Here is a 121,896-nt window from a genome sequence, read left to right as displayed (position 1 = left end):
AGTTGCATCGCTACCAGGTTTGAAAAAGTTTCGATACTCACTTGTCCTTAATGTTGCCATGCTGCATAATTTCTCCACAAAAATATGTAATAGTTTTACGAGAGTCTACGAATTTCACTTTATGAAATTGTTATATTCTTATAGAATTCCTTTGTTGGTCAGATCTAGTTCAGATTCTTTGATGCAATCATTTTCTTACCCTGTGTTCATTACGACGCTTTCAAAATCTTTAGTCTCGTCACCAGGCTAAACAGCTAGAAAAATTATAAGACTTGTAAAACTTAAATTTTACACTTCAGTTTATTTGTCTTTTAGTTCGACTGAAGTATAGCAAGTACCTGTAAATTAAAGAAAAGCACAAACAAAAGTCATCTCGATCAAATTTTATACTGAATCACAGTTTATTTGTTCAAAATAGCTAAAAAAAAAAGTACGATCTATTTACATGCGATTCTCCAGGACGTTCATTGCAAAGTCCACATGCTTCTTCTCTCGCCAGGCTTGGGTACGAATAAAGAGAACAGGGCAGTCCAAGGAAGAGCAGTTCGTCTCCCAATCACTGCCGCAGCACATCTGACAGATCTACAAACAAGTCAAAACATGTCAATGTCATTTTGAAGCTACGCTAACCAAAATAGCGGGACTTTTCCAGTATCTTAATGACGGACAAAGCTGAAACTTTAAATTTACCTTCATCACTCCACAATATTTCCTCTCAAGGGTGGAAGTTCTATTGAAGATTGTAAGAAGAGTTTTCTGAGGTTGATTTCGACAGCTCTCGCAAATTCCATGATTTGTTTGGTTTCCACATCCAGCAGCACAACTTCTTGTGGCGAAATACTGAGAAATTGTGCTTTTCTTAGCCTCGCCTTTCCCTTTGAATAAAGTCGACTCAGTTGCGACAGCTGGCAGAAATGTGGCTGTTCTAGGCATGTTTGCGAACCAATCATTGACGTCCACTCCAATTAAAAGGAGGCATCGATTCAGAGGTGGGATTATAACCTTCTGAATGTAGTAGAAAGCATTGATTTTCAGGCCTTCATCTCCCAGGAGGTCCCTCGGACTCTTAACCAACTTAATCAATGGCAGTCCAGGCGGTCCATTAACAATAACATACGGGACTCTTTCGCCTTTTCTTGGTTCCATCCTTGGATCGCTTTGCTTCCATTTCCGAGTAAGTTCGAGAGCCGGTACACACGCACCTGGCCTGTATCCATTAAGTCCTCGGAATTCCTTGGCAAACACCAAATCCTGCACATTTGCCTTTCCGCTGAGGATCTTTGTGAACTGCCTACAGACGTAGCGCTTGATAATGCTGACATCCCTCGTTTCAAAAAGTATCCTGAGGCATTTTTCCAGTGTTTTCCCCACAATCGGACACCCATCTCTCCGAACAGTTTCAATGCCTTTGGCCTCGTAAACAGGATCTTTCTGATCAGGAGTTTCGTACATGTACCCAACATACCTTTTCTTGGTTTGCAAAATGCAAGGCTGGTATACCTTCTCAAGCTTAAGCTTGACAGGCTTTGGATTATCCTGAGTAACAGCTTCAACAATCTCATTGCCGATCCGAAAGGCTTCTTCCCGAGACCTTCCCGGTACGAGGACAAACAGTGAATCTGTATCTCCGTAAACAACTCTAACTCTCCACTTTTCGTTGGCCTCAACGAGAGCAATGGCTCTCTGGAGAGTTTCTCGACCTTTACTAACCACACTGTCTCCAACTTCGACACAAGGCATCCTTCCGCTAAAATTCGCAGCTGTATACCCATAAGTAACATTCGCCATTAGTTTTAAACCCAACTGGCGTGAGTGTAGGATCCTCTGAAGGCTGGATTCTGAATGAATCTTCATTGCCTTCTTCACCATGAAACGTGTATCGAGGATTTCCTTCAGCATTCGCGGCAAGACACCCTCACGCACTTCAGATTTCACGAAAACCACTCCACAAGGCGAGATAGTGATTAGATCGCGTTCCAGGAACTTTTTCACTTGTTCAGGTGCTATTGTGAGCTGAGAAGCTCCAAACTCAAAGGGTCCCGATCTGAAAGTAAGACCTGTAATGTAGAATCTCTTCTCTTGATCGAGCGGACTAGAAAATGATTATGATTGATAACGCATCCAGGGAGTTCACGCCGTCAACGCAAAACTGAAATAGTTTCACTCACTGTTCGGAATTTGTTCTCGTCCGGAGTTGTTTCTTTCGATTCGAGGGTCCTTCATAATGAGTATGAGAAAGGATGACTCTGAAGTCTATACAAGTAAAAGAGCGCTACCGAAAGATTAACAAGATCCGGGTATGATGACTCAATTGGTTTCGACGAACTGGTCACTTAAATCACAAAGATAGGAGCAACCCAACCTGGAAGGTCCTTCGGAGTAAACAGTATGCTTAGGATGATGGGAGTGATGAGGTAACCTATCAGTTTACAGTTCTCCTAGTTTTCCTTAAAGGTCACTTCTTGAAAAGGATCATCCTCGGTAAGTCTTTCAAAGCCAGTTAACTATATAGAAGACCCGTACCAAGGATCGAGAGCTTTGCCTGAAAACTGGTAAGCCGATGTTTACAAAATTCGGACCCAACCTCTGACGTACTAACGTGACGGCGTGAACTAGACCGAAGTGGAGGATAACAGCGTGTAATAGACCCAGACAACGTCGATTCCTGAGTCTGTCCAGAACTTAGAGTTGGTTATAGAATCATAGCCAGTCAACCATAACTCTCGAAATCACTTCCAAAATCAAGCTAAACATATTACGATCCCAAGATACAACAAAATTTTACGAAGAACTTTTGATATTTGACCGTTCAATCATGGTTGAAATCAAGTCTCTAAGTCGATGAAGCAGAAACACGCAAGAATGGATGATCGCAAAACTTCGAAATGACTGACAAACAAATGGGAATGAAACAAAGGTTTGAAAGAATAAACTTCCACTTACTCGCCAAGATGTTCCACTCTTCCAAGGCACGTTGAGAAACAGTAGTTGTAGCCCATCATCATGCTTGGGTAGAGACTCTGAAAGTCCAGCACGATAACCGGATCGACGTAGAAGCGTGATTCTGGTTCAAGAATCAGTGGCAAATACTCAGGAGCCCTCATATGAGCTCTCTGTTGTATACTAGGAGACACCGAAACAAAGTTACGCGGTTTGGCCATTCTAAGCATCATACTCTCGACACGGAACTGCGATCCTCTCGATAGAACTTCGTAAAACTGAATGCCAAAGAGTTTGGCCAATTCACTAGTGCGACCGATGAGATCTAGCTTATCTAGGATCTCCAGGGTGCCCCGAGACCGCAGGAGGAAGTACTCAAAGACGATCCATCGCGATTTAGGACTATGCCAGAGTTTGGTGAGATCGCGATGGGAACGTTTTGGGTAGCGACGATGTAGGATATGATAGGCTATGCTTTCGAAGGTGTAGGACGTCAGAGCGATTTCTTCTCGCATCAGACGCCAAACATCCAGAACTATACGTCCGGGAACCTTGAGGTCTGACTCGTACTCAACGCCGTCATCTTTCTCCTCATCGCTTTTCTTGACTTCCTCAACAGCTACGCGTAGCCGAGATAGGGAATTCGGTAGGTTGATCCCTAAAACGTATCCCCGTTCAATTATATACCCCCAAGAGCTGAGTTCAATCTCATATCCCAAGAGAATGTCTGGATCCCAGTATTTGATTAGTTCTACGAGTTTTTCTAGCAGTTGCTTCTCATTTTCCGCATGAATTGCATTGATTTCCAGGCCAGAATGTCGTAAGCCTGAATCATTGCTGAACATGTCATCTATGATAACACCACTAACATGCGTAAGAGTCGTACTGTCTTCGGGGACGTTGTTCTGAATGGCGTAGAAGATGGCAACGATACCATCAAAGTCAGGATTTGGACAGAAGTCACCACGGGTGAGAACATGACATTCCAGGGAGAAAATTGTGAGGAAATTGTAGTCGACGGAAGCCTTAGCGCAACGCATATTGCCTACATCCTCCCCAAACCCAAACGTCCCATTGATAGTACTGACGTCTGGATCATGTTTGCCTGCTGACGAATCACTGGACAAATTGAGAGTCTTTATGTAGGATTTCCTCTCCAATAATTCACTAATCTACAAAATACAACAATACAGTTTTTCATTTTATTAAATCTCTCGAGATTCTTTCTCACTCCGAAATCAGGTGATGGTCTTTAGAAACAACATTTGATCTATGTCAGAGAGTTCGTCTCTTGCCATTGTTATTTCTAAGACGCGTCCCCGAACGCTTTACCAGTTTATCCGACGGACTCGATGTCTCTGGTGATCCGTGACCGTTCTTTAGCTTCGATCTCTGTGATTTCCGTGCTAAACGCCGCGTTGAGTACGACAGACGTGTCTTCAGTGAAGGTTTCTCATCGGCTTTCGTCGACACCTCCAGCGACGACGGTGACGCGTCGATCACTTGAGAATCACTCCCAAATGGATCACTTTTGAAAGTCAAGGAGCATCTAGCTTGTCCATTGCACTCCTCAATGTCTCCTTCTGTTCGACTTTCAGCATTCATCTTCTGTTTCTCCCTCTTAACTTTAACAGGACTATCAACGTCCACTGATTCGATCGTTATCTTCCCAGAAACCTTTTCCCGTACCTTCAACCACGTTCTTGCTGCCGAAATGCTAGGTGGTGATGTTTGTGGTTCAATCCTTTCATTCTTTTCTGTTGCCATAAACTCCTTGATGTTAACTTTCTCACTTCCCTCAACGAAATCACCCATTTCGTTCTGGAACTTCTTCTGACGCCACTTTGACAACCCTTCGAGGTCCTCCAGACAACTGATAAACTCCTCACAGATACTGAGAGCATTACCTCGAACTTGAAGTACCATCGAACCAACTTCCTTCCTAGCGCTTTGCGCAACATCGAGGGGATCACTAAAGAAGGGTTGAGTGTAAGTGTGCTCTTCAATTCCGTACTCATGCATCGTTTCCCGAACACTTTCTGGTTTTGGGGGTGATGGCAGTGGATAGATCTTAATTGGATTGTCTCGATCACTATCATCCGAAGCCATTACATCCGTTAAGATAGCTTCCTGTTCACGCGCAAATGCACTTAGTTCGTCATCCGTCGAATCTAGACAAATGGTCATATCGTAGAAACTACTCATCCCATCTTCACCATTTTCCTCACTCACAAAACACCCCTCCTGACCATCCTTCGGCCCGTAGTACTGAGTCGGAATATCCGTAGCTCTGTAGTAGTTAACATTCGACGGACCCGCAATTGGAAAAAAATTGTGTTCCATGTCATATTTGTGCGCTTTATCATTGGATGACCTTCCCTTCTTTTCAGTCGTCTTCTCCTCCCCCTCCCCCGAAAACTTCAAAATGTCAATAGATTCAAGCCGCGCAACCGATACAATCGGTGAATTGTTGATAATGTCTTTAAACTCCTTCTTTGTAAGTGCCTTCGTTGGTGTCACCTTTGTTCTGCCTCTAGGCTTCTTTTTCATCATCTTCTCACTGTACCCATCAATGTTTACCCGCGTTAGACGCACCTCACACTTCTTTATCCCAAACTTAGCCATTAAACTAGCATAATTAGGTTTTTTGGGTGGAATCTCAAGCTTAGACTTGAAATTCTTCGACATCTCCAATTCCTTATGTTGACGCTTGGGCGTAAAGTCCAGCGCTTGCTTGAAGCATCCATTGACAATTACGACATTGTCAAACTTAAGCTTTTTCTTAGGAGGATCACTTGCGTGACCATTTGGGGTGCAAGGTGTCCCCGTTGAAGGGGTCTTTAGGATACTTTTAAATTTAAACGGTGTCACATGGTCATTAGACCGTTTCCTCTTTGACGCACCTGCAACAAGGCAAATTTGCCCGTTTTACAGCCATTTTTGTTCAAACGATGTCAATTTCTAGAGACCTTCTAGAACGCCTCTGATATTCTTTATAAAAAAAAGCCATGCAAAATCATTTGCCAAATCAATAAAGCTCGTTTCAGGCCACGCCCACAATAAAAAAGTGGTATTAAAAACAAAGAGTATGCCGCAAAAATGCTAGAGAAAGTATATAAAACAAGGTAAGCTTCTTTTCCTTTTCATAAACCAAGTTGCAAAGGGGAGTGGCTAATTTCCTTAATATAATTCTTCAAGCTACGCCTACCATTCTTCTATTTTTTTTTATCTGACGACATGGACTATATAAGAAAAATATTTTATTAGGGTTTCATTCTTTTTAAATTATTGCTTGTAAAAGTTCGTGGGTTGAAAAATCTTATATTTCAGGCCACGCCCACATTACAAATCGTATTATAAAAAAAAAACAGGAGATTACCTTAAATATGCTAGAAAAAGTGTACAATTAGTTTTTTTCCTTTTTTAAAAACCAAGTTGCAAAGGGGAGTGGCTAATTTTCCTAATTATAATTCTTCAAGCCACCACGCCTATAATTCTTTTAAATTTTTTATCAAACGATATGGATGATATCAAGAAAATATTTAAATAAAAAAGATTTCATCGTTTTTAAATTACAGTACTCTTTCTTAATCGGGCATATGGGGCAAAATGTCATTCAAATTATCGAGAGATTCGGGCGTCAAAGTCATTGTAAATTCCACAAAAAATGCTCAAATATAAAGAATCACGATAAAACAAGAGGAACTACAGCGAATTTGAGAAAATTTGCTTAATAATTAAACGTGAAAATTGCCAACAAAATTTTTCGCCCGATTGAGAAAGAGCCAATTGAGCGAGAGTCTACTGTATTATTTACAGAGGCATGACGTTTCCTATATTTCCCATATGTTTCTAACGTGCCGAAAAAACTTTGAAGTTTATTTGGTATTTCTGTCATTGTGGAATGAATTATCAAAAACTACAAATACAAAATAAAAGCCAATTTAATATGGAAAGGGTAACCGAAAAGCCCAAATTGGCAACCTACGTAGTTTCGGAGATATCTCGTGAAATGTGTACGAAAACAGGGAATAAATTACACTAAAACTGGTCGCATTTTTCAGAGATAATGTCACCCCTCTGATTATTTATAATATTTCGTGGCCTAAAAAATCTTATATTTCTGGCCACGCCCACATTACTAATTGTATCATTAAAAACAAGGAGTATGCCTCGCTTTTTGCCCACCGACAATCAGATTGAGTAAGAAAGCTAGAAAGAGTGTACAGGTAGTTTTTTTCCTTTTATTAAACCAAATTGCAAAAGGGAGTGGCTTAATTTTTTTAATATAATTTTTCAAGCCACGCCTATATATACATTTTTTAATTTTAATAGCGGACAATATGGATTATATTGAAAAATATTTAATCAAAAGTTCATCGTTTTTAAATTGTTCTTTGTAAAATTTCGTAGCTTCAATAATACTATTTTTCAGGCCACGCCCACATTATAAATATTATTATTAAAACCAGGATCATGCCTCACTTTTTGTTTGGCGACAATCTGATTGAGTAAAAAAATGATAGAAAAGGTTTATATGTAGATTTTATTCCTTCAGTAATCCAAGTTGCAAAGGGGAGTGGCCTAACGGACTATACTAAAAAATAAGAATATTTATTTAAAGTTTCACCGTTTTTAAATTATTGTTTGTAAAATTACCTGGCTTCAATTTATATTATTTTCAGGCCACGCATACAACACAAAAATTCTTGCATCTTCTCTTTGGATTAACACACTGAAGGATTCCTCTAACCAGTTTCAACGAATATTTTAAGGTAAACTAACATAGATTTTTCTAATCGATTTCTTCAAGCCACGCCTGTAATATTACTTATAAAAAAGAAAATTTAATTCAGTTTTTTTGGTTAGAATTTGTTTCATTTCAGTCCTTCAAAATTGAAGCCACGCCCATCAAAAGCTACGTTATTCCACCTAAAATCAGGTATTGCTCAAATCCAATTACAAAGAAATTATACATTTCTCTGAAAATATTAAAATTTGTAAAAAGGGAATTTTAATTTGAAGGGGCGTGGCTTAAAATTATTAACGACTTATACTCACTTGCATACGACCAAAGAAGTCGACAAAAAAATCTTGAACTTCTTTAAAATTATTTTCAAATAAAAAGGTAAAAAGAATGCGACCACGGTCACATTTTATCTTTTAGACACGCCCATTTCTGTTGTTCTTTTATTTCTTCCGAGATTTTAAGAGGCGTGGCTTAGTTTTCAGCCTATGTATCTTCAGGCTATCTAAGGAAAATGCTGCGAAGACCTTCACTGAATTAATTTCCTTTATTTTTGTTTTGCTTTAAATTTATGAATTTCAGAGGGCGTGGCCATTTTTTATCTTATTCAGTCACGCCTACACGAACTACTGTTGGGTCTTTCTTTCAAAAAGCTCAGACAATCTCAAATAAAACTCAGGAAACAACTTTTCGGAACATAATGCCTCTTTACTGATTATCTTTGTTGCATGTAAAAGGGCGTGGCTAATTTTCGCGCATGTTTTTAGTTCACCTTACGTACAATTTTACATCTTCTTTTGAAACAGCTGAGACATCCCAAAATAAGGAAAATCCAAAAGCTATAGCTTGGATTAATGTTCACTTGTTTTAATTTTTATGATAAAGATGGGAAAGGCGTGGCTTATTTATAACCTAATTCTTCGGACCGGATTCGTATTTACAATGTTATTTCTGTGATTTGCTTCTTATTAATTGATTCATGTGTATCAGGTTTAAGGAAGATACAAATTTCAACGGGAAGGCACATTGACTTTTCAGGGGGCGTGGCTTAATTATTAGTCAGGTATTATTAGTAATGTATTGCCGCTTTGATCTTGCAGAAACAAATAGGGATTCGCACATTAAGAAAAAGAAGTATAAAAAGCTGTTTTGTTAGCCTAGGGATCATCTAATCTACTTCAGAAAAAAATAATACAAAAAAGACTCACCAGATGGCGATATGATGATGTCCAATGGTTTAAAATGATTCTTCTTCGGTGATTTTGGGCTTTTCTTTGGACTATCCTTCGGACTTTCTTTTGGACTCCCCTTGGGACTCTCCCTCGTTAAACTATTCCTCTTCTTCATGAACCTCGTTGGACTCTGCTTTTGCACTTCATGTTCACCATCGAGCTGGGGAATAGGCTCATTGCCTCTCTCCTCAAAATCCATCGTCTCATTGAATTCATTGATGAGATCTTCATCGAATTCATCGAAAAGGTCTTCGTGATCACTCGTGCGATCATCGCATTCTTCAATACGATTTTCTTGGCTCTGACTGAGCTTTCTCAGTTGGGAATTTACTGATTTTTGACTTGGCTGACTCAGAGGTGCAAGAGTACTGTCGAGATCAATCTCACGATCTTCACCTTCTTCCAGCTGTTCCATAATAGCCAGCAGTTTGAGATCATCCTCAGTTACTGCACGGAAAATTAAGGAATTGCTTATTTTAGGTTGAAAATTTCCCATTTTGGTTACGAAATGTTGGAAATTGCGGGCAATTTAGGAAATATACGTGAAATTTTGCAAATTTACGTGAAATTTTGGTAATATACGAGAAATTTTGGTATTGTACGTAAAATTTTGGGAAATGTATGTGAAATTTTGTGAAATTTTGGAAATGTACGTAAAATTTTGGAAATGTAAGTGAAATTTTGGGAAATTTACGTGAAATTTTGGGAAATGTACGTGAAATTTTGGAAATATTCGTGAAATTTTGGATATTTACTTGAAATTTTGAGAATTTTACATGAAATTTGGGAAATATATGTGAAATTTTGATAGTGTACGTGAAATTTTGGTAATTTACGTGAAATTTTGGGAAATGCAAATAGAGTTTTAGTAATGTACGTGAAATTTTGGGAAATGTACGTAAAGCTTTAGTAATGTACGTGAAATTTTGGGAAATGTACATGAAATTTTGGGAAATGTGCGTGAAATTTTGGGAAATTATGTGAAGTTTTGGAAATATATGTGAAATTTTGGAAATTTACGTGAAATGTTGGTAAATTTACGTGATATATTGGTGATGTGCATGGAATTTTGGGAAATATACGTGAAATTTTGATAATGTAGGTGAAATTTTGGTAATATACGTGAAATTTTGAGAAATATACATGAAATTTTGGGAAATGTGCGTGAAATTTTGGGAAATTATGTGAAATTTTCGAAATATTCGTGAAATTTTGCAGATTTACGTGAAATTTTGAGAAATTCACGTGAAATTTGGGTAATGTACGTGAAATTTTGGAATTTTCTGCGAAATTCTGAAGTTTTAATTTCGAAATTTCCAAATTTTCGAAAAGATGTATGAATTTTAAAAATTCACAATCAATTTCAGATAAATGTAATTTTTTTAATATTTTACACATTTCCTTTCTGAATATTTTTATGTGAAATCAGACATGAAATCAAAACAATTGTTTGGTACTTACGGGTATCATTTGGATTTTGTGATCGATTTTCGAGACTGAGGACAATGCTTTCATTGATAAGTGATGAATCCAGGAAGCTCCTGTCATCCTCCTCGACTGGCGTGAAGCCACTTTCTCTCCCAAAAACATGATCAGGAACCATTAATGCTTCGGGAAGTCTGAGATTTTTCGGACAAGTCGCCGGATAAACGGAATTATTGAGAAGAACCGAAAGATCAAACTTCCTTCCACTTTGTACTGAATTCTCACTTTCCACAATACTTTTGTCCGATTGCTCATTAGCCAGCTTCCTCCTCAGGACTTCCCTGAATGATCTATCGGAGTCCGTTGGCATTGCTCTGGGTCGATCTTGCGATTCTGGAACTTCAATTGGTGGCAGATCTTCCTCATTCATCGTTCTCCTTCGACGCAATTCATCCTCCCAAATTGCTGCAATTCCCGGATTCTGATGCTCAGATCCGGACAGGCGACCACTTGTCCGGTTGAGAATCCCACTAGCCGAGATGTCCATCTCAAGGCTAGTCGTGGCCATTGGTGGCACTCCTTCTGGGTCTCCTTCAATCCGAAACCGAACACTTTCGTTTTTGGCATGGAGGAAACTCATGCCGTAGAGATTGTAGTCGATGAAGAACTGCAGAATGTAAGGCACATGGGATTCATGAGCCTGGAAGACTCGCCCACAGATGGCACCATTTTGCAGGAGACTGGCGGCCTTCTTCACAATTGCAGGACTGTAGAAGTAAACCTTGAGGAACAGATGATCTCGCGCGTGGTAGCCATAAAAAGGCCTAAAATTGACACGAATCGCGCCGTTGTTAGTTAAAAAAAAAAGAACTTGGCGAGATATTTTGAAAGCAATTGGGCATGCAATTGATCGTAAATTTGTAAGCTATTAGTTATATTTACAACGCAATCTCAGAAAATGGAATGAGAATTCGTTCACACTTTGGCACGAGATTAGAGTTGCCAACATCTTCTAGATCTAGATAAAGATTAAATGTCGGTAAATTACGTTTTTCTCAAGACTGCTTTTTTTTACGTACTTTTTCGAACATGCCGTTTAAAGAAAAATGATATTAAGATGTTGGTCCATTTTTTTTACCAACGCTAGAGAGCAAACGGTTAGAGATAACAACTTGAGGTTTTAGGAGAACATCCCTAAATTGACATAAGGATAATAATTTTCGGAATATCTTAATCATGCTCCAACGATTTTTTTTCATTTTTAAATACATATATTGGGATATTAAGTTCACATATTCTCAATATAGATCAATAGCGTTAATATTCCGCTCCTAACTGTTTTTGAAAACAAAAAATTCATAGAAATTTGAGGAACAAAAGAAGTGGCCGAAATTCCAAGCTGATCGAAATTTGGTAGAGAAGCACAAAAATCAAGATCTTTTAATAATAGTTTTTTAAAAAGTATTTTTTTTTAATTAATCTATGCAGCGTGTCGCATTTGTAAAAAATCTGAGATGTACCCTAGAAATTTTAAATGTAATTTTTGGCGTTTTCTAAGTGGTATTGTTGTAAAAAAAGAACCATGACTCGCCTCAAAAGTCCAAACTGAACATTTTCGTTATATTTTATTTTTTTCTTTTTAATTTTAAAAACAAGTAGATAGCTGATTACGACGTTGATTGCATAACAGAACGCACGTGTGATAAGCGAGTAATAAGTAAACTCCTTTAAATTTACTCCGAACCCAAGTATCTCGAACGAGCTTCTACAATATATCGAAAAGTTATATAACTTTTCAATCCAATTCTAACTCTCCTTTTGTTATCACAATACAACTTCAAGAAGTCCAAAAAATAAACACTGCAGTTACTTTTCAAGGAAAAAATCTCCACAACGTATTCTTTTTATCTGTGACTTCTGCTTTGCATTATTATATTTAATTTTGTGAAATCTAAGGCTTACAAATAAAAAGGAAACTAAGAAAGTATAATATGCTTAAAATATTCCATACGTTTTCTAATCATCCTTAATTGCAACATGCAGGGGATCATGCTCTCAATTTGGTAGAATGACAAAGGAGTTGTGTAGAGGTTTTGTGACTAGCCAATTTTGATTGGCTAATCCCAAAAGAATTCTTTTCTGCTATGTCAATGAAGGATTTCATATAAAGTACAGTACACAGTAAAAAATATTTACTACGATTATCACGTGTAATAGGAGAACATTGATAATTGTAGTAAATTTCAAACGATTATCGTAGCAAGCAAAGTTGAAAAGCAAACAAGTAGAATTTTCGTAGTTGAAAAGCAAAGTAAGTTGAATTTTCCTCCAAAAGTTCCACTGAAATTACACAAAATATAAAAGGAAGCAGAATGAGTTCAAACGGAAGTAGTTGAAAGTTGAACTTTTTGCTGCGATAATCGGTTGAAAAATTACTGCGACAATCGTATTGATTCTATTACACACGATAATCGTAGAAATATTCAATCAGTAAATTGAATGGAGTTTACGCTCTTTTGTTGTTTCATTTTAGTACTATTATAATAATTATTACTACTATTTATTGCATTTGGGCCATTCCCGAGGATTGAATTCTACTAATCCTGCAATTTAATTGATTCCTATTCAATTGAAAGTTGATTTTTCAGTGTTTGTTATTCGAAATTTCAACTAGTTTAGTTCAATTAATAGAATTCAACTTGCCAGTTTCATCTTGTTTTTACTGTGTAGACTCTCATTTGGACTCTTTCTCAATTGGATGAAAAATTTGGTTGGCAATTTGTTCGTTTGATTTTTAAGCAAATTTGCTCAAAATCGCTGTAGTTCCCCTTACTTTATCGTGATTCTTTATAATTAAGCGCTTTTCGTGGAATTTACAATGACACTGACTCCCAAATCTCTCGATAATTCGAATGACACTTTGCGCCAAATGTCCAATTGAGAAAAAGTCTACTGTATGTAGATGAAATAATTTCCCCAATGCTTGACATAAACTCACTAGCAGTAGGCTTTGGATTTTGTTTTTACTTCAGTGTCGTTTCAAGAGAATTTCATCGGCTTTCTTTTTGTGAAATTCTTGTTAAAAAATATTGAGTTTTAACTGAGTTATTGCCAAAAGATGAAGAGCATGCCAATATTAAAAATTGATAATCATCTGAAGAATGCAAATGCGAATTATGCTGAGATCACGAAATTGATCGGAAGTGGCTTTCGAATCCAATCTCTGAATGGCTTTGGAGGAACTTAGCGAATTACTCCCGATACTGATGCTTTACTTCAAACAAGTTTATTACTAAATCACTGTAGTTATTATATTTTTTGACCACAAATAATATTAATTACGTGTGAATAAATGTAATACGAACAATTTGGTTTAAAAAAGTACTTGTTTCACTGGACCAAATGCTAACCTACTTCAATTCAGCTGAAAATTTTCAGCTGTTTCAGCTGAATTATGCTAACCTTAAAACGACACTCGCGAGGCCGTGCCATTTCCATATGTTTTGTTAGCACTTTTTGTTCGAGAAATGCTTGCCGGTCAGCATATTTTTGATCAAAAATTTGCTGAAAACCCTGAAAACGCTTTCCAGCTAACTATGAAGGCTATTGGTGTACCTCTGTGGTTGCCTTGAGTTCGTTATGGCAGAGTTGATAAGTCTCTGGCGAAGCCCTGCCCAGAGCGTCTGGACATGGTCGGTAGTTGTGCCATAAAGACGCTTGATAAAGTTTTTGTGGATGCAATACGGATTGTATCACTACACACAGAAAAATGGAAAATTATTAAACAGATCACCCAGGAATTTAATTTCAAATCCCATCCAATGAATGCCAATGCCCTAATTTTAAATCCTTGATCATTTAGTTTTAGTTGCAATTTGCAAATCATATTTTTCATTTTCCAGCTAATGCAGAACTTAAGTTCCCGATCTCTTAACTTGAAAGAACTAGGGATTCTAGCCCATTTCTTTCGCTCATAGCTTCTAAACTTAAACGCCTCGGGGATTCACGTCCAATTTAAGTTCCCAGGATCTTATATATTCTTAAATTTAGAGACAAAATTTTTCTGTGTGTAGTATAAGTTTATATCAATAAATAAGTGAAAATCTATCAATTCAACCGATTTTTGTTGCAAAATATTGTATTAGAACTAATTTTTTATGATTAATTTTTCGTGGTTATGGTTTGATCTAGGCGATTCTGGAATGTAATGCTGTGACCACGTGTCTTCAATCCCAAGCTTCTTTTATGTAAATCGGATGCTTTTTCTTTTTTTCTTTCAAAATGTATTTTAAAATCTCAACTGAGCGATAATTTTAGCAGAAATTACAAAAAAAGAGAAAAATTTAAATGGATTATTATTCTAAATCTTTTATCTATAATCTGAAAGCAATTCAACTCTGCAAAGGAAGCCCATTAAAAGAAACTTACTTTCCGCGTACTGGAACTGCCTTGAAGACATGCTGCCCAGTGCTGGAGACTCTTCCCTGAGCCACGCTTAGCGCCCTGTCCAGTGCATGGGTGATCTGGTAGGCGAATTGGCTGTAAGCTGCAGCTGCTTCGGAGTCTCCTGCCACTTCTTCCATCGGAATGTAGAGATACGGGAAGACTCCATGGACATGAGCACAGACTTTCTGCCCCTCCTCCGTGGAGCCAAACACCCTCAACACCGGAACCTTTGGGGCACAGCATGAGGCAGACATTTGAGGCCAATTCCCTCCCGGAAGGTTCATTGGGAATAAAGAAACTCACCCGCTTGACGGTGGAGCCGCGAAATTCAGAATACGCGACATCAAAAGTGGCCACTGGAGCGGCCAGATAGTAGTCCACGGACACAATTCGCACAGAAGTCACTCCGCTGGTGTTCTCTGGCATCTTTTCAAAGGCACTTCACTCACTGCAATTCACACAATTTCACGAGATTTTGCAAAAACTTTTGAATTTCTCCACAGCGACATTTTTTTGCTGCCTGGCACAAATGTCACTTTTCGGCGACTTTCGCGACTCGTCGAAAGTGCCGGGAATACTTTACGCGGGCTTCTTGGCGTAGAAATTAACATTTTGGCAGAGATTTTGGGATTTTCTAATCATTTATTGAGTAAATTGAAGAACAATTAAGCATTTGATTACTTCTACTGTGTTGAGACTATATATTTTGTTTAGGAAGAAGGAGAGCAAAGAAATTATACAATTCATTGGTCGGAATGGCACACGGATGGCGCCATGACACTGCAGTACCGACCGCGCCAAAAATGCTTCACTAATTCTACAGAACTCCAAAAAATTCTTACAAAATATATTTAATAATTTTTATCCAGATCATAGTAAACATCCCTCAGAGAAGAAATTTGTTAAAATTTCTTGAAAAGTTCATAAAATTCTTATTTTGTAAAAAGTGCTCCAAACTGCATTTGTAAGGTTTCTCCAGTCGGAGGGGAATTGGACTTTTCGACGAGTTGGAAGCTGTCAGTGCTATTGTCAATTTTCTCGGAGAAACTCTCCCAATTTTTCTGCCTTGTGTGTGAAAATCCTTGAATTTCCTCCAGGAAACTCCCTGATTTCCCCCCAAAGGCCACTCTAATATCTGATTTCCTCAAATTTGTGCTTGTGCAATGCAGTGACATCCCAAAAATTGGGTGAAAAGTGAGAGAAGGGCATGAAGAAAAAGTGCTCGGAGTGAGAGTTGAAGGAAAAGTCCCTGAATTCGAAGGAATGCAGAGGAATTTTGTTTGAGGAAAGGATTGTGGAAAAGCCCTTGGTGAAATGTCCAAGTTCAGTTCACTGGCCACGGAGCAGAGGTACCTGGAGTCAGTGATTAATCTTGTGTTCGAGGAGTGTAAGCCCATGACGGGCGAGAACAACTCGAATGTGCTCAGAGATCGTATAAAAAGGTAATTTCTCCGTTCAATCGCACTAAAAATACCCATTCACCGTGTTTTTTCTGGCCCCCCATTTGACTCCACGACCAAAAAACTGCCGCACAATGAAAGCCCCTCAGAGTTGAATAAATTAGAGCAGAAGTTTCTAGATTAGAGATCAATGATATTGGATTGGATCTCGGGGACGAGGAAGAGAATCCTTTCAAGGTCGTCTAAATTAGGTCGAATTCAAATTGGAAACATATCGGAAACATTTCTTTATATCTCGGGAACAATTTGAAAATTTCAAGGATTGCCAATCAAAAGTGAGGTAAAAGCATTGTAGATTGGCAGTATACTCGTGATGCCGTAAAATTCTTTTACATTTCCTTCTTTTTTTTATATTTCCTGGTACAGTATCAACTTCTACCGATTCATAATAATTAAAAAATGAATTTAGAATAAAAATTATTTTTAGTTGTTTCTTAACCGATTCATCATTATAGGTTTATTCACGGTAAAAACTTCTCAGGAAACACCAAATTCTAAGTGATATAAATTCAACTAGAATTGCTAGAATTTTAGCTTATTTCTAAGCAATTTTTGTCAGGAATAGTGACCCAACCATTGCCCTGAAGTTAGCCGAAATCCACATGAAAGATAGCTCTCTTGCCACCGGTATGAAGTTCAAACTATGAAAGATATCAACTTCAGGCCTTTGATGACCCTTCACAAAAAAAAATACTCATCCCCCTCATCAATTAAGTCTTTGGTTGATTTCGAAACCTTATTTAAGTCGCAGCAATGTCCCTTTAAGGGACCAGGCCTCTCGCACTAACCTCTCTAGTCCTGGAGGTGGATTATGTAAAAATCGTGAACGTTCACTGGTGAAACGTTCACAAGTGAACGATTCACCGCTCGTGTTCACAACTGCTAGAAAAGTGATTATGAATGAGTGAGTGAATCAGATGTGGTGAAAAACTGCTAGAGTGAATTTCCAGACGTCAAAACTCATTGTTTTTGTTCAGTGGCCGTATAGTTTTTCACCGATTTTCTCAGTTTTTGATGAAGTTTTAGAAAAAATGGAGTGAAATTGGTGTTAAAATAATATAAAGTGTGTACAAATGCGTGAGCAGTGTCTGTTAATGTGTGTGAGACATTTTGTCAATCATTCGATTTGTCTGGAGGTGAATACTTTGTACGTGCCGCGAAAATAGTGTTTGGTTGGTTAATTATATTTCGGCAATTTTTTGCATCAAATGCTTTATAAACTCGATGATTTCGTATCGTATTATAAACTAGTTATGTGAAAAAGCCTTACTTCCGATTATGCAATGCATTTCTCGTCCTAAAAATTGCATTCACCTCCAGTTTCACTCCCGCAAATGATGGTGAAAAACCTAACCTCAAAAAACGGTGTGAAGTGAATCGTTCACCGCTTTCATAATCGCATTTTGGCGATTCACTAGTGAAACGTTCACTCGAGCTGTCAAGTGAATCATTCACCGGCTTCACTTTACTTACATAATCTACCCCCTGGCGACTTTCCGTCAGCTCGCTCCAGAAACGTAGCATAGGTCTCTGTCAGAGAGTCCATCCGGTCCGTCCTATCGGAGACTCCTTCTGAGTTTTAGCAACCATCTTGCTTTTACGGAGAAGGATTGTGAGCCCCTCGCCAGACCCTCTCTAGAAGGACCCGATCCCTTGTTCATTAGCCTTAAGTGAAAATAGACAGAGGGATCGTCTTACAAGGGAAGTACTCGAGTGATCAAATTCATATAAATCTGGGGCTTTGTTCAACTACGCAGAAAGGCATCAAATTAAACGTGGTATATTCAAAAAATGCGAATTCGGGTTATTTTTTTTTTAAATTCCCCAAAGTTGAAAATATGCAGCACATAATAAAGAAAATTCGAATGAGACTGCATGCAGCGCTGGCTCAGCGGTACAGCACAGGACGTTCAAAGAGAGTGACGCGGGTTCGATCCCTGGCTCCGTCTATTTTATTTTCCTTTTGATATCTTTTTTTTTCAATTAAAAATTTTATTCTTTATTAAGTAGTATTATTGTAGTGTAAATTGCTTATCTATAGTGCCGAATTAAAATCCTCAACAAATTTTTAAAAGCGATGAAAGTGCATCGGATAATTTATCGAATTATCAATTTGCTAGTAGAAGAATAAAAAAAAACTGTATTTACTTACAATAAGCTATCTGAGGATCGTTGTAAATATTATTTAAAGTTTTTATTGAAATTATATAAAAGATTAGAAAGGTCGAAGAACCAAACCAATTTTTTTGGAAAATCATTTGGAAACCTGCACTCAAACTGATTGTGAAAGTTATCTTTCATTCGATTGACAAAATCATAACAGCACTTCAAATTTTATGAAAGAAAAAGCACGAATCATCAGAAAAAGAACTTTTGGTACTTAATTGTAGCTCAATGTTTATGAATCAGCTTAAAAATCCGGTTTGTCATACTCCTGATTAGAATCTGGATGGTGCTTTCCGGAATGTTACGCCAAGCATCAAGTAACGCAACTTTGAGTTCTTTCACGTCTTCGGAGGACTGATTATGTAGTCTTGACTCTTCATTCGATGCGAAGTAAAGCGTAATTTCAGGGTTCCTCTCGCATAAAACGCTCCCCAAATTATGAGTGATCCTCCTCCAAAGTTCATTTTAGAAAAATACTGCGGTTCTGTCCTTTAATCTCGCCAGTAATACCTGAATCAGTCAGGTCCATCAAGATTAAATTTCTTTTCATCTGAGAAGATGAACTGTAAAAATACAGAGTGATCACATTACCTTAGTCCAATCTGCCCTTAAATTCTCTCGAGCGAAAACTAAGCGTCTCTCCATGTGATGCGGTTTTAGTCGCGGTCTTGGAGCCATTTTAGCTCTCACGATGTCCGGCGAATGTCTCATGGTCCTTTGCACGGTTCTAACGGATACATTGAGGTCCAATGATTCCTTAATTGACCTACAGGTGCAATATGAATTCGAAGCCATACGTCACACATGCCCCTCAGAACGCTGGAAAACTTCCGCTTTCTTCCATGATCACGGTTAGAATCATAGCTCGCAGAAACCTTCAAATAATTCCTGGCAACGCGATCACTGCGACCAATTATGCGGGCAATTTCACGAAATGGCTTCTTTTCACTGTTCATTAAGTCTATTTGGCCGTTTTCATAATCCGATAAGATTTTTCTGCGCGCCATCTTGACGTTTTTGACATATAAGTAAACGCTAATAAAAATGACAATGACATTTCAGAGAATAGACCCTGTAGCCGATCGGCCGCAAAGTTTCACAGTAACAGAAAATTCCCTGGAATTTGTCTTCTATTTTTCCGCGAGAGTTTCCGTGGAAATAAAGGCTAATATTCCGCTTGGAATTCTGCGGAGTTATCAGCTTTTTTTCGCGTCCGAGGAATTTTCTTGCAACATATCTGAGAGCATTCCCTGGAAATTGATTTAAAATTTCCTTTAAATATTCCGAGTATATTTTCTGATATCTTTCCGGCCAAGACTCCATGAAAGTAAGCGCGAAAATTCTGCAATTATTTTTCGCCCTAACGCTATAATTCTTGCGAGCTAGACATACTCAAATAAACGATATGGTAGCAATATTTTCAATTCAAAAGTAGAACAACTGAGTGTTCGTCTGATAGATGAACACTCTCCAAGTTTTAAGCTGCCAATTGGCACTGATCGTCCATATTTGTGGATGTTTTTTTGGAAATTCTCTATGAAAGTTCCACGAAATTTTAAATCAATTTTTGGAATTATTTTGAAGAAAAATATATTTAAAAAATCCACTGGAAAAGTCGTGGAATTCCGTAATATTAAACCACGGAAGTCTCTAAGGCCGTTTTATGGAAATTTCCACGGAGAATTTCGTGGAAATAAAGAGGATTTTTTCCAACTTTTTAAAGGGCTGATTGCCGATTATACGCTAATAATCCATAGGAAAAGCCGTGGAAATATTCGTCAGAGAAAAGTCCATAGAAACTCGCGGACATTTATTATTAGACGGTCCTACACAGAGTTCCGCAAACGTCCATGGAACGCTAGGAAGAAATTTAGCGTCAAATTCCATTTCGGAAGCTTACGCGCATTTTGAGCGGTAAAATCCAGGGAATTTCACGCGGATTTTTAGCGGTGAAATCAGCGGACATGGCAAAAAAGGCTGCTAGTGGAATCGCTGCGGCCGTTGGCTATAGGGGATCTAAGATTTTTACAAATAGAGCGCATGCGGTTATGGTTATGTCACTTTGAAAAAGGCGATTTTCTAACATTTCTTTCAATTTAAAATCTCAATCAAACTCAGCCAACTAACCATTACAATTTTCTTTTCTCCGATGATAATGGAAGAATTAAGGTAAAAACTACAATAAAATTTCTATAATTTGTTTGAAATTCGAAAAAAAAATAGGTGCGGTTATGGTTTTGTCGCACACTTTATATACGAAAATCCCGTTAAATCATTCTTAATATCGGTTTTTCAAGGTCAAAGGTTTGAAAGGTTCTGGAGAGCATATTTCTCATCCAAATGGTATCATATTTGGGCTCGTTGGAAAGGTCTTGGAATTTCCGATAAAACTGAACCGGTTCCAATTGGTCCTGAAACGATAATGAACCGGTTCATAACCAATATCTAATTCCAAATCTTGAAGTGTATTTTAGTCAAAGTTTTGAGTAATTTATAAACCTATTCAACTGGGCTGTGAACCGATTATAAACAGATAAGTAATTTTTATCCAAAAATCAATTATATTGCTATTAAAACCATTTTGAGGGAGCTTTTGAGTGATTTATGAATCGGATTAAATCGATTACGAACCGGTAAACAGTAAATCGTGCGAAAGTACTTTTGAGGTATAGAATCTAAGTCACGAGTTTGAGCACTTCGCAAAACCTGGGACGCTTTGCCACCTGTTTTGTCTTTATTGTTTTTTACTTGCATTTTTACTCCATAATTTTCTAGGAACTAGAAGTTTTTCGAGAATCGTGTGTCTGTTGACTGATTGTGTCTTTAATTTGAGTAACCCTTCATTATCGGATCCTCAACCGATGCTTCCTAAATGGTAAAAAAAAATCGAAAACAAATTTTGCCGGAAAATGTGATTGAGTTCAAACTTGTGTACAGGGTTGTATTAAGATCTCATATACTTGGGAAAATCGTCAACAAAAAAATACCGTGAATTGTGATCCTCTTCTGCCTTCTATAAATAAATCTATTTCATATTCTTGAATGAGAAAACCCCACTTCTTTCTCCACTTTTTTTTTGCAACAATGCCAAACGCACATTTCACTTATATTTCACACAATGTGTTACGTCCCATTTGCCACTTCACGCTTTCTGCCCATTTCTCGTCGATCGCAAACTCTGTGGAGTCTGCAGCTCAGTCCCGGAAGAAGAGAGAGCCACATTGAGAGAGTTTTTGATGTTCCTTGCAGTTTGCGTCGCGAGGAGCGCAGGGAGATTGCGAAGCAGACCAGGGATGGCTGCTCGCCGCTCTTCCTGGCCTGTAAGCATGGAAATGTCCGCGTGGCGGCGCTGCTGATCACAGAATGTGACGCAGATATTGAACAGCGGGGACTGTATGAAGTTCCGGAAGACAGATCCGTGCACTGCGTCACTCCGCTGTGGTGCGCTTCTGTGTCCGGGAATCTGGGCGTGGTGAAGCTCTTGATTGGCTTCGGGGCGAATATCAATGCACTCTCGGACACGGGATCGACGCCGGTCCGGAGTGCATGCTACATGACGCACGTGGAAATTGTGCAGTATCTGGTGGAGCGGGGGGCTGATATTACAAAAGCTAATTACAATGGGGGCACTTGCCTCATAAATTCCGTGCAATCTGTGGCTCTGTGCATGTACCTGATCAGCAAGGGGGCTGATGTCAATGCACGGGACATTCAGGACAAAACAGCCCTGCACTATGCCATTCAGGAACATAGACTGGAGACCACGAAGCTCCTGCTGGAGCATGGGGCAGATCCATTTGCCAAAAGTCGATATGGTGATGATAGTTTGCAGCTGGCATGCCTCAAGGGGGCTCATCAAATCTTTGAGTACCTCAAAAGTCGCATAAACTACTCAGCTTCGCGATTGGCCGAAGCTCATGAACTAATCGGTTCCACCTTCCTCGATGAACAGAACGAAACCCGTATTACCATCCTCCACTGGAGGCTAGCTCATCACATTCGACAGCGGGAATCCGTTTACATCGGTAAGTGGACATTTTTTAAGAAAGAATATCTCAATACACAAAAAAATGCAATTCTCAGATAAATACCAAAAATTTTCATAAAATTTTCACTTAGCATTTTAGCAGAGACACAATAATTTATTTAAGCCAAGGTACAATCCACTGGGCTGTCTATTCTGCCAAACAGCCTTCGCTTAGTCAAGGCACAAACCATTGTTTACCCAGGTGTTAAGCGAAATTTTCAATAAGATATTTTTAAAGAAGTTTTTAAATAAAACATAGAAAAATGAAATTACAGCCAACGAGCGCCATCTTACTTATTGCAAAAATATTTCATAATCATTGCAAGATTTTTAAAAGAAAATATAGTAATTTGTCAAGAAACGTCAAATATACTCATGTCATACAAGTGTCAAGTCCGATTATTTGACAGGTTTTCATATAGAAAAAAACATCGAAAATTGTCGGAATGCTTTAGTTTTTAGGTACCCCAATTTTATTTGATTTTGTCCTTTCAAATTAAACCTGTGGCTAGAGTTGTGCTATAAAAACTTCATTTGAAAAACATCGAAAAACATAGAAAGCCAACGGAAAGTGATGTAAACGTGTCATTTCAGTCCCAAAAGTTTGTAAGAAATATGTTTGTCTTTATAAATAATTAAAAACTTTTGCCGTAATAGCAATCAAAAACATCATTTTAGAAATTTATTTAACTCTTTCGTCTCTTTTGGGACTCTGAGTACCCAAAGCAGCATATGAATATTCAGTGAAAAACAGTGTTTTTTTTAATTATTCCTCAATTAATTCCTGAGCTTAGATATTTTTGATTAAAAAAATGTGAAATTGGCTTGCAGCATATGCTGCGGTCCGGAAAGAGTTAAAAAATGATCTTCCTTATATAAACTAACTAATAATTCTATGTTTTTGACTTCATCAAAAGCAAGTTTTTTAATGCAAGGACAAAAAATCATTAAGATATATTCAGTCTAAATTTGAAGTGTATAGGAGGAGAACATAGAAAAAATAATTATAGTATGAATTTTAAATAATTAATAATTCTATGTTTTACCTTTTTGTTCGTTTGAAATGTTCATGATTTCTAGAATATATTATTGGGTTATTTTTTTTGCTATTTTTAATGCGTGCAATGTATTCAAAACTTCGAATATATCTCCAATCTACTTCTCAAGAGTTTAGAAATAACAAGAAAGGAATGAAAAACATCGAAAACAATTCTGTAAGTCTTAAAGATTAGGTAAAATTCAATCTTGTTTTTTTTTTAAATTTTATTTTGTCTAGTGATTTTTTTATGGGACATTTCACTGTACACAAGAACACAGAAAAACACAGAGAAAACATCGAAAATTGTCGATTCACAGCATTAATTAATTTAGAAAACAAACATTAAATACATCTTCAATCTAATTTACAAGAGTTTGAAGGTGAAAAAACGACGAAAAATATAGAAAATAGTTATGTAAATTTTTATCAGGTGCATGACATTTCCTATGTTTACCATATGTTTCTAGCGTGCCGAAAAGACTTTTTAGTTTGTTAGCTGTTTTCTATTATTACAGAATGAATTTGCAAAACCTACAAATAGAAAATAGAAGCTAACTTAATACTGAATAAGCAACCGAAAACCCCAAATTTGCAACCTACGTAGTTTTGGAGATATCTCGTGAAATGTGTATGAAAACAGGAAAAAATTCACACTAAAACCGGTCGCATTTTTCAGAGCTAACACCCCCTGGGTTTTATGATTGTGTAAAATTTGATTCTATGTTGTTTTATTTATTTAAACATTAAGTGTATCCATGTCGCGATATTGTACTGCACAATACCGAAAAAAACATAGAAAAATATCAAACATCGTCAATTGGCAGCGTTAATGTTTAATAGTTAAATTCAATGTTTTTGATTTTATAGAGGAATTTCTTAATTTCAAGAATATAATGAAAGAACATCGAATACAACTCCAACTCAATTTTTAAGAAGTAAAACCAAAGTACAGAAACTTCGAAAATAGTACTCTAATTTTTTATAATTGGCTTGTATTCAATTCTATATATTTTTTATTTCATTTAAAATATTTATCTTGATTTAAAAAATATATAACATATTAGATCCATTCACGTCGTGGTATTTTACTGCACTCAACTAAAAAAACATAGAAAATTGTCGATTTTCCTTATAAATTATTAAGAATTAAATAACAAATTCGATGTTTTTTATTTTTCCGAAAAAAAATTTCTTAACGTTAAGAACACAGCTTTTGGATTCTGAATGGGACAGAAAAAACATCGAAAGATTCTAAAATGGTAAAGTAGTTTTCAAAGGTTTTAATAACAAATAATTTTATCTTAAAAATTCCATGTAGATTTTTATTATAGCATTTTATTAAAGATTTTAGCGGTTGGTTATTTATTTAAAAATCTGGACCAAATTATCCACATGCAAGATAGAATTGTAGACAAATTTATTATTTTATTCTAGGCAAAATTTCATGGTATATTTAAATAATACATTCTACTGAGCCTCTTTTCCACTAAAAGTTTAGTGATCCAATGTAAAATTGGCAGTGATAGATTAATGAAGTGATGAAAGTTAAAGTAATTTTGTGGTCTTCGGAAAATATAGGAAGACATATTTCTCATTTCAAAAACATTGAGAAAATAAACTTCAGTGGAAAAATGCTTCACCCGATGATTTTGCACAAATTCCCAGTAGATGAATAATGTTATCTCATAATCTATTTATTAAGCACGGAACAAGAGATTAATGGGAAAGAGTTAGAAATTCTTTTAATAAGATTAACTTCTTTCTTGTGGAAAAGCTGAAAATCATGGAGAAATTTCCTTCTGTGACAAAGCAACTTTTCACCACATTCACTTTCAGAATTTCTTCACGTGCTTTTAGTGAGATTCTTTAAAATCACAGATATTGTAAGTCACAGGAAATATCGTTTTATAAGATTGGGCTTAGACTTTGACAGAGTGTTTCTCGAAACCCTTTGATTCTGAAGATATTATTGGTGCATAAAAATTATAAAAACCGTTGTCTCATGAAGTAATACAACTTTCTATGCTATGACATTGGACTTTGTAGGATTACCGCTCGGGGCGCTAGTTTCAACAGAAAATTATCCAATTTTCTTAGTTAATTAGCTCCGGCCCCGGACCCTTGGCATGAATCGGTCTGAAATTCTAATATGTTATAACTGCACTTTCTATCTATAAAACAAAAAAAAACTTAACCTCCTTGAACCCCCTTGACCTGAGCTATAATGGTTCAATATTCAAAAATTGACCGACCGAGAATCAGCTTTCATAAACGCCCCAGAACGTTTCATATCGGCTGTCAAAATCTCCGAAAAGTTTCCAATTACTTGTTAAAAAAAATTACACGAGCTTAAAGTAGTCCATTAAAATTTTCGAAACGCTTAGTATAGGTTATCTAAATTTCTGGAGAGATTACAATTATTTATCAAAATTATTTATTAGTTTTTATTCGTTTGTAACAATTTTGTAAGAATGCAAAATCATCTGTTAGAATCTTGGAAGAGTTCAGAATCGACCATGAAAATCACAAAACAATTTCCAATAGATTGCAAAAAATCTTCAAATATATTTTTTAATCATTTGACAAAATCTTCGAAAAATTCAAAATCGTCTGTCAATATTTTCGAAAAGCAGTTAACATTGTCTGCCATAATCCTAGTAGGATTTTCAATCGTCTGTAAAAATGTCGAAGTAGGTTAGAATGCTTCGTTAAAACTTTCTGAACTTCTAGGATCCACTGTCAAGATTTTGAAAGAGTTTAGAATTATCTGTTAAAATCTCTGAGGAGTTCAAATTTTACTCTCCCAGTTTTTGAATAGTTTGAAATCATCTTTCAAAATATTTGCAAAGTTTAGAATCGGATTCCAAACTTTCAAATCGTTCAGAATTAAATGCTAACATATCCGAGAAGTTTAGAATCTGTCAAAATCCTTAAAAAATTAAAATCACTTGCCAAAATATTCCAAAAGTTTGGAATCATTTGTAAAACTTTCAAAATAGAGTTAATTTTCGGCTGCGAGAATCTTCGAAGAGTATAGAATAAGCTGTCAAAGTCTTGAAAGAGTTTAGAATTATTTTTCAAAATCCCCGAGTGGTTTAGAATCGACTGAAATTTTTAAAGGGTTCAAAATCATTTTTCCAAATTTTCGCGACGACGAAGTTTAGGGTAGAATTTCGAAGTTTTGAAGTAGTTTAGAATTATATATTAAGATCTCCGAGGAGCTTAGAATCGACTGTCAGTGTATTCTTCTTCTTCTCAATTTTTCTTCTTCTGTTTTACATTGTGGTACATATAGCCAAAAAATCAAAGTCAGTATCTTTAAAAATTGTAAAATAATTTGTGAAATATTCGGGATATTCCGAATCGGATGTAAAAACTTCCGAATAGAGTAAATTTTAGGCTATCAAAAGTCGTTTAAAATTCGTCGGTTGGACCAGCAACTGTGCTAACTGTATTCGTTGCAAACGCCACTTAGCGGTGCATCATTTACAATTTACAACGCACAAAAATAATTGCAGTTAGCACTTAGCACAGTTGCTAGTTCAACCGACGATATCACCAGTTGTTTTTGACCGAATTTTACAATCTTTCGATGCAAATAAAACGATTAATAACGTCAAATATCACGTCACGACTCTTGCTAAACCGATTTTGATGATTACTTTTTGGCTTTAGTCCTTGTATGCTCTACAGTAAGTAAAAAATTGGTTTTTTGAAAGTTGCGTACTATTTTCATCCCGTAAGAGCTTAAAAGAAGGGAAATGCAAGAGAAGGATATACTCAGCTTGGCTTCAACTCTTTCCCGACCGTAAAATATACAGCGTTCAGATTTCACGATTTTTTGATCAAAAATATCTTAGCTCAAGGATTATTCATTGTCTTTTAAAAAATATCCTAGATTTGGATATCCTTAAAGTTTGAAATCATTCTTCAAGAATCGGATTTTATCGCTTCGAAATTGTCCAAAAGATTGTTTTTTTTTCCAGATTATGCATTTTTTCTTTTGGGTACTCAGAGTCCCAAAAGATCCAGAAGAGTTAATTGAGGAACAAGAAGCATCAAGCTTCGTGTTCTGGATTCATAAGAACGCATTATTAGTTAATCCAATGTTTAGCACAACATACTTTGGCTCAAATAGGTCCCTTTTACTCTCTAAAATCTCAAATATTTAAAAAAAAAAGGGTTTCATAAAATGTGACAATTCCCTGAAGTGTGTCAAGTTTCTGAGTTTAACACTTGGAGTCGTTTGATCGTATAAACCAGTCTTGAAAACACATAACCTCAAATATTACGGCTCATAAGTAATCGATAAGGAAAAATTCTTTAGCAAAATTATAAAAAAACATTAAGGCCTCTATTGCCCAAGGGGTAAGCAACTGTGCCGCTCACTGTTCACTTGAGTGCCGATCTGTCGATCTTTCGTTAAAATCGTGTCGATTTGCCGATTTTGCGTGAATTTGCCGATCTCGTGACAGTCTGCTGATCTGTCGATTTTTTCTTCTATTTTATGTAAGGCTGTCGGACTCACGTCGAAATCTTCTTCTTCTTTTTCTTCTATTTTATGTAAGGCTGTCGGACACACTAGGTCCATATAGCCAACAGAAAGGTCAAAATCTTTCTCTCTCTCTCTCTCTTCTTTTTATGTTTTTGGCTGTCAGACTCAATCAGGTCCATATAGCCATAGAGTCAAAATCTTTGATGAGTTTAGAATAAGCTGTCAAAATGTTGAAAGAGTTTAGAATTATTTTTAAAAATCCCCTAGCGGTTTAGAATAGACAGAAGTTTTTATGGGTTTAAAATAATTTTTCCAAATTTTTTTGACGACGACGTTTAGAATAGAATTTCGAAGCTTTAAAGTAGTTTAGAATTAAATGTTAAGATCTCCGAGGAGTTTAGAATCGACTGTCAATTTCTTCTTCTTCTGTTTTACGTTTGGACTGTCGACTTCACACGGGTCGATATAGCCAAAAAGTTAAAGTCAATATCTTTAAAAAGTGTAAAATATTTTGTGAAATATTCGGGATGTTCCGAATCGTTTGTAAAAATTGTCGAATAGGTTAATGTCCGGCTGTCAAAATCTTCGAAGAGTTTAGAATAAGCTGTCAAAACTTTTAGTCTTTTCATTTAAGATTGTTTTTTTAGTCTTCACGATGAGGTTTAGAATCAGTCATCAAGTTGTTTAGAATTCGTCGGTTGAATCAGCATGTCGATCTTTTAGCAAAATATTACCGATCTGCCGATTTTTATCTTCAGATCGGCATTATTTTGCCGATTGCCGCTCACGGATCACTCTGTGAGCGGTCTTCAAATCGAATTTGCAGGCCATCCGAGTTCATTGTCATTTAAGAATCTCACCTACAATAAGCTGATTTGAGCTTATCTCTGGCTTTTATTGTACCTTGAAGTAATCTTTGCAGTTTTTTTTCTTCTATCAGGATGTTTATTTTGGCAAAAAAGATAAGAAAAAGACGTGAAATATTCTTTCAGGCGCATCGTGAATGCTATATTTTGTAAACATTTGATAAGAATAATTGAGCAGAAAAAAAGTAGCAAAATTTTTTGTGTATTTTGAGAAATAATTGTGTCAAGATGATAAGAAAAATAAAATGAAGGCACGGAAGTGTGTTTGCAAAATTCGTGTCTCGTGCAACTTTGACAGAATGTTACATGAGATTTTTTGTGGCTATGGCTTTGTTTTTGACAGAGAAAAAGCCTGTTCCACCGCCACGGGAAGCCTTTGGCAATGCTGTGGAATTTTCAACAATAGCCGAATTGGACAATATTGCTGCTGATGTGGACAGCATGAGGATTCAGAGTTTATTGATATGTGAGAGGGTGCTAGGGATTCATCATAAAGATACGCTGTTTCGTTTGATGTTCCGCGGAGCATCCTACGCCGATTCCCTCCAGCTTCAGCGATGCATCGACCTGTGGTGCTTGGCACTGGAAGTTCGTGTGGAGAAACATTCAATTCTCCATTCGGAAACGTGCATAACAGCCCAGGCCATTGTTAAGATGATGCTGGACTCCATAGACAAACACATTCATATGATGCCTAATGAGATTGTTGATCAAGACACCCCGCGCTTCCTTGACGTCTACAGTGTCTTCAGGCTTCTCACTAGGAATATCAATGGTTAGGAAATGTCTTTGGAAAATCCAAGGAAGTGTCCTATGACACACCTGGGAAATGTCCTGAATTTGTCCATATTTAACCAAATCTGCCATTTTCTTCGCAGAATCTCGCCAGTATCTTACCATAAGGCCAGTACATAGGAAACAGCAAGAGAATTTTGATAGAATGCTCAAGTGCATCACGCACTTGATCTATCTTTTGGTGACGACGGCAAAGTCTGAGAAGGAGAAGCAAATGGTGTCTGAGGCCGTAACTGAACTAGTCCAGAGCAATATCAGGAGCGCCTGCACCAATGATACCCTTCTTCATCTCTCAGTGTCCCGATTGAATGTCATCAAGAGTGGATACTTTTCCGATGACAATAATCTCACGGTAAGTTCTTTTTATTTGCAAAACTTTTTTTAATCTTTCAAGGCGGGGTAAATGCACACGGGGAGGCGTGGCTTATTTTATTCATCCCATTTGATATGATTCTGAACAAAAGAAGAGTTAGTCTTCAGAATGTTTAGAATCATATAAAAAAAAAGATTACCAAATAATTTGCGATTAACTGTCAGTCTCCGAAGAGTTTTTACAATAGTTGGCTGTTAAAACTTTGACGCTTTACATTTAATTTTTTTGTCTTCGCAATGTTTAGAATCGACCTTCAAGATTTTCTTCTTCTTTTTCTTCTATTTTATGTAAGGCTGTCGGACTCACTCGGGTCGATATAGCCATTCAAGATTTTCAAGTTGTTTAGAATTATTTGTCAAAATCTTAAATCAATGTCAATGTCAAAATCATCTTCGGGTGTCAAAGTCGTCGCGACGTTTAGAATTTGCGTTCAAAATTTGCAAGGACTGTAAAATTATTTACCAAACTATTCGACTTTCATAATCTTAAAAGACTTCAAAGATCTGCTGTCATAATCTTCGGAACGTTTAGAATTAGTTGTGAAAATTTTCGAAGTTTAGAATTCTATGTGAAAATTTATGTAAGTTTAGAATCGACTGTCAAAATCTTATAAGACTACAAATTCATTTAAAAAATTACGCGACGTTTAGAATTTGTTGCAAAGATCCCTTAATAGTTTAGAATTATCTTCCAAAATATCTGAAGAGTTTTAAATCATCTGTCAAAGGCTTAGCGACAATTAGAATCACCCCTCAAAATTTTCAAGTGTACAATCAACTGTCAAAATCATAAAAGAGTTCAAAGATCAGCTGTCAAGGCATTCCTAATGTTTAGAATCGGCTATAAAAACCTTCAAGTCGTGTAGAACTGTCAAAATGTCCAAGAAGTTTAGAATCGACTGTCAAAATCTTTTAAGGCTTTTAAGTCTTTTCAAGTATTTATCGGGCGCTTAGAATCTGCTGCAAAGATTTCCAAATGGTTTAGAATTATTTACTAAAATCACTGAAGAGTTTAGAATGAGCTATCTAAATTTTTAGAATTTCAATTCGGCAAGATTTCGTTTTTCTATGAGTCGCCACGTCGCGTCGTTTAGAATTATCTGTCAAAATCTCTTAAGACTGCAAAATCATTTGACAAAGTCTGACACCATGTTTAGAATGGTGCTGCAAAAATTTTCAAATAAGTTTAGAATTATCTGTCAAAATCTCCAAGTCGATCATCCGCTGTCAACATTTTTATGATTTAAATTAAAAAGAAATATATTTTTATTTTTGTGACACGTTCAGAATCGATTGTCAAAGTTTAGAATTATCTGAGAAAGTATCTAAAAAGTTTAGAATTTACAGTAAAACAAAATCTACACGATGTTTAGAATCCGCTCCAAAGTCTCCCAAATGATTTAGATTTATCTATCAAAACATTCACGAGGATTAAAATCTTCTGTGAAAATCTTTTAAGACTTCAAAGTTATTTAACGAAATTTTCGTGAGTTCAGAAGTTGCTGCGAAGATTCGGAATAGTTTAGAATTATCTGTCAAAATCCCATGTGAGTTTAGAATTGTCTGTCTAAATTTTTAGAGTTTAAATTAAACAAAGTTTTTTTTTAAGAATGTTCTTCTTCTTCTATTTTATGTAAGGCTGTCGGACTCACTCGGGTCCATATAGCCATTAAGAATGTTCGCGACGTTTAGAATTATCTGTCAAAATTTGCAAAAAGCTTAGAATTTGCTGTCAAAATCTTTTTCTTCTTCTATTTTATGTTTAGGCCGTATAGGCTATCGGATTCATTTTGGTCAATATAGTGATGTCAAAATCTTTAAAGACTTTAAAATCCTTTGTCAAAATATTCGTGATATTTAGAATTAACTGCAAAGATTCCCAAATAAATAGTTTAGAATTATCTGTCAAAAGCTTCAAGAAGTTAATATTGGAGTCCGCTGTCAATATTATAAGTATTTAAATTAGAAAAAAAAACAGAAATGTTTTTATTCTTTGCAATGTTCAGAATCGATTGTCAAAATGTTAGTTTAGAATTATCTGTCAAAATCTATCAAAACTTGAAAGTTATTTGACAAAATCATCGCTACTTTTAGAATCCGATGCAAAATTTCAGAACTAGTTCAGAATTATCTGTAAAAATTTCTGAATAGTTTAGAATCAGCTGTCTAAATTTTTAAAGTTTGAATTTAATAAAATTTTGTTTAAGAATCTTCGCGTTGGTTAGAATTATCTGTCAAAATCTCCGAGAATATTAGTATCCGCTGCGAAAATCTTTTAAAATTTCTAAATAATTTGACAATCTTCCCGACTTTTAGAATCCTCTTCCATGATTTCCAGACACTTTAGAAATTATATATCAAAATCTCTAAGAGTTTAGAATCGACTCTAAATTTTCAGAGTTTCAAGTTAATTTTTGTTTTTTTTTTGTTTAGAATATTCGTGACGTCTAAAACTTGCTGCAAAGATTCCTAAATAGTTTAGAATTATCTGTCAAAATTTCCAAGTTTAGAATCATTTGTCAAAATTTTTAGAACTTGATTTAAACATAGTTTTTTTTAGAATCTTCACGACGCGACGTTTAGAATTATCTGTCAGAATTTTTGAGGAGTTTAGAATCAGTCGGTAAAGCCTCGAAAAAGTTTAGAATCTGAAGTCAATTAATATTAAATCGTTACCCAGAAAATTATTACAAACTTGGTTTGAAGATTAATATTCTCTAATTAGATGTGGATTATTTTTGGCACGATCTCTTGTTTTTTGATCCACTGAAACACTTGCATTGGTCACGATCAATCACTTATTTGTGCTTCAAATTGATCTAAATGCAGTGAATGCCAAAGACTAATTCTCTGACACAAATTTTGATTTATATCTCTTTTTCGTTACCAAATTGAACGGGGAGGGGCGGGAGTTGACTGCGAACGATCGGTTAATTTGTTGATTTGATCTTTTGCCAAAGATAAAAAAAAGGAAAGAAAATCGTGTGCAATTGATCTTGAACTTGGAGTTGATTGGGATGACTTTGCAAAAATGGGGGAATGGTGATTTGGTGTTTTCAGGTGATCTTCCCGAGTTTAGAAGTTGTGGAGTTGCTGTTGGCGTGCGGGGCCGATGTGAATGCGCGGAATGAGTCCAAATCGACACCGCTGCACATTGCATCGATGCCGTACAACTTCAATGGGCGCCTCGTGCATACGCTGCTCGAGAATGGGGCGCATCTGGATCAGCCGAATAGGGCTGATGATCGTCCCATGAACATGATCTCGGCCAATCCGGGAAATGAGATTTACCTCATTAACTATATTTCACTTAAATGTCTAGCTTCCACCGTTATTACCAAGTATAGAATTCCGTACAGGAATCAAATTCCTAAGACACTAGAAATGTTTGTGAGGCAACATGAAGCTTAATGTTTTCAAATAAATAAATAAAACATGATAATAAATTCAGGAGTAATTGTTAAGTAGGTTCAATATATCAAGAAAGAAAGGAAAAAAAAACAATCACCTCAGTGAAATAAATTTAAAAAAAAATATCTCTCTTCTAGTGACAATTTATTGAGGTTTTCTTTCAGAGAAGTTCAGTTTGCTTGATCATCCCGAAACAGAAAAAAACCGTAAGAGATCCTCAAGGACTTGATCATCTTGACAAAAAATGCCTCATTAGACATCGTTATTCAATAAAAAAAAGAGAAATTTATTGTTGTTACTTTGTAAATATTATTATTAGCTGTGAATTTTTCCACAAAAGAATTCACAAGTGAAAGAAACAAGGTCTCATAGGGATTCTAATAATTATTGCTTAACTGTAGTAATCTGTATTTTTAAGTAGTATTTCAAAAAAAAGGACAACACAACTAATTATAAAATCTTCTTCTGAAGAATGCAAAATACAATAATTGTGCTAAACAAATTCTTTCATTTAACCTTGATTTTTTTTCATTCGAGGATCAACGTTGATTTCCTGGGATTTGCAAGTCTTTGAAAAATTATTATATTTTTTTCAAAATTTAAAAAAATAAAGAAATTTTTCACTTAAATTATTTGTTTTTTAATTGTAAAATTTTTTTTTTTCAGAATATTAACAATTTTTATTTTTTAGTTTTTCGAAATTTCAAAATTTAGTTCTATAAATCTTATCGATATTTCGTCAATTCGTTTGCTCAATTCGCTAAAAAGAGAAGTCATAAAATTTGTGAGCTTCTAAATCGGGAAGCTCGAGATCACATTCCACAATCTTGTGGATCAAAAACCTTTAAAAAAATATTCAAAAAATCCTTTCTGCTGACTTATTGGGTTTTAGGCTCCAGACGCAATCTTATATTCGTTCTAATGAATTTCGAACAGGTTCCATTGAGATTCGAAAGGTATATCCGGATTGGATTGAAGTTTGGAAAGAAAGAAAGAAGGTAAGTCGAAGTCTTGGCCTGATCTGAAATTTAGAAAATCAGGATCTTAGTTTGAATTGAAATCCGGATAGATAAAAATCTTGATTCGAATTGGAGTTTGAGAAAACGGGCTCTCGTTCCGGGCTGAAGTTAGGAAAGAAGGAACTTGGCCTGGACGCCTGGGCTTCAATTTAAAAGGTCAGGATTTTGGCTTGAACTGAAAACCGGATAAATAAAACCTAAGTTCGAATTAAAGTTTCGAAGAATGAGTTCTCAGTTCGGGATAAAGTTTAGAAAAAGGAATTTCCAAAATTGAAGCTGGTAAAACCGAAACATGGTGCAGACCGAAATTTAGAAGTTCAGGATCTTGGTTCATGCTAAAACTAGAAAACCTGGGACCTTTACCTATATTTGTTTCAGAATTAGAAAAGATGGGTTCCCCATCAAAGCTGAAGTACGATAAAATGATATTTTAATCCGGGATAAAACTGTGATAAATGGACCATCCATTCGGACTGAAATTTAGTCCAGGTTGAAGCTTGACCTGGACTGAAATTTAGAAAATCAGCGACTTAGTTTGAATTGAAATCCGGATAAATAAAACTTTAGTTCGAATTAGAGTTTAGAAAAATGAGTTCTCAGTCCGAAATGAAGTTTGAAAAAGAGGAATTTCCAAAATTGTAGCTAGCAAAGCCAAAACTTGGTACAGACCGAAATTTAGGAGTTCAGGTACTTGGTTCATGCTGAAACCAGAAAACCCGGGACCTTTATCTGTATTTGTTTCAGAATTAAAAAAGATGGGTTCCCAATCAAGGCTGCTGTATGATAAAATGAGAACTTAATCCGGGATAAAACTGTGATAGACGGATCATCCATTCGGACTGAAATTTATTCTAGGTTGAAGCTTAACCTGGACTTAATGAGAGAACCTTGACCTGGACAGAAATTTAGAAAAACAGCGTCTTAGAAACTGAAATCCGGATAAATAAAACCATAGCTCGAATTAGAGTTTCTAAGAATGAGTTTTCGATTCCGAGTGAAGTTTAGAAAGAAAGAAATTTCCAAAACTGAAGCTGGCAAAGCCGAAAATTGGTACAGACTACAGACCGAAAATTAAGAGTCCTGGAAATTGGTTCTTTCTGAAATTAAAATAAATGGGATCTTTTAGCAAATTGAAGATAAGAAAGAAGGGATTTGGTATGGATTGGTTTGGGAATTAGGAAAGACGGATTTTCTAGGAAGGGATCTTAATCCGATATAAAACTAGAAAAGATGGATCTTCCATCCGAGCTAAAATTCAATTCAGATTGAAGCTATGTAAAACAGAACCTTGGCTCGGACTGAAATTTAGAAAGTCAGGATCCTAATTTGCAATGAAATTCAGATAGGACCTTAATTTGCATTAGAGTTTGGAAAACGTGTTCTCAGTCCGAAATAAAATTTGAAAACCAGGATTTTCCAAAATTCCACCTAGGAAAGACGGGATCTTGGTTCATTCTGAAACCAAAAAACCTGGGACCTTTATCCGAACCAAAGATCACAAAGAAGAGTCTTGATATGTATTGGTTTAAAAATAATAATAGACGGATTCCCCATCAAGGCTGAAGTACGATAAAATGAGCTGTTAATCCGGTATAAGACTGTGAAAGACAGATCATAAGGTAGAAGATAGAACTTTGGCCTAGACTGATATTTAGAAAGTCAGGGTTTTGGTTCGAACTAAAATCCGGATAAATAAAACTTTAGTTTGAATTGGAGTTTCGAAGAATGAGTTTTCAATTTGGGGTGTAGTTTGAAAGAAGGAATTTCCAAAATTGAAGCTCGCAAAGCCGAAAGTCGGTACAGAACGAAATTTAGAAGTCCGGGATCTCAGTTTATTCTGAAACTAGAAAACTTGATCTTGGATAACTTGGACTTGATCTGGATTGGTTTCGGAATTAGAGAAGACGGATTGTTTACCGAGACTGAGGTATGCGTACGGTAAAATGGAACCTTAATCCGGGATAAAGCTGGATAATCCATCCGGACTGAAATCACTGTGCGACACGTTGTGGGTGTCTTTGACGAGAGTGCCAAAACTTGTTAGAGGGTCATTTAAGGACTTCAAATCTGCAATCCGTTTGTCCGGGTCACCTCTAGATTTTTTTGAAAAAGCATATTTAGTTTTTTGATGTTTTATAAAATTCAAAAAATCATATCTCCGGTTCTAATTAACCGGTGGTAGTCACATAAAGCTAAACTGACGCGTAATTTCATCCTCTATAACTCTTGTGAACATATCAAGCACCTACGATGAAATTAAAGTATATTTTTTAAAAATTTTTTGAAAAAGGGCACCTAAAATGGTGCATTTTTCTGTGTTTTTTCCATCTTCTAGTAATTTTCCCACTTTAATAGAGCATTTTATAAGTCAAATAACTATGCCTAAAATTTAGAGAATTTAATATTCTTTCATATGTTTTTGGTTTAAATTTTCTATCCTAATTCGTTTATTCACAATAATTTATTGAAAATAAAATGCATTATTATAAAAATAAAATCTTATTATATATAATTATTTGGTATCTTTGTCTAACCTACTGAAGAGCATTCTCTTTTGCACTCTCACTTACACATTTCACATAAAAAGAGGCGAAATGAAAAAAAGAGACGTATATAGAAATAAAGAGAAAAGAATAGTTTTTTGTCACTCATAACAGCTATTCTTCTCTCTCTATTTCTAAATACGTCTCTTTTCTTTCATTTCACCTCTTTTCATATGAAATGTGTAAGTAAGAGTGCAAAAGAGAATGCTCTTCAGTAGGTTAGACAAAGATACTAATATAATTATATATAATAAGAGATTTTAATGCACTTTATTTTCAAGAAATTATTGTGAATAAACAAATTAAGATATAAAATTCAAACCAAAAGAAAATGAAAGAATATTAAATTCTCTAACTTTTAGGCATAGTTATTTGACATATAAAATGCTCTATTAAAGTGGGAAAATTACTAGAAGATGGAAAAAACACAGAAAAATGCACCATTTTAGGTGCCCTTTTTCAAAAAATTTTTAAAAAATATACTTTAATTTCATCGTAGGTGCTTGATATGTTCACAAGAGTTATAGAGGATGAAATTACGCGTCAGTTTAGCTTTATGTGACTACCACCGGATAATTAGAACCGGAGATATGATTTTTTGAATTTTATAAAACAGCAAAAAACAAAAAATGCTTTTCCAAAAAAATCTAGAGGTGACCCGGACAAACGGATTGCAGATTTGAGGTCCTTAAATGACCCGCTAACAAGTTTTGGCACTCTCGTCAAAGACACCCACAAAAAGGTAAATTTTGTCGCACCGTGAATTTAGTCATATCTCGGTTTGAAGTTCTTGATTTGAATTGGAGTTTGGAAAAATGAGTTTTCGGTTCGAGCTGAAATTTAAAAAATTGATATTTCCAGAATTAAATAGCAAGAAAAGATGAAAGCTTGGCTTATTCTGAATCTAGAAAACCTGAAATCTTTATCCGAACCGATTATTAGAAAGAAGAGATTTGATCTAGATTGAATTTAGGAAAGGCAAGTTTTCGATCTGGGTTGAAATTTGGGAATAAAGGGGAATAAGGTACCTTGATACCTTATTCCTTGAAGTATAACGCAATAGGGAGATGACAACCTTCTGGGTGCGTCAGGAATGCTGATCCTTTCAGAGACTAAAGAGTTGGTTGAGAACGGTTGGTTTGTGTTGAATGTGCAAGTCCAAAGTGCTCCCAATGAAAATCCTAAAATTTCCCTTTTATTCCTCAGGAGTAGATGAGTGTAGGAAGACAAATTTTAGAGACAAAGAATCACGGTTTTGACCACTTAAGAAGGCGCACTGTCGCGTCGAAAGCTTTGGCGAAAAAACATTGTTGTTTGGTCTCTGAAAGGATCAGCATCCCTGACGCATCCGGAAGGAGGTCATCTCCCTATTGCATTATACTTATTCTTCGTCAGTTATTCTGTGGTATTTCTTGAAGGTTTCTGGAAATTACATGAAGTTTGGAAGGACGGAATTTTGCTCTAGATTTGGGAAAAAACGGTTTCTCGAACGAGGTGAAATTTATAAAGAAAGAATCGTACACATAATTAAAATAAATGAGTTCTCGATACAAGCAGTTCGCAAAAAACGGGATCCTGATCTGTAGCCGAATTTTACAATATCAAATATGAGAATGAGATTTTCAAATGTGAGAATCCTATTCTCAAACTCACACTACTCACATTGATTTGAGAACGTTTTTTTCGAAAAATCGCATGCAACTCGCACAATTAGATGCTAATTCATATTGCAATATTCATAAAAAATAATAAATAGTATAATTTTAGATACTAGAGTTGCATGCGATTTTTTTTTCGAAAAATCGCATGCAACTCGCACAATTAGATGCTAATTCATATTGCAATATTCATAAAAAATAATACATAGTATAATTTTAGATATTTTTGAACATGTTTGTTTTTAGTAAATGTGAAAGATAAAAATGTTGAGTTTACTCAATTATCAAACTCAAACTTTTTTGCCCAAACTCACACAATTTTACTCACATTGAGTTGAAACTCAACTCACATTGGAGACGCTCAGAGCAAGAGTGGTCTCTATTCTATTGTGTGCATTTCCCTATTAAAATGGTCCACTTTTGCTCTGAGCATCTCATTGTGCAAGTTCCATGCGATTTTTCGACAAAACGTTCTCAAATCAATGTGAGTAGTGTGAGTTTGAGTATAGGATTCTGACATTTGAAAATCTCATTCTCATATTTGATATTGTAAAATTCGGCTACTGGATTGAAATTTAGAAAGATTTAATCTTTTTATGATCTTGTAGAGAAGAGTTCTCAATCTAAACTGATGTTTGATAAAACTGTGTCTTAATTCGGATAGACGCTAGAAAGACGGTCCTGGATCTGAACTGATTGGAAAAACAAGTTTTTTATCCGGAATGAAGCATGAAAGAATGTTGGGTCTGAAATATGGCAAGGTGAATATTTGGAATATTGATTCTGTTTCTAGAGATCGGAAAGAAGGGGTATCCCAACTGGAGTTTGAAAGATTAAATATTTGATTCGAAACGAACCCATCTTGATCTTGACTAAAGTTGGCAGGGAAGGGTCCTTCTTTCGGTTTAAGGGGTTTAAGGAGTGGGACGCTGCTATGAGTTGTGATTGGTATTCATTATTTTGGATATCAATATGAACCATCTGAAGTTTTAAAAGACTATGTACCCCTTCGATTGAATTTAGAAAAGTAAAGGTTTTGGATTATTTGGTCACGGCTGCAGACAAACTAAATTCTTTGTTAAATGTTCTTTATCAGTAATAAAATTTCTGTTGGAATTAGGAAGACTCTTCTGAAAAATGCGTAGAGTATTTTCAGAAGTCGTTGTCTAAGCTTCCACTCGATTTAGTGTGTTACTAAAAGAGATCATTATTCGGGCTTCAGACCTAAGACTTAGCCATCTGGATTAAGTTCTAATTTAGGACTAAAGAACCTTCAGAAACTGTGCTAAACTTCTTGTCTGAAGACCGCTTTAGGTTTAGAGAAGAAACTAAATTAGTTTTGATCCCAAGTATGGCGTGGGATACAGGAGACTTCAAGGTCTACGCACCGAATCCAAAACTCAGTTTGGAAAGAAAAATTGTTGATCAGGACTCAAGACTAAGTATCAGAATACCAAGTCAAATCGGTGTTGTTGGATTTTAAACCAAATACCTGACAGTACATTAATCCAAGTAATCCAGGCCGAAGAGTGATAATATAGGATTGTAAGGAAGAAATTTTAGATGTCAATAGGATTGTGGACATACCATAAGTCAGCAGACATACACCTCTCAAACCTCTAAGGAACCCTTTAGTTCCTTAGCGTCATCGCGTGAGAAAAGACCAGTGCTAGAAGGAACAGAGCAATCTCTAAACGCTGACTGCTCCCAACGTTTGTCGAAAAACTATCCACAATGTGGATTTTCCAGCCCATGTTGGCGTGTGTGAAGCTATTGTAGTACACGACGTCGGGCCAGGAAGTGTTGGGTGTGATTTCGAGGATAGCAGGATCTCCGGGTTCGCAAGTGTAATGGAGTGTTCGATTGAACTTCTTAAATGTAGGGTACTCATCGTCAAGCCGACGATCTTGATGCTCCTGATGACGAGCAATACAAAGCGGACCGGCAGCTGTAGGTTTAGGTCGACCTCTCCTTGTAAACTCTACTCCTGCTAGGACCCTGATCTCTGATTGTTTAGCGTCTGTCAGACGGTCGTAGCCCCCTTTCGGTTCGTCTGTTATAACTAAAGGATGGTAGTATTCAGGAGAGTGAGGATTATTCCCACCATGGACTCGGAAGGCGTAGGTGAGGCCTCGTCTGAGCCAAAGTTCAGGAATCATAACTCCGTTGATGTACCAAGCTAGACCATTCGAAACATGCCCTGAAAGAAAACGACAGTGATCAGAACTTCTTCCTTAGTTAGAATACTCGAACCAACCCGTAATCCCTTGGTAGCCTCTTTTTCCTCCCGCTGGACCCAAAACTGCCGTGAAGGATCTGATACTTCTGTCGAAGATTTGAGTCTTTTCCCAGGGTTCTTTGAGTTGTGAATGTTCGCTTCTCGTGAAGCTGAAGCAATCGTTAACGGGATCGGAAGAGTTGAAATGGATTACAACGTCCTCTCTGGGATAGATGTCATGGAAGGCTGGTTCTTTGTTTGAATCTAGACGCCCCATGGCCCAAACAACAAACATCGGTCTGTCCAGAAGGAACTCCTTGTCTCCATTATCAGCTATGAATAAATCCGGGTTAGTATGCTTAGGGAAGCAAGGACAACGGGTAAGTCTTACATGAAATCAGAGTTCTTCGGAAGGTTATCGTGTTGATTCCATCTTCTCTTGTGAACGTGTGAAGTTGGAAACTGTCTAATCCTCCAACAACATCATCCCGACAGACTCCTTTATTCTGACCGAGGACTTGAACGCACTAAAAGGAATTTCTGGTAAACACTAGTTCTTTCAGTAAAAAAGAAGGTTTGGGACTTTACCGGAGCTAGGGACGTGATGTTGTAGTCCGTTGCGTATCCCCTGTACCCATCGATGTAAGCTACTACAACATCTGCTCCTAGCATTTGACTCCTCTCTTCAGATCCCGAGAGGCCAAAGGACATGTATTCATCTGGAAGAACCTGTCCAGCCAACTCAATCGTTATCTGAGGACCAAAGACCTCCCAGGAGATCCTCATGTCCTTGTGAAGTTGTTTACAATTCGGTAGGGCAGCTGGATGTTGTTGGATTTTGATCAAAGAAGGTGGAACGTTTAGATCATCTGGAATAAGGATCGATCCGAAATTTTCATTGGTCTCAAGATCGAAAACGCTTATCCAATCGATATTGAAGATCGTCATGTCTCCGGGAAGCTCCAGCGTGATGGTTTCCTTGTCGTAAATGCGTATAGGATCCAAACTAAAAGATAGATCGAGTTTGATGAACTAATCTAAGGGCTTTCCAAGAAGTATCTTGGTTTACTTACTATCCCAGTTCATCTGGAATCTTGTTGCCCTTGTTAGATGGCGCAGGACCAACACCTGCGAAGAAATGGGTTCTCTTTCCACCTCCTGTGTAACTAAAATCTGGAATCCTGATCGTTTTTGAATCAAGGATCTCAATACTTTCGCTACGGACCCCATGTGTTCCTTTTGAGAAACTACCCCCCTTCTGAGGCGTTGGCGGTTCAAAGTCTTCAGGAATGTAAACGTCCCCAAAGTCATTCTGACTGTTGAGATCATAAATTGCCAACCACTTGACTTCTGTGATCTTTTTATTGTCCGGAAGCTTTAGGGTGAAGTCCTTGTTGAAATATCTCTCAAGGATGTTTGTCCTGAAAGATGTCAAGTTTAGATACGATGAATTGCGGATTTTTTTGATGGGACTTACTTTCCGTATTCATCGGGAACTATGAATCCCTGAGGTCCAGGACGATTTGAAGCGCCGCTCCAGAAGAATGTATCAGCTCCGTTTCCGTCATAATTGAAGCTTGAAAGGAGAAAAGTGTTCTCATCTACAGCATAAACATCTCCAGAAACTTGATGATGATACGAGTTGATCTTCCCGATGAATTTTCCTTGATACTTTTCATCATCAGCACATTCTAAGAATTCAAGAAACTTGTTTAAGACTTCACATGACACAGTATTAGTCACGATGATAAGTACTTTCGATATAATGGTAAGACGGGTAAAACTAACATAATTAAACCGATTTCAAAATACTAAATTAAACTCTTCAATATTTCTAAAATACCACTTACGCGTCCTGAAAGGAAAAATGGCGATCTGGTTTATCAGTTTTTTTTCTACAAATTGTCTTTATGCAAAATTATGCTTAACCGATTGCAACAAACTTTGTACCATTGGAAAGGTCTTAAAATTCTCTTCAATATATTGTCTTGTTTCAACCTAGTTGCGATTTTTTTTTATTAAAAAGTATTATTGAAAGAAAAACTAATAAAAACACTGAGGGAAATGAATCTGGGAGCCGGGGTTAGAAAAAGGTGTTGAATATGCACCATGGCAATCGGGGTTTAGATTCACACTAAAAATATGAGAAAAAAGTGGGATTCACACCAATTTCGCTTTACAAAATTTAACTCTTCCGAGTGTTAAATTTACACTTTTCATACAACCTTTAAAAAACCACCTAAAATGTAGTTTTCGCCATATAGACAATCAAAAGTACGACGTGTATGAATTCTATTACACTTTTGTTTCATTATTAGTTTGAAAAAAGTATAAAAGTGTATTATTTAGAGAAATAATTCGTTACAGAAGATTTAAACCTCGTGAGGTGTGAAATTTACACCTCTAGCAACAAATATGAGGAAATTCCAAAATAAGTGTGAAAAGTTCACTTAAATAGTGTTTTTTTAACACCTCCTTAGTGTTACGGAACAAAAAGACGCAACTAATTTTTCGCATTCATCATTTGGTTTCAGTCTTTTGTGCGCGTCCAACAGGAAAGAGTGTCTTCGTGAGTTTTTTATTGTGTTAATGTGAGAAAAAGTGATTTTAAGGACTAAAGCTGCGTGAATAAAACAGTAAGTATGCAAATTTCTTTACAATACCAAGAATATCGGAGAGAAAGTGAAATATTTGGCAGGAAAAGACAAAAATTCTGGTATTTTTTGAAAATGTTGTATTAGATGCTGTGGCGCTTGCAACTTCTTTTCTACGTGTGAAAAAAAAACTTAATCCAGTTCTACAAATAAAGTGATAAATTTCAAATATCATCGCGTCCTATCGTGACACAATATCAGCATTAATATCATATGGATAGCGCATCATTGGGAGGGGGTGTAAAATTATCAGATTAAAAAGAATAGCGAAGGCATAACTTACAATAAATAACAATTGACAATAAATTTCATTGTAAAAAGCAAGCCATCGCAATGTTACAACACTTCCTTTTTTGGTACTTTTTATTTCTTTACAAATTTTACGATTTTATTTACAGAGTTGGTGAAACAAAACCCTGATTCAAAGGATGTTTTATCTTGACGGTGACAAGACATGCTCAATAAATCTGAGGCATATTTAAATCAGAAAGAGACTGATTTAAAATAGTCTCAAAACGTCACAAGATGCCAAAAAGAGGGTAGTTGGGTTATCGACTGCATTGTTGGCGAATTTTTGGAATGTGTGAACGTGTACAAAGGTGAGTTATATATAGGACACTTATGCAAAATATCAGTAAATTATAAATTAAAACATAAATTACAGTATCTTAGAAAACAGATAGTGAAAAAAATGAAAAAAAAAAAAACAGAATTTTATCACTCCAAATATCAAGGAGTTAATCATTTTAGTTTTTTTTGTGTATTTTAGTCAGAAAAATATAGTTTAATCCTTGAGTTTTTTATACGGTCTAGATTAATAATTTGATTCAATATTTTATTCTGTGCCAACAGAGTTATATTTTATTAGTTCAAATATTTAATGTTTTATGAAGCTTTTAGTAATCCGTATTAAATTAAAAATTAAAGATACTATACCAAACGGAACATATTAATTACAAGTTTTTGAATTTCACTTTTATTAGATTTTTGTATATTTTTAATCATTGAAGAAATGAAGGTAGTGTACGTGGAAAAGTATTTTCTGTATATTTAAATTAGCAATTCATGAGTTGCATTTCAAAGCGTTATATAATAATTTGTTTTCAATTTCATTTCTACAGTTCACTACTGAACATTTAAAATTTTAGTCCTTACTTGGAATATAAAATTTTAGCACATTAAGCGTTCAAGTTTATGAAAAATTGCGATTTTTGAATATAATATTCTCAATTTTGATGTTAGGCTTAATAATTTATTTTAGTTAAATAAATTATTTGATTCACAAAAATAATAAAAGACACAGAATTCATTAATAAATTAACAAAACTCGGAGTGATATTACCAAAAACTTCAAAATGTAATATTAATACTTTATATTTCATTTAGAAATTTTTTGTTTTAAAAAATAAGCCTTAGATTTAGACCATTTTCTTAAAAACTGAATTTTCTCTCTATATTTTAGAAATCATTTTATCTTGTATTAGTACAATTATTGTTTTCTTAGGAGAATAGTAATATTATGTTTTTTGTCTTTTATAGGTTTAAAGAATATTCTACGTTGTGTGCAACGTTGATCAGCAAAAGAATTTGATTATCGTGCTCTTCGTTCGTGGCTAAACAGAATTCAGGGAAAAAGGAAAATATTCGAGGCTTCTTGGACAAAGAGGAACTCGTTTGAAAAATAAAACGCCGCACCGGACGTACAAAATAAGCTCGAAGGCTCGAAGGACTTCTTGATATTCTATAAAATACAAGTAGGTACACAAATTTCCAAAAGAAAACGGTTTTTGAAATATGCTTTCAAAATTTTAAAAAAAAAACATCAGAATGTTCTCGAAAATATTCAATTTTAAATTTAAAAAAATTCAAATATTCGTATCTATGAAATACATGGTGGAGTAAACAAAAGGAATTTGTAAATACCTAACTGTTTCTAATATTCGTTTCTTTAATATATGCGATTTTAAGAGAATAATTCTTCAGTGAACATACATACATAGATCACTCTGAATTATATAAAAAAAAACTCCGGTTTCTAAGTGAAAAATTATTTAACAAAAATACTCATTATAGTAAAGATTGTTTGTTACTTAATATGATAATAATAATAGAAGTATATTAGATTATTAAAAAAATATCTTATTGGTTAAAAATGTGCATAAATAATTAAAAAGATTTGACAAAAATATGTATGTGTAAAAAATAAGCGCACATAGCACTGTTCGGAAAATAAAGTAACTAGAAATCATGTAGCTATTATTAATAATTTTGTTAGATTTTTAATTTTAAATATGATATTCCAAATTCAAGAGTTCTTGTAAAGCTGACATGGTTTTAGAAAAATAGTAAAAATATGTTGAGACTAAAAATATTAAAAACTGAAAATCTGTTATGTTAGGAAAAAACTGATAGAAATATAAATAAAATTATTTAAACCGAATTATGTTATTTTTATTTAATGGGAAGGGTGGAAAATGTACATCTCAAAAAAAGGGTGAATAGTACACTCAATGGGGGTAATAACAATAACACTACAACAGGTGTTAAAATTTCACTTGTCGAGGTTTGAATATTTCAAATACCATTGGTGTGAAAATAACCCTCGATGGGGGTTTCTAATTTATTGCATAGCGTTGGTGTAAAATTCACACTCGATAGGGTTTGATTTTTCTACTCAATATTTTTAACCCCCGCCTATTACCAAATTTACTACCGGAGAGGTTTGGTTGATTCGGGGTTAGAATTTGGTGTGAAAAATAACCCCCGATTTGTGCATATTTCACACCCGTATTTCTCTCAGTGAATTCAATATCTCATACAGTAGTAATAGATAACTCTTGTAATTCTTTATAAATTTTTTTTAAAAACTTACAAATTTAAAAAAACTGATTATTTTTTAATAGGAAACAAATTAAATAAAAGTGATTTATCTAAAAACAAGTAAAAGAACCAAGAAATTCTTTTTTAAATAAAATGTTTAATTATTAAAAATATTTAAATTTTTCTTATACTACAACCTGTTTTTTTTATTTTCGTATATTCGTTCATTTACAGAAATGTGCTTTAATATTTTTTCCTAAGGATTATTTTTCGAGGTGCAACATTAAAAAAGACTTTTGAATACATTTTTATTAACCGATTCAAGATATTTTGTGTTCCTTAGAAAGGCCTTGGAATCCACTACAAGTCTGAACTGATTTATTCGTCAAAAACTTATGAAGGACCTCTTTTTCTCCTGCTCGGATTCGTGACACAGGTAATAAATAAATCACAAAGAACTTATGAGCATGTGGTATTTCCGGTGTTCGCCAGTGAAACAATGGTCACCTTAAGAAGAAAACATTTTTTTGGCCTTCCCCAGAGCTTTCGGTTCCGATATGGAACTTCTTCAGTGGTCGACTAAGTTGTTTTCGCGGTGTGGTGATGACCATCTTGACCAACAAAATTCGACGGATCCCTAAGAAAAGCCGCGAAATCACAATTTAGTCGACCACTGAAGAAAGTCCATCTCGGGACCGAAAGCTCTGGGCAAGACCAAATAAGTGTTTTCCTCGTAGGGTGACCACTTTTCTACTGGCAAACCCGGATACACTCCCTATTGCTTCAGTTTTCCCTATATCATCTAAGTTATAAGTTTAAGCGATCCATTTAGCAGCGACACATTGATTAATATTTCTCAGAATTTTTGAATAAAATTTTAAATGGATTAATTTCAAAGTTTCCCTTTTATTTGAAGAAACAGAAAATTCAGAAATGTGTAGTTAAAAATTCAGGGGCTCATCAAGCCTAATAAAAAGTGAAGCTATTTTTCACTTTTCCTTGTAAAAAAATTGTAGATATTTGCACCGCGACTTAACCAAATATTCTCATAGTTCTTGTATTATTTCTGTGAACATTATGAAATATAAAAAAAATATGTATTTTTAGATAGCTTTTAATTCACAATTTTGAAATATATCAGACCGATAAGTTAATTCTTTTTAGGAAAAACTTGCCATTAGTCTTCAGTGCCTCTATGTAAAAACGAATGGAAATAATGAATGTCGTGCAAGATGTCGAGCGACATTTTGAACAAGTATTTTAATAATAATTTTAAGATATAAGATTTTTACAATTTTGTATGTATTAAATTTTAATCACAGAAAAGTAACATATTCTTGATATTTTCAAGGCTTTTAAGCGGCTATGTGGATCAAAGAGACTAAAAGAAAACAACTTGATTTTTCTATAAGTTTTTTTTTCAACATTGTAAAAAATTATTTATTTTAAGCTTTTAAGCATATGAAAACAAAACATTTAAACTACATTTTCTTAAATTTTCATTTAAAATTTAAAAAATTCATCCGCTGGGAATTGATTTTCGGAGAGCTTTTTGAAAAAATGACTTTTCAGTGGACAAGATTACTCAGAGTAGATTCTTTTGAAAGCAGAAAAAACTAAAAATATTTCATATTAGGAAATGAATTAGAATGAATAATTTTTGAAAAAAAAAATTGAATTCTTGCCATGTAAGCTAAGTTGTGATAAAGGTGACTTAAACTCCTTACATTTAAGGACAGTTTAACTCTTTAACTCATTTGCTAATAAGAAACATTTAATTTTTGTTATCATATAAATTTACCCTGAGCAGCCTTGTTCATCGAAAACTGAATATTATCCAGAAAAAAATCCGAAAATCAGGTTCCAGCACCTGAATTTAAAAAAAAATTAATTGAAAAATTCAAAAAATATAAATTAAATTGCATTTTCATATGCCTAACCGTGCTATCACACTAGGATTTTTTCCATTTCTAAATTCAAATTAATTTTCAGATGAATTATTCCTATGAATTATTTGGCATTAAAAATCATTTGAATTGATAGATATTTATTTATTTATTAATATAAACTTATACTTGGTTCACAAAACACGTTTAAACATGGTAAAATAGCATTAAATGTGGTTGGCCAAATTAATCTGAATTTAGCAAATTAAAATGACTTGAATTAAATAATTTCTTTTACAATGTTGAAAAATACTTAGTTAGAGGAACATGCTATGTTTTAGTCTTCGACCCATGTAACCCCTTAAGAGATAAATCAGTTCTTAGACATAGAATATTGTTGATTTTTGGATTAGAGGAAAAAAATTGAACTTGGTTATTTATTTGTTAAAGGATGACAAAATCATTCTTTAACAGTTATTTATTGCTTTTCTCGAATAATAAAACCATAGACTTTTTACCAAAAGATTCCTATACCCCTTCTTAAGATAATGGAATATTTATTAATCTACATTTTTTGGGATTTTGCAAATTTGGTAACTCAGTAACATTTCCTTTCGAAGTTGAATATGTCAGAAAAAATATAAAATTTAATATAAAATTATTTTTAATTTTTCTCTATTTTATTTGTTAATTATATTAAAAATTAATTATATTAAAAGAATTAGTTATTAGTAACTCTGAGAGCGTGAAAAATATAAAATTATATGGGTCGTTTGATTTTTCACATGTTTACTACCCACATTTAGCTCACTATTTTCTTTTTATTTATTAAAACTTTTTATTTAATTGCAAAATTTATTGATTGGGGTTAATTTATTATGTTTTAAACTCCTAATTTTGAATCGAGAACGCTGCTGACAAAGTTTTCGCAAGGGTTTCTCTGAATTTTGGACCCGAATTTCAGCCGTCTTTCAAACTAAATATTTATCATTCTGTTCTTGATTTAATTTTTTTTTAAGTTTTACTTCTGTTTTTTTTTTTATGTCAATACCTTGGTCAAAACAAAATTCTGAATCAATATTCATGCTTCTGACAAGAATAACAAGTCCTAAAGCTTGACCTTTCGTTTTTGCATTAATTGATAAAATAAATGCCAAATTTACCACGAACATATTCACAGTAAAATAACTTGGTAAAAAAATACTGTGTTTTGCCAAAGTTGAAAAATTTATAATGAATATTTACAATTTCTTGTGAATGAATTTTTTTTGCGATTTTCTCAATGATAAACATTTGGCACAATTTCTCTTGTTTTATGCAAAAAAAACTCATTAATAAAAGTCATTGAATATTCAAGATGTAGCGATAACTTTTCTTTCACAGCAGAGTTTGAATTTAATATATAAATAATAAAGTCTAACAAGAATTTTGCTAGGAAACAACGAAGCTAAGAAATCGGGAAGTTGTGAAAATTGCAGGTTCGTCGCTTTTGGATAAAATTTCGGCAGTTTTTTGTCAATCTATTAGAGCTTTTAGTGAATAATAAATTGCGGAAACCGGTTCCCATCGTAAATTTTGCACAACACATTAGAACCACTTTCTATTTTTTTTTGCCATGATCGTCTCAGCGACGATCCAAATTGACGCACTTTTTCTTATGCTGCATTTCCTTCTCCAGAGACCATTGAAATCTTTCGTTCTCGAGCTCTTCCATGGAGCACCGACTATTGCCATAAATGCTCTTTGAAGTGGTTAATTGTTGAGAAAAATTTCCTCTCAATTTCATTAACCTTTTGTTTCTTGCGGATGAAGTAAGAAAATTTAAAAAAAAAGTGCGAGATTGTGAGAAATGGAACTGAGGCATAAAGTTTACAATCTTTGGATTTTTCTTTTTCTTATTTTGCTGGTGAGACACTTTTAAAAGGGGCGTCATGGGGCCGGAATTGAAAGTAAATTTAATTGTGATAAATTCAAGGCGACTCAGAGTGCAAATGACCACGTACCAATTGAATAGAAATTGCTCAGGTGGAATACAAGAAATGTACACCAATTGACAACTTGCAGCACTTTCGTCATTTTGTCTCTGAATTTTTAACTTTTCTTTTGACGGATCTCCTGGAAAGCCTCTTTTAGTAATCCTCAAAAGTTTGGTCACACAGCAAAAAGCACATTTCACACTTCACAAATGCATTTTCCGCACTTGAAGCACTCAAGAACACATCCGTGAAAATCCTCAAGGAATTTATTTTCAAACCAAAAGTAAAGAAAAAAGAGTCTTCAGATTGAAGCAAAGAGACCAAGAGAGTCTTTCAACTCCGTCCGAGTCCGACAAATCACTAAAACCGTTCGCAGTGGAAACGTGAGCTGAAGACAAAGTCGAGTGTCTTCGGGATTGGAAGAGTTGGAGACCTCGGGAGCAAGTCTATAGTCTGCCTTGTCTTCCGACGTGAGAAAGAGGCTGGTGGAAGGGGAGTCCGCGACTGAATCGCGTGAATTTAATACAGATAACCACACAGTTAGACGTGGCAAACAGCAACAATGTCTCACCTCGAATCTCATTCATCCAATCTCAGCCACTTCCCAGACTCTCTCAAGACCTGAAGATTACATCCGAAGCAGCAATAAAACAACTTGCCAAAGAACTTGGGAAAAGCTCCAAGATTCAGCTGATGCAAGACAGACAAGTTAAGTGCCAGAGCTTAAAAGAAATTATTAATTTCTTTATGTTGAATAAATTAATAATAATCCCTTAAATTTGGGAAGGATAAAATTTGGAATTCCAGAAAAGCTAATTTGCAAAATCAGTGTTTAATATTCTTGGTATAATTTAGCAATTAATTAATTCTAGAGTACTTTGAATATTAGTAGATTTTTAAGAACTTTCAAGGAAGTCGTCTAATGCCCTAGGCACACTTACGACTTAAGCCGAGAGACGGCTTAGTCGGAAACTGATAGGAATGGTTAGAATCTGAAAGAGATGTAATCTGATTATTATTTTGATTATAATTACGTTAAGCTGTCTCTCAGCTTAAGTCGTAGGGTAAGTGTGCCAAATTCCGGCTAGCTTGCAATTTCGGCCATATATTTTGTTCCTAGAATTTCCAGGAATTTTTAGTTTTTGGATACTCTTGAGATTGTACAATGCAAAAAAATAATAAAAAAGTCGCTTCGACGAACAAGATGATCTAAAAAAGATATTGAAAAATTCTGGAAGGGCAAGGAACTATGAGAATGAAGGTGGCCGAAATAGGCCATCAATGCTATGTCTACACTTTTATTCATTTTAAAATGTATTAAGAATGATTTTAGAGAAAATAAAGATGATAAATTGTCTGCAAGGTTCCAAACAACATTCCTTATAAAAGAGTAACAAAAATATTCAATTTTTATTAAAAATATTACATTTAAAATTTGTGACTTTGTCGCCTGCATGCAACTATACCGAAATTTGGCACACTTACCCTAAGTGTGTCTAGGGCATAAATTCTTAATTAATTAGCTTAGAATATCAAATTTTGCCTTAAATCTTATTAAATGTAAAATAAAAGAGTTAAAAATTAAAGAGATTCTCATGCCCTGTACAAGCTTTCGATTTAAGCTGATAGATGGTTTAGTGGGAAATTAATGAAAATTAAACTCAGGTCTGTACAAGCCTTTATTTTAATCTTTTTTTTTAATTTATGATAATATTTTTAAATCAAATTGATTTGATTTTAAAAATTTTACCTAAGTCCTGCTCGATAAATTTTTCTTGAAAAATAACGATTTCCACTGTACTTTTTCTATTTATTTTTACAATTTTAACCTTAAAGCTTCGCAGTTATTAACTAGATGGACTGTAATGGTATTTAGCTCTAATGGTGTCTAAACACTAGAAGCAATTTCGTATAAAAAAATTGCTTTTTTTTTAAATTCTGACGTTTCTGCCTACAAGGATAGGGGAAATTTTCTTTAAAAAGGCATTTTTTAAAGAAATTTCTCATAGTGTGTAGAGGCCATAAGACTTAGCCATATAATTTAACTCTTCTAATTTCTCATCAGGTAAGGCTCTTCAAGAACTTGTTGCTTACGATTGGATATTAAGGGCGAATGAGACATTAGATTTTTAAAAATCTAACCAGCTATTGCGAATCATTTTTGTCGACGGGATGACTTGTTCAACTCCTTTCCTTCCATGCCAAATCATCAATGATCGGCATCGCTAGATCCTACCAGACTTATTCAGGCTGAATTCCTAATCTTTTTTTTCTTATAATTCTCTGTTTTGCTTCCTTTTCTATTTTTCTATTTACCACTTAATCAAACCATGTAAGAGGGACGGACTCTATAGGTTTTGATTTAAATGAATAATAATAAATAAAATAATAATAAAATTCAGTAATTACCTATTATTCATATTTTTGAGACCTCCAGCAGCTAGACTGAACTTCAAGTTTAAAACCGGAATAACTCGGACTTCACATCCAAGGTTTAACTAATATTTAATAAATATTTAATAAATTTTTACTTTGGATTGTAAATTTATTAAAAGCAAATGGTGTCTATAAGAATTTGAAAAAAAAAGAAATTGTTTATTATTTAGTAAATAAAGGGCTTTTAAGCAGTCTTCAGAATAAAGGTTTAGTGCAGTTCATGAAGGTTTCATTCATTATTCTAAATTAAAACTAATTTTATTGGTTTTTCAGAATCCTTACCTGAATTTTTCAAAAAAAAAAAAAATTTTGACTGATTAGAAGTCATAGTAGTCTGAAGCTTGGATCGGGAGCTGAGCTAAACCTTAAGTCTGAAGACCATATAAGTGGTTGTGGGAGATATTTTCAGAAGAACTAAAGGAAGCCTAAAGTAAATTATAGTTGTTACAATAGTTGTTGAAGATAAAAAAGAATTAAAGGAACTGTACCGAATTTCGACCAGCTTGAAATTTCGGTCATTTCTTTTGTTCCTCAAAATTTTTAGTTTTTGCATACTCTGGAGATTATACAACGCTAAAAAACAAAAAGAGGATTGTCCCTAAGAAATTCCGGAAGAACAAAGAACTAAGAGAATCAGGATGCCCGAAATTTTACCCAAAGTTATATTAATATTTTAATTAATTTTACAATTTATTAAGAATGATTTTAGAGAAAGCAAAGTCGATAAACTATCTACAATAAACTATCTACGACACAATACTCCTTAAAAAAAATTAACAAAAAAATCAATTCATATTAAAAATAATTACATTTTAAACTTAAGACTTTGGCGCTAACATGCAACTATGCTGAAATTCAGTACAGTTACCATAAAAGAAGAAAAATTAAAAAAGGATAAAAAATATGTATATGGAAACTTCTTTGAATAACAACTTTGCAAAATGCAAATGTATTAAAAAAAGAGTTCAAGAATAAAAAGTTTTAAGTCATATAAAAATCACAAAAGTTAAGAAAACAAAAATTTTTAGAAAGCAGGATAGACTGGACATTTTCAAAAAAAATTAAAAATTATGAGAAGCGAAAATATACTTAAAACTATTATTAAAAGTTTAGAATAATAAATAATAAATATGTAGAAAAGTTACAAAAATAATAGCTAGAACTAAAAATAGAATTTATTAAACAAAATGTATAAAAAAAAAATATTGTTTAGTGAATTTCTTCTTTTTTCGTTTTTGGTGCAAAGCAAAAGATAAATTTAGAAATAGTAGAATGTAAGTACATATTAGGAAATAGTAATTAGTAGGTTTAAAAAATTACATATTCCAATAAACCGTTTTAAAGATATCAAAGGCGAAAATATTAGAAGGACAAAAAGAAGACATAAAATTAGTATTATTGAATTGGAAATAAAACTAATAAAATCAAGGAATATAAGGAGAAATTTTTCTTAATTCTACAGAAACGTCTCGCGATAAACCCGAAAAACCCTTAAAAAAAATTACGTAAGCAGAGAAACTAGAAAACATAAGCCAGTCAGTAAAACTGATAATGTGTCACCCCATGAGTAAGATTATGAGTTAGTAATAATAATAAAAAATAGATTGATAGATAAAACAAGATATCTTAAATGTTTAATGCCTAAAATTAATTGTAAACTTATAAAAAAAATAGTAAATATGAATTATTTTTGAGGCTTAATTTAGATAGATAAAATTAGCATTGGATTAAATTCAAATTCAAAATCGATCACACTCCTATACTTGAATTTGGGTTCAATTTGTAGAATAAAATGATAAAGACTCCGGCATATTTTTTAGATTACGAAAATTTCATGTCAAAATTCACATCCCATTCTTTCTTAAAAGCTTTCCATATTTCAATCCTTGCTCACTCTTCTTCTTCTTTTGAGCCAAATTAAATTTAGTTCAGTCGAATTTCGAGACCGAATGAATGAGATAGGCTTTTTTAAATAAGGGAAAAGACAAATGGTCAGTAAAAAGTTAAAAGTGGTTAGCAAAAAATTAAATTTGCTCAGCAAATAATTCGAAATAATCTGTAAAAAATTTCAATTTTGTCAGTAAAATGTAAAATTTTGTCATTAAAAAGTTAAATTTGGTCAGTAAAAACTTCGAATTCATCAGTAGAATATATTCGAGTTTATCAGCAAAAAATTAAAAATGAGCAGCAAAAAAATTAAAAAAGCAATAAAAAATTAAAATTGAGCAGTAAAAAAATAAAAAAATTGTTGTTGACCACATTTTATTTTTTTACTGCTTTTTTTAATTTTTTACTGATCATTTTTAATTTTTTACTGACCAAATTCAATATTCTTACTGCTAATTTTTAATTTTTTACTGACCACTTTTTATTTTTTACTAACCACTTTTTATTTTTTACTGATCATCTTTTATTTTTTACTTATCATGTTTAATTTTTTGCTAACACCTTTTGATGTTTTACTGATCGCTTTTCGCTTTTAATAAAGCACTGTTCTTTTTTAATTTTTTTCTATTCTTTTTTTAAATTTTTACTACACCCTCTTTATTTTTTACTGACCATTTTTTTATTTTTTACGGATCATTTCCAATTTTTTTCTGACCGTATTTGACTTTTTACTACTCATTTATTCAATGCCTTTAAATTATACCGAGCTAAAAGGTGTGCCGAAGATATAAGTTATTAATTAAATTTGATCAGTGAGCTATTAAATTATTTAGAACAATTAAAAAATAAATTTTTATTGATCTAAAAAATTATAACTCTTTATTTTTACTTTGTCAAAATTTCCATGATCATTTTACTGATTTTAAACTTCTAAATTGGGCACTAATCAATTTATTTGTGTAACCAAATTTACTAATTTTATTATTTAACTAATTGCTAAAATCAGCTGTTTTGAATCAGCAAAGTCGGTTCTTCAATCATTCGAAAATATGCGCAAAATAAAGTTGTTGTCATTCTTAACAGACTCAATTTATAGACTCAATAACAGACTTAAATTGAATGTGAAGTAAGCTTTTGGAGTCATTATTGGAACTGTATTTATTTATTTTTTAATTTTCTTGTCACCAACTTCAGGAACTAATAAAATTGTCTCATAAAAATCCATGTTTCAAGAGTCTTTAATTATGCATCAAGAACAAGTAATCCTTCATGAGTATTTTGTGCTAATTTGTCTCCGTTTAGTATCTTCTTGAGAGTCTTGTTCCTTCTAATCGACCTAATCTCTCTCATCCCAGGCTGAATCATCTCAGACTTTGATGGAATTTCAGCTCCGTTGAATGCGGAAAATTGACCTGAAATTTGCCACAGGGGATAGTGCAACAAACTTATGCTCTTTCTCAACGCACATTTTCAATTATGCTAATGCAAGATGAATTGCCTTTCTGGCGATAATTGCGGGGAAAATGAAAACACGTTTTGGGGCATGGCGAAATCCTCAACGGATATTGAATATGTTTAGTAGTCTGAATATTGGGCATTGTTGGTTCGTTTGAGGCTAGTTCAATAGGTGGCGGTGCGATTTGCGCATAAACGATAGTTGCGAAGCATGCGGTGAACATTGAAATTTATGTTGTTTCCCCTTCTTGAGTTGCGCGTGAAGAAAATCCGTTGGAAATGTTGGGAAAGTGGAATTTGGCGGGAAATTGATGGGGTAGTGTCGGTGGTGTCGGTATTGAAAGGTTTTGGAGGGATGTTTTTGGCGGGAAGCTCTGGGAGACGGTTAGATTTGGTCTGACCAGGTGTTTCTTGGATGTTTCGTTAACTTTCCCACCTGGCCAGCTTCTCCCACTCCCAGGCACATTGCTTCCCCAAGTTGTCTCACGAGCAAGACGACGCCAAACCAGTTGTGATCTTACTTCGGACAGTGATGGTTGTGCGCGCGTTCTGTGGCATCTTGGAAAAAAGAGCAACAAGTTATTGCAGCCTCAAGTCATCTCTTGGCAAGACCGGATAATTGCAAGAGTGCTGGGCAATTTGGAGTGTACCAAGTGGAAGGGAATGAATGTGCAGTGATTGTTTTGGTATGTGCAAATAGTTGCGCGCGCAAGTTTAACGATCGAGTGAGAGCGAAGATCAACTACCTGTTGGATTGTGCGCACCTCTTAGATGACGTGTGACTGTTTCCAGAGGCAGCTGCCAAGAATCTCCACAATCTTGGAGATCGCGAGTGGAAAAATTGCATAAATCACTTGGGCTATTTGGGTTCCAAAACAAGCCTACACCACAAGAAAAGATCGCGATCTCCGTAACTGGTGTGGTCGGCCCTTGGCCTCTTGTGGTACAAATATCAAAGACGATCAAGGAAGAATCTCAAGTGTAGAATAGTGTGAGAAAGATTCCTCCCAATATCCCAAGATCAGTCGACTAAGAAAATTTCCATTCGCCCAGTGTTTGTGAACTTGTGAAGCTTTGTGAATAATTCCAAGAATGTGATGGGCCATGTGCAACCAGGGACATGTTGATCCTCCTGTATCGAGCTGTGTCAAGGATAGACGATATCGGGGGTAACAGACAATAGCAATAAAAATTTATTGCTGTACACCCCATCTTCAGTGCTTCGGGACTAATGTGCCAATGATGCTGGACTAGGATTAATTCTCAAGGTTGACTATCATCATCCTCGGGAGTTGCTTTTGTGTCCAATCCATCTCACCAACTGCAGACGACACACACAAAGAGAACGCACCTTCGTTCAGGTGAGTGGTATATAGAACCCGATGTGTGGTGCCTTTAATCACAGCCAGTTTGTTGGGATCGGCTTTTTTTGTACCTCAACATACCTTCTCCATCTCATTCCAACTGCCCTGACCTCTCTTTCACTCCCTCAGACACGCACACGTCATTTTTTCCCGTCCTCTTTTGCCGTCCATTCTGGTTCTTGAGATGCTTCACCAAGAGACCCAGCATCTCATACCCTCTTCCATCCCATTTGGTCGAAAAAAAAAAGAGTAACACCCAAGAGATCCATGGGCAGAAGGAAATGATGAAGAGAATTCTCAAAAGAAACTCCAGGAAAAAAAACCCAAAATACCGCACATTTCGTGTTCAACTCCTGGAAGAATCTTCAAGGGGTCTTGACTCTGACTCACCATTCCACAAGAAAGACTTTTGATTGACACAGGAAGCAACAAATTGAGGGGTTTTCTCAGCAAAAACAGCTCGAGATTGTCATATACCCATGGAATATTGTCATTTAGATTCTATCGGTTGTTCACTTAAGTGCTTCCCATATGCTCTTCCTCCTGACTTATTCCAAAAGGTAAATCAAGATTCAAGACAAATTAATTCTCTAAATTGCTATTTTGAATACGAAGATCCGTTGTTCGAATTAGAATATAATTTAAGATCAATTAGATAGCAATTGGCCTTCTTGTTCCTTTTACAAAGCCGTTTTATTAGCTCTTCCGGAAGAGTTTTCGATCTTCAGACCTAAGGTTTAGCCCAATTCCCGATGGTCTCGAAATTCAAAATAGCAACCAATTTTATTGGTTTTTCAAAATTTGATGGATCACTTGCCAATGTTATTTAATCTTAAGTGATAATTTTCCAAAAAATCTTGATTGATAAGAAATTAGAGAAGTTAAGCCATATGGCTAAACCTTAGGTCTGAAGTCCGTATTAGGTTCAATGGATAGGATAGGGATTCTTAAAGTAAGAGATTTGGAAAAATTTTCAAATTGACTAAATAACCCTTCCTTCCAAAACCGTAATAACATCTTAAAACCTGAGCGTCATCCTTATACCTTAACTATTCTAAATTCTTAACAGAAGAAATTTAGTAAAATTTTTCAATCAAGATCGTAAAATGTTTATCGTCGAGGCTGATGCGAATATCATAGTTTACGCGGAGTAATGCACTGGTAGTGTTATGAAATTTTCGGAAATTTGATTGAAAATTAGAAAGCAAATTTCTACGATGCAAATAAAGTGAAGAAATCCTAAAATATTGTTGATAAATTGTTAAGTGAACCAAGAAGGTCAATGAAGACTCGAAGCGACTATCTTAAATCGTTTATCCTATATAGAACAGTTACTTGGGCAATTCCTACAACTTTCTTCTAGCAGATTCATTATGGGGTAGGGCCATTAAATAGGCTTGTTGCCAAATCTCAAAACTAAGGTTTAAAGTCAAAACCCCCAAGCTGTGGTCTAATTAGATCTAACTAGAAATAAACAACCTATCTATAACCATAATCCTAATGTTAGATAGATAACAACTATTATTATTACTATTAGGATTAATCGTGTAATACTGATGTATTCTTAAGGAATATGGCTTTAACCATATTTTTCAAGCCTACAAGAGGAAGTTCCGCTAAGTCTTGAGTCTTATGTTTCAAGCCAGCTCCTGAAAGTCGTGTAAACAAAAATTAATGCATTTAATATTAAACCCTGAGTCAAGATTCTCCCAAAAAATATTGACTGTTATGTAATCTGGCATAAACTTCAGCTCAAAAGACCGTTTTTTCTGGGCGTTATAACCTTTATTTCCTAGTCTTCAATACCATTAAGTACAATTCTCGTTCCATGATTTTCAAACTTAAAACACAGTCTTTGCGAACCTAAGGCGTCAACCTTAAGACAGACCTAGGAAAAAGTAACTAAAGCAAAGAGAGGGTCTTATCTGAGATCGTCTCAGAATGGATCCCGAAGATCTTCCTAAAATCGTACAGGATAAAGTGGCGTGAAAGACTAATCTGAGTGTCTTACCGGTCTTACACGTTTAAGGACTATTAGGTCACCGGTAACTCATTAAAAAAATTTCTACAACCATCTATAAAGTTCTATATTGTTCCAAGAAGTCAGAAAAAGTGATTTTTATGGCATTAATTTTGATCCTCTTGCCCTTAGAGTGTTAATACGTGCCCTTATCGGAGATAGGTTGTTGAAAATTATTAAATAAAAAAAATCTGGGACAGATATAAGACCTATATATATATACTGCGGCCACAATGAATGTGACCGGACTTTCCGGATACTTGTGGCCAGAGTCGCCTAATTTTGGAGAAGAGGGGACACCTAATACTTTGCCAATCCCCTCTTCGTCTGTATGTTATTACCCATATAGCGGAGTGTTTCCCTTGTTTGTTTCTTCCCGGGGCTTGCGATAGTCAACCAATTTCCAGCTAAGGAAACCGCTCAGCTTCAGTAGCTCCGGTCGGAAGAGTCAACTGTTCTCAAGACAGTTTTCCTTGAAAACCGTTGTCGCGGACCCCTGAGATTTACTTTCTTCCCATTGTGTTAGCATTTTTTATTGCGTTCTCCTTAAACGCCTTTAATTCATGCGTTGAGAAGGCATTTGCAATGTGGCTTTATTTCAAAGTACTAAGGCTTTATATCAAAGTCGTAGGTCAAAGTTTAGTCGAAATTTTTAAAATGATTCTTAGTCGAATTTGCAATCATTGAGCTAGGATTTTAATTTTAAGATCGTTAGCCTATTAGATCCATAAAAAAATAATTCACTGAAGCTATACTGCAGCTTTCCCCAGAAAAGCTATGCAAGCCATTGTGAGAAGGCGTCGACCTCGAGGCAGACCTAGGACAAGGTGGCTGAATAAAATTCAGAATCTTGTTTTGGAACGCCTTGGGATCGAACCCGAACATCTTCCTGAAGTGGCGGAGGATCGAAAAGCATAGGCTGTTAATTTGGATGTCATGGGCCCGCGACCCCAATTGGGATAAGCGGTTGAAGATGGATGAATGAATGAATATACTGCAGCTTAAATCTGTCAGGCTTGTTTTAGATTTCGGTAACTTCAGTAGTTGAAAATTATTATTTACCAAATACGGCTATGTACGATTAAGTTTGGTAATTCGAGCTTTTTGCTGATTCTCCGTCTAGATCGCTTGTGATAAATCGGTCACATCCGCATCGTAAACACTTTTCAAGTGATATCTGGAATGTCTAAAATTGATTAGAATCGAATCGAGAATTGATTATATAGGCCGATTATAGTGTTTTAGCTAGTCTAGCATTTAGTCCTAATAAAAATTCCATGGCTCGCCAAAGCGGTTCAGAATCAAGTAAACCAACAACCTGAACCTTAAGTATTAGGGTTCTAATGGTTTTTGTTCAATTTTAAATTCGTAGTTACAAGGGCACAAAGTTTAATTTTGTCCTAGAATTATGCTTAACATACCCATATCTACTTCTACTGAAACTTCAGTTTATAAAAGTCGGTTTATTGTACTCTGCTGTCTGTTCTATTTACCCTGTTTAGCATTCAAGCTATTCAAGCCATAAAGAAACTGTAATCAAAACAGTTCTGAGCCAATCTTATATGGTTTTATAGTCCTTGTTGAACAAATCATCTCGTTGGAATTTCCGTCTTTACCTACGCGTTTCGTGCCACGAAGCCTAGCCCTGAAACTGCCAAAAACAGCAAATTATTTGATCATCTGCCAGTGTTTTTGGCACGAGACTAATTTCCTCAAAAACTAGATGCAAAAACATAATTCGAGTGTCGTAAAAAGTTCCAACATCCAATTGTTGGTAAGTTTCTCGCCCGCAAGAAAAAAAACTGAAGGCAAATTTATGCGATTTTTTTGTTTTTTGGAGAAGTCTAACGGCAAATTTGAATATTCGGCGAGATGATTGAATTTACCAATTAGGTAAATATGATGCAGAGATGAAATTACATTGAAATCCTCTCTTTCATGGTCTAGTCATTTTGAGAGATGATTTTGGCTTCTGAATACTTTTGGATGTGGTTCTCATCTTCTTATTTGCCGTCTCATTAGGTGAATCAGGTGTGTAATTAAACGTTGGCCCAAAAGCTGAAAGACTTGTGTGTGGGGATTTTTTTTTGATGTTGAAGATGATCAACATGCAAGATTTTATGAGATCTTGAGATGACTGTGTTGGTCTCTTCGGAGGGGTCTTGTCACTGGGCATGGGCAATACCTGGTGATAGAGGTTACTGTCTGAGATGGCGCTCGAGTTCTTGGCTGTTTCATCTTCTTTTTTTTTTGTGGGTCTTTTGCGACCACAAGAGATGCGAGAAACAAAAGATGAGATGAAGAGGAAAAACGTGTTGGTGATTCAACGGTTTGTACCGTCTTTTGGGTCTTTGATAATAACCTCAAGTTTCTTTTATAAAAATTTTCCGTCAACTCGTTCTTTCTTCGTTTTCCATATACCTCACAATCTCACCTTCGTTCGCTCTGGAACAACATTACGCACGCGTGTATGTGTCACACTAACTATTTTCGGTGGTAAATATTCACTCTCTTATTCACCTTGAGTGAAAAGTGGGAGAGAAAATATTTACTGGAATAATTAAGAGACATCCAAGACGATGAATAATACCCAGAAGAAAAAAAAGAAATATTTGGACGCCAACGGAAAGACTTCTTCAAAACAAAACGAAAACCAAATCACGTGACCGACGCCAACAAATCGTTATAAGTTTGTTTTTGTGTCCATTTAACTTCAAAATTCAAATAGCCGCGGACCTGTTTTGGCGGAATTCGCATTTTGTGCCTCATTTTACTATTTTTTCTGAGACTAATACTAAACAGCCAAAATTGGGCGGTATTTAATTAAAAATTCACACTAATGACAGCACTGATGGTGGTAAGAAAGAGTTTACGAAAATCTAAAAAGACAATGTGAGAAATTCTTTTTTTTTTTTTCAAAACAACACTGGGAATTGAATTTTTTGATGAAACACTCCTAAAATTACCATTCAATCCCACTCGACATTTCTCTTGCAATGTCGACACGAAAAGAACAATGAAGAAAGAAAATTCGCAGAGTGCTCGAATTGACAATCTTTAATTTTAATCACTTTTAAGTATTTTTTAAAAATAAAATTATTTTTCAGAGGTTCTTCGCCATCGTACCAATATTTTGAACCTAAAGTCCGAAAGCTAAAATTCGGAAAAGGACAAAATCTCGAATGTCAAAATGAAGAAAGCCAAAATCTCGAATTTGTCGAAATTCAGAATAGCCAAAATCCCGAAAAGGTCAAAATCTCGAACGCTAAAATTCCGAAAACTAAAATCCCGAATGAGTCGAAATCTCGGACACCAAAATCCCGAGAGTTAAATTCCCTAAAGCCAAAATCCCGAAATCCAAAATGCCGAATGGGTCAAAATCCAGAATAGCCAAAATGCCGCATGAACAAAATCTCGAAAAGGTCAAATTCGCGAACGCCAAAATCCCTAAAGCCAAAATCCCGAAATGGTCAAAATCCTGAAAGGGACAAAATTGTACGGAGAATAATGTATAGAAGAGTTTTCCAAAACACAGAAGACTTCCCTTTGCCTCCAGTAAACGTGTGTGCCATCGTGGTAGTAGCAATGATACTTTCGAGTATTCGGGATTTCGTTTTCGAGATTTTGACTTTCAGAAATTTTAGTGTTCGGGATTTTGGGTCACTCTGGATTTTGTTCCATTTTTGATTTTGCCTTTCGGTGTTTAGGATTTCGGATTCAGGGAATTTGGCTTTCAGGATTTCGACTGGGATGCATTTTGAAAAGCCACGAAAAAGGTGAAACAAATTTATTCAAATTAAAAAAAAAATAGAATTTTGATCAGTATAATTAGGAAAATAAAAAAAAATTATTGGAAAACTGGAACGTCATCAGTACGATCGGAGAAAATTTCCAAAATTCACTTTGTTAAAGTAATTTTGATAAAATTCATGTTAAAAGTGTTGCAAGTTCGAAATTTTGAATCACCATAGAAATTTGAATATTTAGACAAATAAAATAAATTTAGATTTTTTACGGAAATAGTCTAATACAGAAAATATGAGAGCCTAGAAAGAAGTGCTAATTTTGATTCAATTTATTCGAAAATTTCGGCTAAAGGGCTGCAAATTAAAAATCGTGAACAGTTTCCAGCGTCCCTCTCATTAAAATAACGAAATGTCAGTCAGATATTTTGACTTTTAAATACAAATAATCTCTTTTATGTAAACAGAAAATAAAATATTGACTATATCTATTTTGTATTGAAAATAATTTTAAAAAAGCTTAAAGTTTTACAATAAAAAAATAACAGTCGATATTGAATATTCCAAAAACATGAACTATCAGCGCAGAAGTGATTAATACGCGAAGTTTTCTTTACTTTAGATTTTTAATGTATCTTCGACTGAATTTTTCAATGCTTCAGAGGACAAGACACGCTTTTATAATATTTTCTTTATTATTTATTTTGTTAAAGGTAATTTTTGCTAAAATAATTACAATTGTATTTTGTTAAGTTTTAGGAAAAGTGTTCCAAATTTCGGACATGTTGCAAATAAGCCTCCAAATCCTAAGTTTGAAATCTAATAACTTTTTAATACAAATTGCATTTATTGTTACTTCTATTTAGGAATGTTTTTTAGAATCTTAAAAACTGTTCATCATCTTGTTTCGCCAAATTTGTTCTAAATTACTTTGAGTGAAATATCGGACAACTAGTTTCTCAAAGTATTTTGTTCTTCCGGAAATCTCTCAAGACTTTTTCTACAGTATCTCGTCCGTAGAGACAGTACTCTTCTGTTCTTTTGGTATTGTACAACCTTTGGAAATTGAAGAACTTAAAAAAAAAAATTTAATGTTGGGGAACCAAAGATCTGTCCGGTATTGCATACTGTTCGAAATTTAACACAGTTTCTTCAAGTTGTAACAGGATAAGTTTGAATAGAATCTATTTTCGAATTTTGACATTTCTTCGCTATTTAAGATAATTAAGGGGGTCCCCATATTTCCTAAATTCACTATCTCGCACCGATTGGTCTGTAAAACTTTATGGATTAAGCGGTAAGCAAAATCGGGCTATTTATGCAAGAAGATATCTAAAAATTAAGCAATTGTATACTGCTACAACCTCTTTAGAGTTAGAGCAATAAATATGCTGATTCTTTGAATAATTTTACGATAATGAGGGGATAGATTAAATTAACAAAATAGGAAGTGCAGGCTGTGGTTGAAGTTTTGAAATATTTTTCCCACAATCCTCAGTAACATTTCGCCAGGTTTTATTTATATTTTTTTCCCTGTTCAGCAGAACCAAACAAAAAAAAAACGCGTATTTATGATGAAATTCCCGCCATTGTGTGAGAATTCTTATGAAATATTTTTGATATGCTAAATCAATGTGACAGCATTTTGACATTTCACAGCAGCCCAAAATGAAGAATGATGATGAAAGGTATTTTAAAATTTTGGGTTAATTAATTTTTATGACCTCCATACAGAAAAATTCTCGGAAGAAACATTACCAGATGCTGTGTAAAAATTTAAGAGACAAAAATCTGTCTTCAAATTTAATTGCTACACTGACAATTTCTGTTTAACACCACAGAAATTCACAAAATAAATTTATGGGACCTTTGGGGTGAAATTCCCTGACTTGGAACTGTTAAAATTCAGCCAATGGCAATGTTTGTAGCAAATAAGCACTGCACTATCTTGATGAAGTCTTCTATTTTTTTTGCCTGGCTTCAGTGTGCGAACTCCAATTTGTGGAACTTTTCACCTGTCCGCGGGCATTCGAGGGATATTTATGTGAATGAATGTTCACATCCTGTGCCAGTTTTATTGCAACTCCTGTTACCCCTCAGACATTACAATCCCTCTGATGCAATGTTTGCTCTTGTACCCGGGGAAAGCGCAGAGGGAGAAGTTATGGGACTTTCAGTGTCTCAAATCGTGTGCTTGAGCGGCGGGTCCTTACAGGAAATCCGACGGAGACACAGACACAACCTCACGTGATCGTTCGTCTTAATGGCATGCCTCTGGTGCCCGAACAGGGGGTGAAGAACTTTGAATTTTACACAGAAATATTTGTTGTCTTGTTTTGGAACTTTAAGATTTTGTGGCTTTGAAAAATATTATTATTAACTGCATAATACACCAAGGAATTTGCTCAGCTTGTTAGGTTGGCTTTAATTTTCTCTGTTTTTGGAATTCTATGTTTTTTATTTAGGAAATTTATCAAATGTATCAAGTTCCTTTCTCTGTTTGTATTTCTAGCTGCGGTAGTGCTTATAGGATCATACGCTTACTTTTAAGAATGTATTTAATAAATAAATTGTGGATTAAAAATATAGAAAAACATCGAAAACACACTTTAAATGCTCATTTTATTTACAGTGTTCAATTATGTAAGGTAAAGTACCCTCTAGTCGGCCGGTTCCTCAACTTGGCCAGTTGAATTATTTAACCAAATTTTGAACGTTTTATAGTCAATTTCTATGAAATTTTCACTGATTTACGTTATATGTAATACAATACACCTTATAATATTAAATCGGTAAGACCATATTATAAAAAATCTAAGTAAATTGAATAAATAGTCGCACTGGCCGAATTGAGAAACCGGCCGACTACAGGGTACTTTACCTTACTTTGGAACAATTTCCTAACGTTAACTTCACTCTTACAAGTCACTCGAAAAAATATTTTAAACACCTTACTGAAAAACATCGCATTTTTTCTGGAATATGTCGTACGACTTAGTTTATCTTAATTTATAAAATAATTAAATATACTTTCCGACTTAGGAAATACTAAGAATAATATTTCTTTCGAATAGCTGAAATGAATCGAATTGTGGAAGATATTTTATACAAATATTAGTTACTTTATTAATTTTCCTTATAGAAAAAACATAGAAAACCGAGTTGGAGTGTCCATTGACATAAAATAAATTACCCATTTAAAAAAAAATCATTATAAAGATAATGGAAAATATACCATTATGCTTAGACCAGCTCTCGATGATTTTCGATGTTTTTTTTATCCCACATCCACCCCCAGGTCCCAAATTCAATATTCAAGATACTGAGTCTCGGAAGAACACATGTAGTATTGTTATTTAATTATTTTTTTTATTATTATTTTCGTAATTATTTATTTTCTTAAGTATTTATTTAGCTGTAGTTTACATGTATTTTTTTATTTTTTGGTTATTTACTGTCAAGTGTTTTCGATGTTTATACATGCTTTTGCGCATATTCATTACATTTATTTACTTTATATATAAATATTCAGCGTAGATGTTTTGACACTTTCCTTTAGATGATCCTTTTTAAATCTGGGATATTTAGTTTGGTTGCCAACATTGCGAAAAATTCTATGAAAACATTTCATATTTATTTAAAAAAAAAAACAGAATTATGAAGAAACTTACGAAAAGGTTCTTTTAGTAAGTAGAAAAGATATAGAAAAAAACATAGATCAGGAAAAATGTCAAGATTCGTTATTTTTCAGGATTAAATAAATCAATTTTTAAAATTTTTACAATAGTCTACATGAATATATTTAAGTAAACTATATCTTTTGTGGTCTTACTGGAATGTGTGCTGCCGGTACTGCCTTTCAATATGTTTTTAATAAATTTTTCACATTACAGTATTTAATTTTAATAGTTAGTTTAATGCCTTAAATGTTCTGAAAAATGCCATTAAAAACACAGAAAAAAAATTGAACGCACTGACCTTTGAACGACTCAAGCTTCGGACAAATCTGACAAATCATTTTTTTCTATATTCTTGAAGGATTTGTCTCGTGTCTCTTTTCAGGAAGTTTGAGACATTCAAATAGCTATTTAAAAAAAAAAGAATTGTTTTTCGTAGCTTGAGTCGTCCAAAAGTAGTACGCTTTGCCCTCATACCAAATTAGAACTATTATTTTTTTCTCAATTAAGAACTTCGGAAATAAAATTTATCATTTGTTTTTAATACATTATCTTTTTTAGAATGTTATGAATATTTAATTAAATTAAGTATCGTTAATAGCATTACGTTTGTCGCCAACTTTGTAAATAATATGCTCCACAGGGAATTACATGAAACTTTATTCCTATAGTGGAAGTCTTTCGGCCTTCGCACACACTCTGGCTTCGAACACTTCAGATCTTTCCTATGTTCTTTTCAGGGGGGTGATATTAGCTCTGAAAAATGCGACTGATTTTAGTGTAAATTTTTCCCTGTTTTCGTACACATTTCACGAGATATCTCCAAAACTACGTAGGTTGCCAATTTGGGGTTTTCGGTTGCGTATTCAATATTAAATTGGCTTTTATTTTGCATTTATAGTTTTTGCTAATTCATTCTACACTGACAGAAAACAGCTAATAAACGCAAAAGTTTTTTCGGCGCGCTAGAAATATATGGGAAACATAGGAAATGTCATGCCCCTGGTTCTTTTAATAAATCTGACCTATTTTATTTAGACAAAGTGTGACTTAAGACTAGTTATTAAAATATAAAGCCATAAGGCCCGATTCATTAAAGGAATATGGGAAAAATATAAATAGTTTGAAGCCAGGGTACACAATTAAAAAATTTTGGCTGCTTTACAATGATTTTCATTGTAAATTTTACATTAAACATGTAATTATGTGTACTGGTACACATTCATGTAATTTCTACACATTTTGTCTGAAAATTGTGTAATGTTACATGAAATCTGTAACAAAATGTATACAGCTATGAAATTAAAAAGTACAATATGTTATCATTTAATTGATTAAACAGTTTACGATTACATGAAATTTAAATTACACATTTTCAGATTACTCATTTTGCTCTAATACATAATTTGAGTAACTTTACAAGAAAGAAAGTGGTAAAAAAAGCAAACCAACGATTATCCTTGTATTTTTTTACTGTGTATGTGCGAAGCCTGAAAGACTTCTCCTACTGCATGAACCAGTTCGTTTTGATTTAAAGATTTGTCTTACTTGCAAGTTATGGAAGGTGGTAGAGCCGTAGGTAACCAAAAATAGATGTTTAGTTTCTCCCCCAAAAGCTCTTCTTGTTCCTTCCGAGAAAACTACCTCGAATTTAAAGTTTCCGGTAGAACAACGAAACGATTTTAATGATTTTTTTTAATTATCTTTGGAGAACAAACGGTTAGAAATGTCAACTTAAGGGATCTTTTGGTACATAGGGTCCTTTGTCGAGCACCCGCTACCTTAATTTTCCCCTTCCTTTCTCTTTTTAAAATTAATAAGCATTAATGCACCGGTTCCACATGATGCAATTTCACTGTGTCCATCCTGTTTTTATGCACCAGCTGACCCCTTGTTCTTGGCCCTACTATGCTATTCACCCCTCTGTGAACCATTCTGTTCAGGTTGCACTTGAGGGAGAGTTTCTGAAATGACTGTATATGTAGGTGCTCAAGAGTTTAATGTGGTGGAAGGGTAGAAAAAGAGAGCGTCAGGTAGATGGATTTTGTCTGCATTTCCGAGAACATAATGTACATGGAGGCTGGGTTCGATAGCACAAGAAGGGCAGGAGGACCAAGGGATCGATTCCCTGATGATTAATGGATGAGCAGTGCGTGTGAAAAAAAAGAGTGAGTGTTGTTGGGAAATGAAGCATGGAAAGTTGATTGCAATTGGGAGGCCTACATTATGTAGGCTACATATATAGTGATTTTCAATGATCCGGAGGGTGAATGATGCAATTTGGACCACCAGAAATGTGGATTAGCTCCGCATGGCTCATTGATTTTCTCCTGGGATTTACATAAAAATGTATCTAAATCAACCTCAATGGCCCCATTTTCTCCCAGTACTATCATAAAACTCCCAGGCGATGATCTCCATGGGAGAATAACCTCTTATATGGCATTGCTATGTTTCTGGGCCAGCAGTGGTAGAAATATTCAGACACGTAATTGGACCATTTGCCTTCTGTGGCTTTTGTGTACAAGTGGATTTTTTTTCTCTTTCCTTTCTCATATTTTTAATCTATCTGTCGGTACCTTAAATGCTCAGCTTTAATTTATTCCTGGGGCATCGTTTGATTTTTAATTCAATGGATTTTCTCTCTATTCGGTTGTCCATTGGAACGTGATTAAATTATGTATTGGAAGAAATTGTGCAATGGAGGGCTTTGATTTTTGTGCGGGAGTGATCCTATAACTTCATGCTCAGATAAAATCATTATTGTTTTAAGGGATTATATCAAATACCTGCAATTGTGGAATTAAATATAGTGAGATTTACTATGTAATCTCCATACCATATAAAAGTGTTTAAAATTGATATTATATGCGGAATGCAGAAAAAATTTAATTTTGGAACCGCAAATTTAATCTATAAACTAATTTTCGATGTTTTTCGATGTTTCTCTTTTGTTAAACATTTTAAATTAGTTATTCAAAATTTGTCAAGTAAATCGTCTAAAGTTTACGTTATAAGGATATTTTGAAAATTTGTCCGTAAAACCCATTTTTGTCTTTTTAAGTGCACGATGTTTCTTTTAAAAACATAGAATTAAAGTAAGTCAATTACATTGATAATGTTTAAGCTCTTATTCTCTAAAAAACAAAGTTTAAAGATTTAGTTAAATTAATTTAAGATTTTGTGGCATATGATAGAAAATTTGATCAGAAAGAAACATCGAAAATTAGTTTTAAACGTTCAAACTTATTTCCGTATTACGGATATTTTTTTTATAACGAATATTTTTATTGTTATATGTGAAATCTGCTTGAAAAATTTTATTCTATGTATTTTAGAACATAGAATACGAGTTAAACAAAGATAATTATAAAGTATACTTTTTTATTTTATGCAAAATGTGAGCTATAATTTTTAATTAGCTTATACATTTTTTCAATGCACTAATGGAGAGCCTGAAAGAAGCCCAGGAAATCCATACGCTTTTCAGAGAATTTGGGAATCTCATACAAGGGATAACTCATTTCGGGGAAGTTGAGCCAATCTGATCTGGGAACCCATGGGGAACCCGGGGAACTCACAGGGAACTCGGGGAACTCACGGGGAACTTATTTAAAATTAGGAATCTTTTAAGAAAATTTATGCGGATTTTAGTAAATTTTCTATAGTATTTTTTAAGTCGCCTTACTTGTGAGAATTCTCGTATCATGAAAAGCTATCAAATATTTAACGCAGGTTTCGATGTTTTGTTTTTCCTCAAAATCAATACTGGAAACATCAATCATTGATTCTCATTGTTAAATAATAATATTGCAAAAGAAAATCTAAAATACTATTGTTAATCAATGTCTGGCAAATTGTCGATGTTTTTCTATGTCACTTTAAAACAAGTCCATACAATATAAGGGAATAATTTACCAGATTATATTTTGCAAAACATTGTTCAAGAACGAGATTGATGTTTTTGGTATTTTACATAACTTTGAGGGAAAACAAAACATCGAAAACCGTGTGAAATTTTTGACAATTGCTCTTATACAAAAATTCTGGCAAGGGGAGTTAAGAATGATTAGTTAAAGTACTTAAACTGCACAAAAATTCGGTTTAACTGTTTATAGCATCTTGAATATTTTTAATAAGAAACATCGAATAACATCGAAAATTTAATATTGTCCAAAGAAAAGTTTAAAAAGTGTTTTTTTTTTATATATTGGCATAAAAATAAGGAACTTGTAAGACAATTTTGCCATAAATTAACAAGAATTTTATAAGGAGAAAACATCGAAAATCAGAGTACTGTAAATTCCCGGATAAATTAGTAAAATTGTTAAAGTAACAAAGACAATTTCTCCGACTATTTGCAATTGTTGCAGCAATGGGATTGATGTGATGTTTAATGGAATTTTCTCGTCAACCCTGTGTTATCCAATAACTAATTCACACGAAAATGGGGTCAAATCGGTAATGGTTGAAATATCTTCTTGTCACCGATAGAAATGAGTACTGCTCTCGATGGAATTTTAAAGAAAGATAATTGTGGAATTAATTGCATCAATTGAAGGCAATTTTTTCTTTCTACAACTCATACCTCACAGGTCTCTTTCACCGCACATTTTCAAAGCAAATGGCATGAGATGGAGAAAATTTTCATAGAGAATTGAGCCTGAGAAACAGGTGGAAAAAAGAAGCAATTGAACCTGGAAGATTCTCGTGCGGAGAAGTTGTTGTCTGTCGATGGAATCCCCAATATGTTAGGAGGCAATCACAGCAATGAATTCTCTCCCCTCTGCAGGTGTCCCAAGAATTGACGCTTTTTGCCACATGGAGGAAGACCAGTGTTCTTGGCTTTTGCTGCCTTCTAAATAAGAGATTCATACCCAATTGCCTTTTCTCACATTGTTCATCAGTTGTCTTGTGCTTGGGGAGAGCTTCAAAAGAATGACTCTGTGGAGGCTAATGAAGCTGAAGTAGGTTCTTACAAAAAGGTGCATGTAAAAGGGATTATCAATTTGGAAAAAAAGAACCTACCATCCATCTTTTGTGCTTTTGAATTTGATTCGTCTTTTGATGACCAACACACAGTGAAAGCATCTCGAATGAAAGCACCTTTTGAGTCTTTTTCACCCATTGTCAATTCTTATACTATCCATCTCTTTATATCCGATCCCATTCTGCTTGAAATTCAATTCGATTTGGCGTAAGAACGTTCTAAAAAGTGAGTCAGGAAGATTAAGTACGGATATTTGATGTTAAATAATCGAATCACAATTGTTATACGTTACGTCGTTTGTTGTTATTTCAAATTTGAAATTTGACGTTACGAGGCAATACGAAAATTTCCGAATACACTTAGTTTATAGACGGTTTACGGTCATTTGTCAATTACACTATGAATTATCAAATTTGTTCAGAAAACTCATCGAATAACATGGCTAATAAAATACTGAGTATCTTTATTGGATTTTTTGAGCTTTCAAGTGTCAAATATCCTTTGATCGATTTTTAAAATAGTGTTTATTTCAATAAGCAATGTAAATAACTTTTCTATGTTTTCTTTTGTTTCAGGTAAATTAAAAGATATCCATCCAGAGTCTTCTCCCGAGAAAAAAAGAAATATCTACCCATATCACAAATCCAATTGATACAGGCTATTTATAAGGTATTTTAGAAATTTCTAATATGAAGAAAAAACATCGAAAAACAACTTCTTAAAAAGCTTTTCAATTAGTTTAATTTCAACGAATATAACTGAATTATTTGTATCGGTATATAATCTAAAACTATTTCTGTTCCTGATAATTTGTTTACATTATTTGAATTTTATTAAAAAATATAGAAAAACATCGAAAATCTACATAAAGCATGCATTGTAGTCATAAGTTTGCTTTTATTGAGATTTCAGTGATTTTATAACTCGCTACAATAATTTTTTGTGTCATCCATATATTTAAATCTATACAATTTAAGTTATAAAAAAAACATAGAAAAATTATGAAATCTGTGTAAAGAAGGCTAATTTTAATTTGTAAGATACTTTTTAGAAAAATACCGATATTATTAGTACACGTCGTCTTAGTTAATTTGAAGCATATTTGCGCACAATTTACGTTAACCCATTTTTAGGCATAAAATATAGAAGAACATAGAAAATTTTATTAAAGTGTGAATTGTAGTTTAGGCGCCCCTTTAAGAAAGATTTCAGTTTTCTTTGTTTTGATTACTTTAATATTTTGAAGGAATTTTATATAAAATATCTCTCTCATTACCTACCATTAACATAGAAACAGTGTTTTGAAAAGAGTATACATAGAAAAAAAGTGAGAAGCCCCCGCTTTGTACAAGATTGAACAATTAATTTTCTTCATTGCTCTAATCTGTTTGATGCATTTTATTTTGTACAACACCCAATAAATTAATGGATTTAATAAACATCGAAAACATAGAAAAGTTACATAAGTTGTCTTGGTTGTACAAAGGAACGTTCTAAAAATATTCATACTTTCTATTTTAATTGACTTAGAGCAGTTGTGGTCCAAATTTAGAGAGGTTATATGCTAATTTTATTTCGAAAAATTAATAGAAAAAAACATAGAAAAGTTCAAATGTGGCATATATCTCTAAACAAGTGCCTGAAAACTCTCTCCAACAAAATTGGTACTTTCAAAATCCCATGAATGGGTCTTTTGAAGCTCTGAAAAAAATGTGGACAATTGCATTTTTCTTCAATCACTCCAATTAGGCAAGAATTGAATTCCCAGTGAGATTCACAAGGAAAAGCAAATGCTGTATGCTAGTATGAAAGACAGGAAAAATGTAAATGCCAAATAATTAAAATTATTTTCACTTAGAGAGACTCTCGAAAATGTCTGGAAATATCTCAACGGGTTTTTTTTAAGAGCATAAAGTCTTATGAACACGCTACGTAGTTGTATTTCTGTGAAACTTTCACTGCACTAAGATAGATTTTTTTTCGCAATCGAACCACTTCTTGCAAATTCACATGAACTAATCATTTTATTGTGTACCAGTGTTTGGCTGAGGGACAAAAAGTTATATTGCTGTGGCCAGCATAGACACATAATTGGTGAGGGGCGAGGCAAATCATATATTACGGAAAAAGGCAATAATACAGCAACTCATTTGGTACTACAATGCCTGGCAAATATTGCTTATTGGCTTCGATAGCTAAAGCTGTAATGGCATTGGAATGCAAGGTACTACAAATGGTCACGGGTGTTTTGTATTTGAGAAGTCTCTCTTGAAGAAATGTGCTGAAATTCACCCGCTTCATGGGGACCTTTTTCTTAGCTCAACACAAATATATCCTTGGAATGTTTAAGACTTTAGATGCAGATATTGTAAATTATGTTGCGGAATTACTTCGGATGGATTTCTAGAGAACGTTTACCTTTGGGCGGTGGGTCATCGGAAATGATAAGTCGATATCTCGGACCGTTTAACCTCTAAGCCGGTTATAAGTATGTTCAGTCTAGTAGAATCAATTTAAAAAAAATTTGAAAGAATTATAGAGAAAGCAAAAAAATAATTTCATAGACGTACATCGTTGTAATTTAATTTTATTTAATTATTTATAAAAAAAATACCTTAAGTACCCATTTATAGCTATGTAATACAATCTTGAAGTTGGAATACAACGTAGAAATTGTATTACAATTTTGAACTTGGAATACATCGTAGAAATTGTATTACATCTTTGAAGTTGGAATATCAACATCATCATCAATCACCATCATCATTTCAACCACTCATCACTCTTGGGGGGCGGGGAAGTTGGAATCCAACGTAGAAATTGTAATACAATTTTGAAGTTGGAATACAACGTAGAAATTGTATTACAATTTTGAACTTGGAATACATCGTAGAAATTGTATTACAATTTTGAACTTGGAATACATCGTAGAAATTGTATTACATCTTTGAAGTTGGAATATCATCATCATCATCAATCACCATCATCATTTCAACCACTTATCACTCTTGGGGGGCGGGGAAGTTGGAATCCAACGTAGAAATTGTAATACAATTTTGAAGTTGGAATACAACGTAGAAATTGTATTACAATTTTGAACTTGGAATACAACGTAGAAATTGTATTACATCGTAGAAGTTGGAATACAACTTTCAAAATATCATGTCAGTGGATTCCCTATCTCCTCTCTAGGAAATCCCAGATCCTCTGGGATTTTCTTGCATATTATGCCCAAGACTCTTCAGATACCTTCCGTGGTCAGAGGATTTCTGGAGCTTCCTCCAAGAAATCCCAGATCTTTTGGGATTTTCTTGCATATTATGCCCAAGACTCTTCAGATACCTTCCGTGGTCAGAGGATTTCTGGAGCTTCCTCCAAGAAATCCCAGATCTTTTGGGATTTTCTTGCATATTATGCCCAAGACTCTTCAGATACCTTCCGTGGTCAGAGGATTTCTGGAGCTTCCTCCAAGAAATCCCAGATCTTTTGGGATTTTCTTGCATATTATGCCCAAGACTCTTCAGATACCTTCTGTGGTCAGAGGATTCCTGGAGCTTTCTCCAGGAAATCCCAGATCTTTTGGGATTTTCTTCCATATTATGCCCAAGACTCTTCAGATACCTTCTGTGGTCAGAGGATTCCTGGAGCTTTCTCCAGGAAATCCCAGATCTTTTGGGATTTTCTTGCATATTATGCCCAAGACTCTTCAGATACCTTCTGTGGTCAGAGGATTCCTGGAGCTTTCTCCAGGAAATCCCAGATCTTTTGGGATTTTCTTGCATATTATGCCCAAGACTCTTCAGATACCTTCTGTGGTCAGAGGATTTCTGGAGCTTCCTCCAAGAAATCCCAGATCTTTTGGGATTTTCTTGCATATTATGCCCAAGACTCTTCAGATACCTTCTGTGGTCAGAGGATTCCTGGAGCTTCCTCCAGGAAATCCCAGATCTTCTTTCCCAGATGCATTTATTTTATGCATTTCTCTTCCAATTTTCCTCATTTCCAAGTGAAATTTTGCACATCTCAAGCTTGAAGGAGGCTCTAAACAGATGCAAAGTTTGAGGTCCATATCTCTCATAGTTTCTGAGATAATGAACTTTAAAGATTTTCTGACACTTGTATGCATTTCTCGCCCAATTTTTCTCATTTCCAAGCGAAATTTTGCACATCTCAAGCTTGAAGGAGGCTCTAAATAGATGTAAAGTTTGAGGTCCCTATCTCTCATAGTTTCCGAGATAATCGACTTTAAAGATTTTCTGACACTTGTATGCATTTCTCTTCCAATTTTCCTCATTTCCAAGTGAAATTTCGCACATCTCAAGCTTGAAGGAGGCTCTAAACAGATGTAAAGTTTGAGGTCCCTATCTCTCACAGTTTCCGAGATAATCGACTTTAAAGATTTTCTGACACTTGTATGCATTTCTCTTCCAATTTTCCACATTTCCAAGTGAAATTTCGCTCATCTCAAGCTTGAAGGAGGCTCTAAACAGATGTAAAGTTTAAGGTCCCTATCTCTCATAGTTTCCGAGATAATCGACTTTAAAGATTTTCTGACACTTGTATGCATTTCTCGCCCAATTTTCCTCATTTCCAAGTGAAATTTTGCACATCTCAAGCTTGAAGGAGGCTCTAAACAGATGTAAAGTTTGAGGTCCCTATCTCTCATAGTTTCCGAGATAATCGACTTTAAAGATTTTCTGACACTTGTATGCATTTCTCTTCCAATTTTCCTCATTTCCAAGTGAAATTTTGCACATCTCAAGCTTGAAGGAGGCTCTAAACAGATGCAAAGTTTGAGGTCCATATCTCTCATAGTTTCCGAGATAATCGACTTTAAAGATTTTCTGACACTTGTATGCATTTCTCGCCCAATTTTTCTCATTTCCAAGCGAAATTTTGCACATCTCAAGCTTGAAGGAGGCTCTAAATAGATGTAAAGTTTGAGGTCCCTATCTCTCATAGTTTCCGAGATAATCGACTTTAAAGATTTTCTGACACTTGTATGCATTTCTCTTCCAATTTTCCTCATTTCCAAGTGAAATTTCGCACATCTCAAGCTTGAAGGAGGCTCTAAACAGATGTAAAGTTTGAGGTCCCTATCTCTCACAGTTTCCGAGATAATCGACTTTAAAGATTTTTTGACACTTGTATGCATTTCTCGCCCAATTTTCCTCATTTCCAAGTGAAATTTTGCACATCTCAAGCTTGAAGGAGGCTCTAAACAGATGTAAAATTTGAGGTCCCTATCTCTCATAGTTTCCGAGATAATCGACTTTAAAGATTTTCTGACACTTGTATGCATTTCTCTTCCAATTTTCCTCATTTCCAAGTGAAATTTTGCACATCTCAAGCTTGAAGGAGGCTCTAAACAGATGTAAAGTTTAAGGTCCCTATCTCTCATAGTTTCCGAGATAATCGACTTTAAAGATTTTCTGACACTTGTATGCATTTCTCTTCCAATTTTCCTCATTTCCAAGTGAAATTTTGCACATCTCAAGCTTGAAGGAGGCTCTAAACAGATGTAAAGTTTAAGGTCCCTATCTCTCATAGTTTCCGAGATAATCGACTTTAAAGATTTTCTGACACTTGTATGCATTTCTCTTCCAATTTTCCTCATTTCCAAGTGAAATTTTGCACATCTCAAGCTTGAAGGAGGCTCTAAACAGATGTAAAGTTTAAGGTCCCTATCTCTCATAGTTTCTGAGATAATCGACTTTAAAGATTTTCTGACACTTGTATGCATTTCTCTTCCAATTTTCCTCATTTCCAAGTGAAATTTTGCACATCTCAAGCTTGAAGGAGGCTCTAAACAGATGTAAAGTTTGAGGTCCCTATCTCTCATAGTTTCCGAGATAATCGACTTTAAAGATTTTTTGACACTTGTATGCATTTCTCGCCCAATTTTCCTCATTTCCAAGTGAAATTTTGCACATCTCAAGCTTGAAGGAGGCTCTAAACAGATGTAAAGTTTGAGGTCCCTATCTCTCATAGTTTCCGAGATAATCGACTTTAAAGATTTTCTGACACTTGTATGCATTTCTCGCCCAATTTTCCTCATTTCCAAGTGAAATTTCGCACATCTCAAGCTTGAAGGAGGCTCTAAACAGATGTAAAGTTTAAGGTCCCTATCTCTCATAGTTTCCGAGATAATCGACTTTAAAGATTTTCTGACACTTGTATGCATTTCTCTTCCAATTTTCCTCATTTCCAAGTGAAATTTTGCACATCTCAAGCTTGAAGGAGGCTCTAAACAGATGTAAAGTTTGAGGTCCCTATCTCTCATAGTTTCCGAGATAATCGACTTTAAAGATTTTTTGACACTTGTATGCATTTCTCGCCCAATTTTCCTCATTTCCAAGTGAAATTTTGCACATCTCAAGCTTGAAGGAGGCTCTAAACAGATGTAAAGTTTAAGGTCCCTATCTCTCATAGTTTCCGAGATAATCGACTTTAAAGATTTTCTGACACTTGTATGCATTTCTCTTCCAATTTTCCTCATTTCCAAGTGAAATTTTGCACATCTCAAGCTTGAAGGAGGCTCTAAACAGATGTAAAGTTTGAGGTCCCTATCTCTCATAGTTTCCGAGATAATCGACTTTAAAGATTTTTTGACACTTGTATGCATTTCTCGCCCAATTTTCCTCATTTCCAAGTGAAATTTTGCACATCTCAAGCTTGAAGGAGGCTCTAAACAGATGTAAAGTTTGAGGTCCCTATCTCTCATAGTTTCCGAGATAATCGACTTTAAAGATTTTCTGACACTTGTATGCATTTCTCGCCCAATTTTCCTCATTTCCAAGTGAAATTTCGCACATCTCAAGCTTGAAGGAGGCTCTAAACAGATGTAAAGTTTAAGGTCCCTATCTCTCATAGTTTCCGAGATAATCGACTTTAAAGATTTTCTGACACTTGTATGCATTTCTCTTCCAATTTTCCTCATTTCCAAGTGAAATTTTGCACATCTCAAGCTTGAAGGAGGCTCTAAACAGATGTAAAGTTTGAGGTCCCTATCTCTCATAGTTTCCGAGATAATCGACTTTAAAAATTTTTTGACACTTGTATGCATTTCTCGCCCAATTTTCCTCATTTCCAAGTGAAATTTTGCACATCTCAAGCTTGAAGGAGGCTCTAAACAGATGTAAAGTTTGAGGTCCCTATCTCTCATAGTTTCCGAGATAATCGACTTTAAAGATTTTCTGACACTTGTATGCATTTCTCGCCCAATTTTCCTCATTTCCAAGTGAAATTTCGCACATCTCAAGCTTGAAGGAGGCTCTAAACAGATGTAAAGTTTAAGGTCCCTATCTCTCATAGTTTCCGAGATAATCGACTTTAAAGATTTTCTGACACTTGTATGCATTTCTCGCCCAATTTTCCTCATTTCCAAGTGAAATTTTGCACATCTCAAGCTTGAAGGAGGCTCTAAACAGATGTAAAGTTTTAGGTCCCTATCTCTCATAGTTTCCGAGATAATCGACTTTAAAGATTTTTTGACACTTGTATGCATTTCTCGCCCAATTTTCCTCATTTCCAAGTGAAATTTCGCACATCTCAAGCTTGAAGGAGGCTCTAAACAGATGTAAAGTTTGAGGTCCCTATCTCTCATAGTTTCCGAGATAATCGACTTTAAAGATTTTCTGACACTTGTATGCATTTCTCGCCCAATTTTCCTCATTTCCAAGTGAAATTTCGCACATCTCAAGCTTGAAGGAGGCTCTAAACAGATGTAAAGTTTGAGGTCCCTATCTCTCATAGTTTCCGAGATAATCGACTTTAAAGATTTTCTGACACTTGTATGCATTTCTCGCCCAATTTTCCACATTTCCAAGTGAAATTTTGCACATCTCAAGCTTGAAGGAGGCTCTAAACAGATGTAAAGTTTGAGGTCCCTATCTCTCATAGTTTCCGAGATAATCGACTTTAAAGATTTTCTAACACTTGTATGCATTTCTCGCCCAATTTTCCCCATTTCCAAGTGAAATTTCGCACTATGAGAGATAGGGACCTTAAACTTTACATCTGTTTAGAGCCTCCTTCAAGCTTGAGATGTGCGAAATTTAACTTGGAAATGAGGAAAATTGGAAGAGAAATGCATACAAGTGTCAGAAAATCTTTAAAGTCGATTATCTCGGAAACTATGAGAGATAGGGACCTCAAATTTTACATCTGTTTAGAGCCTCTTTCAAGCTTGAGATGTGCAAAATTTCACTTGGAAATGAGGAAAATTGGGCGAGAAATGCATACAAGTGTCAAAAAATCTTTAAAGTAGATTATCTCGGAAACTGTGAGAGATAGGGACCTCAAACTTTACATCTGTTTAGAGCCTCCTTCAAGCTTGAGATGTGCGAAATTTCACTTGGAAATGAGGAAAATTGGAAGAGAAATGCATACAAGTGTCAAAAAATCTTTAAAGTCGATTATCTCGGAAACTATGAGAGATAGGGACCTCAAACTTTACATCTGTTTAGAGCCTCCTTCAAGCTTGAGATGTGCGAAATTTCACTTGGAAATGAGGAAAATTGGAAGAGAAATGCATAAAATAAATGCATCTGGGAAAGAAGATCTGGGATTTCCTGGAGGAAGCTCCAGGAATCCTCTGACCACAGAAGGTATCTGAAGAGTCTTGGGCATAATATGCAAGAAAATCCCAAAAGATCTGGGATTTCCTGGAGGAAGCTCCAGGAATCCTCTGACCACAGAAGGTATCTGAAGAGTCTTGGGCATAATATGCAAGAAAATCCCAAAAGATCTGGGATTTCCTGGAGGAAGCTCCAGGAATCCTCTGACCACGGAAGGTATCTGAAGAGTCTTGGGCATAATATGCAAGAAAATCCCAAAAGATCTGGGATTTCTTGGAGGAAGCTCCAGAAATCCTCTGACCACTGAAGGTATCTGAAGAGTCTTGGGCATAATATGCAAGAAAATCCCAAAAGATCTGGGATTTCCTGGAGAAAGCTCCAAGAATCCTCTGACCACAGAAGGTATCTGAAGAGTCTTGGGCATAATATGCAAGAAAATCCCAAAAGATCTGGGATTTCCTGGAGAAAGCTCCAGGAATCCTCTGACCACGGAAGGTATCTGAAGAGTCTTGGGCATAATATGCAAGAAAATCCCAAAAGATCTGGGATTTCCTGGAGAAAGCTCCAGAAATCCTCTGACCACGGAAGGTATCTGAAGAGTCTTGGGCATAATATGCAAGAAAATCCCAAAAGATCTGGGATTTCTTGGAGGAAGCTCCAGAAATCCTCTGACCACGGAAGGTATCTGAAGAGTCTTGGGCATAATATGCAAGAAAATCCCAAAAGATCTGGGATTTCTTGGAGGAAGCTCCAGAAATCCTCTGACCACGGAAGGTATCTGAAGAGTCTTGGGCATAATATGCAAGAAAATCCCAAAAGATCTGGGATTTCTTGGAGGAAGCTCCAGAAATCCTCTGACCACGGAAGGTATCTGAAGAGTCTTGGGCATAATATGCAAGAAAATCCCAAAAGATCTGGGATTTCTTGGAGGAAGCTCCAGAAATCCTCTGACCACGGAAGGTATCTGAAGAGTCTTGGGCATAATATGCAAGAAAATCCCGAAAGATCTGGGATTTCTTGGAGGAAGCTCCAAAAATCCTCTGACCACAGAAGGTATCTGAAGAGTCTTGGGCATAATATGCAAGAAAATCCCAAAAGATCTGGGATTTCTTGGAGGAAGCTCCAGAAGTCCTCTGACCACGGAAGGTATCTGAAGAGTCTTGGGCATAATATGCAAGAAAATCCCAAAAGATCTGGGATTTCTTGGAGGAAGCTCCAGAAATCCTCTGACCACGGAAGGTATCTGAAGAGTCTTGGGCATAATATGCAAGAAAATCCCAAAAGATCTGGGATTTCTTGGAGGAAGCTCCAGAAATCCTCTGACCACGGAAGGTATCTGAAGAGTCTTGGGCATAATATGCAAGAAAATCCCAAAAGATCTGGGATTTCTTGGAGGAAGCTCCAGAAATCCTCTGACCACGGAAGGTATCTGAAGAGTCTTGGGCATAATATGCAAGAAAATCCCAAAAGATCTGGGATTTCTTGGAGGAAGCTCCAGAAATCCTCTGACCACGGAAGGTATCTGAAGAGTCTTGGGCATAATATGCAAGAAAATCCCAAAAGATCTGGGATTTCTTGGAGGAAGCTCCAGAAATCCTCTGACCACGGAAGGTATCTGAAGAGTCTTGGGCATAATATGCAAGAAAATCCCAAAAGATCTGGGATTTCTTGGAGGAAGCTCCAGAAATCCTCTGACCACGGAAGGTATCTGAAGAGTCTTGGGCATAATATGCAAGAAAATCCCAAAAGATCTGGGATTTCTTGGAGGAAGCTCCAGAAGTCCTCTGACCACGGAAGGTATCTGAAGAGTCTTGGGCATAATATGCAAGAAAATCCCAAAAGATCTGGGATTTCTTGGAGGAAGCTCCAGAAATCCTCTGACCACGGAAGGTATCTGAAGAGTCTTGGGCATAATATGCAAGAAAATCCCAAAAGATCTGGGATTTCTTGGAGGAAGCTCCAGAAGTCCTCTGACCACGGAAGGTATCTGAAGAGTCTTGGGCATAATATGCAAGAAAATCCCAAAAGATCTGGGATTTCTTGGAGGAAGCTCCAGAAATCCTCTGACCACGGAAGGTATCTGAAGAGTCTTGGGCATAATATGCAAGAAAATCCCAAAAGATCTGGGATTTCTTGGAGGAAGCTCCAGAAATCCTCTGACCACGGAAGGTATCTGAAGAGTCTTGGGCATAATATGCAAGAAAATCCCAAAAGATCTGGGATTTCTTGGAGGAAGCTCCAGAAATCCTCTGACCACGGAAGGTATCTGAAGAGTCTTGGGCATAATATGCAAGAAAATCCCAAAAGATCTGGGATTTCTTGGAGGAAGCTCCAGAAATCCTCTGACCACGGAAGGTATCTGAAGAGTCTTGGGCATAATATGCAAGAAAATCCCAAAAGATCTGGGATTTCTTGGAGGAAGCTCCAGAAATCCTCTGACCACGGAAGGTATCTGAAGAGTCTTGGGCATAATATGCAAGAAAATCCCAAAAGATCTGGGATTTCTTGGAGGAAGCTCCAGAAATCCTCTGACCACGGAAGGTATCTGAAGAGTCTTGGGCATAATATGCAAGAAAATCCCAAAAGATCTGGGATTTCTTGGAGGAAGCTCCAGAAATCCTCTGACCACGGAAGGTATCTGAAGAGTCTTGGGCATAATATGCAAGAAAATCCCAGAGGATCTGGGATTTCCTAGAGAGGAGATAGGGAATCCACTGACATGATATTTTGAAAGTTGTATTCCAACTTCTACGATGTAATACAATTTCTACGTTGTATTCCAAGTTCAAAATTGTAATACAATTTCTACGTTGTATTCCAACTTCAAAATTGTATTACAATTTCTACGTTGGATTCCAACTTCCCCGCCCCCCAATAGTGATAAGCGGTTGGAAACGATGATGATGATTAATGATGATGATGATATTCCAACTTCAAAGATGTAATACAATTTCTACGATGTATTCCAACTTCTACGATGTAATACAATTTCTACGTTGTATTCCAAGTTCAAAATTGTATTACATAGCTATAAATGGGCCCTAATAGTTCTATACCGGACAACTGGGACGCCGTATTCCCAAAATATCCGTTGCGATGAATGAAAAAAAAAATAAAAAAAATCACAATAGGCTTTTACCTGCTTTATCATCTACTTTTCTAGTAAATTTTGTAGATTTTTACACAAGTTTGGTTAAATTTACATAGAGTGAAAATAATCTTCTTATTATCAGGAATATTTTGTACAAAGAAAAATTAATGGACTGTTTTATTAAATTCTTGAAAGCCTTTGTAATTTTTCTTGAAATTTTTAAAACCCGATTTTTTTCTTAATACCTACAATAGTTTTGTTAAATTTACAAACAATTTAATAATTGAATATTTAAAGACATTGATATATTAGGAAGATTTTTAAATTTAAGATTATTATAAACATCAAAGTGAATTATTAGTTTTCTCAAACCGCTAAAAACTTTACTTTTTTTATAGGGGGAAGTGGGGATCCTTTGAATACGCGTTTTTTCTCCTATATGTTTAAATGGAACTGAGCCATATCATAATGTAATTTAGCTTCTCAATCCGTTTGTGCAGCTAAATTATATCACAATAAGACTCAATTTTGTTTAAAAACAGGTGAAAAAATTCAATTTCAAAGGTGCCTCACTTTCAAAGATCCCCACTTACCCCTAATGACTAAAGTAAAACAAATCGTTATCGTAGAAAAAGGATTTTTCTAAAGTAATTAATCTACTACTTAAGCCTTATGTCTTATGCTCTAATACTCTTTATATATACATTTTTGGGGTTGGTCCCGGAATGTATGTTGTTAACTTTGCTTACAGGGGAAACTGGGGCACCACCAAATACTGCGATTTTTTAATCGGACAAGACCTATAGGAATTTATAGGCACTATAGGGATGCTTGTCCGCTGAAGGAATGGTCGAGATAGTTCAAGTAGTTTAGAAATAAAAATTAGTGTTTGGTGATACCCCGTGTTTGGTGGTGCCCCGGTTTCCCTTACGTATTCGATGGTGTAGGATCATTCGTGGCGACAGGTTGGACCGTATTATCTATTATTCTTTAGAACAAAAAGACTATTAAGAACACAAAAGTCTCTGTAATTCATTTTGAGATGCTCAGCAAAATTAATTGCTAAATAATAATTTTAAAAGACGTATTTAGGGAACTTTAGTTAAATTAACTATTTTTTGAGTAGCAGTTTACCAAGGGAATCCTATTCACTATAAATACAAGTTTGCAATTATGATTAATGAAAGTTAAATCACCTTAAAGAATTCATAACTTCTGTAGACACTCCCCAGCGAAAATAATTTTCAAATGGAATTTATATATACTTTTTTCGTTCTTTACTAAAGGTTTGTTAAATTAACTGCCTTTCATATTAAATCACAAGTTATATACTTAATAAAATGGTATTCGTTTTCTTAGAGTTTCATTCAACTTTGACAGTACTTCATCCTATATCCTGCCTTACAATCAAAATTTAAATAGTTCCTGTATTTTAAAATAAATAACAATGTTTAGCAGAAATAACAATTCTTTTGTTAATTTTTTTTTGACATATATTGAGAAAAAAATTAAACTTATGATTTGTTCGTTTATAATAATTTCTTTAAAAGCTTCCAAAAAATGTTCTTTTAACATTTATAAAACATTTGGTAAATTTGCTAATTTTTAGGTAATTTATTTTTTCGCAACATCATTCCCTTTAAAGAGAATGGCAATCCCCGACTATTTTTAATCAATTTAAAATAACAGAGTGAAAATATACATATTTAGATGAATTTCCTTCGGGTTAAAGGACACCTTCAATAAATATAATTGTTCCTTTGTACATCGACATCTTGGGATAGAGCCTAATGAATATTTTAGAAGGTATACAATACGAAGAATTGTTTCGCAAGAGGGTTGAAAATTCCTCAAAGGGCTAAGGGTTTTTTGTCTATGTTTACACAGTAGAAAATTGATTTATCAACGTAAATAGGTTCCTTTTTGCACTCTGTAGAATCCCATTCTATTTATTTTTAAGTAAAAGAGAGAGAAAAAATAAATCAATTTAATTGATTGAAGGTAATCAATCGAGAGTTCCAAAGAAGAATAAAGTCAGTCATCTCAAATTGGGTGATTTGAGTTAATTCTAAGATGATTTTGTGAAATTTCTCCCATCCTACCAAACAAACCGTTTAACTATTTCTTTTTTCCAAGAATGTTCTCATGGTATTCAATCGTTGATGAAAATGCTTCAACAATTTCAATCACTTTTCTTCAATAAAGCGCAACTTTTTTTCTATTGTACATTAGTCTGCACCTCTTGCTGGAAGCACCTTTAGCATCTCCTACTAATTCAGCAGAGAATGGTTTGTTGAAATAACTCCGTGAAAGAGATACACTTGCTTAAGAGATTCTTCTGCATTGAGATGTATATAAGTGATGTAGCTGGAGAGATTGTGTACGCAAGAGTAGTGTAATTACATTGTTAATTGCATTCTAAACGTGGAATGAGGTGCACCTTAGTGTGAGGAAAATTATGACTTGATGAGAAGATGTTTGAGAGAGAGATGCTGAAGAAGAAAAAAGAACCAATGAAGCTCACTGGAAGAATTTCTTATTTAGAACAATTGCTCTCGAGAAATTGCCAAGAAAAAGGTGAAAATTCTTTTTCATCCTCTCCCTCTTTTCAACTAATTATTTTAATTATGGTAACTCTTCTATCTAACTTACCTGCATCTTATAAGAAAGATCATACATGAGGTGCATGCAGAGTTAGAAATTTAAATGTCTCTATCCCGGCTGACCATACATTTATTCTAATGCACTTTGAATGTCATTTTGGTAGTAATGCAAAATGTAGAAGCGATATTTTCTACGGAGTTGGGATCATTCACTACAGTAATTACTCTTGAATTAATATATTGCACAATATTGTAATAAAACGGATGGAATAGTAAGTAATCCGAATTTTCACATTTTCGAAATTTGTTTTTGAATTAGGTTTCAACTTCAAATACATATTTTTTCATAATTTCATAATCTGCAAAAAATACAAACTATTGAAAGTTTTGGAGAACCTTGTAGGAAAGTCTGTGCATTAATGGTCTATCCAGACAAAAAATTTTATTCGAAAATTTATGCGAAAATTTTGAACATGCTTTAGTTGTTTTTGGTACAGTTTCCATGAATTTTTATTTCATTTGGTCAAATTTTTCGATTAGAACATTATAAAAATTCAAGGTTGGGAACAGTTAACAGCGCCACTTGCGGGAGAAATCAGTGCCCTCGTGCGGACGACAGGGCTATTAGTAACAGTTGCAAGATTTCAACAGCAACAGAATTAATTTAATATTGTCCTATACAAGTTCAGTAAAGCCTGAAGTATTGGAGTTCTGCTATTTAAGGAAAATTTACCCTTCTGTGAATGTCAATACAGAAAAACAGTAACGGAAACGACTAGTAATGGTGATATAGACTTCATCTTATTAGAAAAGATTATAAATCATGAAACTGCTTCTAAAGGTTAAAAACTTGATCAAAACCGATCTACAAATAAACAAACAATTAGTCCTATTAATATTTCGATAAAGAAACTTTAGAGTTCCATTGAATTAGGTGGCTCTAACCTTAGCTACATGAACTTCTTTTGTCACATTAATTGTGAAAATAAAATCACAAACAACTGTGCAATCAAGCTTTCATGTTAATAAGCTTTGAGCTTTACGTTTTACTTGAGATTATGATTAAATTATCGAAAAACTAAATCACTACAATTAAAATGTAGCGATATTTCATTTCGACGGCTCAGAATAAGACTCGACTAACTCTAAAATTTGCAAAATTCGGTTTTTCATCATTTCATCGTGCATTTTGGTAATCCTTGATATCTCCTACCTCATTTGTAAATATTATATCTGAACTCATGTCAGTAAGAAGTGTCTAAGGGCGTTATTACACTTGCACATTAAAATTTTAATGTGATTCACATTAATTGTCGCTTGTAAGCGCCCAAATATGTTATTTGTGTCTTTGAGTCACTTAATATTTGGGGTTTTTCTATTTATTGATAAAGAAGTCAACTTGGTCTGCAAAAATAAGTTTAAATTTACCTAAAGCATAAATATTTTTCACATTAAAAAATTAAAGAGAAAATCGCATTAATTTTTCGCATTAATGCTATAAATCAATTTATATCAAATTTTGCGGGCCAAGTCTACGTTTTTATCAACAAATAGATCAAATTTTGAATATAAAATGATTTAAACACACAAATTACACATTCGGACTCTCACCAGCGACAATTAATGTGAATCATATTAAAATTTTAATGTGAAAGTGTGATAACACAGTAAGGCAGAGGTGTGCAAGAACCGTTGAAACCGAATAAACGTTAAAATAAGTTTGTTCTGGTAGCGTTTTGATCATTGACGTACATGTTTCAATTGACGTTAATTCACTTTCAACGGTTCTTGCACGCCTCCGGTCTAAGGCTTCTACGGAGCCAAGACACCTTCTTTATAGTCGAGAGAGAACGAAACAGAGGCTAAAATAAGGTTTGGCTCTCAGACTGGAGCTAGAAATTGACAGATTGACACAATTAGGCCAGAAATCGACAGATCGTCATGTTACTTAGTAAAAATCGACAGGTTGACACGATTTTAGCAAAGACTGCAGATTTATATATCAGTTAGTTCTTATGAAGTATAGCGTTTGCTTAAACTCGTGTGACACGTTTAACCTGTGTGGTTCGTTTAGATTTATGTCGTGGAATTTCAGCACTCGAATGAACCGTAAGGGGCAGACTTACAGGGCAGGGGCCCATTAAGTCTAATAAAAAGTGAAGCTATTTTTCACTTTTCCTTGTAAAAAAATTTGCAGATATTTGCACCGCGACTTAACCAAATATTCTCATAGTTCTTGTATTATTTCGACGAGTATTATGAAATATGTATTTATAGATGGCTTTTAATGGACGATTTCGAAATATATCAGACTGATAAGTTAATTCTCTTTAGGAAAACACTTGCCAATAGTCTTCAGTGCCTCTATGCAAAAACGAATGGAAAAATGAAATGTCGAGAGGCCCCTGTATCTACCCCTTAGATTAAAATCACGCAAGAGTTTCAGCCAAACTGTTAAGTGTCTTAAAACAACACTGTAAGATGCAAGACTCAATCTATGAAGATCCTGAATTTAAGTCAGCCACCTTGTCCTAGATCTGCCCCGAGGTCGAGATCTCCTCCCAATGGATTACATAGCTTTTCTTTAGAAATCTTATACTCTATCAATACTAAAAAAAAATGTTAAAGTATGTAATTTTGTAAGGAAGATCTACCCATAAAAATGCAGATTTTCTGCAACGGTTTATACAATCTGCGAAGGATTGCCACAGGGGGTTGGTCACCAACGCTAAGACGGCGATGGACGCAATAGAATGAAGAGCAATAAGCAATCACTGTTTTTGTAAATGGTTACGTTTTTAAAGCATTTTTTGATGAATATCTATTTATATATCTATCTACAGTGCCCGCTCTCTAATCCGGATCGGCGTAATCCGGACGAATTATCGACGGTTACATTTAAAATAATTTTGAGGTCATGTGTGCGTATGTGTTCAGCATTGAAAATAAATTATCCTGTGATGTTTTTGTTTAATAAATGAAGTATAATAACATGGAATTCTCTAATTATCTCTTTTTAATCTTCTTTAAAACTTTTATACTAATTCTACAAAAACATCTTGTGTTATATTTTCGAGACATTGAGCAAATTCAAAAAATCCATCCGAATTACGAAGCGGACATCTGTTATATTGTCTCCCAATCATCCGGATTAAAAAGCGGGCACTGTATTTATCTATTTATCTATCTATCTACCGATCGATCTCTCTATCTAAAATTTTCAAGCTTAAAATTCCTCTTCTGTAAAATCTGCCATTTGAGAGTTGTTCAAGTTTTATTCTGAACCATCGATTCTATTCCAAATTGTAAATTTCTCAAATTTATATTTTTATAATAATTCTGAAATTAATAAAAGTGTAATCAAATTGCCAATAAAAAATGTTAGAAGAACGAATAAATAAAATATAGATTGATAACGTGTGATCAGCCGGGGTGCAATCTTTTAATTTCTTTAGAACTCGTTCTACTTTACTCAGAAAGGAACTCAACTTAAGTCATTGTTGAAAATTACTCTAAATTACTCCTCCAGCACTTTTATTGCTTCAAAGTATTTAAGAGTCATTTTTTAGCGTCTCTGCCGACTTTTAAACTTAGCACACGCCATTAAGGCAGTCCAGAGATGTAAGGGTCATTAAAGGAAGTGAGATTTCTCTTGTAAATTCTAAATTGAGTGATTTATTGGTACCACTTGTGGAGAGTAAATTGTGATATATTGTAAGTCATGCTAGATTTTGCACAAAAGAAAGTTTTAAAATTTATGTCTAATTAATAGTAGGTTATTGCAATTCTCGTCCCAAAACTCTGACTGAGAGAATCGGGCCTGTATTCATAAATTATTATGGGCACGTCAATTCAAATTTTAAACTATTTTCATGGGAGAAACTCTGGTTGATTCTCCAAACTGTGAATGCAGAATTCAATTGATTCTCTGTATAAAGCAATTAGGCTGCTATTTCCGCATCAATTCTTATCAAGAGATTTTCCATTCACTTGCACCGGGTTTATTCAATTTTGGTCTTCCTTTGCAAATAATTCTGGGAATTCCAGCAAATTGAACACAATTCACAAGGATTGCCATCATAGGGATGCATTTGGACTATTTGCTAGATTTACGTGGTATTTAAACCCTCTTCTTGGACTATAAGGCTGTTTTTTAAATAATTTCCGGAATTTTACTCAAAGGCTTTTAGTGCAGTTGGCAACATCTCCCGCATGGCTTTTGAGGTGGTTTAGGATGACGCGATGCTGGTCGGCTTCAAATTATGCTCTGACAAAAAGAGTAGAGAATCAAATTTCACAATTTTCCTTATATCCCCATTCACCACAAAATCTAACGCCGCATGAGTGTCGGGTTTTTGCCTCTTGGAGCCACTTCATATAGTAAAATTTCTAGCCTCTGGCAATAAAAAATTTATGTTGAAATCAAGAATATCTCAGTCATTACACTCCTAAACATGGGTGAAATGATGGTGAGCTGCGTCAAAGAAAGTGCTTCAGTGGACCTATATGGCGTATAAAATGCACTTTCATCGATTGGATTTTCTTACTCATCTTGGGTGAGGTTAGAGATAGGGAATAGATGAGTTAGAAATTGGACATTTAAATGCTGGGAGGGAGATTTACCTGCAAAATATAAATACCGAGACTTTCTGAAAAAGGTGAATGAGTGCCAAAAGAGTCAAGTGAGATGAGATAGAGTCAATCACAAAAAACAAGAGGCAAAAGGAAATGCCACAACAAAGGTTGATGGTTTTTGGTTGAATGCTCTTTTACCAGATTTTAGATATATATGCAAAACTGAGATAACATTTAACATTTGACAAATCTTCGATGTGAATTCTTAAATAACTAAACGGTTTAATGCTGATATTGATCATCTGCGGAGAAATTGAAAAGCAAATTCACTTTGCAGAATATGCAAGCATTTTGTGCCCACCGCTGGTGGCGCTTGAATCACAAAGAGGCAGTTAGGATCTCTCCAAAATACAAAAAAAATATTACTAATTTACTTTTGGATGTATTATGAAATTACTGTGTAAAATCGAAGAGAAATTTTAAGTTCCGTAGCTCTTTTGAATAAGGAAACTTTATGTTCTCACCACTAATGGCGCTCATTTAACCCTTTAACGACGAGAAACATTTTACGGACTGAAAATCGACAATAAATATTAAACTGGGAAACATAATCAATGATTAGTCTTACATCTAACCTTGGAAAGTCCAACAGAGTCTGATTCGATGTATTTTGTGCTTCTATGAACGATAGGGACAAAAATAGCCCAAAAATTTAAGTAATTTTTCTGACAATACCAATGAATAATATTTTTCTCTTTAAGGAAAAATATTACGTATAAGTATTGTAGTTTTTATTGCCAAAAGGGTGTGCTTAAAAAAATTGGAAGTATAAAAAATATAAAATCAATTATGAATTTGAGATTTTAAAAATTCGCCATTTTTGAGCTTCAATATTTATTACATAGCAAATAGCTAGAGACTTGCAAAAAATATTCTAGATTCCTTCAACTTTCTACTTTACAATTATGTACAGACATAAGAAAAAATAACTTTAGATAGTCAGGAAAAAATATTTTCTTTATGGGACACCGGTGTTCCAATCGTCCTTAAAGGGTTAACTCTTTCGTCTCCTTTGGGACTCTGAGTACCCATGGAAAAAATAATTTTTTTTAGACTATTTAGAATCGATAAAATTCCGATTCTTGTGGATGATCACAAACTATAAGGATGTCCAAATCTAGGATATTTTTTGCAGGATCCCAATTAACTCCTGAGCTAAAATATTCTTGGTCAAAAATCGTGAATTTTCGATTTTCTACTTCCTTGCAGAAAATCGCATGCAATTACAGATTACATAAATTCGAAAAAGATCTTTTTCTTAAATTCTCAAAAAATTTGTTCAAACTTTATGGGTACTCTCGTCCACAAAAATCAAGAGGTCAAATGTAAGGTTATCCCGCCAATGCCCGCCATTTGCTTTTTGACACCAACCTTGTAAGAAAATTCCAAGCAGCCCCATAGCAAAATTCCGCAAAAATTCCAATGGAAAACTTGCGTCCAAATGGCTAAATTCGCTGGAATTTGACGCTAAAATTCCACTAAGTTTTCCTATGGAATTTAAAGCCGGAAATTCCATGGAAATCATAGTGCTCCATGGAATTTACTAGTACGACATGCTGGAATTCCAGCGTTAGATTCCACCGTATTCCGCGGAAGATTTATATGGAAACTCACACGTGAAACGTCCGCGGGATAAGCTGGAAAAAACATATGGAAATTTCCACTATCTTTCCATAGTGTTTTATATGGATTTTTCCACTAGTTTTCTGAAATGTCAAACAAATAAAATCCCCATAGCAAAATTCCGCAAAAATTCCAATGGAAAACTTGCGTCCAAATGGCTAAATTCGCTGGAATTTGACGCTAAAATTCCACTAAGTTTTCCTATGGAATTTAAAGCCGGAAATTCCATGGAAATCATAGTGCTCCATGGAATTTACTAGTACGATATGCTGGAATTCCAGCGTTAAATTCCGCGGTATTCCGCGGAAGATTTATATGGAAACTCACACGTGAAACGTCCGCGGGATAAGCTGGAAAAAACATATGGAAATTTCCACTATCTTTCCATAGTGTTTTATATGGATTTTTCCACTAGTTTTCTGAAATGTCAAACAAATAAAATGGTGCTGCGACATTTTAGAATTTGTTTCCAAACCTTCCGCAAACATTTCTAGTGATTCATGTGGCAATTATAATATAATTAATTATGCGATGCTGCGTTTCGTGTAGATAATAATGAAGTGATTACATTAAATAGGTCGCCAACCTAAAATAATGCTGTTTTTATGTTAATTAAGATATATTTTAGGAAAATTTTTTTTTTTAATAAAATATTTTTTTACTGCTCAAAGTGTCAATTCGTTATTGCTGGTTTATAAAAACATAATATAATCCTCGTAATCTTTGCCGTTTCTATAAAATTCGGAAGTAAAATCATGAGGTGCATGTGACAGCTTCATTTTTTCTCCATTTTATTTTGGTGGAAAAATCCACATAAATTCCACGAGCATTTCCATGGATGTATTCTATAGAAAAAATCCAGCATAAATCCATTAAATTTTCCTTGGAACCTATTATGGAAAATTCCTATGGAATTTTTTAAGGAAAAATAGTGGAAAATTCCAAGGAATTTTTCGCTTGTTATTCCTATTCCGCTTTCTTTTGCAATGGGGTTGTTTCCAAACCTTCCGTAAACATTTCTAGTGATTCATGTGGCAATTATAATATAATTAATTATGCGATGCTGCGTTTCGTGTAGATAATAATGAAGTGATTACATTAAATAGGTCGCCAACCTAAAATAATGCTGTTTTTATGTTAATTAATATATATTTTAGGAAAAAATTTTTTTTTAATAAAATATTTTTTTATTGCTCAAAGTGTCAATTCGTTATTGCTGGTTTATAAAAACATATTATAATCCTCGTAATCTTTGCCGTTTCTATAAAATTCGGAAGTAAAATCATGAGGTGCATGTGACAGCTTTATTTTTTCTCCATTTTATTTTGGTGGAAAAATCCACATAAATTCCATGAGCATTTCCATGGATGTATTCTATAGAAAAAATCCAGCATAAATCCAATAAATTTTCCTTGGAACCTATTATAGAAAATTCCTATGGAATTTTTTAAGGAAAAATAGTGGAAAATTCCAAGGAATTTTTCGCTTGTTATTCCTATTCCGTTTTCTTTTGCAATGGGGAGGAGCGACTTTTTTGCCAATATGGCCGATAATTTTGACATTTGGCAGTGCGGGAGATTGCTTTCGGGAAAGTTTTTCCTGTTTTTCCTGATTTTGGTGAATTCTGATTGTCCAGGAAGTGTCTTTTATGCTTTTGAGAAAGCTTAATGTGTCTACAATAACATCGTGTTGAGAGAAATGTGTTTTAAAGTGTTATTGTATGAAATATTTTGAGGAATCTGTTGGCAAGCAGGAACTTAGTGTCTTCTTGACCACTTCCTGGACATCTCAGAAGATACTGGTCAATAATTCTTGTTTTTGTAATCAACCTTGTAAAGGAGTCATTTGACATGCAAAAATAATTCACAAAATTAATATTATTGACTTTTGGAAAATTGAAGTTTGTCTCCTTTTCGTTGTTTTGGGGACGAGAGTACCCATGAGTTTTCCAATTTCCCAGAGGCGGAAAAAATTCTTTCTCTACAAAAGTATCATATTTGACCACTAAGACTTACAATAAAGTGAGTTTTACTGAAATTCGTTCGCTGGATATGTTGTGGTCCGGAAAGAGTTAAAATGCTTCGAATATTCGTCGGAATTTGGGCGCTTAAAAATTATTTTCAAGAATATATCATATCCTAAATTGTGTTTAACATGCAGTTACATTATCAAGGCGCAAAAAATGACTAACAAAAAAATGTCAGGTGGATATAACCCCTTAAGTCTGTATATCCTGCAGTTTTCATTTAAAAATTTTTAAATTTTAAAATTCAGCTGTTACGAACCTCATTTTTGGAGACCTTTTATGAAAAAAATTCTGGGAGGTAGTTATAATTATTATTCAGAAATTGAGATTTTTGACTTGATTTTTGAGAGAATTTTATTTAAAAAATTACCAAATTATAAGTGTTTTAATATTTTTTAATTTTGAATTTGAAATAGAGTTACTCAAAATTGAGCAAAATACGTGTTAAAAACATTTTGTTTTGAACTTTTATACGACAATCACAAATTTTAAGTGTACGCCCTTAGGCTCCATTAGCGGCAGCCACACGAACTTTCCAAGTTCACAAAAGTAGTAAAACATCAAGTTTCCTTTCTTCTTTGTACAAAACATCAATGTAGTTCAGCAATCACCTAAGTTAGGACTATTTGCAATCACTTAATGTTTTTCTAACACTCATAATAATTCCACATCTTTTTACTATTAAACTGAGGAAAAAAAAACAGTTAAGACTTTAAACACTTGTGCCTCACAAATAATTTCCAATGTACTTTGTAAAAAGCTTACAAAACCCCAGCCAAAAAAAAAAGAAATCACTTAGGCAAATGAAAGCCTATGATACCATGTATAATGCAAAACTAATAGCAAATAGTTACTCTTCGCATAAACAACACCGCAAGTCCCCTACAAAAAAAGTCACTTCCAATCACCATCTTGCCACATAATGAAGAAATCCATTGGCACACAATGTTTCACTTTCTCGCAGAAAAGGTGAAAAGGTTGATCATAAGTGAGATTTTGCGATAGAAATTTTTTTTCCATTGGCTTTTATAATGTGCTTTTTGCAATGAAAAATTACCACTATAATATTCTTGCAAGACGACTTTTTCTCAAGTTTTCCCATAGCAAAATTTATTGCATCAATATCTCAATAATTAAGCACACAAGATCAAATAAATTTCAAGTGAGAGAGAGAGAGAGGAGATTTTTGCAAAATAGAGGGCAAAAAACAGCGAAAATCTCTGCTTCAGACATCGTGATTCATTCTTTTGGAAGTGAACAGGGCAGAAAATCATGCTGTCTGAAGCTCAATCAAAATTGAATTTCCAATGAGCAACCAAAGAAACTTCACATTCAAATCCATTCACCTGCTGGTAGAAATGCTTCAAAGGTAGCAGTAAGCTTGGCTTGGTTTATGGGATTTGTGATTCTTTTCATAGGATTGCTGATTTTCGGACCGATATGAATGAACAATGAATGTAACAGTTCGATCACTCAGAATATAATCCGAACAACTCGATTTTTTACTTTTTGGGTACTCCTTGACACCCTTTACCTTTCCGGTGAATATTATACCGAAAAGTTAATTATTTCCAAAGTTATATGGGTTTCAAATCTTAAAAATTCTATGATCAGCATGTAAAATCTCAGCTTTAAATCGCTCTCCTGAAAAGTTGGCCATTCGCGAGTTGTTCGGTTTATATTCTGAGGGATCGAGTTACGTATATTTCGAAAAAGGGACAGATAATCCTAACCGGCTTATGTAGGTGAGATTCTTAACGTGAGCTAACTCGGAGTGCATGCAAATTCGATTTAGAGCTGAAGTTGGGAGACGCCATTCAGTTATCTTGAATCAAATTCGTGAAATTATACAAGTTTTGTATTTGAACCAAAATGTCAAGGATTTGGATGAACTGACAGAAAAGTGTTATATGGGTGAAATGTAGACCAGAATGTTCTCTATAATTTTCCCATAGAACATGATCTCATCGATTACTCAGAAGCCAAGATAAGCGAGGTTTTTTGTTTCTTAACTCGTTTTTTCATCCAGAGTGCCCCAAGTGTTCATTTATTGAACTTCAACTAAATCAAAGAATTGTTGTATTTTGCGGGACTTTCCATTTAAACCCCTATTTTAAGTGTCTCGGTGGAGTAGAGGCAGTCAAATTGGCATCTGAGTGATTTCAAAGCGTTTTTATGGGAAAAATAATTTTTTTCACACTTAAACGGCAAAATCTGAGTGATAGCGTAGTCTGAGCGGAAAATGATGTATGGACGAAATGTAGAGACAAATGTGTTCTACAATTGTGTCGAAGTAATCATCAAAATCGGTTTAGCGTCAGTCGAGATAATTGAGGTTATGTGATATTGAAATTGGTTTTTCGACTGTGGCGCCCCTGGTGTTGGTCCCACGAAGTTCAAACATTCTAGAAAGTTGTAGCATTTGGTGAGATCTTTCGTTTAAGCCCTCATTCATCAAAATCGGCCACATAGAACCGGAGATATGATTTTTTGAATTTCGTGAACTTTGACCCCTCATATCTCCGGTTCTATTGAAACCACAGCGCACATACGCACCATTTTGGAAACGTCCTAGACTGGACTACAACATACTAAAATTTCATTAACTTGCACAATGCCGTTTTTGAGAAAAGTGACTTTGAATTTCGATGAATTTTGACGCTATCACAGCGCCACCTGTGGTGACTTTTTGAACTTCCATCTGAAAGTGCTCATCGAGACGAAACCAAAAAGGTAAAATTTAGCTCGCTATATTAATTAGAACCGGAGATAGAGGCCGGTCAATGTTCGAACTTTGACCCCTTATAGCTCGGGTCAGGGGTTATGGATCGACTTAAGGTTTTTTTTGTTTGATAGGTATAATCAACGGCTACAACATACTAAAATTTCAGCCCGATTGCATAAGGAATTTTTGAGTTATTTAACTTTTAAGATTTAAAAATTTTCTTTTTAAAAAAAGCGCCCCTAGCGGTGGTTTTATGAACTTGCGATGTTAGAAGGGGAAGTGGCATTTCACGAGAGCTTTCCAAAAAGCCCTCATTTTTTAAATTCTGACAATTAGAACCGGAGTTATGGCCATTTTAAAAAAATTTTTTTGGACCCTTATAGCTCGGGTCAGGGGGGTCGGGGGACCTTAAGTTTGGTACTGATGGAAAGCTCTAAGGCCCAGCTATAACATACTAAAATTTGAGCCCGGTCGATGCCATAGGGGCGGAGCTATTGAGAAAACAAAAAAAGGGTGGTCTTCAAAATGGCGGAAGGAGGGGTGGGGGGTGGGGGGTCAATGCACCAAGTTGCAATTTTCATACGATATTTAACCTTTGCCGAAAACCGCAAGTCGATATCTTTTTTAGTTTAGGAGCTATTAAGCTCCAAAGAGCGGCCGGACGGCCGGGAACGTAACTTAGCCCCCCATATATTCGTGATCAGGAAGTGGCGAAACACATTTTGGCCAAGTTTGAGCGCGATCGGACGACATGAAATTTTGTTAGGATTATAGTAGGTGAGATTGTTAAGAATCTCACCTAATACTTTATAGATTTTTAGAACGTATAGAGACATCCTTGTACCGTCAAAAGCATGTTTCCAATTTATTAAAAGAAAGAGAAAATTAGCACATTATAAAAAAAGAAATAATTTAAGAATATAATGGAAGCTTTACAGTTCAAAAAACGGTTTTTAAATAAAGAGAGTTTAAGACATTTTTGGTTATATATCGATCGTTGTCGTCCTCATTTCGAGTTTTAAATTGTTATTTCTTTATTTATTTCAATTATTATTTACTTCCTTTTTTTAACAAATTCATTTTAAACTGAATGCATTTAAAAAAACTTTTAAGACCTGAAGCAGGGGTCCATCAAGCCTAATAAAAAGTGAATATATTTTTTTTTTACTTTTCCTTGTAAAAGTTTTGCAGATATTGCATCGCGACTAAACAAATTTGTTCGTAGTTCTTGTATTATTTCGGCGAGCATTATTAAATATGTATTTTTAGATAACTTTTAATGCACGATTTCGAAATATATCAAACTGATAAGTCAATTCTCGTTAGGAAAAAACTTGCCATTAGTCTTCAGTGCCTCTATGCAAAAACGTATGGAAAAATGAAATGTCGAGAGGCCCTTGCCTGAAGTAATAAACCCTCTTCAATTCATTATTTAGTTGCACAAGATTCTCCAAACTTCTCTTGTCTTGTGAAGTAAATAAAGTGTTTCGAAGCTAAACCCTTTGCCTTCGTATTCGGCCAAATCCAAAACAATATCTTACCGGATAAATGCCCACTTTTTCAGTAATATTTTTTTTAATGGTTATATCGGAATGACGGCTATAACGATGTTCAAGTAATACACTATTCTAGGACGCTTTCATACACAATTTTGTAGCTTTTATAAGGTTATTAAATTGAATGGTAAAAGTCAAAAAGGTTTAGAACTGGTTTTACAGAATGACTGGGTTGCTTAATGCTCTCTAAGATCTCAAATTTACAACGAAGTTAAAACGTAAAAAACAGTGACAATTTACCATAATCCAATTCTGAGACATAAAAGGTTAAAAATTGAAAGTAAATTTGAAAAAAATATTAGAATTACGTTTTTGAGTTAGGGGAAAGCACTCTTCTTTCGAACGTTCATGCCTTCGAATAGACTTAGGGGAAATTGGTCTGTCTTTGAATGCGGCAGCCTTTGAATATTGTAATTTTTTCATTTTTTGCATGGCCGAAATTACACTCAAAGTGGCCGAAATTAGAAGCTGGCCGAAATTTGGCACACTTCCCCTAGAGTTTGACATTTCAAATTCTGCTTCGTTAATCTACAAAAGGGACCTAAGGACCTCAGCACAATCTTTTATAAGAGATTTTAAGAAAAATTCCTCTAGATATGGTCGTTCATATCTGAAATTGGATAGACCCCACCATGTCCTATTGACCAGATATTAAAAAATTGAAAAAAAACCAATTAAATTTGTAAAATTGCAAGATAACCGCCAAACTGTTAAAAGAAGTTTATTGACTAAGTACCAGAGACAACTTTTACGGTTTTTAGCGAGTGAACTATACAGTAACAGAAATCACTGACGTAGGAAAGATTAGGGACATAACCCTTATCTTCTTAAGGACGAATGGGTCACCGGTGTCCTAAAAACGTGTACAATATTTTAGGCTATTTTGTCCTCTAAATAGTTAGAAATAAATGTTTTTGTTTTTGGGGCACCGGTGTTTCACCCGTCCTTAAAGGATTAACTGCGCTTCAACCTTTCGGGTATTTTTCGGAACTGGAATTGAAGAGTATTATAGTTTCCGGCCGACCGGACAAATTTTGGTAGTGGATCCTAGGGCTAATTGTTTTCAAAATCATAAAGGGATGTTTTTAAAACAAAAATTTCGTAACACCATCAGGGAAATTCTGTAATTTTCATGGCATTGTCACGCATAAGTTCGAAACCTGACAATGCAATTCGAGCTTTTATTGTCATATTATATGAGTTCGAAAATGCAATTCATTGAATATTTAATGAAATCCCTTTAATTGATGATTTTATGAAAATACAGTACGTCTTGGTTGATTTGTTTAATAAAATTCATTGTTATTTGAATTGCCATAAATCTCAAATTTGTGACTTCTGACTATACCACGTGAGCTAAAACGGCAATATCACGGTTACTGAATCGCATTTTCGAAATAGCTCTCCTAAGATTCGAACCCAATTTGTCATATGGCATTACCCGAGCGTTACAGAATTCCCCTCCAGGTTAATTGGAAGTCGTTGACCTAACCGCAGCAACATCACAATATCTGTCATCTTGAAAGAGTTAGAGCCAACAAAAAAACCATTCCCTTTGCTGGATCCTCTGCATGTGAACAAAATCCCTCTTGGAAAGTGGTTACCATATGAAATTTCACTGAATTCTCTGTGATGTTTAGTGGTTTTTGCTGTTTACTGACCGACAGAGAGTGTGCTCAAGAATGGACTCTGTATATTAGATTAACGATTGTATTGTTTGCAAGGCATCCACGACCCATGGGAATCCATTTGTTTGCACTTCCCTCGCAAATCTCCATCAAGCACGCGCAACTTGCCAAATAACTCAACTGGATGATTTAGCCCAGCAGCATTATAAATCTAATTAAAAGTCTACGCATTAAAACTGAATTAAATTTCAATATCATCTGACCGGATATTCTCTTCTGCAATTTCACAATTCTACCTCCGCCCACATAACAATGTTTATGTTTACATTGCTCTTTTTTTTCCCTGGCTGGAAAAATAAATATAGTGAGCATCCGGAGTGTCTGTTTGCCACTTGTGAAAAACTCGATGACTGTTAAATTTAATCATCAAATTCAATTTGCTGACAAATTTTGTCAGCAAATAGCCAAGACGCGGAAATGTATGAAATTTCTTAGTTGGGTATATAGCACGTCGCGTCACTTAAGCAGAAGTGTCTCGTGTCGACATGGTAATTTAAGACACTTTTTGCTAAACTACTCCCAATGTGCAGCACTTGAGAAAATGGCTTGGGGATTGTATTTACTCTATTACGTTAGACTGTGAAATTTTCTAGAAGAAAAATTTTACAGCGCTGATAAATAAATTGGTTATCAACAGTGAAAATGAGGTATTTTATTACATTGTTTCTCTTGTCTCTAGCCTTTTGGCTTTTGCTCAAGTAAATATTAAAAATTATTAAGAAAGAAAGCCGCGAATTTTGTACATTTAACAAATAAGTTTGTTGAGTTCACAGGATGAAGTTGATGATTCATTTTCATTAATTGAAGGAACTTACATTACTTTCGAGTATGTACGGTTGAGTGCAGTAGCGGGTGAGATCGGATTAAGATTAAGGGCCTTGACAGACCTGAGGATTAGCCGAGAGACGGCTTAGCGTAATTATATTAGAAATAATGGTTAAGCTACATTTCTATCATTTTTCACTATGTCGTCTCTCGGCTTAAGTCGTAAGTGTGTATAGGGCATAAGACCGTTTTTCGCTTCCTTCACTTCTATCAAATTTTTCGTCACAACGTTTCGGAAATACGAGGTGCTCTTCGTAAAGTCTACAAAATGTTTTGAACAATTTCGGTTACACTTTTCTAAAAAGAATTTTGACATTTTCAAAGGAAATTTACATAACGATATATATTACGTATTTCTTCCTTAATGATTCTATATAAGATTGGCAATTCAAGTTTTCTTGTCTGTTCTGATTCTGATTATTTTCTTTTTTTGTAAATTGTTGTATATAGTCCCTTAAATGTAAAATTGCTTGCTTGGGGCATTAATAAATGTTTTATTGTTATTATTATTATTGCTTTGAAAATGTACCTATTTTTTTAAATGTGATAGAAATTGTTCAAAGCGTTTTGTAGACTTAATGGAAGAGACATTGTATTCCCGAAACGTTCGTTGCAAGGAAAAAATTGATAGAAGCGAAAAACGGTCTTAATCTTAATCTGTTCTCATGAGTATTACTCTCTATTATAGTAGGAAATACACTGATTGACAAGAGGGTTTTCTTTCTATAAGTATTTTGTAAAAAGGAATTGTGAAAGGAATAAAGAAAACAAGCAGTCAGAGATAATGTATTCTTATGGGTTGGGGGGTCAGCGAAGATAGGATATCGATATGTCTTACTGTTTAATTTCTAGCTTGGGAACAAACTTAAGGTCAAGTAAAAAAAAAAAATTACGAAAAAAATTCAATTATCGGTATTTAACCGATTCATTACCGATAACGACTGATGCAATGGAGTTCGAAATTTCAAGGCCTTTCCAAAAAATCCAAATTTAAGCAAATTGTTTAAAAATTGAACCCTCTTGACCTTTGATCTTCAGTAATTCAAGATGGTGAATTTTCCGATCGTAAGGATGTTTGGATGAAATGTTCATCTGGACTACCTCTAAAATATATTCGAAAATCATTATAAATTCTTGATCGAATTTTGGGGAAAACCGGAAAAACATGATGTTGGAGGTGATGTAGGGGGCGCGTATAAAAACGAAAAAACGTTTGGAGATAATCCTTTCGTTCAATATATAACCTTCCCGATTTGAGAGTTCTCTCCAGTTGAGGTTTTTCCTTTACCCATTCGAAGGTAAATCAGAGATAACTTACCTAAAAACTCGTTGGAAATTCGAACGTTTAAACCGACGTGTTACACAAAACTGAGCAAGTTCATGAAATGGATATTTATCTTAATAAAATTACAATTCAAACGTTCTGCCATCCTGAAATCCACAAAACTCCACAAAAATTCACATTTTGCAGTAAACGTTTGCACAGTGTTGTTGACATTGTTGATGATTGAAGTGTCAAGAATATCGAAATTCGAAATAGCAGAACAACCACCGCTAGAGCGGCGGGAACGTGAACTTGCACTTTAGGCTTTCGGTGGATTTTCGAATAGGTTAGGCTTGGCTTTGGAGTGGCTTTGTCTCTTCGAAAGGTTATTACTGAACGGAGCCAATGCTTTTATTATTGGGGGTCACCGAAAACTGGAAGTCGATATATTTTATCATTCAAGCTTCAGAGCAGTGACAAGTCGGAAAAAGCGGATTATGAGACTGTTCTGTTTTTAAGTTCGAGCAGTAAAATTGTAGTATTCCTATTTAATAATAGCATTAAAACCGTTTGAAATTGAGTATCATAGTAAAATATGTTCGACTTATAATGTTACGTTTACAAACGTTTTATCAAATTGACAAACTTTTTTGTATAATGTAATCTCGAATGCTGTCAGCCGTAGTTTCGCCAAGTGAAAAAACATTCTATGATCGCATTCCGATAGCCAAAGACAGACACTTTTGAAAATCACACCAACGAGGCTCATAATATTCTTTTCGCATTATTTAGTTCCTTCATAATCTCCAACTAACTTATTTTAATGGTTTTTTACTATGCAATTTTATAATTTTTTTATAGCCCTTCATGAATATTTAAGGCTCCGGCACACCTTTTAGGCCAGGAATATTTCATGAAATCACATTTTTTTTCTTTTTCAAACGTTTTGCATATTTTATTCTCATTTTTTTTGCACTCTAAATTCAGTTGAGCTAAATATAATTTACTATGATGCTTAAAAAAAGAAGAAGAGTGCGATAGAGTAAGATAGAAATTTGCAATAGGTTTGAGAAAGAAACTGATGCGAATTTCGACTTGATGAAATTTTCTTAATCTAAAAATATACCGGAGCCATTGCTATTTATGAAAATTCGAAATTCTGTTTCAATTTTTCGAACTTCAATGACATTTTGTGCAAATTGACAGCTTTACGCAGGAGCATGACATTTCCTATGTTTCCCATATATTTCTAGCATGCCGGAGAAACTTTTGAGTTTATTAGCTGTTTTCTGTCATTGTAGAATGAATTAGTAAAAAATACTAATACAAAATAAAAGCCAATTTAATAACGAAGAGGCAACCGAAAACCCTAAATTTACAATCTACATAGTTTTGGAGATATCTCGTGAAATGTGTACGAAAACAGGGAAAAAATTACACTAAAACTGGTCGCATTTTTCAGAGCTAATGTCACCCCCCTGGCTTTACGTTTTAGCTGAGACACTTTCAGATTATTGAACTCCGAGAATCTTATGATTCACAAGTAGATCTTGAAAAATTCGAAGATCTACTTCAAAAACCAAAAGTGAGCATTCATACTTCTTGATACTTTTGCAAGGTGGCTGAAGTACATCCTGTTCGAATTTCGAAGTGCTCTAGTGTCAAAATGTTGCATCTTCATTTTGTTGTGATGAAGAACACAAAGCAACAACGTTTATTGTTTCTATCCCATTATTCAATCACTCCATAATCACTGAGTAACCCTTTTGCCAGATTTTTAGTGTGATATTTGATAAATTTTCCCCACCTTGTTCGAAAATTTAGTATAAAAATTCGAAATTGAATTTGAATTCTTCGAACATTAACGACTTTTTGTGCAAATAGAGTTCCATTTACTTTTTATCCAAGACACTTGGAGAATCCAACTGATCAAACTCTACTTGTGTTTGCACCCAATATGTAGGGGAGACCGGGGTAGAAATAGACACCAAATGAGATTTTTAATTGCGTAGAATTTGTACAACAAATATTTGTATGAGGTTGATAAATATTTTAATGAATAGTAAGGGAAGTATATATTCTTTCCTTACAGAAGTAGATCTTGAAAAATTCGAATATCTATTTGAAGATCCAAAAAAGAGACTTTCTTACTTCTTAATATGGGGGTCCGTGGTGCAATTGGTAAGAGCGTTCGGCTCTTGGGCGGTGTGACCCCTGGCTCGACTGTCACAGTTGTGAGTTCGAGTCCCGCCCGGTGCAAATGATTGAAGCGTCTGAATGGACATTTTTCACGAAACATTATAATCTGAATAATAAATTTGTAAACTGAATAATGTACAAAATGGCCATAAAAGCCCAGTACATCGAAACCATCGAAATAAATAATAATACTTCTTAATACTTTCGCAAGGTAGCGGAAGTTACATCCTGTTCGAATTTCGAAGTGCTCAAGTGTCAAAGTGTGACGGTCTTCACATTGTTGTGAGGAAAAAAACAGAACAACTACGTTTACTCTTCTTGCTCCAGTATCTACGCACTCCATGTTCACTGATTAAGTCTTTTGCTAGCTTTTTAGTGTGATATTTGATAAATTTTCCCCACTTCGAACTTTAACGACTTTTTGTGCAAATAGAGTTTCATTTACCTTTTATCCAAGACACTATTGGAGAATCAAAATCTACTTCTGTTTGGGCTCATTTAGAATAAAGAGTGGTTTCCTCAATATTCCTTCGTAGGCAAACTATAAGGTACTACTATCTAATACAATACGTGGCTAATTCTGCCCCGGTCTTCCCTACACGAATTTTAGGTATTTTTCTACAGTTTGCAAACAAAACTGGTAATTGCTTATGTACTTTTAAATTAAATCCAATACCATGCTTTTATGGAAACAATCATTTGAAGATTAACAAGTATCTATTTTCGGGAAAGATCTTGGAGTGTTTAAGTACTTCTTGTGAATTGTTTTGTAGAATTTATTTAATTGAAAAGCAATTCCTCTTTATTGCATTCTCGTGAGTTAATGAAAGCATTCACTGCTGCTTCAAGATTCAATCGTGCAATGTAAGATGAAAGTAACAATTCAGTGGGAACAATTGTGAAAGCATACTTAACACTAAGTAAATCATTTCTCATTGAAATTATTCATAAATTAAATGACACTTTCAGAGACGTTCCATCGGCGAATTGAGGTAAATTATTTAGAGAGAAATCTCAGTATAAATTGATTGAAATATGGCCTCTGCAAGAGTTTTCAAGAAAAGTGCAACTAGTTGAAAAGATTTTCAGAAACTTGTCAAATTGTGACACGTTAATCTGATGTTTTATTCCATGGAAATCAATTAGCACATTTTATTTTGTCCTGAGAAGAAACTTCAATACATGTCACTAGCAATTCCATCAAATGTCGTCCTGTTTTCTACTGGCGACCATAGTATATTTTGCACAAGCTTAGATTACCCAGATAAGATCACATCAAGAGTTGGAGGCGAAAGAATGCGCTGCTGTGGCAATTTTGTAAATTCTCAGGTGAGATAGAGTGGGGCTAGGCTGTAGGCATATAGGTAACTCATTGGAGCAAAGTGGAAATTCATCTGGAAGAAATATTTAAATGGTGTTTCATTGCAACACGACTTAATCTCTGCATGCTGGCATCCAAAAGCAACTTCTCTTACATAAATGTCTCTCACGCTTTGACCAGGGATGGAATTTTCAGCAGCAAGTGCAGTCCAACCTTTTTCGACTCATAAATAAAGATTAAAAGAAGGCATTTTTGTGCCTTGCTGCTCAATATGTTGCAGCAATCACCCAAAGCTCCTACCTCTCATCCCATATTGCGGAACATTTTAACGTCGATTTGTTCGATGGATGTTGAATGGGTGTAATGTGAGTAATTTCCATGGTTAGCCGTATGTAAACCTGCCTTGACTTCGACAGTATTCTGCTTGGGCGGCCACTGAGCACACTTCCCAACTAAATTTCAATTATTATTATTTTTTTCCAACATCGCAGCTTGAGTTACATAAAGTGCTACGACCGTGAAAATTGCCAACATTCCATGGATGTAGTTCACGTTCAAAAATTACACACGACTAAATTCATTACGCGGCACAAATGAAAAATTGACTATCATGTAGGAATGCCTCTTGAAAATTTATGATAAGTTTGCTTTGGCTAATGGTATAGATGATTCTAAATTTGTATCATACCGGGCAGCGGCTAAATTCGGTCTTGGATTTAACTCTGAAAATCAGGAATTCCAAATGAATTTATAGGAAACGGAAATATGGACTAAGAAAAGCCATTAATTCCTTTTACAAGAATCCGAAGAAATGATCAAAATCGGTTTAATTAGATTTGAGATATTTGAGGTTAAATATTTCGATTTTACGAGGAAAGTAAGGTAGACTGTGGCACCCTAAAACTGAAGTAGTTGTAAACACTGCGATTTTTTAAACTTAGCTACTTAAGTCTTTAACCCTTTAAGGACGATTGGAACACCGGTGTCCCATAAAGAAAATAAGTTTTCCTGACTACCTAAAGTTATTTTTTCTTTATGTTTGCATGTAATTGCAAAGTAGAAAGTTGAAGGAATCTACAATATTTTTGCAAGTCTCTAGCTATTTGCTATGAAATAAATATTTAAGCTCAAAAATGGCGAATTTTTAAATTCTCAAATTCATAATTGATTTTATTTATTTTTTATACTTCTAATTTTTTTAAGCAAAACCGTTTTGGAAATATAAACTACAAGACTCATACGTGATATTTTTCATTAAAGCGAAAAATATTATTCATTGGTATTGTAAGAAAAATTACTTAAATTTTTGGACTATTTTTGTCCCTATCGTCCATATAAGCACAAAATACACAGAATCAGACTCTGTTGGGCTTTCCAAGGTTAGATGTAAGACTTATCATTGATTATGTTTCCCACTTTAATTTCTATTCTTGATTTTCAGTCCGTAAAAAGTGTCTCGTCGTTAAAGGATTAAGGACGAGTGGGACAACAAACATCCCAAAAGCAAAAACATTTTTTTTAATGTAGAAAGTTATTTTTCCCTCCAAATAGTCTGAAAATTAGTTCTTATTTTTGGGACACCGGTGTCCCATTCGTCTTCAAAGGGTTAAAAGGACGATACCTATAGGGATTTTTGTCCACTGAAGAAATGATCGATATAATTCCAGATAATGTAGAGACGAAAATCAGTGTCCACAACTACCCCATGTTTACGACTGCCCCAGTTTCCCCTACACCCTTTACGTAATATTATAATCTTAACTCTTTCCGGATCACAGCATATTCATCAAGTCAATTTAATGATTATTTGATCAAGAATATCTGAGTACGTAAATCAATCGACATCCTACAAAAAAAATATCCTAGATTTGGGCATCATTTAGTTTGCAATCATCCTAACAATCGTATTTTTTAGCAATCCTAAATTGTTGACAAAAATTTTTTTTCCGAAAATATCTATATTTTCCTTAGAGCAGTCCCAAAACAGAAGAAAAAGTTAAATTAATTTAAAATTTTATTTTAAATTCAGCAAAATACGAGATCTTAACTTTCGATTGACATTTTTAAAACCTTTAAAATTGATTAATTATCAAAATAAATGCTGTCTGCTTGAATTACTCATAATTTTTCGATTTTAAACTGATAGAAAATTGAAATAAAAATTTAGAATAATTATTAGGTCTTTCCTTTTGCGCAAGAAGTTGATTATTCTTAAATTTGATAATTTATAATAATTTTAGTGTATATGTGTATTTGTTTATTTTTGCATATCATTATTAAAAAAATTGTGCTTCTCTTTGAATAAAAACATATGTTAACGATTTTTCAAGGTTTTTTTTTTATTTTTTGTTTTTCAAAATAAGCAATATGTAATCTTACCTATGTAGCTGGAAAAGTCACTTATTTAGTTTTAAATCTTCGATATTTTAACTTTATAATTTCGAACTTGAATATTTTGGTTCTCGCGGAGTATCTTATTTTATGAACGAAAGCATAATCCTATTATTTCGTATTAAAAAACTCTAAAAATGAATAAGAAAAGTTCATATTTTGGTTGAGCTTTAGCTTTTCAAATTTTTTAAACTTTTTTTTCAATTTTGGTTATATTTAATGATGGATTTTAATGCTTTCTAAGATTATTAATATTTGATTAACTTTTATCACCTATTTTGCGACTTGTCTAAATTTGAATTAAAAACATCAGCCTTTTGAATTCCCTGAGAATTAAAAAATATATATTTTTAAATAGTTTTAGACCGTCTAATTAACCGTCAGTCGGTCGATTTATTAGAACCAATGCAGTCCTTGCGGCCCTTGTAAACTGATCCCCAGACTAGAAGTTTATCCTAGTTCCCGAAGGTCTTAAAATCGTAAATAGCAATCAATTTTATAGGTTGTTGGAATTTAATATATCCATGGGGTTGCATTAGCTCTGAAAAATGCAACCACTTTTAGTGTAAATTTTTTTCCTGTTTTTGGACACATTTCACGAGATATCTCCAAAACTACGTAGGTTGCCAATTTGGGGTTTTCGGTTGTCTTTTCGTTATTAAATTGGCTTTTATTTTGTATCAGTATTATTTGCTAATTCATTCTATGGTGACAGAAAACAGCTAATAAACTCAAAAGTTTTTTCGGCACGCTAGAAACATATGGGAAACATAGGAAACGTCATGCCCCTGAATATATCATTAATTTGCCCTTAAAAATTAAATTCTAAGTCAAGACTTTCCAAAAAATCATCCTGATTAATAAGGTCTTAGACAAGTTAGCCCATATGGCTAAGCCTTAGGACTCAAATCGACTCAGATTTATTTAGCTTGAGAATATTGAGCGTGTAAGATTTGGCAGTAAAGGATTAGATAAACAAAATTTAACAAAAGACCACGAATAGATTATCCTAAGCCTTCAAATATTGTCGAGGATCAGTCTGAGTCTAAAAAGATCCTTACGGTCCAAAGGCAAAGATAAGGAATTATGTGAATAAAAATTATGTTAAGGATCTCGAAAAGATGATCCGAGACCCTCAGTGTATTTTGCTTGGTTTGTGATATACCTTTACTGCCAAATTTTACAGGCTTTTTCCAGGGTATCAGTCCGAGTCGATTTGGATTCTTAGGTCTGAAGCCCGTATAAGGCTTCAGCCGAAAGACAATTTAGTAGAAAAGAAAAATGATGTAATTTTTTTTAAATTTATTTATTCATTTACTAACTTCCTATAAAAGTGCTTAGGTTGCGTCTGCCGTCAACTTACCGTAAATGCCTTTGATACTCCCTGTTCGTAAGCTTTTCTTTACATCTAGAATTTAAGGATGGTATTTACCGATCCGATCTACCAGGGGGGAATTCTGTAACCCTGTGAAGTGATCACCTGTTAAAATTAAAATTAGTGAACGCTTCACTAAAGTGATCGCAAAAGGGATTCTGTAACTTGCGATAGCTTTACGTGAATGGATCGCTTTTAGGTTATGTTTCACTTGTCAATTTTTCGGTGAAGATGATGTTATCACTCGGTGAAGCCAATGAAATTTTTTTTCATACTCAGCTTGAAAAACAGCACTACATCATTTCTAATACTCAATTCTAATGTTTTCCATTGTTATTTGGTTCAAAAATTGATGAAAATCTTAAATTTAATAAAATTTTCAACACACTTCCCCTTTCTGCTTCACGCAAAGTTACAGAATAACTTTTCTAGCAGTCGTGAAGAGAAGCCCGTGAACCTTTCACTAGTGAATCGTTCACTAGTGAAACGTTCACAGAGTTAGATAATTCCTACCCAGGTCTGATCGGTAAAGACCATCTTTAAATTCTAGAAATTAAGAAAAGCTTACGAACAGGGGAGTGTCAAAGTCACCCGCAGGGGACAAAGTCACCCGCACCTACGGTACCATTATCGGTTTCCTCAGGGCTATTGTAAAACCGGTGTTCATTGTTTAATCATTATTTTTATTATGATTTCTACGTTAGCCGTTTCCTGGCTAATCCTCAAGTCTATATAGATCCTTAGGACTACAACATTATAACATTGTCTTTTACGTGTTTCATGTTATTTCTAATATATTTAATTTCGAGTATTTTGTAGTAAAAATCTTAAAGTCAAATTTAAAATTTTAATTTTCAAAAATTTAATTTTCGAAAACGATTTTTTTTGAAAATTCGATTTTAAAGTTTACCGATTTAATTAGTTATTCTTATGTAATTAAAATCGTTCTTATGTTCTCTAATTTTTCTTTATTTTTCTTTATATTTTATTTTCTTTTACTATTCAAAAGATATTATTGTCAGTTACGCTATGAAAACTTCTAATTATGAAAATGAAAGGTCCAAAGTTGTTTTTAGATGGTTAAACGATGAAACAAATTAAACAAAGTCGTAATGAGTCATTATGTTATGAAGGATTGTAGCGTGACGTTCACATGTTTCATTTGCGGAACTGAAGATAAAAATCAAAAACTAAGAAACGAAGTTTTAACCATTTTATGCATCGATTGAAGGGTCTTGCATTCATCTTTATTTCAAAATTAGAGCAAAATCCATGGTATTGGCTATGAGACATTTATAATATTTTAGGGGACTAAAACCATGCTACCTCCCTACTCTAATTCTCATCGGGTGACTTTAAATTCCGGTGTCAATTGCTATAAATGGGACACAAGAATATCATATAAAATGATCTAATTTGCCGTCCACGGAGTTATGACAGAAGAATTGCACATAAACCATCTGTTGAGCTTCTTATTCACCGTGCTACCACCTTCAACATTGTGAGCCTATTACTCCTTTTTGCTTTCGTGATCCTCCCCACAATTTTAAATTTATGACACTCCATTAAATCCAGCGTCTCTCCGATCGATGCCCTTCACGCCCTCCATGGAGTTTTATATACTGCATATAATATGGCTTATGGTATCCACTTCCATGTTGACAGATTGTTAAATTAAATTGTTGACATCACTTTCATCGTTAAAATTTGAAGACGTTGACAGATGATTTGTTCTCAATTTGATACTTTCACACGCAACATAGCCTTTTAAATTTTAAAGAGCCTCTCGCGATCGCATTTGATCTATGATATGTCCAAACATCTATTTATATTTTCTGTTCAATTAATTTACTTTCACAGATTTTTTTTTCCAACACCAATTAAAAGTGATTCAGATCGGGCATAATGAATAGTGAACTTTTCAATTTATCACTATCAAAAGTAGTTCAATTTTGGTAGACAAAAAACAGCCTGAGATCAATGAAATCTTAATGAGTTCATGCGAAAGACGTTGATGCTTTCGCAACGAGGAAAGTGGTTTTGGGCAATTGGTATTTTTTTTTTGTTAAAGCTCGATGATTAAATGTATTGGTATTTGTATGTAAAGGACAGGAAGTAAAAAAAAAATAAAAATTTCCACAAAATATTGAATGCCAACGGCACGCGGTGTTCCCAAGCGGTCCCCCATCCAAGTACTAACCGCGCCCGATGCTGCTTGACTTCGGTGATCAGACGAGAACCGGTATATTCAGCATGGTATGGTCGTTGGCAAAAGCTCTTTATTCTGGTTACATCTTAAGCTAATTCGTCAATTTTTTGGTCAATTGAAAATCAATTAAAAATCTATCAAAGCGTACGAAGTACTTTGGAATTGATAACAAGTGACATGTTTCCATCTAACAGGGTGTCCCTAAATCATATAAACACTTTTAAAGTTTCTTAAATTCCTCCTCATAAACATTGCTTGTCTTATTTCTGGAAGTGGAGCATTATTTGCTAATTTATAGTTCATCAAGTAATATGCTTTATCAGAAAAAATAGGCAGATAAAAGCCGTCTAATTTTAACCAGTGATAAGGTGTTGTAATCTTAGAAATTGATGTACCCAATGTACCGCATGTACAGCATCTTTATACTTAGTGATCATGCATCGGTGGTTCAGTGGTAGAATGCTCGCCTGCCACGCGGGCGGCCCGGGTTGGATTCCCGGCCGATGCAAGATCCTTTTTTTTTAGTCTCAAAGACTTTTACAAAAACATTATTTTATGCTTTGTTCAGGGTGCTGAACGCCTCGGGCGTATTAGTTGATTCAACAATACAATTATTAACTCCAACAACTCCATGAATCAAACCAAGCGAAAATCGTGGAATTCTATTACTTATGGTAAAATTTTTTCAATTCTTTTTAATGGGATTCACTCTGACACATTTGGGATTGGATTTAAGGATATGGTATTGATTAGGGAAGAAAAATTGTAGAGAAGAAAAATTGCTATTAATAATTCCTATTGAGATACGGTTTTGACTTTCTCTATTTCATTAATTCAACTGTGTAATGCGATATAGAATAAATCCCACTATAGGGTAAACAGGGTAAAGTCAATCCCAAAATGTTTCTTTTTCAATTGAATAAGTTTTTAAAAATATTGTAATCACAAAAGCTTCTGAACTGTTGAATTAACAATTTTGTTTTGACTTTAAATGAATGGGATTCACTCTATCACATTTGGGATAGGATTTCAAGATATTGAATTGATTTTAGGCCTTTTTATTCAACTTAAGAATGTAGTAGAATAAATTCCACTATGTGGTAATGGAGGAAAAGGCAATCCCAAAATCTTTATTTTTACAAATGGGATTCACTCTGTCACATTCAAGATCATTTTAATGTTATGGGATTGACTTTACGCAATTTTATTCAACTTCAGAATTTGATAAAATGAATCCTACTATAGAGTAAAGAGGGAAAAGTCAATCCCAAAATTTTTCTTTTTCCAGTTCTATAAGTTAAGAAGGATTTATTCACTTTCAAAACCTCCTATAATTGGGACAACGGTTCAATGGACAAAATCCTTATTTACTTCAAACAACTGGGATTCACTCTGTCACATTCAGGATTATTTTAAAGCTATGGGATTGGTTTTACGCAAAAATATACCACTCCAGAATTTGATGAAATAAATCCCACAATACAGTAAAGAGGGTAAAGCCAATCCTTATCACTAAGCACTAATCTATAAACTTGTAGAGAATCTCTTCGATTCTAAAAGCTTCTGTAAATGGGATTAGTTGCATTGACAAAATTCTTATTTATTTCAAACGATTGGGATTCACTCAGTCACATTTGGGATTATTATAAGCTTATGGGATTGACTTTACGAAATTTTATTCAACTAAAGATTTTGATAAAATAAATTTTACTATGGAGTACAGAGGAAAAGTCAATCCCAAAACTTTTCTTAGTCTAATCTGTATTGTTGATAGAAATCTTTACGATTCTAAAAGCTTCTGTAAGTGGGATTTGTTGAACAGACGGTTCTTCTTTTTTTATTTTAACGAATGGTATTCACTTAGTGACATTTGGGATTGGTTTTTAGGGTATGGGATTGACTTTATGCCATTTTATTTAACTATTGAATGTGACAAAATAGTGAAACAGTCAATCCCAAAACGTTTCTTGATTCAAGCTATTGAATTATTGCCTTTCTTCAATCCCAAAAATTCCTGTTAATGGGATTAATATTATGTAGAATGAAGAATTTATTTCCTATGTGTTAGTTAATATAGTCTAGCCAAGGAAGTACTTAGACGATCTTTTCATTCTACATGAAAATTTCATACAATACCACTTTCTTTTTAAAACAGCTTGGTAATAAATATAAATGAATGAATAAATCATTCAAATCATCACTGTAAGCATAATGCTATAACTTTCAACTTAAAATTATAATGAGGAACGTTGAATAAGACATAATAATTTTCCTTACGGTATTCTTAAAACTCATTATAATTTTCTATGCAATCAAGTTATTATTTTTTAATACTTGCAGCTCGATTATTATTATTCTACCTGAAAATTTTTACATTTTCATTATATTTCTTTTATTTTATTGGCTATAAAATTCGAAAATAAAGAAAAATTTAAATTTTGAACACTCATTAATTTTTTTTCTTGAAAGTATAACTAATTTTAATAAATTAAAAAGGAAGGTTCTAAAATAAAATTAGTAATACATTTAAATTTTGAAGTGAGATAATTAATCTTGAGCTATTTTGTCTTCCTATTTCTGTGACCTGCTCTGCGACACACTATTCTAAATTAAATTCCTTAATTAAAAGAAATTTTAGGTCTTGCAATTTAAGACAGTTTTCATATCAAACCTGCATGTTCTTTCAATTTCACAGATTTCACGTTTTCTCAGCTCATAAAATTTTCACATCAAAATAAGGAAGAAAATTTATTGAGGCAAATATTCTCCAAGGCACATCACGAATTCTGATCATTTCCCTAAATGCGCAAAATTGAAAGTGCAAGATGATTGATTTTACCAAGATAAGAATTCCAATTAAATGAATCAGCCTTGGTAATCACAATTGAATGATCTGAAAGCTTTGCACATCGCTTCCTCTTTGCAATGCTGATGCTTGGGTGATTCTTGCAGATGATCACCGTGTGATTGAGCACGATCAAGAGCGATCGTGAGAAATGAAAGTAATCGCTTGATTTGCTGGCAAAAGACACAAGATTTTCTGCGTTAAAGATCACAGAGAGTAGCACAATGTCCCAGGGATTGATTGAAGATCTAGCGACAATTTGAATTGCTGAGTTACGTTTATTCAAGTGTTGATACTTTTTGTTGGTCTTTTGTGCATCAGAAGTGGGTTATGCTCTTTCGCCGGCGGCATTTCTTTATCACTTTGGTGACTGCAACAGACTTTATACCCAATTGCCAATGTGATGTGTTGATTGTCATGAGAAGAAAGACTTTCTTTCTGACCCTTCCCGGCCTTTTTTTCAACCCAACGTGCGTTGTTTGGCTACTTTCGCGCCTAAAATGCGCGTCGCCGGGGAATTGTTTGCTCAGCAAGTTGTGGGTCAGTCTCTGGCCACTGAAGAAGAGAAAACAGCCGTTTGATGAGAAAAAGCAGTGGCAAAGGAAAATTCGGAGTATGCTCGGAATTAGGGTTTCCGAATGTTCAAAGCTGGAGTTTCCCCATGAGAAAGACATTCGATGTTCGATGACTGATTTCGAAAACCGAAGACACGGTATTTTTGTTTCACGTTTCGTTCACATGGAGGATGAATTCTTGGTCCCCGAATTTTGAAAATCAAAGAAATTAAGTTCATAATATACCTGAAGGGGAATTCTGTAACGCTCTGGCAATGTCATATGACAAATTGGGTTCGAATCTTAGGAGAGCTTTTTTCGAAAATGCGATTCTGTAGCTGTGATATTGCCATTTCAGCTCACGTGGCATTGTCAGAAGTCACATATTTGAGATTTCTGGCAATTCAAATGACAATAAATTTAGTTAAACAAATCAACCAAGACGCACTGTATTTTCATAAAATCATCAAGTAAAGGGATTGCATTAAAAATTCAATGAATTGCATTTTCGGCATTTTCGAACTCATATGATATGACAAAAAAAGCTCGATTGGCATTTTCAGGTTTCGAACTCACGCGTGACAATGCCACGAAAATTACAGAATTCCCCTATTGGACCATTATTAAACCTCTTTATAATCACTGGGTTTTGTAAATTCGAAATTGAGTTCGAATTTATCGGACCTCAATGACATTCTGTACAAATAGACAGCTATTTTCCATTTAGCCGAGACACTTTCGCATAATTAAATTTCGGTTTACGTACCGTTTAAGTAATCCTACAATATCCGTTCACTGGGTAAATTAAATTAAAAAACCTTTTTAAAATAGTAAACTTCAATCAAATCAATGGATATCACAAATATGATTCGTAGGGGGAGGTGGGGCTACTTTGAGGTGTGGGGCTAGATTGTTATACGATTTTTTCGTATGTTTCTAATGGAACCTGGGTTTTAACATGATGCAATTTGGATAGACAAAATAATTGTAAGGCCCAGCTTCATTTAGAAATAGGCGAAAAAGTCGTATAATAATCTAGCCCCACAGATCAAAGTAGCATCACCTCCCCCTATCACCCCCTATCACAATTAGAACATTGATCCATTAACTTTTCACTGAACATTTAAATCTTCAGATATTTTGTTTGCACTAAATTATGAATAAATAAAATATTTAATAGAATGACTTGATCGATAATAATTCAAGTGAAGTAAACTTTGCCTTTAATATTTGATAAAGTTCATTGGAAAATGCTAAATTTTGATTCATACCAGAGTTTCTCTTTTGACTTCACTATCAATATTTATGATAGACATGTGATGGATACATTAAATATACCCTAAAAGTATAGGTAGTATATGTATGAACTCTAAAACAAAACAATATAAAGTATAAATATTTTTTTTTGCTGTGAAATTTCAAAAACGGTTTTCTCAAGAACGAAATATTCCAGTAAAATGTGGAAATAGAGAAGTTTAAAAAAGGTCTTATACCGTGTTTTTTTGACTAGAAATATTCCAGTGCCGAAAATTTCGATATCGAGGTTTTCGGAAACGAACTGAACTGAGTACTAAATGTGTGATTCTGAAATATTTATTTTTGAATTGAAGTTTGGTTGATGAAATTTTTGGGAACTCATTAAACAGTCAAGTAGGGTAGAATATCCTGATTCAGGACCTGATCCTGATCCAAATAGGGGTACTGAATTAAAACATCCCAAATAGCAATTTTGAGTAAGATTACCGTTGGTTGGATGTATATATTCTGGATTCCAAAATCGGATCCTATGACGGTCGTAGTAGAAAACAATAGAAAATGTGAAGAATTGTTGAGAAAATAGTGTCTACGGTGGTAGTGCAATACAAGGTTGTGAAGTGCACTTAACGTTTTCATTCAAAGTGTATACGTTGATTTGGTACTTTATGCGGTAGAGAAGGACGACAAATGCATTGTTTTTTGCGCGTCATTTTTTGAACGGAAAAAGACTGTCGTTTGGAGTCGGTTTTGTTACTGCATGACAGAGTAAACTTTAGAACCGTTAAATAACGATAATATTACTAATTTAATCCTGAGTAATGCTGTGACCAAAATACGACACGAATTCGACTAATTTTTAAGATTCCAATTAGGAGTAATCTTTTTGACCATTTCTTATACACCAAAAACCAGTCATTTTTGTGTCAGAGGAATTTTTTGTGGATTGGGATATCAATGTGAATAGAATTTAGATTTATCTGGAGCGCAAAGAATCAGGTAATAAGAAACAATGTAAAAATACCGAAAGACAAAATCTTAAAATCCAAAAACCCAGATAGGGCCAAAATCTGAAAACCAAAATCTAGAATTCTCAAAAGCTCTTGTCATGTCATAGTTACTCCCGCGATAGCACCTGCGCTTTCTTAAGGCAAAGGGATTTTTTTTGTGTTTTAGAATATTATTCCATACATTATCCTCCATATAATTTCGTCCTTCACAAGATTTGAAACATTTGAGATTTTGGTTTTCGGAATTTTGGATTTCGAGATTTTAATGTTTAGTATTTTGGATTTCGGGCTTTTGGCTGCCACAGAGATTGTGGTAGTGCTTGACCAGAGGAGCCTGGAATTATGTTACCAGTTGAGGTGATTTTGATCCAAGCACTGGATACGGTGTAAACTACGGGTCGGGATTTCTTCAATTCGAAGGACTGGTAGGAAATGGGCTCCTCTTAAAGCAACCAGCCGCCACACATTTTAGCACTAAGCCAGACACCTCCGATAGACCCAATTTCACACGTCTTACTTTTCCGATGTTCTAGACCGGACAGACTTTCTCAGTTGTCGAACTGATCGGTACAATGACAAAGACCCAGAAGGCAATGATACCGCAACGGCTTAGAAGCGGCCCAGGAACGGATTACAATAGTAACTTTTATAACATTCTTTTTGCAAACCTATACCAACTCATTGGGAATAGGTTTAAAATGGTATGTTGTTTAAACAAGGTTTATTTAAACTGATTCACAAAAAATATGTTTTAACAGCTCTTGAACAAATACTGATGTATGAGTTCAGGATGACCCAAAACCGATAATATCCTTAACCATTTGATTTGGTCAGTATGAAAAACGAATGATGTCAATACAAAATCATTTTCAAAACTTCCGAATGGCAATGTTAAACCAAATTATGGGAAACAGAGTCTATAATTATGCAGGTAAATTGAGAGCCACCGATTATACATAATTGCTTTCTCTTTGAGTTCGAGCAATGATACTGAGAAGCACTTGTTCGGAGTTTTTCTTAAGCAGGTCTCTGGGTACCTTTTCTTTGTAGTACACTTTACCAAAGAAAAACGGAGAAAGTGACTTTAGTGGGTCAGTAAGAGAATGAGTGAGAGAGACTTTTATTATTTTGTATCCATAGTTTATCCATTTCAATTTCACGATCACTGTGCATGGTGCATCGCAAATGAAGGTGTTAAGACGATGCCTCTCACTCGCCTTCGACGAGCATCTCAACAATGTTATTTTGAAAAATCATTTGCTTGAGTGAATGAGAGATCTCTGTGATGAGATAATCGCTACAATGGGCAAAGTGTGTTAAGATTGCCAAGAGCCCTGGGTACTAGGGCTTCCGCCAACGTGAGGTGATTTATAGGTCTTCTGGACGCTAGTGGGGAGTCCTATAATCATGAAGGGTCATCGCACAGTCAGTTTCTTTGGTTCCCAGCATCACAAATCGCATTCTGCAATCTCTTCAGTCCCCCCTCCCCAAGATCCCATTTGATACCCAAGGATATACACTTCGGCCTCATTCCTGGACCAGCTAATTTTGTATCTCTTTTTCTAAGCCCCCGATGACGTGTACTGAATTTCTCACTAAGCTTTGAATCATTTGGGGCTTGGCTACAAACTTCTTTCTCTTGCTCAATCGAAAAAAAGAAGTTTTTACTACATGTGCTTGCATTCAGGTTTTTCCGTCTGTTTGCTCTTTTCCGTTGTCCAACCATAAACTAATTCAACGATGGAGAGTTTACACAAACACAACTCCAGCATTTTCGAATCATAATGTTATTTTTCTTCGTACAATTTTGCCATCAGAAGTAGGTCAAACACTGACGACAACGATGCAGTGGAATAGCCATAAGGTCAAAAAACCTTTTGAAAATAACTTTGCTGCATACTTTTGCATCTCTCCAGCATCAGCATTTAAGTTTAAAACGTGTATTTGAGAAGCTTGTTTATTTTGCCCGCGCTTTTTACAAGAAAATCAGTTCTTTTTTTTTATACATCTTGTTCCCAAAATGAGATTCAAAATATCTTACAAGCTCGGGCGACGGGAACAAAAAGAAGCAGCTGAATGAAAAATATACACAATTTAATATCCTCTGACAAGAGGAGGAAAAACAATATGCCAGGTTTTCTTGAGAGTGGGTGAGTGGATGAAAAACTGCGATCCTACATTTGTTTATACTTTCACCCAAGCAAAAGAGCTTTTATCCAAGGGGGTAATCATTTTCAAAAAGGATTGAAGAGAATTTCTTAAAGGTTCAAAGAGGTTATGTTGCAGAGTGAGGTTATGGTATAAAAGAGTATAACCATTGTTTTTGGATCTCCAAAGACAATGGTATAACCTAGGCCAATTGTTTTTTTGGAATGAGCCATATGGAGCCATACTTGTTAACTCAGGTTACAAGTAATCTTGATATAATACCTATGTAAAATTGTATTGATTATTTACAAGTTTAGAAAGTCGAATTAATTTAGAATAGAACAAATTGACTTAAAATTAAATTTAAGTGGCTTTATATACTACATTTTATTTAAATACAAAAGAACCAATTTAAGCCGTGCAATATTTTAAACTATAAGTAAAATTCGAAAATTAAATGAAAAACTTTTTTTCTTGAACATTGTTTCGAATTTGTTTAATGTTTATAAACTTCAAAAGAACGTAACTAGCGGAAGATTTCAGGTTTTGCACAGACTCTAGTTTCGAACACTTCATATTTTTTCCATATTCTTTTGAATCTGACCTTTTTTTCAGGAAATGTGTGATTTAAGACTAGCTGTTAAAATGCACTGCTTTATATCAAATTCATTGAGGAATATGGAAAAATATGAAGTGTTCGAAGCTAAGTTGTGTACAAAGCTTGAAGCCTTCCCTATTTCAGCCGTGCTTTTGTTAGTGCACAAATATCTCGACAATTTTTTTTTCTCGTAGTAATACGAATACGTTATTTAAACTTTATAACACAAAAAGTTTTACGATTTTATTAAGTGAACAAACAATTACCACAATTTCACTGAATATTGACGTAAAAATTACTTAACTTTTCTTCCATCCTTTTGCCTTTTTTTTTGAAAAATGTACTTCTTTAACGTTTTCTTATTTTGACTTATTTTAAGTTCTAAAATAACATTCCTTAAACAAGAAAGAGGTTACATTAAAGAAAAAATATGGTTTTTCTTTATGTAAAAGAAGCGCAAGAGGAATCGACATTGAATACAGGATCGTCAGTGAAAGATAAAAGAATTTGTTTTAAATTTTCAAATTAAAAATCATTTTATTCTCGACTGACGATCCCACCCACATTGTAAATCATTCTAGCGCTTCCTCTTAGCTTGTCTTGTGTAAATTCTAACAGTACTGATCTCTAGGATCTTGAGAAACTTCATAATGAGCCTCATTTTCTTTTTATTTCAAATTGCTTAATGCGGAAATTTTTTGGTTATCTCAAGCATAATAGGTAACCCTAAAAACTTATATCATTATTGTAAATCTGTAGCCTTTAAAATTCAACGATCACCAATTTAATCATCCCACGGGCCCCACGGTGGTAAACTGCTAAAAAAAATACATTCTGTCGTTTCAGTTGCATTTTCTAAAAAAAAGAACCCTTCAGATTTCAAGTTTAAGGAGAAAATTGCAGGTTATGTACGTTAGGCTTAACCTCTTCAACAAATAAGTGAATTAAACCCAATGCTTTAAAAGTTTATTTCAATTTGAAGAGATGTTTAATGTTTTTCAGTTAAAGCCTGTACATGTTGAGAGCAATTTTCATCAAAAATTTTTTATTTTGAATGAAAACGTTTGCCCTTCTATAAGTGAAAACTTCTAAAATCCGTAAAAGATGCGATTTTTGTCGAAAAGTCCTACCAATAATATGTAGAGGACTTTAGGAAAACATAACCTATTTTTGACAATTATATTTATTTAAATTTCTAACAACAATCTATTATCTTTCTAAACGAATCAAGATAGATTTATTAAGATTATATACCTAGGTGAATGATGTAGTCTGAAACATAACCTCACATTACATATTAATAAAAAAAACTCCAATAAGTTTCTACATTATGAAAAAATCCTTAAAGATCGTTGAATATGATGGAATATTTTGCAAGTATTTCAGTGTAGTTCTCATGAAGTTCTAAGAATATTGTAAGGGCACTGACAATCCCCAATGACATACCCTTTAATGCTTCTTCAGTGTTTTCTGTCTCCCACACATGTCAATGACTTTCAATGTTGGGTGATTGAAAATTGTCTCACATCGGATTGTCGTTTGGTTAAACTGAAGAAAAAAAAATCTGAGATTCATGTGCCAGGTGAGAGAAGGAATAACGAAGAGGAGAC

General features: G+C 34.5%; 3 protein-coding genes and 2 non-coding genes across 5 annotated transcripts; 2 read left to right on the top strand and 3 right to left on the bottom strand.

Annotated features, from left to right (window-relative positions):
- Positions 1–377: 377 nt before the first annotated feature.
- LOC129798313 (DNA polymerase zeta catalytic subunit) lies at positions 378–15,357 on the bottom strand. Its single transcript, XM_055841411.1, has 8 exons — positions 15,094–15,357; positions 14,773–15,017; positions 10,381–11,168; positions 8,896–9,366; positions 4,273–5,843; positions 2,944–4,112; positions 691–2,044; positions 378–582 (listed from the first exon to the last, which is right to left on the bottom strand). Exons 1-8 carry the CDS (start codon positions 15,214–15,216, stop codon positions 442–444), a joined length of 5,862 nt encoding a protein of 1,953 aa, XP_055697386.1. The 5' UTR covers positions 15,217–15,357; the 3' UTR covers positions 378–441.
- A 430-nt stretch (positions 15,358–15,787) lies between these two features.
- Positions 15,788–33,923, top strand: LOC129798298 (protein fem-1 homolog C). Its single transcript, XM_055841363.1, has 5 exons — positions 15,788–16,232; positions 21,666–22,441; positions 29,187–29,618; positions 29,722–29,990; positions 33,071–33,923. The coding sequence occupies exons 1-5, from the start codon at positions 16,105–16,107 to the stop codon at positions 33,419–33,421; spliced, it is 1,956 nt and encodes a 651-aa protein (XP_055697338.1). The 5' UTR covers positions 15,788–16,104; the 3' UTR covers positions 33,422–33,923.
- Positions 33,924–34,073: 150 nt separating this feature from the next.
- On the bottom strand, positions 34,074–50,873 carry LOC129798297 (protein Skeletor, isoforms B/C). Its single transcript, XM_055841362.1, has 8 exons — positions 50,767–50,873; positions 42,337–42,550; positions 41,933–42,280; positions 41,448–41,865; positions 41,251–41,386; positions 40,899–41,192; positions 40,229–40,841; positions 34,074–34,442 (listed from the first exon to the last, which is right to left on the bottom strand). The coding sequence occupies exons 1-7, from the start codon at positions 50,780–50,782 to the stop codon at positions 40,273–40,275; spliced, it is 1,995 nt and encodes a 664-aa protein (XP_055697337.1). The 5' UTR covers positions 50,783–50,873; the 3' UTR covers positions 34,074–34,442; positions 40,229–40,272.
- Positions 50,874–111,819: 60,946 nt separating this feature from the next.
- On the bottom strand, positions 111,820–111,938 carry LOC129800135 (5S ribosomal RNA). The gene has a single exon (XR_008751607.1). It is a non-coding gene; the product is annotated as a 5S ribosomal RNA (ribosomal RNA).
- A 376-nt stretch (positions 111,939–112,314) lies between these two features.
- Trnag-gcc (transfer RNA glycine (anticodon GCC)) lies at positions 112,315–112,385 on the top strand. Its single transcript has one exon. It is a non-coding gene; the product is annotated as a tRNA-Gly (tRNA).
- The last annotated feature ends 9,511 nt before the right edge of the window (positions 112,386–121,896 follow it).

Source organism: Phlebotomus papatasi, chromosome 1 (genome assembly GCF_024763615.1).
Source record: "Phlebotomus papatasi isolate M1 chromosome 1, Ppap_2.1, whole genome shotgun sequence".
NCBI classification, from domain to species: Eukaryota; Metazoa; Arthropoda; class Insecta; order Diptera; family Psychodidae; genus Phlebotomus; species Phlebotomus papatasi.
Note: the sequence above shows the minus strand (reverse complement) of the source record. Positions and strands in the feature narration are given on the sequence as shown.

Coding starts and splice junctions, on each gene's coding strand:
- LOC129798313 (XM_055841411.1), bottom strand. CDS start 15,216: ATGCCAGAGAACACCAGCGGAGTGACTTCTGTGCGAATTGTGTCCGTG. Junction 5,844..8,895: donor CATCATCATATCGCCATCTG/GTGAGTCTTTTT, acceptor GCCTTGTTGCAG/GTGCGTCAAAGAGGAAACGG. Junction 4,113..4,272: donor CGAGTCCGTCGGATAAACTG/GTAAAGCGTTCG, acceptor TGTATTTTGTAG/ATTAGTGAATTATTGGAGAG.
- LOC129798298 (XM_055841363.1), top strand. CDS start 16,105: ATGTCCAAGTTCAGTTCACTGGCCACGGAGCAGAGGTACCTGGAGTCA. Junction 16,233..21,665: donor CTCAGAGATCGTATAAAAAG/GTAATTTCTCCG, acceptor TGTTCCTTGCAG/TTTGCGTCGCGAGGAGCGCA. Junction 22,442..29,186: donor GCGGGAATCCGTTTACATCG/GTAAGTGGACAT, acceptor TGTTTTTGACAG/AGAAAAAGCCTGTTCCACCG.
- LOC129798297 (XM_055841362.1), bottom strand. Junction 42,281..42,336: donor GTTCCCGATGAATACGGAAA/GTAAGTCCCATC, acceptor GACATCTTTCAG/GACAAACATCCTTGAGAGAT. Junction 40,842..40,898: donor AGGCTACCAAGGGATTACGG/GTTGGTTCGAGT, acceptor GTTTTCTTTCAG/GGCATGTTTCGAATGGTCTA.